General features: G+C 41.0%; 1 protein-coding gene across 1 annotated transcript; it reads right to left on the reverse strand.

The window, feature by feature from the left end:
- Window positions 1–22,080: 22,080 nt before the first annotated feature.
- On the reverse strand, window positions 22,081–102,947 carry LOC148029538 (elongation factor G-1, mitochondrial-like). Its single transcript, XM_087688394.1, has 20 exons — window positions 102,510–102,947; window positions 102,144–102,365; window positions 78,379–78,500; window positions 78,144–78,294; window positions 77,925–77,996; window positions 76,180–76,275; window positions 75,424–75,512; window positions 75,273–75,339; window positions 74,936–74,974; window positions 74,763–74,823; window positions 74,536–74,645; window positions 71,119–71,193; window positions 70,970–71,038; window positions 70,768–70,889; window positions 69,656–69,781; window positions 69,443–69,563; window positions 69,239–69,339; window positions 39,930–39,990; window positions 32,841–32,894; window positions 22,081–22,671 (listed from the first exon to the last, which is right to left on the reverse strand). Exons 1-20 carry the CDS (start codon window positions 102,891–102,893, stop codon window positions 22,573–22,575), a joined length of 2,241 nt encoding a protein of 746 aa, XP_087544520.1. The 5' UTR covers window positions 102,894–102,947; the 3' UTR covers window positions 22,081–22,572.
- Window positions 102,948–144,179: the final 41,232 nt, after the last annotated feature.

Consider the following 144,179-nt stretch of genomic DNA (forward strand, 5'->3'; position numbering starts at 1 on the left):
GTCTATTCAGTACCTTGTTCAGGTTGCTCCCCAACATTTGCTTTTGCCAATTGTTTCACTTCTTCAGCACCAAGTTGCTCTCCACCACGTGTCTCTGCTTTCTTTGGTTGTTCCATCTCCACTTGCAAAGTTGTCTCCTCCCCCAATATTGGGACGTTCCTAAGTATCTTTTATTGGTTTTCTTCTATCACAGGTGGAGCATCACCTTCAACCCCTAAAGAGCTTGTAGAATTCCCATATCTTTTCTCATTCTCTAGTCCTTACTATCTACCTTAGTGAGCTTGTCAAAGCTAGCAATTGTGGCCTGCTCCTAGCAGGTTTTGGTCTCTTGCTTGAAATTGGTAGAGGACTCCATTGCAAGCCAACAAATAAAACAATCACTAATATGTTCAAACAAATGTACAACCCTAGCTTACGGCAAGTACACCATAAAGCTTACATTTTATTCGTGTGTGCCTTATGGCAACCTAAGTTCAAGCAACAGTTGTTGACACCCCAGCTTCACACAAGTGCGAAGTAGTATAGATGGTATCAATGAGAGTAAGCTAGCATGTACGTACCAACTACTTTTGGTGCCTCCAAGTGCAAGCCACAACCAGCACATTCACCATTGACATAAATTGCATCATGTGACATCAATGGAATAGGCAATGTGGGGGTAATGGTATACACTGCCGCCCTCCCTAAGCTCCTCAACAACGTGCTCTATAAACAAAAAGTGCATGATTGCATTCTTCTCTTTTGCTAAAGTAATCTCATAATTAAGTTGCACATATCATCATGGAGAGTGTGAGACACCAAATAAATGCTTCTTATAGGCTTGTAGTGAGCTCCACACACTTAAAATTGATTTCTAGTTTAACAAAGTGCTTGTGGAGAAAAAAATACAAAAGTGATATATCCTTTCAAAAAAATAGCTTTTGGTCCATAAAAATAACTTTTCTCTAAACAAAGTTCTTTTAGAGAAAAACTTCTTGAACATAAAAGAAACTGCAGTGGGGCTAGTAAAAGTTGTTTTGAAAATGCAAAACTACTTACCCACGCATGGAAAAAAGCCTCCATCATACAAAGTGCTTCATAACCACCAAAATTACTTTTTCATCTATAGAAAGTGCTTCTAGCTTAATGTAAGTGTTTTGTGATATTCAAAAAATGTTTTCTTCATTAGGGCAAGTACTTCTACATTTTTCAAATTGCTTCACCTACTAGAGAAAGTGCTTTTAAGGATATGCACAGTGTTTTTCATTTAAGAAATTTATTTTGACCCATACAAAGCCCCATGGCCTAATGCATAGAAAGGGTTGCAGAAAGAGCTTTTCCTTATCCAAAGTATTTCTGGAAAAATACAAAAGCTCTAAGGAGTTTAATAAGTTGTTTCCTTCCTAGAGAAAATGCTTCTACCACTCAATAGGAAGTGCTTATTTGCCATGAAAATATGTTTAAAATATACATAAAGTGCTCTTCTTCCTGGAAAAATTGGTTGTGAACCAACCAAAGTGCTTATGGCCTAGTGTAAATTGTTTTGACATTTAGAAAAGTGATTTCTTGTCTTTAAAAAATGTTTTTTCCATAAAGAAAATGCTTCTGCCACACACAAATGGCTAGAGTTGAGAAACTCACATGCAATACTTCTATGGGTTGCTCGTCCAAGGAGCCTTCATCTGCATTCACGACATAGTACTCTATTGCCTTCTCACAAGCTTCAATGCGGCCCTACAAGTGGTCTACTTGCAAAGTGTCCGGCGAAGGGCATTGTAGGAGGTCCTTTAGTTTTGTCTTCAAGGCCTCCAATTTTACAATCACCTTCTTTGCTGCAGCACTTGTACCTTCTTGGTGGAGGAAATCCTCTCTTCTCTCATCATAGGTTGATTTGCAGCGTTGGATAGTAGCCTCATGTTTGTCCTCTTTTGCAAAACTTTTCCCTCTGATACATAACATCGACACACCGATTGGTAGCAAAGAGCATATTAATATAGATGATGTTGGTTCAGGCACTGGAGTTGACATGCAAAAAGGGTCTTGCCCATCTCCTAGATTTATCTTGTTAGATGTTGCACTAGGAGCAATGCCCATTGCGCCATTTACCTTCCACCAATTCTCTAACTTTTTGTTCAAACTGCCCTGGCTTGTATAGATGATCTGAAGTATATTGACCCAAAAATTTGCCCAGTTGATTGTATGCTCCCCCAAATTGTCCTTTGCTCATGGATAGATTCCCACAGAAAGCACTTTGCAAACTTTATGGGGATCTCATTGTTACTTGGTGTGCCCCGATACACTTTAAAATAAAGGAGGCGGCACTCATCCACAAACTCTAACCTCCTTGAAAACTGATAGCCAATCTTGCTCTATAATAGTTGGCAGTTACTAAGGGAGCACGCCTCACAAGCTCAATCCATAGACCTCATGCAACTCCTTTGTTGTGTAGTAGACTGAGGCAAGTGTAGATACTTGAAGTTTTGGCTATTGTGCCTCCCTCCATCTGAGACTTGTAAATGTGATATCAACGTCATGCATTGAGCACCTAGGAAAAATGATTTATGAACAAACTAGAATCAACATTCAAGGTAGCTAACATATTGAACTTTCATAGCCCAACAAAGATTTACCTGATAAGTAAGGACTTAGTCCTCTTGCCTTTGGAGGGAGTCTTGCTAGAGTTGCTGAGGTTCATTGGACTGGGGGACAAGGGGAAAGAGCATAAAATGTATGTCTGTTGAAAGGTGAGCTCTATTGTAGGCAAGAACGTAGTGCATACATGGAGCTGAGGGGGAGGGGCATATGGGCTTAGAAGCAAAATTTATTGCTAGCACACACAAAGTGATGAGAGCTTTAATCCTACATTAGAAAAATGAAAATCTAACCACTCATGCAACTCAAAGTTTCATGAATGTATATCCCACATCGTCAAGCATGCCAAAATGATAAAAAAATACAAGTTGGTCATCTCCCAAAGAACAATCAAGACTAACTGAGAACAAACAATTGACAACAAGATAGACAAGTCGAGTAGGGAAGGATGGGAAACATAATTGATGTATGCAACTATTAGGATGGGAATCCCACAAATGGTATCATATAGTATTTTTTGAATACCACGAGATTTACTTAGATAGACATATTTCTACATTCATGTGTTCCTCAAAGAAGGTTAAGGAAAAGTGCAATCCACAATGGTTTGGATGATTATTAATGAGGTTCATGGAAATATTTAACAATAGTCTAAGTTTATTGAAGAATATTAGTGATAGACCAATGAAGTTTAAGAAGTGTAACTCCCCAAAAAAGATGGACTAAGCTAGATTTCTAATGCAAAGTACATTTTTCATAATCCTATGATGTGTGGTACCAATGCACGTGCAAAATGAAGGCTAGGGTTGACTAATAGAACTAATTATTTTGTGTGGAACATGTGGAATAAGGGTTCATGTTATTAAAAATTTAAGATGGGTTAGAAGATGCCATAATACACTTGCAACTATGGGGTTCGTTAATTACAAGTGACAAGGGATTCATTTTAAGGTAGGTTAGAAGATAACATAACACACTTGCAATGGTGTGGTTCCTTACTTACAAGTGATAAGGGATTCATTTTAATTATAATTTAATATGCATCATATTAATTAAAGCAGTGTAATGGAAGGTTAATTTTATACCAACTAAATGTGTATTTGAATATATGTGAAGAGGGAAGAAATTGAAAACTACCTAGCCATGTGCATAAGCATCGCCATAATCTAAAAAGTAGTTATTCAGAGTGTTGGACAAGAATTCAACTATGTTGATGCATTTGGAATAATTGATTTAAAGGAAGAGGCACTCTTTTCATGCTCAATGTGCTCCACAACGTTGAACAGAATGTACAATAAGTAGCATGCGTAGTTTTACTAGCAGGTCCAAAAATCGTCTATTCACATGCACAAAGTCAAAAACTACAACCCAACAATCCAAGGCTTGAAAATTCACGATGGATGGTAAGACAATGATGATAGTTATTGAAAACACAATAAAAATATTTATATTTTGATTTTTAAATTACATTTGAATGTTTTTAGTTTGTTTTCCAAACAAAAATCACATGTAGGTCTTTTGGCATGGTAGAATCTTTGGAATGTAAGACAAGTGGTTTTGTAAGTGGAAAAGGTGGGTTGAAAAATGAAAAAAAGGGGTGGGGGGATTCTGGATTTTAGGAGAGAGGAGAAGGGTCGTGCAATAGGAGGAGGGGGGTCAGGGCGATAGTGGGGGAGATTGTTAGAAGGGAGGATGGTGGACAATGAGGGAGGTACAGAGGAGAGGCATAGGAGGATATAGCCACACAAGCATGGTGGGCATGAGTAATGGCGAGAAGATAATAGGGTTAGTAGAGTTTGCACAATGATGAATGGTAAGGCCATGCACTAGTGAAAACACTAGTAGACAAGGGGTGCTATCTTGAGGGAAGGGGAGAGTGATAATGAGGAGAGTGCAAAGAACAAGAATGCAAAAAGAGGAGAGGGACAAAGAGAAACCTTGGCACATGAACATGTTTAGGTTGTCTTCTAGCACATTGATGTTAAGGGGAAAGCAACGAGTAGTTAGGCTCCTAAAATCAAATATTAGGATCCATATAAGGCAAATTAATGGGCACCTTCAAGATGCAATGGCATGCAATATTCATTGAGGAGATAACCAAACAAAACCTCCACATCTGTGCAGTTGCACTTGATGGATTTTCACCTAGCATGTGCCCTTAACACTAGCGAGGTCTGATATAGAAAACCAATGCCATATTTATGCTTTTAATTCCATTTAGGTTTGTCAAGTGGCTTAATGGAGGTGTGTCAGTCAGGACACTTCATGTGCCTTGGCCAAGAGAGAGGGGGGGAGGAAGAGCCAAAGAGAGGGGAGAGAAGGGGTAGGAATGGTTAGGAGGGAGAGTTTTTCATTTCTTTTTCTTACTTTTCTTTTTACCTTTTCATTATTTCTTCTCTTTTTTATTTTTTATTCTTATTTTTTATTTTTTATTTTTTATTTTTCTTTTGTGGCATTTTGTTTTGATTTGTGATATTTTTTTCGTTTGGGCCTCTATTTGCTCTTTCCCCCCTTTTTCTTTTACTAAAACTTTAACTTTTCTCTTATTTTCATTCTTTGGTATTTTTTATTTATTCATGGTATTCCTTGGTTAGTTTATATTTTATGTTTTTACCCTTTTTTGTTGTTTTAGGTTTAACAAAATGTGTGTGTGTGTGTGTGTGTGTGTGTGTGTGTTATTAGAAGGCTCTAAATGGAATCAAAAGTATAATGCATTTGTGTAACATATGATCATTTATCAAACCAATAACATTTTTTAAATATAAGCATAAATTGCAAAGGGATGATCATGCCAAGAATTTGCGAAGAAAGATGCCTTTAATATTATTAATCTATAGTATAGAGCAAAATATAAGGATGAGAATTCTAAAAGAATATTGTGATATGGATAGAGGAGTGAACTTGTACTTGCATTCTGAACAAACCCACATATTAGAAAAGGACTAATAAATATATTTGTATCACATGTTTCAACATTCACTCTTGGTTGCCGTTCCCTTGAACCCATATACTAGATTATCTTTGTAGAGTCCTTAGCAAGTAGACTCTTAAAGGTGTGTTGTGGCAAATTGAGGTAACTTCTTGGTAGGGGTTGCTGGAGCATAGGTTTTGGAAGATACTACTAATTGAATGGTGAGCTCGAAGGAGTGTAAAATGGAAGGGGTGAGGGCAATTAGAAGTCTAGACCCTTTTATATATACATGAGAGGGACTATATGAATACAAATGTTCAATTGTTTGAGAGAGTCCAAAAAAACTAGCATAAAGGGTATGCCCATACACCTAAGTGATGCTAATACTTAATCAGGACATATTTGCACATATCAACATCCAAGCTTGGATACACATATGCATGGTCCATGCCTAACTACACACACTATCATGGCATCTACAACAGTAATAGCAATACATGCACTGCACTAAGACGCGCATGGGTGTATAATGTATGGTTATGAATAGGATATGGATGTCCTATTGTTGGATAGAATATGTTCACTAGAGTGAGTTAGTACTAAGGTATGGGAATTGTGAAGGGCTTAGGTCTATCTTGTTTATTGTTTATTGTGGCATGCTGAGTTAATACTATCGGCTTTTATGCTTCATTTTTATCATATCCATCATGATGCGTGAATTAAGGCAAAAACACATGTATGCACCATGCAATTGCAGCGTAAGACGAGCCATGGACATGAGCATGGGATGATATGCATGAGACAATCAGCATGCATGATGAACTTTTTATGCAGTCATACATCTCAACAGGCAGCATAATCAAGCAACTAATGGTGGTGCAAGAGTCATTACTACAGTAGTTGCTAGCTAGCTGATTGAATGTGGGATACCCATACGAATCCCAGATCATCCATGGGCCAGTGCAATGATGCAGCCAGGATATGCGCAAAGACATATAATCAAGAGAAGGATGTATCATCGTCATTAGCACAGACCAGATCAAGCTACTTTAGTCAAGGCGGCGATGGTAGCAGGGCAATGACATTTTCGTATGCCATCGTGATGTGAAGGGTAGCTCATTTTCCTGTAAGCTCACATTGCAACATCATGTGTGTGTGAGATAGGCTGCGCCTGCATAAGCCTTGAAAGGGACAGAGGTATGGTTAAGGAAGATAAGGGTCGGAAGGGGAAGAGAGAGACGTTGTGTGTAGGAGCACAGAGGCATGGACCACAGCTGGTGAACTGTACTTTAGAGAAGGAACATTGAGAGGCTATGGCCATAAATAGCAGCACAACGGCAGAAAACAGAGGGGCGAAAGGAAAGCTAATATTTTCAAATATACTACTCAATAGAGTAGTCAATCACAACGGTTATTGATTCGCCTGAAGAAAGTAATTAAGAAACTAAGGTTTACTTGGAAGGGTTATAACCATTGGTTGTATGAGGTGGAGATTACTTGCATGCAACGTGCTTGCAATAATAAAAAAAGTAAAATACCTATAGATTCAATAAACAAGGGCCCCAACAACACGGCCCTACCCCCCAGTTTTTTCTTTTTCATGAACAACTTGACAATAGGTTACGACTTGGATATCCTGTCTACGCTCACTAGTCCACCATCAATAGCCACCCACATAGAAATATGGAAAATATGTTCAATCTTTTATTTAGGACATACAACTACATAGACTTCTTCTTCAACAAAATTGACTTCTCTTCTTATGGTCCTTTCTCTCTTGTAGCTTCATCCTCTTCTTCTGTTAGCAGACAGCTGGTCGTGATATTCCTCTTCCAAGTAATAAAATGAGGAGGAAGATAATGATGATGATGAAGGGATCAAAGGGGTTTTTTTGTGTGGCAGTTGCTTGATTATGCTTGCAAACTAGGAGAGGATCCTAAAGAGCTATCAGAGGTTGCTAGAATATACATGCAACAATCTCCCTTAATATGTATTATATATATGTAAAGATCAATATTACCTTCAATGGAAGTGTTACCTTAAATTAAAGAATATAGACGGTTGATGAGGTTTTTGGAGATGAGGCTAATGTGGCCCATTGTATAGAGGATTGTAGATTAGTGTAGTTAAAATTACAAGGATCCATTGTATGTGATATATAGTGATGTAAAATTGAGGATGGGCCGAGACATGGAATCATATTTTGTGGCCAATTGCAACCTTACAAGGCCATAGAAAGATAGAAGGGTGATGGAAGGATATTAGATACCATCATGAATAAAGGATTAATTAGGATGTTATCATCATTGTTGAGAGGTATAAGAGGACTCATCGATGTCAACTTTGGCCTGATCGAGAAACTAAGGGTGGTGAGTTATAATAGCTAGAGAGGATGTAGGTGCTGATGATGACTGGCATGAGGGTGGGTTTGGTGTTGTTGAAGTGGATGGTGTTGATGAGGAGGATGATGAGGAATCTGATGGTGGTGTTGTATATAAAATAGACAAATATGCTAAAACCTTTTAGCATCTTAATATGTACAATCTCGAGTAGTTAGAGTTAGCAGTTTTACTTCTCAAAAAGTCAAAATTTAATGGGTGGAATGCTGTTTGGGTTGTGATTTGCCATTCAAGTTTTCTAATACAAAATTTTGGTATTTATGGGTAGAAGAGTTTGAACCTTTTTCGTGGGTTAGAAAAAGAAAAGCACAGTAGAAACAAGAAAATCTACCATCCACCATAGTAATTTGTATATAGAGTTAAAAGAGATTTTTATTTCAATAGTGGTGGGGGATGCGCCATGGCAGATCAGAGCTTGGAACGCCTGGTTGCAGACAACACAGAAGCCAGCCATGGCCTCGAAGACTCCCACTAACCCAGTGTATTCATAGTGAGGATGAGGACGTATGTATCTTGGGCACACTTGGCTTGATTGAGGCGCTGCTGGAGAACTCCTCGATCATGCACTCAGACTTGTCGGTGTTGAGGCGCTCCTCCTCAAAGTGCGTTGGATTCGCCTTCGTGTAGCGGACGACATTGCACATGAAGGTGGTGGCGGGCATGGTGGTGTTAACGGTGATGGCCGTTCTGCAGATGTATCCCATGATAGAGGAGTCGGCAGCCTTAGTCACAAACTGACATGCCGCCTCCAGCCCAAACCCTATCGTCATACTCAAGGATGCCTGCCGTGCCGACAGTACCATTAGGAACTTGTTCACCCTGAACCCTTGCTGTAGGTAATCCTGATTATATCCTTCTTTGTGTGTGGGATTCTCCGACTGGCTCAACTTCATGCTGGCTACCGATGTGCTAGGCATCGATGGGGGGCTTTGGATTGCTTTCGCTCGTTGCTTTGGAGGTTGGCCAGTTGATTCTTCTCTAGGCGCTTGCTCAAGCGCTTCGCTTTCTTCTTTTGCTAGACCTCTGCCTGCTGCACCACTAGCGCATGCACCACAGCCACCAAGTTCTTGGTTGCTTCGGATGCGACCTTGTCTAGAAGCCTGTCCATGGTCTTCTGCCACTCCTCGCACAACCTTAGGCCCGTAGGGGCGCTTGCTTAGCCAGTACACTAGCCGAACTGCCACTACTATTGCACAGTGTAGTTATCATGATAGCTATATTCTTGCTGCTGCTATTGCATCATCACTGAGTTGTACTCATTCTCTTTGTTGCATGGTGTAGCTATCATGATAGCATATCTATTGATGGAAGAAGACGGGGTTGAGGGGGGAGTGGCCACAGCCAAAGGCGTGGATGTGGTCCTTGAGGGAGAACTTGTGTAATTTGAAGATGGAGCCACAGGAGCACAATATTCAAAGCTTTCCGCTGTTCTTCTCATGGGTGCGCCACTCGCCCTAGACAGTGAAGGGCTTGGCACACTTGTGGAGGCAAAAAACGGCTTGGCACCATGCTTGTGCTTGAAGTGCGTTTGGCTTATTCAGAGGTCCTCGAGGGGCTACACGTGTGGGATAATTATTGTTTCGCTAGCCTTGGTGCAGTAGTAGCATGGTAGTCATAGCATCGCCCCCACTGGCTGTACCCCTCTCAAAGGCTTCTCAGGCATATTGCGCATATTTGTAAAGACTTCTTAGCTTCAGATATGCCTACCTCTCTTCTATGATGTACCCCAGCGGTGCCTCCAAGGCTTGTGCCTTTATATTTGTATGATCTTAGGCTGGGTTCAAACAGAGGCGGCCGCATTGCAAAACATGATCAACCTTCCGCCTTCTTGTGTGAATAGTGAGGTCGGAGGAACATTGTGCTAGAAGAAGGTAAAGAGAGGTGTTTTCCTTAGTGCCAAGGCTCTTCCGAGGGGGAGGGGTTGGTAGAAAGAGGGTGGGTCCGGCAGAAAGAGGAGGGAAGTCTCAGCCATTTGGAGGATGCCACATCAAAAGCATGCCCCTTTGATATATCTTTGCTGCCGCTCGTTTGAACCCACCCTTACAGAGTTTATCTAGCACAGCTATATGCACACGCCATGCAACCGTAAAGAGATAAAAAGAGAGAGTGGGAGAGCGTCTTTCTTTCTCAAAAGAAAGAGATTGACAAACATAGCTTTGAAATGGGCCACTTAAGTCAAATATGGCAAAGAGAGAACTACAACTTTCTTTCTCAAAAGAAAGAGATCCACAAACATAAGCTAATAAGCAGGCCAACCAAGTCAAAGTTAAGTATGGGCTATTTTTTTGGAATAGGCACAGCTTGCAACCGCACCATTGTAATAGCTTATGCCCTAAAGGGCAATGCTAATAAAAGACAACTAGACAAAAACTAAGACACCAAAAGTTTTTTGAGAGTGGTAAATAAGGTAGAAAAAAGAAGGGAGATGTAAGTCCATGAATTTTTTTTTTTAAAAACGTGGTTGCAAATGGACATCTATAAGGCTTGGAATTGGTTGCATATAAGATGCGAGGGGTTATTGTATTAGTTTATCAAAAAGATTTATAAAAATGAGAACCAATACAACATCAATAATTTCAACAGTTGCAAAGTTAGAAAGTTATTAAGATTGAAATAAAGAGGGGATTCCAAGGTTTTTAAAGGCATGGAAGGAGGGGGGTTCTTTTACAGGATAAATAAAAGTAGTAGGGATTTAACACTAATTTATTATGTCTAATGGTTCTTATGCTATAATAATTTTAGTTGATGAAGATAGTACCAAAAAAGACTAGATGAGCATAATAGGGCAAGAGCGACAATTTGGAGAAGGATGACGGTTTGAGATGTCACCACTCTAAGGTGTGAAGATTATCTAATCAAGCTGGTACAATTTATGAGCAATCCACCAAGTGAGAGTGTGTGTGCCCACCCAAACCCATAATATATAGGACCAAGACGACATGTGTGTTTGTGGTTTTAGTAATACAAATAAATGAATCACTATGGGGAGATGGGAAAGAAAACAATGAAAGTTAGCTAGGGAGATCAAGGATAGATGTGCAACATGTAAAGACAAGTAAATAAGATGGGAAACTACACATAAACATGGGTTATCTAGAGGGGATCACACACAATAGGTTGCCAACCAAAGCTTGAATTGAGGAGTGAAAAGAAGGTAAATGCTCTACTCCCCTAAGCAAATGGTGAAGAGATTTGAGGGTGACAAAAACCTAGAATGGGAAAAATAAGATGGACATGCAAAAAGATGACATAACGATTTAGAAAAATTAAAAAATTTGCAATGGATAATGTAAAAGAGAAAATGACATTCAAAGGGACAAATAGAGCTATGAAGCTAACAATAAAAAAAAATATTTGTATACACAAAATTGTATTTAAGCTCTCTCATTATGAGTAATATATCCCTTCACTTAAGTTGAGAGCATTCAAAAGCGAGAAAAAAATCAAATCAACTTTAGTTTTATAATTGATCCTAACACGTTTAGTTAGGACATGTAGACATGCATAGCTTCCTTAATTAATCATTTAGCATACGCTTGTTTACATAACTTAAGTCATGGATACAAAAACTTTGACAAACGATTCTTTGGAAAGTAATTGCAAATATATTTGTAAATCCATACCTTCTTCAAGGTACTAGGCCTTGCTAACATTCATAGATATTAGGCCACAGAGGTTTCAATCCCCATCATAAGACTAGTGTGAGAGTGTCCAAAGCCTCCTTGACTCTCAAGCTATCGTAGGAGGGAACCTTGACCAATCATGGCCTTTCCACCACTCAACCTTCAACCTTCATTACCTTTAATGAAAAATCCATAGTGAAACTATGCAGCTAGCCCACCCATGTAATAGGCTTCATTGAAAAGACAAGCGTAACCTCCCTTGGGGTTTTTTAGAGTCAATCGAAAATAAGCAAGCAAGTCCTATCTTCTCTAGGATATCATCCCTTGCAAGCAAGTCCTTTGATTATTTCAAACATTTGTTGACACCCATAAAAAGAATCTTGTCATGCATTCCATAAGGACTACCCCACATCATAAACCCATCTTAATAGTGCAGCCATTCAAGGGGATTTGGTACCCAAAGTTGTGCAAAAGCTCTCATTTTTCAATTTTGAGTTGACCATGAACTCAATGAGGCACAAGTTCCTACTTGGTCCTAGCTCATGTGCATCTTATTCCTTTAGAACCCTAATCCAAGCCTTATTTTCCAAGATCCTTTAGGATTTCCTCAACTTAAGATACTACCTTAAACTCCATATTTATTGTTTTTATTTTACAAAACCTAGCTTAAAAATGACACTTGATATGTTGGAGGATGCAAGGGTGCAAGACTTATCATTGTTATAACCCTTTCTACTCTTATCACATGTCTCTTTGGTGCCATCTTGCCTAAAACTCATCCTAGCAAGCTTCGTGTGTCTGAAGATCCGACAGTCATGGAAGCTCCTGATATCTCCTTATATGCATAACTTATGCTCATGTGGAGTTTCAAATTGAGAAGAGATCATCTCCAGCTCCTTATCACTCAAAATCCTCACAATTCCTCAACTGTCAATAGTGGCTTGAATTGATGACAGCATGACCTATTATCTCATTGAATTTGAAGAAAAGGACTAGTCTCTCACTCCATCCACTATCTTGCTCTCATTGATGGTTGCAAAGGACAACTTGTAGCTCATGAACCCATCCAATAAATATGAAAGCTCTTATCACTCAGTTGGTTGTCAATGAGGATGTCAATGAGGACATTGTTTTTGACAAGGGAAATAATCAAAGAAGAATGGCACGATTAAGGAGGTAACTAAGGGATTAGGGAGGAGGGGTAAAGAGGGTTATACTAGGTGTATAGTGCACCAAGGGAGGTGGCTAAGGAACAATACCGAGTTCTACCTATAGATAATTGTATCTAAGGAGGTGGATCATGCACTAAAGAGGAAGTACATCATTGAAGACTTAAAAAATGTTTAATTTAAGGGATGTGACCAACTTTTCCTTACCTTTTTGCCTCAAGGGCGTTGCCACCTTTTGAGACTTGTTATGATAAGAAAGTTCTTCCTCTTCTCTCATACTAGTTTGTTTTTTGTTTTTGTCCCTAATTTGATCTTTTCATCTTGAATAAGACATCCAAGCCATGTTAATAGCATAGTGGGAAAGGGTGACGGGATTGAGATGGAGGTTGAAGGTAAAAATACGAAGGAACTGGACCTCATAATCAGAGCCGTCAAGAGGACCATCAAAAGGATCAATGGAAGGATTTGCAGTGCATGCCACTTGACTAGGGGTATGGGGGACCTTGATTGTCAATAATCCCAAGGGGATTAATACTTATTCAAGATCTAAGAAAACAAGAGTGAGTAAAACCAAAATGCTAACATAAAATTTGGTACTATTGTAGGTAGCAAAGGTACATAGTTGCCAAAAGACGTAAGTCAGAAGTATATGGAGGGGCCTTAGGGATGCCACCAGAACACATAGCATCTCAAGAAAGCCATCATCAATCAACCCTTTTCACATAGCCTCAACTTGCCTAATGTAGACAATAACCTAGGACCCTTGACTCGAACTCAAGTAAGAAACTCATGGATTCTCCTATGCATTGGTTGAGATCTAGGACGTTTGGATCAACCAAGTTGGACTACTTGATCAATCAATATTCCTTGAATAGATGCAAGTTCAAGCTATGCTAGGGCCTCCTTGGTAGTCCTCCCCAATTCAAACCAAGACTTCTCTCAGGCTATTTGGGTACTTGTAAAAGAAACTTGTGAGTTGCCCGTGGCCCTTAATGTATTGGTACTCTACCCCAAAAGAGAGTCTCTCTAAGCCCTCTTTTCTCTAAAAGAAAGAGACCAATACATATGTGGTAACTATAGCCCATGACTCTTGCGACGAACCCAATATCTTCCCTAAGTGGACAATGAAAGTGAGTTTGAATCTTGTAACAAGTTGAGAAATGATAGATGCAGGGCTTTTTGTTTTTAGCTCTCATTGACAATTCAAGCATATGTGCTCCTCAAGAATATGGGGTATATTTGCTAGTCTCGATCTCTAATTGGTATGAAGATGTGTGCAACTAGTTGATAACACATCTAATTCAATGAGATAGGTGAGCTTGTCTTTCAAGCAAAAAATAAAGCCATTATCTATAGCACGTAAAAAGTCGTGTATCATCCCAAATTCATGTATTGGTGCCAACCATTTACTCCTACTATATGGCTAATTATTATTGATCTCTAAAGGGATCAAAGTGAGAGATGGTGCATCAAGAGAGCATTGGAAGTGTGGCAACATGCCCATTGGAAAGCCAGGAACCTCAAAATAGGATGATATATGTGCATACTAACATGAAACGTCACCCTCATCAAGTTATTGTGAGGTTTGAAGGGTTAGACATGCACATTTGTATATGGGTAGCTCCAACAAGCTATATCTGAATGATATGGATTTTATAAGAGCCTCTACCATAATGGAGACAACCCCTTTGACAAATTTTTGTGGGATCAAAGGCTTACATTTTATCATCCTAGAAACCATGGATACTAAGGGCTTCTACATCAATCTTGAGCACATATGTGCGGCCTAATCAAGTGTAGTGATTGAGGCCAAGTCACCATTCTTATACCCCATATGATAATATTGATGTGATTAATGTATTAAATAACCATAATTAAGTGTGGGCCTTCTAGAACTACACTTGCAATAAGCACATTCTCTCCCAACCAACCAACGATGTGCATCCTTGTAGAAAATGTACCTTGTAAGTAAAACTCCTAGATATGTATAAGAATCCACATACTCCATCTTCTTTTGCTCACAAGGTTGACTCAAAGCTCACTATCCTATGCACACAAATATAATGCATCTAGATGTCTAATCCTTTTAGAGAATTGGCTATCAACACAATGTCATCTCCATATAACAAGAGGGATATCAAAGTATCTACAAGTTGAGCTCATGTGTCTTATTCCTTGGAGCTACTTCACTCGAATGGTGGAGTGAAAAAGAGTTGGACGATCCTCAAATGGCTATACTTTCCCATCATCCTCTCATATATTGCTAAAATCCCACAAATGAGCCGTCTAGGTACTCTCATTTCATATAAATTGCACATCAATCTAGCTCTCAAGACTCCACAAAAGCTTTATGGAAACCCATTAAGTAGTATCGCATTGATCTCCCATGGGTTGCACCCTCCTTAGTCATAACTCAAAGTATAAAGCCATGATCTAGTATTGGAAAGAATTTCCTAATCCAACATGTCCCTGTGCTTTGATGTCCACTCTCTCTATCCCCATTGATTGGACTTTGAGCTCTAACTGCCAACGCTCATCATCACACCAACTATATGGAGATATCAACTTGGAGGAATCTCACTATGTGGAGCGCATGTGTGGGAAAGCTACACCAATTGTCATACGTAGGGCCTCACTAATGTGTTGTGTAGTTAGATAATACAAAGACCAACATCACATAGCACTCTAAAGATATGTCTTGAGTAGATACTCATTCTCTCTTTGGAAAAGTAATATATTATGTGCTAATAAATTATATGAGGAATTTGTCCATCCTAGAAACCCATTGGAAATGATAAGTAAGCACGATTAGCTGCAACCCAAAGGTCCATGGTGAGACTTTGAGATCCTAAATACGGAGAATAAGCATGGAAAGGGAAATTCTAAAATCCCCCTATTGGCACCCTATCAATAACGATAGCATATGAATGCACCTAATAGAGAAAATCTTGCTAGATTGTTGAGTATGGCAATTCATGTGTCATTTCTTATCTCATTAAGGTATCTTGTATACTTTGTGTATACCCCAACATCATGTGAGGTCCATCTGACTCTACATCCCTAGCTCTACCAAATCCTACTCCTCACAACTGTAGCAATAAAGTCTCCTATTAAAATGAATCCCCTCATCCAATATTATATACCACAATTTTCCTTTATTAATTCTCGCAATGGACTACTTGGATCATTGAGTATAGCTCCTCCTCCCTAAAAAAAGACTCACCTCACCTCAACATCCTCAACCATGCATTCTCAATATGTATCTACATCCAATATTAGGGTGATTGAAAATGGAAAATTTTCCAAAATCCCAAGCATTCAAATGGGATTTTCATGATCTATCAAATGAGAAGATGGTAATGGATAATGGGAAGGATTAGGAAGGAGTGGACCATTGGAAGGGGTACTAAAGAAACTTGATGAAAGAGCTATGGTTTTCAAGCACACGGTCATCCTTGGGACGCCGAGCTTGGGACAGTAGACTTTCCCTCTTGTTGGAAACCTTGCTTCAAGGAGCTAAAAGCTTTATGTAGAAACTTTCTATGGTCAATGGTCGAGACTAAAACCAAAGTCCCATAAGTGGCTTGGTTAAACTACACCCTACCCAAATCAAATGGCACCCTAGGTCTACATAATCTAGAGAAATTAGTAAACAAATTGGTTGCAGAGTGGATCATTAGGAGTATCCTTCTTCCTCCCAATGAAGATTGTACTATTGTCTTAGATAGAGAAGTAGGAGACTTCAATTTTATCTCACTTAAAAAGTATACAAACCTTGTCATAACAATCATTGCCTTGCACAAGGCTAAATTTATCTTTAAGGAGTGCTCCTCTTAGCCAAAATATGTAAATGACTTGAGAAAAATATGAAGATCGTATCCAACTAGAAGAAAATGGGAACTTCACTCCCCATTGAGCTTAGAAGGACTCTTGCAAGTTCAACTTTTACATCTGTTACAATATTCCAATAGTGATGTGTGTGAATATACTTAAGACCATCGAGACAACTTTTTCTCTCTCTAAGAGGTCACTTTCCCCCAACCTTGTATATATTCCTATTCACTTTTAGAGCATACTTAGTGTCATTAATATTCTCTATCGATATCTCTAAATACACATTGAGTTGTACTCTCTCAAGCTTATTCTTCTATAAGTTGTGTGCATACACTCCTGGAACCCTAAATCTTAAAATTTAGTATGAGAACAAGCTTCAATCTCTTGGGCAAAGCTATCAACACCCTCCACTTGATTTCCTCTAATTAGCACGAGTTTGATCAATATGTATCACATTTTCTATTCAAACTTATTTCAATCTTTGTTTGCACTACTATCATTAGTGTGCAAAGCTATTCTTTCCTTTTGTGTGTAATTCTTTATAGAAATCGATTCTACATGTAAGAGCAATTATGGTCTACTTTGTACTATATTACATGGCACATGTTAGTCTTGTGCATGTTTTTCTCTATATAGGCATCTTTTGCATCAAATGCAATCAATGGTCATGGCTACAACAATGATGTACTACGTATGTTGGCTGTTGGGGATAAGTTGGATGGAACCAACTATTCACCATGAGCTTACATGATATGTTATGTATTGGTTGATAGATTTGAAATATTGAAAATGGAATTGGAAGAATGTTGTGATGGTGTTTTGGAAGTTACAATGTTGTTGAGGATGTTGGAGGTTTTAATTCAACTCCAATTAATATTAAAACACCATCACTACCTATTCTTGAGTAGATTCATTGAGATGGTCGCTGGATGAGGGGATAGAGATTAAGCAATCAAAAAATATGCCAATATATCATGTGCAAATATTAAATTGGATGCACCTCTCTCTAGTGATACTTGCTCTAGCTCTATTAGTGCCTCTTATGCATCATATGATTATGCATTGGATGTTTCTCATCTGTTTATGAGGATGATCCTATATCTTTTAAAGAGGCACAAAATTCAAAGAATTGGATGGTTACTAGCAATTTAAATTTAATGCTATTGTGAAAAATGGCACTTGGTATAGCAAAAAGGCCATTGGTATAATAAGTGGGTTTGCAAGTCAAAGCATAAGCTAAATGGTAGTGTTGATCACTATAAGGCTAGACTTGGGGCAAAGGTTTATGCTTAGCAAAAGGCCTTTGAGTTCGATGAGACCTTTACTCTCACTTGTTGTATGACAAATACTTCATAGTATTTGCATATTAGCAATTCATGATTGTTGGAGTGTACAACAAGAAAGAAGAGTAAAAACACATTAAAATAAGAAAGCAATGATAATTTCTTATCTGTTTGGCTTGAGGCATATCCATGTTCATAAGTCAACATAAGATATGACCAATAACTAATCAATATGCGACAAAAGCAGTGGCTAAAAATAATACTTGCAACCATAAGGATGTTTGGAAAAAAAGATTTCTCAATGCTAATAAAGGTCACTGGTATCAAATTAGAGAAAACTTTACTTTTTTTGGGATTCTTGAAAGGATAAAATAATGCCTCTTATTTGTAGAAGTAGGGAACATTTTTTCATATGTAGTAGTGATTGAGGATTCTTGCACTATAGTTGTGTATTTGAAAGTTGATTTTTGTGTTTGGTAGTATCACACATAAGGGCACGCATTTGGATGAGGTGAGATCCTTATTGAAGCAATTAAATCAATCCAAGTTAACAAAATCCACAAGGAAATGCACAAATTCTATCTCTTATCCCCTTTATATATATTATTTGACTATAAATGGGTTATTCTTTCATTTTCCTTTTGAGAATCCTTGTTTTCTTTATACCCAATTTTCAAGTACTATGAATTCTTGCTAAAGTCTTTCATCGCTATCTTGTAGACATGCCATTGCTCTTCATTACCCAAAGCCCTCTTGATCACAAAGGTGTGGATGAAAACCTAGATTAGACATGATCCACCATGGGCAATTCTAGAAGAGGTGTGGGATGTCCTTCTTCTGACTGCATAGAACACATATAAGATTAACTTCTAGAAGAACACCCTCCAAAGGATGACATTCATGTAATTTGGAGGATGGGATCCATAGACCCTTCCAACCCTATTCTCATGTACTTCAAGGGATTGTATATATTCTGTCTTCTACACAAGGCTAAACGTGTCCTTAAGAATGCTCCTCTTTAGGCAAGAAAATGTAAAAAGTTTGGAACAAATACAAAGATTCATATCCAACTGGTAAAAAATGGTAACTTCATTCCCCCTTCGGCTTGGAATGACTCTTGTTGGTTTGATCTCCACATCCCCCCCATTAGATACCCTCAAATGAAGAAGTGCTTACAATATCTATAGGAAAGGTATCAATGTACAACAAAATGTTTGGGATTTTTAGAAGAGGGAATGGGTTCCTCCAACCCTTATTGAAAAGAGGTATGGGCTTAAGGATGGTAAGCTCCGATTAGTTGTGGATAGAATTAATCTTGAGGACCATTCTAAAAGCACAACAATCAAACTTAGGGGCCCTTTCAACCACAATTATTGGGTGTGGGAAAGACAAGCCCCTTCTTTCGATACTTCACTTAACCCCCACACAATCAATCTTGTAGGGAAACTTAACTATAGTATCAAGCCTGATGAGACATTAGATTTCACGTAGTCTCAAGCCCCCAACTATGGAAGTTAAAGTCTTTTCCCTCTTCTAGCTACCATTACATAAAGTAGTCCGAACTCCAGAGAGAATTTTCAAGCTTAGACTAGCTCATGGATCATTTAGTAGATGTAAAACACAAATTGAATAATCCTTTTTTGAAATATAGAACTAATGCAGATCTATCATTGTTACAAAATATCAAAAGGTATTTTCACCCCTTCAAAGTTAATTGAAAAGATTCTCTTTTGAGTGAAGATAATTGATTGCAAATAACTTTTGAAGATTTTTTAAGAGCCAACATTGCTTGATTTGTTTGGTCCTAGAGGAATGTAACTGCAATCAATAACAATAATGTATTGAAGCTTTGTGATCTTGTCTGCTCCCTTTTGTCATATGTCCATGTTAAGCAAGAAGCTCTCATCAAAGGTTGCCTACAAGACAAGAGACCCAAGCTCCTTGTCTAAAAGGAGAGTAACAAGTTTCTCTAGTTATTACAAACCCCCAATGAGACAAGTATAAGCATTTGAACCTCATAATGACCTATGGAATAGAATGCCATTTATAACATATACTATCATATACCACAAAACCCTTGCGCAATCAATATATCATTTATTTTTGTCATTGGAATTTATAACTCACCCAAAAAAAAAGATCACCTTTGCAAGTAAGCTTGGTTTGCCAAGTTTTGTGAAAATATTGATATGGATTCTAAGGGCATGCTAACACGTGCCAAATGGTGGCATTGTTTGATGTTATTATATTTACATAGTAGATTTTTCTAACAAGCATGCAATCTAATTTATATTTTTTAAAAGCTCAATTAAATCACAAATTTATTTGTATAACAAAATCACAATTCTGTTATGGTATCTACATTACAAGAATTCATACATGTAAAAAACATGCATGAAAAATTTATTATATTTGCATCTCTCTTATCCTCGCATATTTGCTTTAGAAAAGACTCAAAGGGCAATTAATATGGCTCTAATCACATATTGAGCTAGTAGCTTGCTAAAGATTTGTTGAGGGTAAAAGCAACTATGCCTATGTCTCACTTCACACATGGTGATCACACACATGTACACTACACGTGGTAGGTGCCCTCATACCTTGCTTATCTATCCCCTTTCTTGTCTCAATTTCCTTCATACTTTTTCATATACTTCATCTTCAATCTTCTTATTAGTTCTAAGAACCTCTATAGCTAGATTTCAATATAACTCCTCCAACATCATAAGCACTTCCACAAATAAGTCTTTCAAAACGCCATACTCTACTTTTAAGTTGCAAACTCGTTGATGTAAGTATTTCTCCCATAGGATTGACTCTTAATCTTGGTTTGGCAAAGATGCAAAGAGTGCTCAAAAAGTTTTTGGGTATATCTCACTAGAGACAAAGGTATAGAAGATAGAGAAACACATATTAAGGTTTTAGTTAGGATACACTTTAAGGTGCCTTTGGCAAAAAAAGAAACACACTATGGGGTGCTCTTGGCAAAACATACCATGGAAATGAATCTATAGTATGTCGGATATATCTTATGATAGAAGGGAGGGGGGGTGTGTGAAGAGAGAGAGATCTATGCAAGAGACACTTGTATCCACATCAATTTCCAATATCTCCAAACGATAGTGACTGTTGAAAAGGTAGTCTCTTGCACCATGCTTAGCTACCTCCGTCCCTATTTTAATTTCCTTCTTTACCTCTTGTTACACTTTTGCTTATCAAGAAGGAGAGAGAGAGAGAGAGAGAGAGTACCATCAAAAAGTATAAATTAAAAGACTAAAATGAGAGAAGAAATAAAGAAAGTCATTAATGTCTACATGAGTTCAAAGTAGCTGATATGACCATAAGGTAATTACAATAAATGTATCAAGAACTTTGGATTGACTAAATGTTGGTCTTGGTAAGTTTTCATACATGAGACCTTGGCAAAGGCTAGGTTGCCCAAAAGTAAGAGCAAGCTAGAAAACAGCTCAAGCAAGAAGAGCTTTAACACGTTAAGTTGCTTAAGTAACAATTAGCTAGGGTGCTCCTCCTAAAATCAACCTTTAAGCATTGCCTATGTTCTATGTTGCGTTTTGGGCTGTGTAACGTAATGTGGCTTTTCTTTGGAGAACTAGACTATACCATACTCTAGGCTACAATGCATGCCCAATCCATATCCAATAGATGTAGCAACAAAGGCATTCATACACCCATCGTCATCCACCTCCTAAAATTGTATGCAAGCAATTTTTTGGCTCCAAGAGTCTTATACACATTGTGTGTAACACTTCTGGGGTTTCACCTTTTACACCTTGGACATTTAGTTAAGGAGGACCCGCAAAGGAATGGCTTCGAACAAAAAGATGTGCATCTTTCATTCCAAGAGTATTGATGTAGCACAATGATCATGTTGCACATGCATTGATAAGCCCAAAGAATACTTGCAATGGGCATAAGCCACGTTTTTAAAGCACTCATGGGTGCAAACAATGGATATGCACCTCGTATGTCCCTTTTCAAACCGACTGTGGGAAATCATTATTTTGGCCATCTTGCTCACTCAACTCTACTGTGTTGTCTTCATCTACTGTTTCTGTACCACAAAAAGATGCAGTAATTGTAGCATGCTGCCTTGAAAATCGTTGAGGTCTTGATGCGCACATGTTTCCTTACAAAACCGCACACATGTTTCCTTGCATGCTTCAGTCAAAGCCTAATAAAGGCCAAGATTTGTACTAAGTGACACCAGATGGCAATACTTCTATGTCTCTTTCAAGTATGATCAGTTGGAAATAAAGAATAGAAAGAATCTGGCAAGTACTTGCAGTACAATTAAAATGCTTAAGACAATACCTTCCCTTGTATAAGCAATTGCAAAGACGTCTTGCTATATGACAAAAAGTCAATAAATACTCATACAACAGCTCAGCTGATATATTTTCTACTAAAAGGGCTTATTCCTTGCTTTGCTCAATGCTGTACTAGCAAATATGAATGGTGGTAAGCTATACATAATAGTATCCCCACTAATAACCAGCCCAGCAGCTGTGTTGCTGTAAACTACCCTACAAAACTGTTGCCGCCTCACCTTGCTTTCAGGTAAGCAAGCATGCCTTCTTAATTAAGCACATAAACTGACCTGATTATTTGAGGGGACTTGGTTGTTCCTTCTTTCATAGCAAGTTATTAATCCTTTGTTTGCTTGAGCTCCAGTATAAGCTTCTCTTGTGCTTTTTTGGGAACAGGAGCATGCTGCACGTACTCCATTGTGAACTCTCCCTTTCTTTCTTTCATAGCAAGCTATCAATCCTTTGTTTTCTTGAGCTCCAGTATAAGCTTCTGTTGTGCCTCTTTGGGAACAGGAGCATGCTGCACGTACTCCATTGTGAACTCTCCCTTTCCCTGCAAGAGTTTCTACTAGATTAGCAAAGCCACTATAGGACCAATGGATGGACTGTACTGCAAACATAGCCATGTGACAACAGCAACATAAGATAAATCCATAGCTATACGGCATTCCAACAGGACTGAAACAGTCACACAAGGTGATTTAACTACCATAAATGTCAACACTCTTATCACCAATAGGTTATCAAGACTTAATACTGTCCCAGCGTCTGTTTTCCTGGTCTTTACACCAAAGAAAGAAAGGTTGATTCATCCGTGTCCATTTTACAAAACATTGGGGAAAGAGAGGCAATACATGAGGCATTGAGATACCAATATAATCACTAGTTGAAACAAAAAGCTATCAGAACCCTGCCTCAATCCCGCTAAACCTTGTAGTATATTTTTACCAACAGATTAGACTTCATAGATATGCATGTACATGCATGAAAGCTACAAGCAAAAGATATTATTTCGACCTCACCTCCCTCACATGGTCAGCTTAAATTCATTCATGTTATACAATTGACCCGAATGTCATGCTGTAAACCAGACGATGATGGACACGTTCAATGCTTTAGATGCTTGGATTTTGCATGTGTTATTAAACCTTACTTTTTTTTTCTCTTTAGCCCATCAGTCGAGCTATCCAACAGTCACCACATCCATTACCACATAATTCTGAATTGATGGTTGATGAAATACAGCCATTTAGAGAGCTATGAAGTGAAAGCTCACAAGCTGGAAAAAACTTGGCTTGTTTAGACTATGAACTTCCTTTTCTTTACTTCTCTTGTGATTTCAAGCATGTAGGGAGTAAAACTTCAGAGAAAGATCTTTTTCATGAAAGAATTCAATCTTTAATTCTCTTTCCATTCCAGACTGCCTTTCTAGGGTTAGTTGATGCACCAGAATTCCCTCAATATTTACTACCATTGACTAAGACCAGATGCTGGAGACAAGTGAAAAAGGGACCAAAGTCAATGATATGCCACCTATATACTATTGGGTAGTTTGAGATTGTTTTTGCCAGAAAAAATATAAGCAGGGCAGAGATATATAATGACCCTAATGCTGTTACATTTATAGAGTGTTCCTTTGAAGTTCTAGTGAATTCTCTGTTATCCACAGGCACCTTTTACCTTCTAGCTGGAGAAGAGATTTTTCCCCATGTGAACACCCATCAGTGGGTGTGGTACTTAGTGCCTTAGGGATTGCACTTGCATATCATATTCTCACATTGTGGATGTGGCATTCCAGAACTCTCTTCTTGTTCACTGCGAGTGTTTGTGGTCATACTGCTGAATCCTAACGTAATAGTGGTATTAGCACCATACCTCACTCGACCACCACCACCCCCGCTGAAGCCACCGTTGAGCCTCGAGCTTGGCTGCTCTCTCTCTTGCTGGCTACTGCTGTACAAACTTCAGCACTGATGACTACATGGAGATTAGACATCACCGGTGCCAAGTATCGTCAAGTGCTGCCTCCCTTTCCCGTCACCTATGCGATGTGTCCATTAGAATTAGTGCTACATCCTATCCTGCATGCCAGCAGCCTGTGTAAGCTATGCCAAGTCCGATTGTCGTGTCCTGCACGCCAAGTCAAAATAGTCGAGTTGCTAGCTTTGTATCTGCCTGAAGTTGTTGAACACCCTAAACACACTTCTGAGAATGTTTCACGTTGCCTCTTCATTGCCGCTGAACCAACCTTCCTCCTTGGATAGGGTGGCAAACAACCTAATTAAGCACTAATTACAGCAAGCATGAAATTCACATAAACTAAAAATGCACACTTTACCACTTTAATCTTGGACATTGGACAAGTGTTGGTCCCAAAACCAGCTCCCCTTGCAGTATTTCTTTATCTTATATTGCAAATGGAAGGAGTACAATTGAGATCCTTTGATCTCCTCTACTAATCCAAGTGCCTCTTGCTATCAAAACTGACTAGCAAGCCTCCAAACAAATTTCCCCCTTAGTTTGCTTGGGGATTGACCTTGACCCTACTCCTTGAAAGACAAATCCAAACCCAAATCTAATATTGGTTGGCTAGCCTCTTGAATCTCCTTGAAATGCCACAATTTCAACTGCTGAAATTCAGGTCATAGGCCACAATTCTAAGCATACATTTCGAGGTGACTATCAAACCCTAATTTCTATTGTAAATTAGTATTTACAGTAGAGATTGATTGAAATCTCTTCCTTTGATGACTCAAACTACTAGAAAATGCTAAGATAACTTGAGAGATGATTAGGGATGAGAACAAATGATGTAGAGAGAAATTTCAGAGTTTCATCGCCAGAAACACTGAAGGGCTACTGCTGCCCTGCTCAAAGAGCCATGAAGTTGTCACCTACAGTTACGACTAGCAAAAACACTACTGCCTCCTCTTGTATGCTGTCATCTGCACCAGAAAAACCTTGGGCTATTGTCACCTACTCCTAGAGGGCTCCAAACTGCCGTTACATGCTGTAGGATCCGTCCATGATGGCTGCAAATCACATTACCACCCTCTACTTGCTCCCTAACACCCTTCTCCTCTCTCACAATGACTGGAATAGACTTCCACTAGTCCCTAAAAACGCTTTTCTGACTTGCATGGGCAAGTTTTGTTAAGTGACAACCTTCTAATCCCATTTTTCAGTATTATCCAGCTTATTAAATTTATTATCTCAAGGTCTTGGGTCCCACACTGTGAAACAATTAACTTGCATCTCACATGTGTGAGTCACAATAGTAAATTTAATTGACTTTTAATCAAATGCTAAGCAAAGCAATATAATGTCAGGACCTCGTGACAACCACCCAACATGTACCTTGACTATCACCAAGAGATTAAGTCTCTAACGCGACAATCCTAGCCACATCACATTAGCCCCAATAAAGCCCAATAGATTTAATCTAGAGGTTTCACATTAATCTTTTGTAACACTTCGCTTACTTGCAAAAGAACATGCTGATGCATACACATTTGATGCGCTGGTGTCATCCTAAGTAGATGCCTACAATCTCCTATAAATAGTATATGAGGTATTACCACCCATCTTAATGAGATAACGCTATACTCCATATATTCTACTACATTTTGTGAGGTTTGCTCTCGTAACATCTCCTTCAATGTCATAAAAAAAGCATGCCTAGTGGTAAGATATATGGGCATTGAAGTCCTCTAACAAGATGACACTATCCTGTTTAGAGAACTCCCAAATGTCCCCATCTAAACTATAAACATGATTATCCCTTGTAGAACATATCTAGATATCATGGGAGGGAAGTAGCATATGCTAATATACAAGGAGTGTTTCTCTTCTCATATCTACTTCCATATTTATCGAGTGCTCATCTCAACCGACTACTTGGATTGGTGAGTCGACCTCCCTACACAACATTGCAACCTCCTTTGAGCCTTGACTAGCATGCATAGTATGTGCTTGCATCTTGTGTGCTAACCGTAGTTATCCATAATAGTTTCATATTGCTAGTTTTAGGCTAGTCTAATAGGTCTTGCACCGTCGTTTGGTGCATTTTCTCCAAGATCACTACTTCAACTCTCTTGTAAAATGTCATCTTCTATCTCCCTAGGTGCTCAAATTTTGGCCATAGATTCTCTCATATAGGCTAAGTGATTGGAGGTGAGGCCATCTTCCAAGAACGCACATGTTCTATGATGAGAGCTAGCTTTTTCGAGCTTTCATAAATTGCATTTTGCTCATTTGTTTCTTCTATAGTCTCCAAGCTGCTATGTGCATTATCTCCTTGATACCAATCTTTAATTGGAGTTGGTATCTTCCTCCACTCATTTAGTATACTAGTGGTGGGAGTAGAATTCAGTTGTTGTTTCCCCTTCTTCACCACATGTATCCACAATTCAATTTCCTCAATCCATTTCTACCTTTTTTTAAAGTACCTCTAATCACAAAGTTCCCTCCCTCAATTTTCAATTGTTTTTCCTGTTAATGGTGTACTGCTTCCCTGATTTTGGTAAGTTCTTCAATGACATTGGGCTGGAATTCAGCCTCCTCAGGTGTGGAGCTTGCTTCAGCTTGTTTCTAAGCATGTTGATCTCTTCATCTTGTGCTGTAACTCTCGCCCAAAGCAACAAACACACCGTCTCCAGCTTTCTAATTTGTTTGACAAGCTGGTGACTTACTTGTACTGAGGGCATTATCATTTTTCGTTCAAATTTATCGATGAAGTTGTTGATCAGCTACTCAATTTTGATACGTTTCAACCCTACTAGACTAAAGGTAGCTCCTATTTCACTTTTTACTATTTTCAAACTCTGTATTTTGCTATTTCAGGCTAGCAAGATGTGTGTGCGCACGAGAGAGAGAGAGAGAGAGAGAGTGTGTGTGTGTGTGTGTGTGTGTTGTGTGATGAGGACATATATTTTTGAAACCTCACTTAACATGTGGATTAATTTTTAATCACATGGTTAAGTAAATGTTGCACATGTGATTTACGAGCTTGGGTCCTGAGGAAATCACAGGATGTCAAAGGCAAAAGTTACTATAAGTTATGCCGCACAAGTACTTGGTGGTATCTGGTGCCAGTTGTTGGCCTAGGTCATTCATATGGCCATAAGTGTCAGTTGGTGACACTAAAGAAGTGACGTTTAATGGTACCTTACACCAATCTAATGGTCAAAGATGGCTCAAAGATACTCGAGAGTGGAAGATACCTAGCCAATTTAATTATTGGCCAGTCATATTATTTTTCAAGGCACCAAAATAATTATTAGATTAAATTTCAGTATTTTAAGACTGAAAATTAATATTTAATTATGAATAATGCTGAAAAAACCCTTTCGAAAGGTTGCCACTTGTCAAAAATGCCCATGCAAGACTAAAAAACGTCTTTAGAGACTAGAGAGAGGCATTTTTAGTATATTCAGCCTACAAGAGAGAGGGAGGAGATGTTGCTGGTTTGATTTGCAACCATTTGAGGACCTTTTGAGGCAATAAGGGACAAAAGAAGACCAATCAACAGTAGGTGACAGCATCTGCAAGCTGTTGAGACACGGAAACAGTAGTAAATGACTGATTTTCTTCAGTTCTTTGCATCTACAAGCTGTTGTGGTAGGGTAGCAGCTGCATTTGATTGATTTTCAGTCATTCTTCGCAACAAAACTCTGAATTTTCTCTCTCTACAGCTTTCTCTCTCATCTCCCAACCATTTCACAGCCTTGCTCTGAAGATCTCAGCATTTGGATCCTTGGAGGCTGAGAAATTGCAAATTTCTCTAATGTAAAGGATTTAGTAGCAACCTTGGGGCTGAAGGTGAATTTCAGCTAAATTCAAGTGGACTAGCCAACCATTGAATTTGGGGCATTTCCATCGTCCATGAAGTGGATGAAGGGCAATTAATAGCTTGAATCAAGGGGCAAATTAGATTGAAGACTTGCTAGTCACTTTGGACAGCAAGGGGAGTTTGGATTGTGAAGGGGATCAGGAGAACCCCATTGTTAATCAACTTCTTCTTCAATAAAGCTAAAAAAATACCGAAAGGGGTACCAATTTTGGGGCCAATCGGGTGTGCATTGTCCGAGATTAAAGGTAAATTTGTATTTTCCAGATTTGCATTAATTATTTGCTGCTGTAATTAAGTTGTAATCAAGGATTTACCACCCATCCACGAAAGGAAGGCTGGTTACAATGTGTGTGTGTGTGTGTGTGTGTGGACATGTGCTTGGGTGTGTTTGGACATAAGATGTGAGAAGCAAAGCTTTTAATGAACGAACCTCGGAGTATAGACTATAGTCCAACAAAAAACTAGGTTAAGCCCATACGCGTGCGCATGCTCGCGCGCGCGCATACAAGCACACACACAAATGAAATGAAACGATATATTAATGTCTATAAAAGGCCAAAATGACCTATGAGACCATGAGTTACAATCATGTGTATGATGGTACAACTATCTGGGAAAAATATGTAGCACAAAGCAAAATAATAAAGGAAACAAACTATGGCTATGTGTAAAACATAAGAGCTCTATCTAGTAACAATGAGCTCAAGATGGTACTATCTCATGTGGACATGAAGTGGCTAGCGCTAGCCGGAGCAATAATCCCCTGTATCCACCTATAAAGGTGTCGTTGGTGCTTGTGTCGAGGCCTAGGACATCTAGACCGCTGGCTAAGCTGAATGGGTTGATCAATCAGTACTCCTTGTTTGTGTGTCGACTAAGGCGGTGAGAGAGTCTCGTGTAAATTGGGGCTATAACTGTACTGAAGTCTTTTGAGTTTCCTTTGCAAAGAAGCTTGTGAGTTGCCTTTGAAAGGGCCTCGGTGTACTCCTGAGGCGCATGTCATGAAATTGTTGTATCTAAAGGAGAAAGAGGCCAAGGCATCGCTAATCGGTAAAATCCATGACTTTGGATGGTTGTCGAAATCCATCTCTAAAGAGACAATGGAAACGACCACGGATCTAATAATACATTGGGCAACGGAAGATATAATGCTCCTCTGTCTTTGGCTCTGACTGACATATCTAGCATATGTGCTCCTCTAGTGGGATGAATCTATATCTCTCATTCTCGATCTCTAGCTGATGTGAGGAGGTGCACAACTGGCCAGTAGTACATCTGATCCCATGGAAAAGATGGGTGTCCATGTATCTCAGGTGAACAATATATTCATCATTTGTAGTACAAAGGATATGCTTGCAGTAGAAAGCCATCTTTGTCCCTAGCTCCTGCCCTAACATCAACCATGTCCGCTTGATATCCAACTAGGTAAGATTTATCCTGATTATCCTGTGGATCTCTAACCTGCTCGAATCAAGAGATGGAGCATCAAGGGAGTACTCAAAGGGAGGTTTCTTGTCCATGCTAAAGGCATATAGCTCAAACCAGATCGACATCTGTGTATACCAACATGAGGTATCACCCTCTCTAGCAAGCTCCTTGGAGGACTCACGAGCTAACCGTGCATATCTATGTCTGGGTAAGTCCCATACGATATCTATGTATGCGACCAATCGAGTAAGGGCCTCTACCACAATCGGTGTAGTTGCTAGCTTAGCTCTAATAATCTAATGTGAAACTGAGGCCTTACATCTCGTCATCTTGGATATCATGGTTGGACACTAGGGGTTTCTCCATCGACCTCCATCTGTCATAAGCACACCTTGATTTGCTATGGTGGTCAAGACTAAGCCCCCATATCTGTACTCCATAGAGTAGTGTGGATGTGACCAGTGTATCAAAGAGCCATAGCTTGATGCAAGATTTCTAGAACTGCACATGTGAGAATATCCTCTCCAAAGCACCTAGTGCTATGTATTCGTGAGCCAGTCTGGTGTCTGTTGCCGCTCGCATAGAAAAGGTAGGCTCTATGAATAAGACTCCCAAGTATGTATAAGAGTCCACATACTCCAACTCCTTAGGTCCATATGTGAATTTAGATGCTAATCTCCTAACCCTCTGTGATGTAGTATAAAATACCATTACCTTGGTTTTACCAAGGTTCACTGAAAGCCCACAGTCCAAAGTATAGGAGAGTAATGCATCCAAGTGTCTCTGTAGACCCTTTGGAGAGTCAGCTATCAATATAATGTCATTTGCATACAATAAGAGAGCTATCCAGGTGCCAGCTAGTAAAGCTCGTCTATCTCCTTCCTGGGAAATATAATCAGCAATCCCATCAATGTACATGCCAAATAATATTGGAGAGAGGAGGTATCCCCGCTTCACCCCAATGGTAAATTGGGAGGGGGGGGGGAGGGGGGGGGGGGGGTGAGAGAGAGAGAGAGAGATATAGAGATAAAAAGGAAACAAAGACATAGAGAGACAATTTTGGATTGTGGTTGGGACAGGAGGGAGTGAGGGGGGGATAAGAGAGAGAGTAAAACCAACTATCCTTCTTGGAAAGGGTGGCTATTCCTTGATCAAGCATTGAATTACAACAATCAGCAAATAAACATAAAGTAAAATGCATAATTTACCATAATAATCTTGGATAGTAGACACCTTGTTGGCCCCAAAACTAGCACCCCTTTTGGTATATTTCTTTAACTTCAATTGCCCATGGATGTATTACAACCTGAGTTTCCATGATCTCCTTTGCTGATCCAAAAGCCCCTTGTTAATCCAACAATCAACAAATAAATTGGGTAATTTGCCCCTTGATTTTCACCTAGGACTTGCTCTAACTAGACCCCAACTAACTAAATACTACTCCAAATTTACAATGGATGGCTGGGCATCTGAAATCCCTAACAAAACAACAAGTTGTAGGTGTTGATTTGTGTGTACGATGCCTTATCTTGTTGGCACATGTCCCAAGGTGGTTGCGAAACCCTAATTTTTACAAAAATTTAGGGTTTACAACAGAGATGCCTCTAATACTTAGCCAAATTTAATATCTGCTCAAAATGGCTGAGAAATGCTAAATATCTTTTAATAACAGGTTGAAAAAGATGAGAGAAAGCCAAGATGACTTGCAAAACCCTAGTTTCTACAAAAAATTAGGATTTACAAGGCAGTAGAGATCCCTCTACTGTCTATGCCAAATTTAACATTTGCTCAAAATGATTGAGAAATGCTGAGGTCTTCTGAGAATGGGTTGGAGAAGGTGAGAGAAAGCCAAGATGAGAGAAAAATCTAATTTTCATTACAAGAAAACCCTAAAATCTGCTTCAGCCTGCATTTAATGCAACCTACTACCAAGCACCTCCAAAATGCTATCACCTAATCAGCAATGCTGTTGCCAGTCCTTGGAAAGTATCCCCTTGTTGTCCCCTATCTGCTAAGGCCCCCAAAGGCTGGCTTTGTGTAGCAAATTGCTGTTTTGTGATTAGAAAATGGACCAGCAGTTCCCACCCTCTCTATCTCCCAAGCTCTAAACTGATTGAATAGCTGAGACCTAGCTACCAAAAACGTTTTCTCAATTTGCATGGGCAATTTTGCCAAGTGGCAACCTTCTAAACCCATTTTTTAATATTATCTAATTATTTAATTAAATTTCAAAATTGAATAGTTCTAAAATTTAATTTCAACCCTTCTAATCCTGCCCAAAATTAAATGTGCTCATCCATAATTGAATTGGCTAGGCCATTTGCAACTTAGAGTGGTCCCCAATCCCTATTGATCCTTCAACTACTATTAATGCTAGTCCCTAGTGTCATCACTGACACTTCTTGGCCAAACAACTGTTTCGAGGTCAAACCTAACACCAATTGAACACCAAAACCCAAGTTGGCATAACTTATCATAACTTTTGCCTTTGACAGCCTTGAATCCTCAAGATTCTTGGCTTGTTATCATGAAATAGCTGCCATGTGCATCATTGCTAAACGACCTTGCACATTTGATTAATATCTTAATCAAACGTTATTGGCAAGATTAGAGCATCTCAAAATTTCACATCCCTATGACAAAGAGAGAGGATGTGGGAAGCAAATCTTTTGATGGATGAGCCTGGAAGTGCACACTCTAATACAACACAAAAACTAGGTTAAGCAGAGAGAGAGAGAGAGAGAGAGAGAGAGAGAGAGAGATGACAAAACTGAAATGTAATTAATGTTGTGATATCCAATGTTATGATTAATTGATGGAACTTTTTAAACGGCTGTCATTGAGAACCATTCTATGAAGTCCCCACTATCATGTATTCTGTTAGGCTGTCCTGTCAACAGCAGCTATGCACACAAACCCAGGCAGCAATTCCCTTACGCTGATGGAAAAATAAAGATAGTTCACTTTGTATCCCTGCCAGAAAAGGGTTTTCATAGGATCTCTCAAAGCAACAATCTCAAGCTAACAAACAGCAGATGCCAGCCTATAATTAGTCGACTAACCATTGATACCCTTTGGATCACAAAAAAACAGCTAGCACCACAAGTGAGCCCAGTTCTGACCAAGGTAACCAAACTGTCTATGACCTGAAGATAACTGGCTATTTTGATGTGCACTACTACACTGATCAAGTCATAAAGACTACAGAAATGGGGAAGAGCCCTACCAACATAAATATAGGACATCATGATAAGTCACATGTTTCTCATAAGTGTTTTCTCCAAAGGAGGAATCAATCAATTGATTCAAATCAAAACGAAAAGCATGCACATTTCACCTCATTAAACAGCAAACATTTTCTCATACTGAATTTTGAAATAGAATTATATTTTCACCAAGACTTTGAAACCTCAAAGCATTTGCTGTAGAAACTAAAATAAAACCTGTGTCATGGATCTAAGGGCAGTTGAATAGCCAAACATATTGTTCAATGGAACCTGCATAAATAAAATAAAATCAGTCTCACTCACTCACACACACACACACACACGCACACACACACACTCTCTCTCTGTGTCTCTGTCTCTGTCTCTGTCTCTCTCTCCTCCCCCCCCCCCCCCCCCAAATATATGTGCATGCGACGGGATGTTATACTGGCTTCACTAGAGCTCGCATAACTTGGGATGCTGGGATGAGTGACAGAAGCATGAATGGGTGTGTGCAGACTGCAGTTGCAGGCGTGAATGCATCAAATGCAGCCCTGTATACAGACAGGAAGGCAGGATTGAAGACAGATGTGAGCTTTGAGTACAGGCATGAGTACAGTCTTTACTGCAAGTGTGAATGTAGTTCTGAGTGCAGATGTGAATGTGATTGTGTGCTCTGATTACACATACACACAGTTCTAAACCACTGAATGTAATTAGTGCTTGCAGTGGTGGATGCAGCGAATGCAATAGTGTTTGCAGCGGTAAATAGTAAAGGCACACATGAACCCTGCTAAGATAGTGAAACAGTAAACAGAAAACAAAATGCACTATGATTTTTGGGAATAAGCCAGAGGAGCAGGCATCAGCTCACTCCTACCAATAGAAACAGACGAACTGGAAAGGAACCAAATCCCAAGCTTCCGTATGCCCAGTAAAGACCCAAGTTTCGAATTCATGTACACATGAAGTAGGGGATGGGCCTCCTCCTCATCATTGCGCCTTATCACTTTTACCTTCACTTTGTTGGTTGTGATCAGTCCATACTGTGGTCACAGTCATCTTCTCTCCAGCCATCCCATCTTCTCTCTCCTTTCAGTCAGACATCTCTCCAATTCTCTGTCCAGCACCTCAGTGACACTGTTCAGCCATGTGCAGCAGCTGTCATTATACTCAATCTTCTAGTTCAGACCAATTTTGTTCCTTCATCTTTACTGTGTTGATGTTCATTCTTTTCTTTCTGGTTGATTGTCTTGCTTCCACCTCACATGTATCCTCCAAGTGTGCATCGAGAGATTTCCTACAGCCTACTGTGTTTCCCCACTCCTTACTGCATTTTCCCTCCCTCCTACCCTCTTCTTCACATGATAGTGCTTGTTTAACTGGAGGCTTCACTGTGGACACCACTGACAGGTCATTTGCAGTTTACCTTTTCCTCAAACGCAACCCTTTTTTCCTTGCAGATTTGAAGGACAAACATGTCAGACGACAATGATAACAGTCCTTGCCTTGGGACCAAGGCAGTTAACTCCAAAGACTGTAAGGATCATTGCTAAGACCACTGAGATCTGGAGTTCTCTGCCCCTTCTTCCCCCGTGAGAGGGTGGTTCCTAAAATCGTGAGGAGCTGGTTCAGGGTTTTCTGTACTCACAGGACATGCTTCATACTGTGGCTTCTTCCCCCCTTCCCCAAGGACCCTTCCTTCCTATTAGCCTGCCCATCCATGCCCTTTGGTCCCAATGAACATCCTTGGCAGGCAGGAGTGCTCTTTCCCACCTTCAATAGCTCCTCGCTATGATCTTCGAATTGGTCCAGTGATTTGGCTCCACCATTCCAATTGGATACCATTTGTGTGTCCCACTTGAGGGCTCTCACTCCCATTGGCATGTTCTTGGCAGCTATTTCTTCAAGTTTTCATATGGAGAGGGGGTCATACTACTAGGCTGGATCTTTTCTTCAATTGACAACATTGACATCTTCAGGTCTTCCATCGGCTCTTGTACTCCTTGACGTCCATTATAGGCCTTGGAACTTCCTTCGAAGGTTATCTGCAGCGTTCAAGTTACCTCCTCTGCATGTTCCTCCCCTTTGGTGTTCCTTTCTCTGTGCTCCTTTGGCCTTCAGCAACATGCAGGATCTGAGAGGGGGTGTTAGCAGACATTCTATTTCTTGTCTTTCCCTGTGTCAGTCCTGTAGTTGTCAGCCTCCACTAGAGATTGGCAAGGACATTCAGAGCTCTGGTACTCACTCCATCTGTCAGACTTGGTCTATTACAGCAGTCTTTATCACCAGCACATCAGGTGGATGTATCCTATGTTTGGCCCCTCAGCTCTGCCTATTGCTGTCTTAACCCATTTTCCTTAGGTGGCCTTTTATGGGCTATTTTCCCATTTTTGCAGAGAGTCACCTGTTTCCTTAGGGGCACGTGGCCAGATCTGTGAGCATGCCCTATGATTGTGATCAGTCCATACTGCTGTCACAGTCATCCTCCCTCTGATCATCATGTTCTCTCCCTCCTTCCCTCAATCGTTTCTCTCTTCTGATCACAGTCCCCCTTCTCTTCAGCTTACAACCATGGGCTTGTCAGCAGCAGCGACTGATTTTGCATGCAAAGAACGATAAGGCAAGAACGCACATTTGCGCGCCCCCCCAAGTCAACCAGCAGGGATCAGGCTGCTCATTCCTGATCATGATGAGTTTTGGGATGAGGAGTTGCAGATAGCATGATTGTCTCTTAGACAAGCATGTGGCGACCTCAGAGCTTTCTGGTGGCCATAAAGATATTTTGCTAAGCTTCAAATGCCCTCATTAATTTTGGCATAGGAAACTTCTCTGTTGGGTATGCAATATGCAGCAGCCTGCTGCCTTATGGGAATACACATTAGTTCAAAGCAGCAACTCTTTTCCCTCTTTGACTGAGCATTCGACAATTATATAGCACAAAACTTTCCTCTTTTGGCAAACATATGGTTGTCACTTCATGCTGGCCTTTATCTAAGTCCTTGGAGATTTGACAAGTTTTGGACCTTATTCCGAACTTTATCAGAGCAAGAGACAATGGTAGCCCACAATGTTTTCATTCACCAAAAAATGAGAGGCAAGAAGGGATTATCGAAGGAAATTGTCATACTAGAGTTTCACTTCTCAAGCTTACTCTTGCAGGCCTCCTACCAGGTAAGAAGTAACAGCTTTGGAGATTGGAGGACACATGACAACAGTTTTGCAATCCCAAGCAACCGAGCATCGAACATGGCTTGAGAGTTAGGAAGGGACCTTGAGGTCAAGTTACAGCTGCTATCATCAGGACTTGGAGATCATTGATTGAAAGAGGGTGCAATAGCCCATTCCCTTCAACAATCAGATCAGCTCACAGATTAGGCACATATAACAGACGATCTTAGGACAAAAGTGAACTCCAAGCCCATACTTTCTGGCACACCCATTCCGGCTCATAACAGATATTGCCTGGGATATCCATTTCTAGGCAAACGATTATCCAGGTTGATCACTGATCTATGGTTGTTAAAGACCACACCCCACCTCCCAAGTGCTCAACTGCACCACCCGAAGATCTATGCAATCATATGCCCTGGAACTTTTATAAATGATTAAAGTGAAATCATCACTTCTGCACAGAAAAGTTCCACCAGACAGACTCCAATATTTTGAAGGTTCCTTCATATTCATTTTGCATAACTGATACTGATAGCAATATCAAAAATCAATGCAAAGCATAGGTGAGATGCATGATTATGGGCAAACATAGTAAGCTCATAATGCAAATCATAGTACTGGCAACACAATGCTTCGGCTGGCGATAAATCTTGAAATGAAAATAACGAACACCCCTCTTTTTGTACAGAGGGGGGAAAAAGGAGCAGCATGCTCATGCAGTGGACAGAACAAACACAAAATTTGCAAGCAAGAGTCACTAGAGTCCTGGCACAGAAAAACTAGAAATGTCTCAAATTTCAACAGTGAATAATAGCTTTAGGATTCAAATGCCCAGCACGTTGAGGCTTGTTCTTCCAATTGTAGGAATACAAACAGGAAATGTGCTCAAATTGCTGTAGGAAGATTGTATCAAGTAGACATTGCTTGATATGTATACTTTTCTTTTCTTCCTTGCATTAAAAACGTTTGATGTTCTGCACTCACATCCTCACTTAGAAAACAAAGGAACTATACCATACATTTCTGTACTCTGCCTCAATCATAACAAAACCATCAAGGAGTCACACTTCACATCTCACAAACAAATAAACATGAAGTATCAAAATGAACTCTGCCCAAAGATCGGATATTAGCTCACCTTGTCTAACAAGAAGGACAACAAAATCATCGATTGAGTCACATTCCACCTCTCACCAAACAAATGACCCGCACTTCTTGGGCACAAGTAGCCCCTTAATTGTACAAAAAATCAAGGCTTAGTATTAGTCTTCAATGTCTTGCATATGGGCCACAATAGTTTGAGAAAGGGCTCCCCCTCAGATCAAGTGCAAATATATGCCTTCAGCTGCTACACGGAGTACTTACATCTTTAGTAATTGGGCATGGATCTTGGGGTGGCTGTCAAAACCCTGATTTCTATTGTAAAATAGGGTTTCAGCTTCAATTGCCCTTCACCACAAGCTGGAAAAGGCTGAAAACTATTGATGGATTGTCAAATAACAAGAGAGAAATTTCTCAATTTTGTCACTGGAAAGTGCTTAGATCAGTTGCTGCCCTGATCTGGCACAGTAAAAGTGTTGTTGCCAACAGACCCAATGGCTCCAGAAGGCTGTCGCCAGCCCAGGAATGCAATTGCCAAGTAATGATCACTCCCTCGCAGCAGTCGCCTACTGTGGATGACCCTCTGGCTGGCTGGAAATCGTGTTTTCCTGCTGGCACCTACTGTTGCAGCACACTCTCCTCTCTCTCTCTCTTTTTTTTTTGTAAACCCTCTCTCTCTCTCTCTCTCTCTCTCTCTCTCTCTCTCTCAGCTCCGCAATTACACCAACTTGCTGGTATGACCCTTAGCCAGTCCTAACAGCCCTCTCTTAGCCTTGAGGCTTGTATGAGAAATTTTGACAAGTGACTGCTTGTTTTGCCACTTGCAGCTTTCCAAGTGTAAGTTGCTAATGATGCATGTGTAGCTCCAAAATGTATCATTCACCATGGTTGTATTGTGTATGTTGCTGGAAATAGAGGAAAGCAGCAGCAAAAGTGGGGAAAACTAACTTGAATCAATGTGGACAGCGAAGAATAAAGAGAGGAGAAGGCCTGCTTGTCAAGAACACTGAAAGAGCTGAAAACTTGAGGAAAAAGAGCTACAAATAGTGTGGACAAGTGAAACCCATCTTCCTTCTCGGATAGAGTGGTAAAACCTAATCAACAACTTAATTACAACAATTAATAATTGAGCATAAACCGAGATGCATACATTACCTTAACAATCTTGGACAATAGACCCTTGTTGGCCCCAAAACCGGCATCCCTTTCGGTATTTCTTTAACTTCAATTGCAAATGGATTAATTACAAGTCAAGATTCTCCAATCTCCTTGGCTAATCCAAAAGCCCCTTGTTGTAAAAACAATCAGCAAGCAATTTGGGCCAATTGGCCCTTGATTTTTACCCAACACTTGCACAAATGGAACCACCAACAGGCCAAATGCTGCCCCAATCCATAATGGATGGGCTGGCATCTAAAATCCCTATCAATACAACAAATTGCAAGTACTGAATTCAGTGTACAATGCCTTATCCTCTTGGCACGGGTCCCGAGGTATTTGCTAAACCTTAATTTCTTCAAAAACTTGGGGTTTACAACAAAAATCCTCCTACTATCTACCAAATCTGGCTGAGATCTACTGAGAATTTCTGAGAATTTTTGAGAATTGATTGGAGAAGGTGAGAGAAAGCCAATATGAGAGAGAAATCTAATTTTCTTTGCCAAAAAAATCCTAAAATCTACCTGCTCCCTGCTCCCTGCTCCCTGCTCCAACCTGCATTTAATGCAGTCACCTATTGCCAAGCGCCTCCAAAATACTTCACCTAATCAGCAATGCTACTGCCAACCCCTAGAAGGTGTCTTCGTGCTGTCCCCAACCTCCTGAGGCCCCTAGATGGCTGTTTTCTACAGCACATTGTTGTTCTTTGATTTGAAAAAGCACCAACAGCTCTCTCTCTCTCTCTCTCTCTCTCTCTCTCTCTCTCTCTCTCTTCAAGGCTATAAAATCACTAAATGGTTGAGACCAAACCCCCAAAATTTTTTCTCAATTTGCATGGGCATTTTTGCCAAAAGTGGCTGCCTTTTAAACCCATTTTTCAGCATTATCCAACTATTTAATTAATTTTCAAAATATAAATAATCTTGAAAATTAATTTCATCCCTTCTAACCCCGCCCAAAATTAAATGTTCCCATCCATAATTAAATTGGCTAGGCCATGTGCAACTTGGAGAGGTCCCCAACCTCTGTTGACCCTTAGATTGACATTAACTAATTAATTAATGCTAGTCCCTAGTGTCACCACTAACACTTATTGGCCAAACAACTAACCTAGGGTCAAAACTTACACCAACTGACCCCAAAGCCCAAATGGCATAATTTATCACAACTTTTACCTTTGACACCCATTGGAAATCAGAAATGAAAGCAAAGCAGACAACGTTTGGAAATTTCCCTGGTATCAGAACAATCTCAGAGCAAGTGACGCACTTTTTCTAAACAACAAGCACTCCTAATATCTTCTCAACTTAATGAACCTATGAACACACACACATGCAACCACACACACCAAAACTGTAGAGTATATGCACACAAAGCAACCATGAAAAAGTGTTTAAACCATACAAACTCCACTATTATCTAATGTTGACAAATCCTCGTTTAGTGTTAGGGTTAGTTATGCAACAGTGATGTAAAAGATAAAAACAGTGATACCTGAGAGAATATAGCTGTTACTAGTATTTGGGCCAGCAAATAGGACTTAACAAGAAATGCAAAATCACAAATTTGAAGTACACCTCTTTCCAAGGACACTCTGGGTTAGATTAGCCAGAAAATAATGCACAAAATACTGCTTGTGTTTATAGAAAATCATCAGCAGCTATCAATGCAGGATAGTGTCCTGATTTATCACAACTCAATATCAAGTACTTCAGCATTTATATCAAAGCGACAAAGAAGTCGAATGATGTGTGTTTAAGCTTGAAACATTGGGGCAATTAGTGCATCAATAATAAGCACAACTGTATAGCAAAAATGTTTTTCCATCCTCCCTCCCTCCCTGTTTTAGTTCTCACATTCCAAAAGTCAAAGAGTTTGTCAAAGGAAGCTTACGTGAGCTGTAATCACACAATCATCTCCCTCTTGCCCACTCCCAATGATGATTCCTTTACGTCTGCCATCACCAAGATGCAACAACATATCCGTGCCAATCAGAACTGACTAAAACTGACTTTCAAGGGGACCTAGTGTTCCACCCATAACTTTTAGATCAAACTAGCATCCATATAAACAAGGATTAGATTCTGAAAGATGGCCATGGCATCCTACTTAACCTGAACAGGTGTAGAACGTTCATACAAACATGATTTTAGATTTGGAAATGGTGAAATGGGTATAGCATCCTACATTTGCGAAGAAGTACAACAATGCACATGAAGAAATGTGAAAAGGCAAACCTGAATAAGATATACACATTCAATACTGGAAAATAAGGGGAGACTTTGTTTTGCATCATATGCACATCATCCAGTTATAATTATGCTCCAATATTCAGCACGATTTCTTGTGCAACAGGCTTGCTATTTTTAATCTCAGATGGCCCATGATTCTGACGAGAGAACTTTGGCTCTTACAAAAAATTTAAGGCCACACAAGGCCAAAAAGAGGGTGAGAACCACAACAGTTCTAAAGAGTAGCTACGAAAGTAGCACACCCATCTAAGGCCCACATCCTGCAATGCTTTTATTGTTTATAACAATTGTATCTCACAGGCGACAAAATGTAGGCACATCGAAAATGTGGTTCAACACTCGCCATCTTTTCAGCAACCACTTGCACAGTAAAAATGGTTAACAAGTTTGTCCAGAAAAAGCTGAGAACAGATGATCCCCATACAGTATTTTGTCAGTTTCTGTTGAAGCTGTAAAAGAATCAAATGTACCTGCTCAGCAGCTAGCACTGCTGAATACTCACAACCCCCTGCTTTTTTGAAGAAAATTTTCAAGCTTAGTCTCACTGACATTCAAAATTCAAATACCACATAGCTGTGATGCACAGTAAACTCATATCTAAGCTACTACCCTTGTACTAGCCAGTCTTGCACCAAAGAGTTCCATGGAAACTGTTGTGACTCCATCAACCACTACCAAACAGTAAATCAGGTTCACCTAAAAGAAACAGCAAAGGTTCCAAACTTGAAACTCACAGTTCAAGCCCACCTCTTACATTTGCAAAATAGTGGGATAATATATGAGGACAGCCTGAAACTTGGCAGAAATTCTCACGACAGAGCTTTTCCTTGGCAAAGCGAAACCGGCCTTCCTTCCCGGAAAGAGTGGTAATTCCCTGATTAAGCACTTAAGTATTGCAATCAGCAAATCAAGATAACTTAAAATGCACAGTTTATCTTAATAACCTCGGACATTGGACACCCTATTGGCCAGAAAACTGGCATCCATTTCAGTATTTCTTTAACTTGAATGCTAGTCGAATGAGTACAAGCTGAGATTAACAATCTCCTTTGCTGTTCCAAAAACCTCTTTGCTGTAGCAACAATCAGCAATCAATTCAAGCCAATTACACCTTGATTTTCACCCAAGACTTGCATGAATAACAATAACACAAAATTTAGGTGTTGAATTCAATATACAATGCCTTCACCAATTGGCACAGGCCTGGAGGTATCCACAACTAGCGGAGTGGAAGTGCTACCTCCCCCTTGAGCATCAAGCAATACTCTAGACCCCTGCCTTGCTGAACCTGACAAAGTTAGCTCTAACTGAAAGGCATCTAGGTAAAGCTACAACAATTGAGGATGGTCTGCCAAGTCATCCTATTCCATCCATTTGGCATCCATTGGTGAATAATTTTAAAATTTTACCAAGTATCTCTTGGAAACTTTACCTTTGACCTTTCTTTCCTTATGTGCCAAAATCTCATCAACCTCCTCAACCTCAAGCTGAATTTCAGCAGAACATATCCTCTTGCACATCACCATGAAAGGACCTTAACAAATTGACATGAAAGGCATAATCGCCCTCTGCATATTGCAAAGCATGTTTGTGACGATCAGCTGCCCCTTGCTTTTAATGTGATCTCTGAAGTGCATATTTTATCTTTGCATAGGCTGCATCTAAGTTTTCCATATAGCAATCAACCTCAAAGATCTTATCCTTAGTTTGCAAAATAGGTGGTACCTTCTTGCCACCCTCAACCACCTCAAATGGAGCTTTGTCAATGGAACTATCCACTGTGTTGTAAGCAAACTCAACCAAGGGCAAATACTGTGTCTTGTGGTCTAAAACGTAGCACCTCAAAAGATCTAACATTGTGAAATTTGCTACCACTAACTTACCATCTGTCTCATTGAAAGTCATGTTCCTCCGTATGCAAGACACAGAGGTATTGATGCCACGGTTAAGACAGTGGAGCATTTCTTTTATTGACCAGCTTTGAGACATGATATATAATAGTTTGTTAAGATATGCATCGTATGCCAAAAGGTAAAGCCTGATAGGCAAAAGATGCCGGGTTTATTATAGCCCTTGCCTATTCTAGATAAGGCTTGGCAGAGCTTTGTAATGGACTTTATTTTTTAGCTTTCTAAGACTCCTACATGGAATGATAGGATGGACTATCATTTGCAAGTTTAGCAAACAAGCCCATTTCATTCCGGTGAGGAAGAAAATAGAGGCTGATCATAGAACACGATTGTTTTTGCAAGACATCTTGAAGTATCATGATGTGCCAGGGTTGATCGTTAGTGATTGCCAGATGACCAGCTTACTTTGAAAGGGATTGTTTGAGAATATGGGTATGACATTGAAATTCTAATCATTTTTCCATCTGCAGGATAACTCTAGGCCTTAATTGCTTTATGACACACAGTCATCCATGTATCATAGGAAATCCGTCTCTTAGCACAAAGTGTTCATATCTCTAGCCATTGCAAAGCTGATCATAAAAATTAGCAAAGACTAAATCAATAACATATTACTCATTCATGGAATCCAACTCAACGTGATAAACCATACCCATGGCTGAAATTTGTGGCTTGCATGATAGTGCACTAGCCACAATGTTCTTTTTATCATCAATATGTACAACCTAAAAATGAAACATAGAGAGAGCATTTTCCAATCTCATATGCTTCTCCGACAACTTTATCTACGTCAAAAAGTACTTTTAAGTTCAATGGTCAATCTGCACTGTAAAATCAACCCCTAACAAATAATGTTTCCATATAGACAATGCATGAATTACAACCAAGAGCTCTTTCTCATATACCTGCAAATTCTTTTCTACACTGGAGAATTCCGCTCTCAAAAGCCACAACTCGACCCTCCTACATAAGAACACTCCCAATGCTATTACCACATGCATTACATTGAACTATTAATGACTTTCTTAGATCGAGCAATACAAGCACAAGATCTAAAGTCATCTTTTCCTTCAACTATTCAAATGCCCAAATTTTCACTATTGACCATCTCTAAATGTCACATCCTTCTTCTACAAAGCATATAATGGAGATGCAATTTCAGCAAACCTACATACATACTTCTTATAGTAAGAACATAAACCTAAGAAGCTAAGGATCTCATGCACATTTCTCAAAACTCGCCATGATCGTATTACCTCAATCTTTACAAGGTCCATGCAAATAGCATCAATGGATACAATATGTCCCAAAAAGTGGATTTCATGCAAAAATAATTCACTTTTCTTGTCATTGATAACTATGGTCACGCAGTTCATTGAACACAATGTCCAATTGTCTTCTATGCTCTGGCTCATTCTTTGAATAGACAATCATGTAATGAAAGAAAGTACCCATAAATCCTCTATGTGGCCTAAAGATATGATCCATCACCTGATTAAAAGTAACAGAAGCATTCATAAATCCAAAAGGCATAACAAGAAACTCATACAACTCGAAAGATGTCTTGAAAGCTATCTTACGCACAAGAATCAGAAAGTAATTCTTTATCGTGATCTTCTTCAAAGCACGATAACCAATGCACATACGTCATGAACCATCCTTTCTTAGCACTAAAAGCACTAGAGAACCAAAAGGAGATGAGCTAGATTGAATCAACCCTTTTCCTAACAACACATTCACCTGACTTATAATCTACTCCAATTGGGCTGCACTGACTCTGTAGAGTGTTATGCATTGACATTCCATGCACATGCATGTGCAGTTCTCAATAGGAGCACCAAGGAGTCCATGTGGCAAGAGCGCACGAGCTGACATCAGCAGGACATATGGCTGGGCCGCAGGGGGAAGTCGGACGGCTACTGTAGGTCGGATTGCAACTGGTCAGACAGTTTTGTCCAGTCGGCTGCATTTAATGCAGCCAACTTGCATTATTCTGGGCATTCTTAGTGGCCTATTTATTTTCCCCAATTTCCACACCCTTTAAAAGTTATGCTCTCAATTTTCAGGCTGTAGATTGTGGAGACTACCCTCGAGGTTCACGAAGAGTGAGATCTTCAAGGTGGAGACATACGCAAACATTTTCTGTGCACCCGTGTATATATTTCCATCCTTATACAATATTCTTTACTGCAGATTCTCTCTCTCTCTCTCTCTCTCTCTCTCTCTCTCTCTCTCTTCCCTTTGATCACTCTTTGACTTGGTCATGCACTTCTCCATTGCTTCACTTTGACATGGTATCAGATCATTGAAGAACTAACCAAGGGTGGACCTACCACAAGAGGAGATTTCAATGCAACACTAGGCTGCGTTTTCAGCATTCAAGAGGGAGCAGGAGAGCTACGCTTCAAAACAAGGCTAAGGTGAGCGTAGGCTTGTTAGAAAGGAGAAGATTTGCTGAAGTTGTTTGCTGATTTTTGCTGTTAGAGAAAAAGAACACTGCATTTTCGGCCTTCAAGAGCAAATATTACCATTTCATCGCCTCTAGCAGGTGAAGAAGGCTAAGGACAAGTGGAAAGAGCCCTAGCAGACTACTTTCACATAGTCAAAGGGGCTTGCTTTTTGTGTTTTGTGCAAGCATTGCACGTGAAAATGTCTTCTGAGGCTAAGATAGAGTTTCACGCGATCATGGACCAGAAGGTGTCCGTCTTAGCGGCTCTTCCATCATATCAAAAGCTCAATGCTCAGAACTACTACATCTGGCAGGTCATGATGCTTGCCATTTTGGAGTCCTATGATTTGGCGGAGCTTGTTACGAAGGCTATTCATTGTCCTTCTTTGCAAGACGAGTCCAGACTCTCTTCTAATGATAAGGTAGAGTTGGCAATGGGTTAGGCACATTGTGACAAAATCAATGCTCGCATCCGCTTGTTTTTATTTCTCTCATATACTATAGTTGTTATCTCTAATATCGAGCATTTAACGGTGGCCAAGGAGAAATGGCTAGAGCTTGATCAAATGTACAATCATATCACCGTCATGAAATAAGTTTCTCTGGAATGGGAGGTGCAGATGGGAACCATGAGTGTCAAGAAGTCATCTTCTATGCAATAGCATATTAACAAGCTAAGGCAGCTTCGAATGCAAGTACAAAACGCAGGGAAGGTGATCACTTCTAAAGACATGGCAATAACTCTCCTTCCACAATTACCGCCCCGTTTCAATGGTTTTCATTCCGCCTTGATTGGTTCAAGGCAGTCGGAGAGTCTTCGATGGGAGCAGTTGGTTCCTATGGTCTTGGACCAAGATGAGTTGTTGAAAGGAACCAATGCTTCTAAATCGGAGGCCTTGGTTGGTCAATCCTCTCAGAAGAAGGGAAATGACCAAAATAAAAAGGAATACAAATCAAAGAAGCACAAGGAAAAGGAGTCTACTTGTCACATCTGTGGCAAGACAGATCACTAAAAAAAGAATTGCCCCAACAAGGAGAAGAAGGAGAAATATTCAAAGGATTCCGGAGCGGTAGCTACTCCCCCATCAATTGCTTTTCTCCATTTGGAGGTGGTTAAGGAATCGACCCTAACGAATTCTAATGCTCCGTTGATGGCCCCATTCACTTGAGAGCGAATTGATGGCAATGGTTGCTCACGGCACATGACCCCTTCTTTGCTAGGTGTTGCTCATTTGCAACCTTCACATAGCCAAAATATCATTGGTGATAGTTTTTCTATTCCTATTTAGGGATAGGGTGACATGCCTCTTATTCTAGATGGACGAGGTGGAGCCCATACATCTAAGTGGCTTTATGTGTTAGTCTTGGGATACCATCTACTTTCGATGCACAAGATTTGTGGCCTAACCTCTTGGTCGAATTTAATGAGAATTCTTTTCGGATTCTTGATCGTGGCTCAAGACATGTTCTTTCTTCAAGATATGAGAAGAATTGAGTCTATAAGCTGCAGTCTTCTTCTACCTTGACTTCTCTTCTTGTTACCTCTCAAACTCAATCCGAGCTTTCGCATGCTCGGTTTGGCCACCTCAACTATGATTACCTTCGAAAGGCGTCTATGGGACAGCTTGTTCGAGGTTTGCTGGATATTGTAGTGAGCTAGCAGCCTTGTGTATCGTGCATCTGTGGGAAGCAAACTCATGATGTTATACCTTGCTAGGCTTCTAGGCGGTCTTCAACACCCTTGGAGCTTGTTTCTACTGATCCTTGTGGACCGATGATGATAGAGTCTCTCCAAGGAGCTTCTATTTCATGCTAATTACGGATGATTACAGCAAGATGACATGGGCTTATTTTTTAAAGCTGAAATCAAAGGCTTTCTCTCATTTTACCAATTGGTTGCTCTTTGAGGAGAACAGATCAGGCCGAAACTGAAGACCTTACGATCGGATAAGGGCGGAGAATTTGTTTTTAATGAGGTTGTTTGTTTTTCTACAGATCGTCGTGTTCACCAAGAGTTTGAGAATACAAACGCCCCTCAAGAGAATGGCATATTAGACTAGAAAAATCACTGTGTTTCGGAATGGCTCATACTATCATGGAGCATCGTCAAGCACCCCAGTATCTATGAACTCAGGTTGTGTCCATTGCTATTCACATTCTTAATCAATCCCCTACTTCCACTATTGTTGGTATGACTCCTTATAAGGCCTACTTTGGTCTAAGCCAGTTGTTTCTTATTTCAAGATTTTTGGATGTGATGCCTATATTCACATCTTGAAAACACAACATGACAAATTTGAAGCACCTTTCAAAAGATAGGTGTTTGTGGGCTACAGCTCACAATCTCAAGGCTACCGATTGAAACCAACCTTCCTTCTCGAATAGGGTGGTTTAACCTGATTAAGCACTTAATTATAGCAATTAGCAAATGAACATAAACTGAAATGCTCACTTTACCTTCATAAACTTGGACAATGGACACCCTGTTGGCCCCAAAACTGGCGCCCCTTTCAGTATTTCTTTAATTTCAATTGCTGATGGATAAATTACAAGTCGAGATTTCACGATCTCCTTGGCTGATTCAAAAGCCCCTTGCTGTTCCAATAATCAGCAAAGCATTCGCACAAATTACCCCTGGATTTTCACCCAGGACTTGCTCTAATGGAACCCCAACAGGTCAAATGTTGTACCAAATTCACAATAGATGGGCTAGCATCTGATGAAATCCTCACAATTCCATGAATTTCCAGTGCTGATTTTAGTGTACCATGCCTTTGACTAATGGCACGGGTCCCAAGGTGGCTGCTAAACCCTAATTACTGCTGTAATTTAGGGTTTACAGCAGTAAACTTTCTGCTGTCCACCAAATTTGACTGTACTCCCCCTTTTGAAGCTCTTGGTGCCATCAGATTTGTCATGAGAGCTACGAATCAAAAGATACATTTCAGCTTATTTTCTCTCTCTCTACAACATTCTCTCATCTCCTCCAGTCTATGCTCAAGCATTCTCACTAATTCTCAGCCATTGGTAGCAGAGTACAACCAAATTTGGTGGACAGCAAAGAGTTTACTGCTGTAAACCCTAAATTACAGCAGTAATTAGGGTTTAGCAGCCACCTTGGGTCTAACTTGGCACCAACTGACCATCAAAACCCAGTTGGCATAACTTAACACAACTTTTGCCTTTAACACCCACTGCATCCTTGGGGTCCTTGGCCTATTCCCATGAAATAACTGCCATGTGCATCACATGTGCTAAATAACCTTGCACATTTGATTAATAACTTAATCAAATGTTACTAGCAAGATTAAAGCATCTCAAAATTTAACGTCCCCGTGACAGACCTCCCCCTTGAAAACCTTGTAATCGTTCTCGATTGCACTGCATTGAGCCAAAGCAAAATTATATTGCACTGGAATTTCAATTTGGGATGACAATCACCACAACATTGGCCACTGTTGTCGAACCGTTGTATATGCGCAAAACTTATTGAAAATTTCCAGCCAAAAAAACAAAATAGAAAACTGAAAAACAGTCCAAAACTGTTGCTAGAAACCATTGGATGCATCCATAACTCATGCTTCTCAACTAGTCTAACTTCAAAACCACAGTAAAGCATATTCTCAGCATAAACCATGGCTGAAACTATCAATGGCATTCGTTTACATGCGGCTGTCCATGGAATCAGCTGTAAACCATTAAAAACTGAGCATGACCTGATCATGGACTGATATGAGAACTGATCACAAATGGCTGCAAATGTGACTCCAAACTAATCACAAGCTGATGGTAAAAAAACTGATCAGAAATTGATGCAAAAGCTGATGCAAAACTGATCCCAAAATGATCATAAACGGTTCTCAAAGTGATCAAAAACTTAGCTGAAACTAATCAGAAATTGATCTCAAAACCGAGGCAAAAACTCATGCTAAACTGGTCCAAAAACTCATGCATAAGTATAGTCTCAGAGCCGTGGTGACAACCATACTCATATACATGTATCTCATAGTGACTAGTACACCGAGTAGTGACCTCATGGCAGACATACTGTCAGCACAATACCTTGGATGCATGAATACATGCAAAATCCACTATATACGAGAGCTGTCCAAAACCGGTGGAGTGGAAGTGCTACCTCCCCCTTGAGCATCAGGCAATGCTCCGGACCCCCGCTCTGCTGAACCTTGGTAAGCCGATCCAAAGTCGGCTCTAACTGAAAGGCATCGAGCTAAAGTTGCAACAACTGAGGATGGTCTGCCAAGTCATCCTCTTCCATCCATTTTGCATCCATTAGTAAATAGTTTTGAAACTTCACCAAATATCTTCTAGAAACTTTACCTTTGACCTTCCTTTTCTTATGTGCCAAAATCTGCTCGAGTACCAAAATCTCATCTAGTTTCTCAACCTCTCGCTGAATTTCAGCAGATACGTCTTCTGGCACATCACCGCGAAAAGGTCTCAACAAACTGACATGAAAGGCATTGTGTATCCGCCAATGTGGAGGTAATTTCAACCGATATACAACATCGCTGATCTTTTTCAACACTTGAAAGGGTCCATAGTATCTCATGCTTAACTTCGAATACAACCTCTCTCTTCCCTTCATCTTTTTTAGCCTCGCCTTTTCGAAACGCAGCAATACATAATCGCCCTCTGCAAACTGCAAAGCACGTCTATGGCGATCAGCTGCCCGCTTTTCCTTGTCCTGTGATCTCTGAAGTGCATACTTTATCTTTGCATAGGCTGCATCCAAGCTTCCACAAAGCGATCAGCCTCAAAGATCTTATCCTTAGTGTACAAAATAGGTGGAACCTTCTTGCCATCCTCAACCACCTCAAATGGAGCCTTGCCAGTGGAACTATACACCATATTATTGTATGCAAACTCAACCAATGGCAAATACTACTCCCACTCTGTCTTGTGGTCTGAAACATAGCACCTCAATAGATCCAACACTGTGGCATTTTCTTCCTCAGACTGACCATCTGTCTACGGATGGAAGGATGATGAGAATTTCAGCGTGGTACCCATATTCTCGAACAACCCCTTCCAGAATAGACTGGTCATCCGAGGGTCTCGATCACTGATGATCGACTCAGGCATACCATGATACTTGAAAATGTGCTGCATAAATAATCATGCCATATGATCAACCTTTATCTTCTTCCTCACCGGAATAAAATGGGCTTGTTTGCTAAACCTGCAAATAATAGTCCATATCCCATCATTCCCAATAGGTGTCCTAGGAAGCTCAAAGATAAAGTCCATAGCAATGCTCTGCGAAGGCCTATCGGAAATAGGCAAGGGCTGCAACAAGCCCGGCATCTTTTGCCTATCATGCTTTACCTTCTCACATATGATGCATGCCCTAACAAACTACTCTACATCATGCCTCAAAGCTGGACAATAAAAGAAATGTTCCACTGCCTTGACTGTGGCATCAATACCTCTGTGTCTTGCATACGGAGGAGCATGACTTTCAATGATCACTCTAGGCCTCAACTGCTTTGTGACACACGGTCGTCCATGCATCAACAAAAATCCATCTCTTAGCATAAAATGCTCATGCCTTTGGCCATTGCAAAGCTGATCATAAACATTAGCAAAGTCCGAATCAGCAGCATATTGCTCTTTCATGGCATCCAACTCAATGTGATAAACCATAGTGACAGCTGAAATTTGTGGCTTACGTGACAATGCATCAGCCATAACATTCTTGTTACCCCCCCCAAAAGACCTGTTTGGTGATCGATTAATTAAGTGAACGGCTGTCATAATAGCCTCTGCCCAAAAACCATCGGGTAATGCAGCACGAGACAGCATCGTACGGAACTTATCTGATATGGTTCGATTCATACGCTCTGCAACTCCATTTTGGGGTGGATTATGAGGGGCAATGAGCTCCCTCTTTATCCCTTTGCTGTCACAAAATGCCTAAAAGGCCTTGGACACATATTCCCCACCATTGTCAGAGCGAAGACACTTAAGTGTCTTATCAACCTAATTTCCAGCCAATGCTAAGAAATTTTTAAACTTATCTAGCACTTCATCCTTGCTACAAATAGGATAAACCCATATCTTCCGTATAGCATCATAGACAAAGGTGACAAAATACTTCTTTCCCCCTAAAGATAATCCTGGCATCTGAGATACATCTGAATGTACTAACTCTAGAGGAGAAGATTTCAAAGAAAGAGACTTTTTGTGAGATGTCATTGCATGTTTACCATAAATACAATGATCACAATGCTCAAAATCAGCATAACGAAGACAAGGCAAGTAACCCAAACGAGAAAGCACTTTCATTCATGTTTGACTCATGTGTCCCGACCGGCCATGCCACAAAGAAACACTTGGCTGCTCGGTCACGGCAACAACATGGTCACGCACACTAGATACATGAAGTGGATACAAAGTATCACTCTTGCAACCTCTGGCAATCACTCTAGATCCCTTACAGAACTTCCATTTTCCATCACCAAAGGTGTTATGAAAACCATCATCATCTAGGCGCCCTGTGCTAATCAAGCTCTCCTTGAGCTGAGGTAGATGCCGTACATGCTGAAGTGTAAAGACAAAGCCATGCTGAAACTGTAACTGCACATTGCCAATACTTGCAATCTCACATGCATAGTTGTCCCCAAGATGGACAACACCATGTCGACTCCTTATATAGTCAGAGAACCACTCACGATGAGGGGTGATATGAAAGGAAGCACCTGAATCGAGAATCCAAGTATGCATGTCATCATCTGTATCTACAAGTAAAGCATGTGCACCAAAGTGTGAAGAGTATGTCACTCCCACTATCACTGTCATGAGTGACTACATTCACCTCTTCAATTTTTACAGTGCTCTTCTTAGGCTGATTGTCCTTCTTCTCTTTCTTGCTATCATCTGTCTTCTTGTCCTTTCCTTTCTCTTTCTTCCATTTGTAGCAATCACGTTTAAAGTGACCCTTCTTGCCACAATGATGATGGCATTCAACATCTTTGCCACGTGATTTACTACGTCCCTTGCTATCATATTTGCCTTTCTGCTGTGATCTGCCCCTAGTATGCAAAGCATTGGAAGACTCATTGAATGCATTGTTCTGCCGATTCCTTTTTTCCATAAGTAGAGCACTCTCTACATCAGCATACAAAAGGATCACATTAGAATTGCTCATAGCAGTCCTGAATGTATCCCAACTCTCTGGTAGAGTGCAAAGCAAGAAAGTAGCCTTAAATTCCTCATCAATCATGAACTTCAAGGCAACCAGCTCGCTGAAAATGGAGTTAAACTCACTCAAGTGAGCAAACATTGTTGTACCCTCTTTCATACGCAAATCCATAAGCTTTTTCAGCCAATACACTTTGCTTGCAGCACTCTTTTGTGCATACAACTCTTCTAGTCTAGTCCATATGCAGAATCCAAACCTTCAATGTTAAACAGCAAGGCATCAAAAATCGATAGCTCTATGGTTGAGCGTGCAAGCTCATTTAACTCATCCCATTCGTCCTGTTCTATATCTGCGGGCTTTGCCCCTTGTGTTTTGATCGCCTTTGTCTGCTTCTTTTGCAACAGGATATTGTAGCACCGCTTTTGCCAAACTGCAAAGTTATGTGCTCCTTCAAGTTTCTTTATGTGCATCAAATTATTGCTATACTTGCTGCCAGCCATAATTTTCAACCCAAATGTGACCAAAAAATCAACAAATGCAGGCCCAAATTGTCACCCAAGTGGTACAAACAAGCACCAACCAGCAATAAATGACCATGTAGAAGCACAAATTTCAGATCTGTAAATAAATTTTCAGAAGCACCAAACCATGTGCTACAGCATTCCACAACTAATTACAGCTATTCCAAGGGCATGTTCATCTGTTTTGATTAACACGAGAAGCCTAGTTTTTAAAGGCTAATCTCACACCCGATTGGGCTGACGATATTGTGCACATACTCGAGAAAGGTCTACTAGACCGACCAATTGAGAAGGCACAGCTTACCCGCCTCTTAATTACGACCAAGACATACCAATTGATCGTCGCTCAACTATATCAATTAGAACAACATGGTCTTCCCAGATGATGTGTGTGTGAACATGAAATTGAAGATGCCGATGCAAGCAGCTATGTTCCAATGGAGATCAGGTCCAAGATGTAGTGCTTCAGGTTGAAGCAATAGCCTAAGCTATTATGCATCCATGGGACCAGGTGAACTGTGAAATCTATATCCAAGGCAAGAACAGCAAGATCAAAGCAGCAAGATGTTGACGAGCCAACCGACAAGATCACCAAGGCAATAAATAGAAGCCCCTACCTTCTAATGTTGTTTGCATAAAATGGCAAGTATGAATGCAATGCACTAAGGGTTGGGCTGATATCAATGGCAAACACATGATGCATACCAATGTTGATGGCACTTCATCTTCTCCCACATGATGAAACACCTCCACATTCATGATGCATATCGATGTTGATGGCACTTCATCTTCTCCCACATGATGAAACACCTCCACATTCATTATCGCTTCTCACAAGTGCAAGTAGAGTTGGGTGCATTCGCCTAGCTTATGTATCTGCAACATGCTAAGGAAAGCTATCAACCAGCTGATGCCTGTAAAATGGAGGATGTTGGCTCCTCTTTCACGGCACATAATTGTAGGATGGGGTTGTTTTCTCTAATCCTAGGAGTTTTGCATCTTCTGTGTCTATGAACTGCCATCCTTTCCTATTTGTGCATTGACCGTTTCATTCTTATTGTTATCTTTTGTCTATGACATTCTTGTCTCCTGTTTGTACATTGACCCTTTGATTCCTACTGTAAAATGTGTGTAAGTGGAAATTGTGCTTGAGCATATTGCTCAAGTGAAGACTTGCTTTTCATTCCCTTTGCAAAGTATGGGGTTGGGCATTTGTGTGCTTCAATGGGCAACAATCGAAGCAAAAATCCCGATTGGATTGGCATGTAAGTGAAGATCCTTGCACATTGGACAACATGCAGTAATTGAAAATCATGATTGAGCATATTGCTCAAGTGAAAAATATATGCGTGTGGTCCCCATTTATGATTTTGCACTCCCTTGCATAGCATTGGGTTTGTGATTTGAGCATCTAGATGAACTAAAATCGAATTGGACTGGGAATCCAAGTGAAAACCTTGCATATGGACAACATGTTGTAAACGCTTGGAAACACATTAGAATGACAAGATTTTGAGCTATCGAACTTCCTCAATTATCACAAGAAATTAAAAGAACACACACACACACACAGAGGAGTTTGTTGAGCTAAAAAATGCATTACATGTTGATTAGCCTCTCAAACACCCCCAAACCATTCTTATTTAATGAAAACCCCTAAAACGGTGCACAGTTCAAGAGAGTTGTTGTGAAACTCTAATTTGGGAGGGTCCATCCACCTCTATAAATAGACAGGCTGCCCCCATCTAGTCCTCATCGCTTTGTGCAAGTTTTTGACCCTTGTGTGCAAATTTCAGGCATCACTCTCCCTCCACATGCATGTCTAGCCTTTGCAACTACTGCCACTCCACCTTCTGCTGCCCTAGCTACTGGCTACTGCCCCTAGAGCCGCCACCCATTGCTTGGAGATCTTCCCCTTGCTGCATTTGGTGCTGATTATCCATCGTCGACATCCTGACCTACTCCAGTTGCTTGCATTTCGCATCCTGCTGCCCAGACATCAGGTGGCTGATCACTCTCTTCCCTCTACATCGATGTGCTTGCTTACATTTGGCATCCTGCTGCTCAACAGTGTTCAGCACCCTTCCTCCATCAAACAATCCTGTCTGCTGCATTTACAGCCCTCTAGTGTTGTGTGTGCATCATCACTGCTTGTATTTGGTTCTCCAACAGCATCTGGCATCATCATTTTGCAGTTTCCTCTCATCCAACATTCTCACTAGTGGTCACAACCCTCCGGATCTGTTTTCAATGGAAGTCATTGTCTGACACTATTGATCTCCCCTTGCCTGTACACTCTTACATTGATTTACAATATTCATTCCCTTCAAAGTTGTTCTCTTTCTCTCTCCTTCAGCTTGTGTTTGTTTCAGTGTTGAGTATTGAGTTTTCCTTTTAGCATTTGAGTTTTGCATGTCTGTATCTATATCATTGTCCTGGTCATACACTCTGTGTTTCCTTCGTGCAAAACCCTAGCAACTACCCCACAATTTTCTTCACATGGTATCAGATCCGGTACTCTTACAAAGAGTATCTTGCGGATATTTTGTAGCAAGGCTTAGTTTTGTGCAAGGCACACAAAGGACTCATAATTGTATCACAATGTCTCAATCACCATCTTCTCAAGACCCCATGATGTCTTATCAAGCTTCTCCATCACTGGAGGCCCTAAGGAGGCATTATGGACTTGGCAAGGAAGATGACACCCCACCTTCACCTCCTTTATTTTCTCCTATTCTAGATTTCAATCTCATGACAAAGGAGGAGTTTCAAGAGTACTTGTGCATCACGTATAGTCGAACCTACACCCCTCCTACCAACTTTGCTACTCCATCTGGACTAGTTGGTGAGACTAGCCAATCATGGAGGAAACACAACATTTGGGATGATTGGCAACCCATCTTCTTCATCTCAACTAGGCTCAATGTCAAGTTCATACAACCCCTTTGAGTTATATGAATCAAAACCCTCTCGTGTTTCTCCTTTTGGTGTGCAAGATCCAAATGATTTTTTTATGTAAACTTCAAAATAGAGGGGTCTCTCAAAGCAAACATCCTTCATCAAGTATATCCACATCTTTTGTTTCATTTGAGCATATAAGCTACTTTTCTCAAATCCCTCCCATCCCACCCTCTTCCAGCCCACACCTCGATTTGCTCTCTTCTTCATTCCAAAACATTGGATTACACTCCATATCCGCATCCCCCACACTGGGAGTTGGAACCTCCATTTCCGTTCCTAGCACCTTCTCATTCTCCGTAACATACTCACACTTTCCTACCACTTCACAATCACGGTTCAAGGAATGCCACCCTTTAACACTATACCATCCACTTATCCTCAAGCCACTTTGCACACACCTCGATTTGCTCTCTTCTTCATGCAAAACCTTGGATTACACTCCAAATCCACATCCCCCACACTGGGAGTTGAAACCTCCATTTCCGCTCCTAGCACATTCTCATTCTTCGTACCATACTCACACTTTCCTACCACTTCACATCACAGTTCATCATTACAAGGAATGCCACCCTTTAACACTATATCATTCACTTATCCTCAAGCCACTTTGCACCATAGGGTACTATGGGGCTTCGTCACAAAGCATGCCACCCTTAAACACAGTTTTCTCCACCTTTCCACAAGTGAGCACATCATTTTGCACTAGAATGGCTGTGATAGACATCCCCCTCACTACTCCTAGTCACACACATCCTTTGACCTCTCAGACGTAGCGACTTCCATTATCTGCTTATGGTGTGTCATAACACTTTCCATGGGTCACACCTATGCAAGGATTCCCATCCTCTTCTCCAAGTGTCTCTATCCCTTCTCCATGGGCTCCTTATGCAACTACCATGCCCATGCCTAGCCACTCGTTCCCCGTGTTTGGATCGACTCTGCACACTTTTCGCATGCATGATGGGAACTCTAGGATTAATTCCCTAGAGGTCTTCCCCTTACTGTGTTTGATGCTAATAAGCTGAAACCAACCTTCCTTCTTGGAATGGGTGGTGATAAGCTGATTTAAGAGTTAATTACAGCAATAAATAAATGCACATAAAATGAAATGCACACTTTACCATAACATTCTTGGACAGTAGACACCCAGTTGGCCCCAAAATTGGTGCCCCTTGCGGTATTTCTTTAGCTTTCATTCAATTGGAAGCAGTACAACTTGAGATTCTTCAATCTCCTCCTGCTAACCAATTGCTCTTGCTATCATAAATGTCCAGCAAGCCTTTTGGGTCATTTGCCCCTTGTTTCACCCAAGACTTCTTCTCCAATTTGACCCTTGGCCAGCCAAATGCTGCCCCAAATCAATTCAGGATGGGCTGGCTCCTGAAATCCCTTGATAATCTTCAATTATCAACTGCTGATTTCAGTCCCTTGAGCCTTCAATCTCTGGCACGGATCCCAAGGTGGCTGCTAAACCCTAATTTCTGCTGTGAATTAGGGTTTACTGCAGAAATTATAGATCGGCCCACCAAAAATGGATGAGATCTCCTCCGAATGGTGAGAATTGCTGAGAATGGCTGAGCATAGGCTGAAGGAGATGAGAGAATGCTATAGAGAGAGAAAATTTTGAGATTTGTCGCGAAGAACTGATCAAAATCAGTTACTGCCCTGCTGTACCAGCCCCAAACGGATGCACCAACAACAATAGGAGTATCAAAGACTCTGATCTTCACGAGAAAGTGCATCAGCAGCAATTGTCAGCTTCCCAAGGTCAAGAATATGCAATCTCCATCACCAAAATGGTCTCCAATGGCTGGGAATTGGCCCCAAAAGCTGGCAGCAACAGTCCAACACCTCTTTCCAATAGCTCCAAAAATGAAAAAACGAGATTTCCCTCTCCCTTCAGCCCTATGTAGCCTTTCCCCCACTTGCATGGGAAAGTTTTGCCAAGTGGCAGCTTTCTTAATCCATTTTCAGCAATTTCCAGCCATTTATTTAATTTTCAGAATTAACTAATTCTGAAAATTAGTTCAGCCCTTAATCCATGTGTCACAAGACTGTGACAACTATTACCTTTTTGTTGATTTCTTTATTATTACTTTATTTGGTTTTTCTTTTTGGAAGGATCCCTCTTGAAATCTAAACGCCTGAGTTGCATGGCCAATATGTGAAACGGACAGGAATGTCCAGTGAGTCAAGACTGGACAGTTAAGGTCCAGTACAAGTCTGGAAGAGACTTGTGAAAGTGTATATGGACAAGTGAGTTGAAAAACTAGCCTGGAAGAGACTAGTTCAAAGCGAAGATGGACAAATCTCCAAGAGATTAGTCCATCTAGGGTCATCAATGGAAATTCACTTTCAGTTGAGCTACATTGCAAATTTGGATGTAGCCATAGTCTACAAAGATGGTCAGAAGACTAGTGGGGATGCAATGGAAGCAGCTCCTAAAATTTAGGGAGTTACTGTTTTTGGACCCCAGAATCTGTTCGCGTCATTATCTTCGTTTTTGCACGAGGATTAATTCTCTGGTCTGTGCCAAGGTCAAATTTTGCACCGATCATAGAGAATTTTAGACTGAAAGATTTAAACAGGAAAATTGTTACATGTATGCCATGTGTCACAATTTGGGCATAAATTCCCAAAAGAGAGAGAGAGCAACAGCACAAAAACGAGTTTCAATGCATGAGGGGCAGATTGGAGCATGGAACTCATGGGGCTGAGGGCAGATTGCTGCAAATACAACAGCTATGGAGGGTACTTCTTCATCTCTGACTCATGTACAGAGGTTGAGCTTACTCCTCCTAGGTCACTCTCTTCTTATCTCAATGGAACCATGCAGGGAGTTCAAGGCAGTTTTGGCATGCCACAAGGCACTTTTGGTATGGCTGGTTATCAAAACCAGCAAGCAAGTATTGTGTCTACAAGCCCTGTAGTCAGTGGTCCGGCAACTTTCATGCCACCTGTTAGTGTTCCTATGTTATAGACATATACTACGGACCCTTTGATGGCTCATGAGAAACCAAAGCCATACAAGGAAGGTGGTGCAGCCGTACAGTTTGACATCTTTCGAGGATTTGAAGATAGGACTAAGGCTCTCTCTTTCTTACAGCAGTTTGATGCCGCATTTACAGGAGGGAACTTTACAACCTTCTAAGGTCCAGAAAGCTGCCACCTTTCTTAAGGGCAATGCTAGTCAGTGGTGGAGTACACGGTTGATGCAAGGACAGGCTCCTGCCACTTGGACTTACTTTAAGCAAGTATTTGCTTCTACTTGATTGACCAATGAATTTGAGATCGATGTTATGTCAGCTTGGCACAATTTGGATGCATCTAAATGCAAGGATCTGGAAGATTATAACAAGAAGTTTTGGGAGGCTTTGCTTCCAATCACTTCTTATAGGGTTGTGCCATTGACCGAGAAGATAGAGAAATACTGCTGCGGGCTGCCCAAGGAACTCCGGAATTATTGTACAAAGACAAAGGTCACCACTTTGACTCAGTTAATTGAGAATGCCAGCACAGGAAATGCATTATTGTTGGGACAGTCAAGTGGTTTCGGGGGCAGCATTAAACAGGACAAGTCTGAGAAATTTTCAGCAAAGAAGCCATTTGGTAAACAGGTTTCTCAGATTTCTCAAAGCACAAGTAAACCTTGGCAATTCAAGAAGAAGCCAGCAAGGTTCTTTGGACAGCAGTCAAAGGACCAGAAGAAGCCTTTTGTGCGCAAGTCTCTTGAAGAGAAAAAGGCTTTAATGGCTGAGAGGAAGTGCTTTATCTGTGAGCACACTGGTCATATTGCGTCTAATTATCCGGACAAGACTAAGAGACCAGCTGATGATGATAAAGAGGACAGGAAAGGAAAGAAGCCCAAACCTTCAGCAAGTTTAGTGCCAGATATGCTGGGAGACATGCCACACTCAGATGCTAATGAGCTTTGTAGAGCTTGGGGTAAAGTTAGGGATCAACATGTACTCATTTTCTTTGATCCTGGAGCTAAGGCAAACTTTATCTCACCAGAGTTGGCTTCTACTTTGGGCATCAGAGTAGATGAGATGGGCTACACAGCAGAGGCAGGGTTGGCATGTCCTGGCCACTTAGAGTCAGTGACACCCATTCTTGGAAAGCTACGTCTTCATATACAGTCTTATGTTGATACAGAAGAATTTTATATCATGCCACTTGAAGGCTGTGATGTATTGTTGGGAATGCCATGGATGTTCAGAAAGCATGGTGTGTTGGATGCCTTTAACAAGACACTGACTTTGGAACATAGGGGAAAGACTCATGTGCTTGATGTGAAGCTTAAAGGAGAGTCCGTACCTATTGTATCGGCTTCTGCTATTACATCTGTAATAAAGAATCATCTTTCTGCGTACTTGATTTTTGCACGTGATGTCAAGGATAATGATGAGTCAAATTTCTCTATGTTAGATAGAGACAGGTCTGCTTTCTTGTTTCAGTTCAGTGATTGTTTTTCTGACTCATTACCATCACAGTTGCCACCAGAGAGGTCTGAGGATCATGCGATAGATTTGGTGCCAGGCAGTAGCCCACCAAATAGACCTCCGTATAGGATTAGTGCAGCCCAACAGAAAGAGATATTGAGCCAAGTGAATGAGCTGTTAGAAAAAGGGCTGATTCAGCCAAGTTCATCTCCCTTTTGCTCACCAGTGCTCTTAGTGCAAAAGAAGGATGGCTCTTGGCGGATGTGCATAGATTATCGTGCATTGAACAAGAGTACCATCAAGAACAGGTTCCCCATTCCAAGAATTGATGACATCCTTGACCGTTTGGAAGGAGCGTCAATTTTCAGCAGGATAGATTTGAAGAGTGGATACCATCAGATCAAGATTAAGCGCGAGGATGTACATAAGACTGTATTTAGGACCACGTTTGGTCTCTATAAGTTCTTGGTAATGCCATTTGGACTTACTAATGCTCCTGCTACGTTTAATCGAATGATGGACAGGGTTTTTCGTCCATACAGGCAGTTTGTTGGTACATTCTTTGATGACATGATTGTCTTTTCAAAGAATGAACAGGAGCATAGAGAGCACTTGAAAGCAGTCTTTGATGAGCTTCGCAGTAATAGGTTGCTTATCAATGGCAAGAAGAGTGAGTTCTTCTTGGAAGAAATCCAATTCCTGGGGCACATAGTGTCAAAGGATGGTATCCGAATCGATCCTGCTAAGGTTGAAGCAATTAGAACATGGCCAGATTTGAAGACTGTCCATGATGTTAGAAGCTTCTTGGGTTTGTGTTCTTACTACAGGAGGTTGATTCGCAATTTTGCAGAGATTGCTTCACCTTTACATGCTTTACAGAAGAAAGGAGTCTCTTTCCAGTGGACACACAAAGAGATTTCAGCTTTTAATCTTCTTAAAGAAAAGATGACTTCAGTCCAATGATCATTCTGCCAGATCTTAGGAAGTCATTTGTTGTCCAGTGTGATGCCTGTGGCAATAGCATTGGTGCAGTGCTAATGCAAGATGGCCGGGTAGTGGCTTATGAAAGCAGAATCTTGCGAGGGCCAGAGAAGATTATGCAGGTCTATGGGAAAGAATTGTTGGCTGTGATTCATGCGCTTTCTAGTTGGAAACACTACCTACTTGGGGCAGATTTTTTTGTCTACACAGATCATCAGACATTGCGTTATTTCTTGACTCAGACTAAGCTGTCAAAAAAGCATATGTGTTGGGCAAACTTTTTGTCAATGTTCCATTTTCAAATTGTGCATGTGGAAGGCAAAAAGAATGTTGTGGATGATGCTTTGTCAAGGAAGCCACAAATTCCTGCTGTGTCAATTCCTTATCATCATGAGCTTGATGATATGAAGGAACAGTATGCTGATGATGAAGATTTGGCAAGGATCTTTGATCAGTTTGTCAATGGACAACATCATGAGCATTATCTTCTCAAGGATGGTTTCATGTTGATGCATGGTAGACTATGTGTGACTATGCCATTGAGACGGAAAGTTATGACAGAGAGTCATTCTCCACCATATGCAAGGCATCGTGGTATTGATGCAACAGTCAAAGCAATAGAGACATTCTTTTATTGGCCTACTTTGAGAAGAGACGTGGATGCTTTTGTACAGCAATGTTTGATTTGCCAAAAGGTCAAGTTTGATAGGCAAAAAGCACCAGGGCTTTTACAGCTATTGCCTATTCCAGATAAATCATGGGAAAGCATAGCTATGGATTTTATCTTTGATCTTCCAAGGACATAGACAGGAAATGATGGGATATGGACCATTATTTGCAGGTTTACCAAACAGGCTCATTGCATTCCTGTCAGGAAGAAGATAAAACCAGATCAGATGGCACGTTTGTTTATGTGCAATGTCTTCAAGTATCATGGTATGCCACAGTCTATTGTCAGTGACCGTGATCCACAGATGACAAGTCTATTCTGGAGAAGCATATTTGAGAACATGGGCACAACGCTTAAGTTCTCATCGTCATTTCATCCACAGACTGATGGACAGTCAGGAGAGGCAAATTCTACTGTCTTGAATCTACTTAAGTGCTATGTGTCAAAGCACAAGTCAAAGTGGGAGCAGTATTTGCCTTTGGTTGAGTATGCATACAATAATATTGTGCATCCATCAACAGGCAAAGCCCCTTTTGAAATTGTTAGAGGTGGTAAAAAGGTTCCTCCCATTTTGCATACAAAGGATAAGATCTTTCACGCAGATCAGTATGTGCAGAGTATGGATGAAATGTATCAGAAAGTTAAGCATGCCCTTGAAAGGACTCGAGCAAAGCAAAAGAAAGTTGTTGATCATCATCATCGTGAATTGTTATTTTCACTTGGTGATTGGGTACTGTTGCAGTTTGAAAAGGCACGCTTAAAGAAGCGGAAAGGCAAGGAAAGTCTTTTCACTAAGCTTAGTATGCGATACTATGGGCCTTTTCAAGTAACAGAGAAGATTAGTGATGTCAGCTATTGGCCGAAATTGCCTGACAATTGGAAGATTCATAATGCTTACCATGTAAGTCTTCTTAGACCCTATGTGGGTGATGTGCCAGAAGATATGCCAGCTGAGGAACAGCCCGAAGTTGAGAAACTTGATGAAATTATTGTTCTAGAACAGGTACTGGCACACAAGGAAAGGAAAGTGAAAGGCAAGGTTGCTAGAAGGTATTTGGTTAAATTCAAGAACTATCCAGCTATAGATGCTAAGTGGATGGACGAAGGTGAACTTGCAAAGTCACCTAATGTGTTGGAACTTTACCTTGAAGCATTTCGCTTGCAACCTACCTTGACCCCTTGTATCTCTAAGCTGAAATAGATTGTCAAAGTGACAATTGCTCAAGAAAGAAATTATGTACAAAAACAAATTTTGTACAAGTTAACACTTATTGTGTCCATATGGTTTTCTCAGTGCTAAAGAAGTAAGTATTGCTTGCAAGAATACAGTTTTTACTTATATTGAATTGAATACATGTTGTAACAATGGTTACTCGATCAGGCATGTATTCTGTGAATTGACTCAGTGGGGATATCATTTTGATGTACCGGCCACTAGATCTCTAGTCAGGGTGATGTGGAGTCATCAAATGACAATCTCCCACTATGGGGATATCATTGTGGTGTACCGGCCACTATATTTGGAAATAGTGATGTGGAGTCACATGATGATAGTCTGCCATGTTTCACAGTTAGAACATACATGTGTTAACAGTGTGTTCAGTACACAATGTTGACTGATAGCATGTATGTGTTGTACATGTGCTCCCAAGTGTAAGTTCACTGGGTTAGCTGGAAGCATGTATGACATTCATGCAAACGAGGACATTTGTGATTTCAAGAGAGAGGTATGTCACAAGACTATGACAACTATTACCTTTTTGCTGATTTCTTTATTACTACTTTATTTGGTTTTCCTTTTTGGAAGGATCCCTCTTGAAATCTAAACGCCTGCGTTGCATGGCCAATATATGAAACGGACAGGAATGTCCAGTGAGTCAAGACTGGATGGTTAAGGTCCAGTACAAGTCTGGAAGAGACTTGTGAAAGTGTATATGGACAAGTGTGTTGAAAAACTAGCCTGGAAGAGACTAGTTCAAAGCGAAGATGGACAAATCTCCAAGAGATTAGTCCATCTGGGGTCATCAGTGGAAATTCACTTTCAGTTGAGCTACATTGCAAATTTGGATGTAGCAGATTAGTCCATCTGGGGTCATCAGTGGAAATTCACTTTCAGTTGAGTTACATTGCAAATTTGGATGTAGCCATAGTCTACAAAGATGGTCAGAAGACTAGTGGGGATGCAATGAAAGCAGCTCCTAAAATTTAGGGAGTTACTATTTTTGGACCCCAGAATCTGTTCACGTCATTATCTTCGTTTTTGCACGAGGATTAATTCTCTGGTCTGTGCCGAGGTCAAATTTTGCACCGATCATAGAGAATTTTAGACCGAAAGATTTAAACATGAAAATTGTTACATGTATGCCATGTGTCACAATTTGGGCATAAATTCCCAAAAGAGAGAGAGAGAGAGTAGCACAAAAACGAGTTTCAATGCATGAGGGGCAGATTGGAGCATGGAACTCATGGGACTGAGGGCAGATTGCTGCAAATACATCAGCTATGGAGGGTACTTCTTTATCTCTGACTCATGTACAAAGGTTGAGCTTGCTCCTCCTAGGTCGCTCTCTTCTTATCTGAGCAGATGGATTATGTACAGTGTTGTGGGCTGATCAGATGGATCAAGTACAGTGTTGTGGGTTTATGCATAATTGTCGAGGCAAGAGCCTCTTGAACAGGTACAGGGTTTGCTAATTGCATTCGCAAGCCGATACTTGTGTGGAAAACGCTATTTTCCTAAGATTTCTCGCATGAAATCTCGCAGGATTCAAAGGGCAAGTGGCCCATAAGGTGCGGGAGCCCGCTGGCTACGCACACAAGTGATTGGCAGGTAAAGAAGGGCCCAAAACAAGAAATTACAGCCTGCTGTATATTTTTGCAGGTTTGGGTTTTTGGACATTTTTGGTGTCTATTTGCTCCAGAAGCTTCAAGGAAGCTCCAGGGACACTGTACATGTATTTTGGAGCAGTTTAAAGACAAAAACCAGAAAATGAAGCGTGCTGAATTTCTTACCAGGCACTTCATTGAGTGTGTTTAGGTGTATGGAGGCACCAATTGAGTAGGGATAATGACCAGGTCAAGTTGTACTGCCGTTATGGTGTCGAAATCGGGTTGGAACTGTGTTTCCTTCTCCACTTTGTACAGGGACAGCTTGTAGGCAGGTTATTGTGGGATTATCCCTTTGTTAATGAATAAAGAAATACCGCAAGGGGCGCCTGACTTAGGGGCCAACAGGGTGTCTGTGTCGCAACAGGAGCATTCTAGCTTCCTGTATTTCTTCTTGATTCTATGTCTTTAAGTTCAGGTAAAGTGGGCGACTGTGAATTGGGTGAAAGCATTTATATATTTTGGTTGTACACTACCGCCCTTTCCAGTGAACAAGCCGGTTACACCATGCCCAGAAAATTGACCTTGCCCATCCAAAAATTAATTGGCTAGGCCATTTGCAACCCAAAGTGGTCCCATGCATTAATTGACCCTTGGACAAGCATTAATCCATTAATTAATGCCTAGTCCCTAGTATCACCACTCACACTTAATGGCCAATTAATGGTCCTAGGGGCAAACTGACACCAAAATTCACCTAGAATCTAACAAGTGTAACTTGTTACAACTTTTGCCTTTGACACCCATCTTTTTCACAGGGTCCTTCAGTCTTCAACTGTGAGAAAGTAGCTTGCACCTCACATATGCAACACATGTGCATCTTTTAATTCCACATTTGATTAATCCTTTAATCAAATGTCAATTAAACATAAGCAAAGCATCAAATTTTCACGTCCTCGTGACATAAGCCATCGCTAACATCCTCACCTCCTCCAACTGCTTGCATTTGGCATCCTGTTGCCTAGACATCAAGTAGTTGATCTCCTCTCTTTGTGTCACTATGCCTACCTACTTTTGGCATCCTGCTACCCAACTAATAATATTCAGCACCCTTTCTCTATCAAGTGACTCTCTGTCTGCTACGTTTACAACCTTCTGGTGCCCCCTAGGTCCTTCTGCATCATCACTACTTGCATTTAGTTCTCAAACAACATCTAGCATCATTGTTTTGCAATTTCCTCTCATCTTACACTCCGACCGGTGGCCACAATCCTCGAGATACATTCATCACTACTGCTCTGCCCTTGGAAACTCTATATACTCTTACATCATTTGCAATATTCATTCACTTCGGAGTTGTTCTCTCTTTCACTCTTGTTTGTGTTTGTTTTTGTATTTGAATTTTGCATATATGTGTCTATATCATTGTGTTTCTATCATCGTCGTACACTCCGTGTTTCCTCATTGCAAAACCCTAGCAACTACTCCTCAATTTTCTTCACATAGTTGAGAGTGAAATTCAGGCATTTAGACCTTGCATCAACTCAACTATGGCTATGGCATTTCTACTCCAAGAGCCAACTACCTCATATAAGAACCAACAAGGGTAAGGCTGGGATTCTTACCCTTGAACAAGTTCACACAAGTCTTGGGAATCCAAAACATGTTGCATCAAATTTGACTAAGTGGTAAAGTTAGACCCTTTTAAATGAGTCTTATCCATAAACACATGCTTGGCTTTGAGGAGAAGGATAGGTGGGTGGCATAGGATAGAAAGGTAGATAATAGATAGTACATGAGGTATTGAAGTGTCTAGCATGGTGGCTCTACATATGTACCCTAAAGAAGGTGACTATCTTGTGGATGATTCACATGTTGAAAAGGTGTAGGATGGCCCACTAGATATCATCATATTAGCAGGTTGTCTGGCCACCTAAGAGATGGAAGAACAGGGTGGGGCTTGAGATGCATGGGTGGGATACCCATGTGTATAGGTCTCGATGGATAACTAGACTAAGGGATAAACCCCATCACTATCGCACCTCCACCACCTTGATATGCAAAAGCAAAGGACCTAAAGTGATGGGATATGTCTATTTTTTAAGATCCCTTGGTGTAGTGTGCAATTGTACAGGTGTGATGGTGAAAGGTGATGTGAAAAATGGTGGAAATAGAGATGTGGATGTAGTGGAAGAAAAGGATGGAATGGGAGGGAGTGGAAATTGTCGAGAAGTGAATGCAAATTCATTTTTAGGAAATTGAAAACTAAATAAGAATGGAGAAAAATAATTTTGAAATTGAAATAATAATGATAATGTCACACAAAAAGGCTGACAATAGTCCCAAACAGATGTGGAGGGCTGGATAAAGGCACCAGATATAGACAGCAATGAACAATAGCTCCAGCTGAGATACCCTTGCAAACAGCATGTGGACAGCAAAGAGAAGCGCCAGCAATTTGCAAAAAAAGGTTGGGCTAAGTGATGGGCAGCATGTCTATTTATAGATGGATTGGTCCTCCCAAATTAGGGTTTGGCTTATGGGATACATACACTCTCTAGGATCGCATTTCTTTATAATAAAAGTTTGGTAAATTTGAATTTTGGGATATAATTAAGAGCTATTAAGTAATAATGCATTTTTTAGCTCGATAAGTATATGCCTCCCACATCAATAGCAATGGAGGCAATTTCCTTCTCAAGTTCTTCATTTTTTAGCTCAACAAGTATATGCCTCCCACATCAATAGCAATGGAGGCAATTTCCTTCTCAAGTTCTTCATCAGTTCAACTACAAGATTGAGTATGTTCTATAAAGGAGAATGGAGTGGCAAACGTATTAAGACAATGATCACATGTGGCAATGGTGATCACTTCCCTGGAGTTAAGCTTTTTTGCTTCTATACCAAACCTCAAAACCAAACTACTAGAAAGTGGCAAGTAAGCCACGAGCATTGCCAATCGCAGATTTGCCTTCGGAGGGGATTCCATTATGGGCCTTTCGAAGAGCAAGCAATTCTACATGATGTCATCTTCCCAATGGTCTACATGTTCAGCAAGCATGGTTGATTCCATGCATATCCAACGTGGATGTAGCGAAGATTCTTCATCAAAGAGATCTTCCCAAGGCAAGGTGCATCAACCTTATTATAAAGTTGCATGGATTGCCAAAGAGCATCATCTATGATCAGAATTCTAATTTCACAAGAGAGTGGAGGCTTTTTTTCTATGGCCTTGACACAAAGCTAGCGTCCCCCACCACTTTTCACCCACAAACTGGTAGCCAAAAGGAGAATTCCAACTCTCCATGAATATCATGCTTCAATGCTATTGTCAAAATCAACAAGCTACATGGGAGGAGCATCTACCTTTGATCGAGCATGCAATAAAAATACAATTCATGCTTCCACCAAGCTGACACCATTTCAAATAGTTTACTTGTAAAAAAACTAGCATAAGATGCTACATCTCCAATATAAAAGAGTTGACAAAAAGTATAATTTATGTAATATACAAACAAGGCCAAGCGAGCATTGTTTGATAATCATAACAACAAAGTTTGCTCATGTATATCCGAAAACTAAACAAAAATTTTATATTTGTCAAACCACCCCAAACTTGAGAGTCCATCCATCCAAAGATTCAACACGTTGGCTGAAAACCAACCCTAAAGTTGTTCCCCCCCTAATATCTATTTGGAGATCTAAGCTTGGTCCTATGCCTTCATTAGTCTCCAAGGTGCATGCCACCCTCCATCCAACAATTTTTAATGTGTATATCTACCATGATGAGCAATGCAATCAAGTAGCAAAAGGAAGATAGCAATGTACATGAGCACATATCAAACCTATACACCCCCCTTAATGTTTTCCCAACCATCTATGATGATGATTTAAAGAAGTTTACACATATCTTTATGCATAAACATGGCAGTGTTGAGCTGAAAATTCATTCCATACTAATTAGCTATTTAAAATAGCCCCAAAACATGTAAATTACCAAAAATTTCATTAAAATGTGGAGTGATTCTAGAAAGTTTTTATGTCCCACATGCAAAACCCTAATTTGGAAGGATCCTTCTACATCTATAAATAGATAGGCTGCCGACCATTCAGCCCCATCCTCGCGTGGAGGTTTCTCACTCCACCCTATAGTTTTCAGCCATTAGCCACCTACCATTTGTTGTCAAGCCCCTGCCAACCGCAACACAACCCTCTGCAGCACTTGGCGCCCTGATTCCAGCTATTGCCTTGCTGCCTAGACCTTCCCCTGGGCTGCATTTGCAGTGCTACGGCCATTGCTAGTTGTTTTCCTCTCTCTGGAACCTTCCCACCTGTGTTTAATTCTATTGCTGGTCAACTAGATGCTGCCCCTCTTCAACACCTGTTGCAGCTGCATTTTGCTGTCCAGCAGGCCACCTTCATTGGTACACCCCTCCTCCAGCTGTCACCCTGCTGTTTACAGCTCCTGCGTGCAATTTTCCGCTTCCAATCAATGGTACACTGCTGCATTTACCAGTTTCCAGCCGAGGAACTGCTGTCTTTTGGTGACAAGCCTGCTGCCATTCACTATTACAGCACTTAGGATCCATCTCTTGTGGACATCACCCTCAGAGATCATTCACTACTCTGCCCTTGAGCATTTTGTACACTCTTACATTCATTTACTGCATTGATTCATTCACCTCAAAGTTCTATTCTGTCTCTATTTGTGTTTGAGTTTTTTTTTGCATCTTGCATTTAGGGTGTGCATTTATTGCATTACTATCTAAGTTAGTGTTTTAATCATGTTCATACATTTTGTGTTTTCTCAATGCAAACCCTAGCATATCTTCACAAGAGGGACTTCAATTCAATTGGTAGACTTGAAAATGTGCACAAACACATGAAGCAGCAAACCATGAAAGATCCACAGATCTCAATGCACACACACATAGACAAGCCTTTAAATCGAAATGCTGAGAAATGAGAAAAATTGCATATTTACCACCATGGAACCAGATTTTGACATCTAAAATCAAGGGAACCTACTTGTTAAGATCACCAGTCACACTGCCTTGAAACTCCACAGGAGCTTTCATCTCCACAGCCATGACCGGCTCCAAAATAGTTGGCCGAGCTGCTGCATAACACTGAAATACCAATTGTAGACCACATATAAAGTTAAGCCTTGAAAAAACATTCAATGTGAAGTAGATTAAATAGATTACGGCAGATGAAGGTATTTATCTCAACCTGACGGAATGCATATAGAGCAGCTAGCTTGAAAGCAAGTTCACTTGAATCTACTGTGTGAGCTGCACCATCCACAAGAACCACACGCACTCTTTCTACAGGAAATCCTATGAGAGACCCTCTGCAATACATTATTGAGAGAAAGGACCTCAAACAGCAGTTCAAAGAAAACTTGAAAATAAGAACTGGACATGGGAAAAAGTTGTAGCTTACGAGTTGATTGCCTCACGGAAGCCTTTCTCAATGGCTGGTATATAGTTCGATGGGACAGCCTGTCCAATCATGTGGTTCTCGAATTCAAACTTTTTCTCAGAGTCTTCCGGTAATGGTTCTATATACCTGCAGGTAAGTGAGCTGTAAAAAGTTGTCTTTGAAAGTATGTTTTCAGGCTATGAAACTGGAAAAAAAAAAAAAAAAGAGGGATTCTCATGGTTTTAAAGATATAGCAGCAGATTGGAAGACAGCAGATACGACTTGCATGTGAACAAAGATTATGGTTTAACCAATCATCCAAAGCCTTCACCCTGAGCTGCTCCGCTAGTAACCCCAAATGCTACCTTTAGAGGAGTTGAAGAAAACAGGATTGAAGAAATTGGATTTTGCTAACCTTTCAGGGTGGACTCATTATTTTCACAAAATAAAGCACGTTGACTCAATATTTGACCAAGCCCTAAGACTGAGAAGTTGGTCTACTGCACGCAATCTTTACCCATTATTGAGAGTTGAGAAACTACAGGCCCTTCTTACTGCCTCCAAATATTGACTTTCTTTACCACAGTATGTAGAAGTCTCTCAGCTAACGGACAACTTTCTTGATTATAGCTTCACACTCCTCTTACTGTCGATTTTCACTTCAGCTGTTCAGCCTAGCTGTGAGCTATACAGAATCCCTAGGCCATTCACTACCACCTCGTACACTCCTGGAAATAGCCTCCAAGCCGCCTTCACAAACATAAATATCTTTGCAATAAGGTTTCAAGCTCAACAAGACACTTTAGCACTTGTAAAATCGTAAGTGAGGCCGATCTCACCCTCATAGTGAAGTGTAACTTGAGAGAAATATAAATGAGTAAGTCCCACCTTTTGTCACTACATGTCGGATTCCTAAATGCAGAATCATGTTGCACTGCCTGCCTTGACAGTACATCTTTTGTGTTTATAGCTCATCTATAGAAAGAGTACTTGCTTGTGAATAATCCAGCATTGTACTCTACAGCACGGCCTTATGTATTTAATTTTGACACTTTACAGTATCTACATCTCTGTCTCTAGGATGAGCTATCAACAGGGAAAAATAGTGAGCATGAAAGTGATAAGAGGCACACCCTATAACCCTTCCGTATTGACCTTGACCACCGCTTTGTTTCTTGTGAAGGTAATCAAATTCAGCACGTTCTGTAATTGTCTCTCTGAAGTTAACTTGTGGCTTCCCGACAGTTGAATCTACCTGGAATAATGATCATTTGTTACCAATCATCCTGTCAGAGGTAATACATATAAGCTGAATTTCAAAACTTCGGGTTATACCTTATATTCTCTCCGCATCCGCTCCACATAAATTTCTAGGTGTAATTCACCCATGCCAGAGATGATGGTCTGTCAATAGCCAGTAAAGCAGTTAAAATCATTTCAATGTAAGAAGTTTACATGGCATCCACCTTGCACCTTTCTTGTACCTGTCCACTCTCTTGATCTAAGCTGACTCTAAACGTTGGATCTTCTCTTTGAAATCTGCTCAGGGCTTTTGAGAACTGGTCAACAAACAAGAAAATATCATATAGCTTGAAGGCTTTGTATCACAGTCTACATAATCCAACCACTAATGGCCTTCATAAAATTATGTTTCTACAACAATGAGTCCGAGAGAATTCATGCATTCAAATCTCATTATACAACTAAATTAGGTGAACCCAGCTGCACTGGCATTTCTACAAATTATTTTATCTGGCTTGTGTATGTGCATGCTCACAGCAAAAGACAACAAAACTAACAACAAACAAGAAAAAATGATTTGCAAATAAATATCCCGCATATCAAAGGAAGGGTCACAGCACATTCTCTCTTGAAAAACAAAAGAATTGGAAAAGGACAGAAAATAGCAAGCAATATGACCTTTTTATCAAAGTTGCACAATCCTTCTCACCAAAAAGCAAAAACAAACAAACAACAAAGAAAAAAAAATGGTTTTCAAATAAATATGATGCGCATGAAAGAGGATTTGTATATTCGTGAAGAGATTTCAAAAACTTATAAATTTAGTAGGAGAGAAACTGGGCATGAATAAATCAAATACAAATAAGTAACAACTGAGAAGGAGGCTTCTTCCATTTCCCTATACTCCCATTTCAGACAAATGACTACACCTGTAGACAAAACCTGACAAGACAGGCAATTCCCAGTCATCAGAATACCACTCAAGCTAACTCATGTGATATTTCAGTCAAACAAGTGCTGATTTCAGACTTGCCAGCAGAAGCAACAAGTATCCCTTCGTTTGAATTCACTATGTGCCTGCACACAAACCTACATTTACAAAAAGCTTTAAAGTGTTGGTAAGCAAATATCTGTGCATATAACAAGACAGTACATACATCATATTCCAAAAATTTAGATTTCGGTTCATGTAAGTTGCAGCACAGCTGCAGGCCAATCAACATATAGCCACAAGATCTAGCAGCTTGTTCGCTGATCAAACCAGCAGTCGTTGCTAAATATCTAAACATTCAGCTGCCTCCTGAATCACCAAAAAGCTGTGTTGCTCCATGGGTCTGCCCTCTCTGCAAAACCTTTACTCCATTCATACGAATCACGATACTGCCTGCTGCAGCCTGCCTAATCTGCAGCAAAACAAGACTGCTGACAGAAGCATCTATTGAGCTACTGAGACAGCTGGAAAAGGAACACTTCTACATTGACCAGGAAGCAGGGTGGTGGAGAGTCGGATCAAAATCATGCACCGAAATTGGAACTGATTCTAGCTCCCTTATTGAAAAGAGCTAGGTTTCCCCTAGAAATCTGAGGCAACAGTCATCCTCACTAAGTGATAATAGTGTTAAGCAACAAAGGGTAAATTAACTTTAATCCCATTTTTTCAGCTCTTTATATATCCCCAAAACTCAAATATTGAATATCCCAAAAGTGTCCAACGCCCACATTTAATGTAACCAAAGTGTCCGAGCACCACCCGAGAGTGCCCAAGTGCCACCCTAGACTGTTGGTTGGCTCGTATGTCCATAAATAGGGACCTGTCCAGCCGCTTTGCACACCTTGCAACTCTCATTCTTTAGTTGCTGCCCATCACCCTTGCCATCCACCTACTGCCAGCTGCTCCGCCTGCTACCTACATGCTGCCACAACCTCCAACAGCTGTGTTTCACTGATTATCAGGTTGTCCTACTCCCTCAACCTCCTGCTAATGCAAGCCACTTGTTTACACCAAATCCAGAATTTCCAGCATCAGGCCTTCTGTGTTTTGCTGCTGTTCTGAACACCTTGGCTGATATTGTTGAGCTAAAATATCAGTAGTTTTAATTAACGAGTCCCAAAACTCAAGTTAATTAATGAATTTAAACCATTTCTATTAAACAGACAAGGTTCTAGAGAGTTTCAATGTCCCACATATGTAAACCCTAAATTGGGAGGCCCCAAACTTTCCACAAATAGACAGCCTACCCTCCCATTCAGTCCAATCTCGTTTTTGTAGTTTGCAGCTGCCAAAGCTTTGCTGCCCACACCCCGTTCATGGAGGACATCTCAAGCAACACTGCCCCAACCAGTTTACTATCCATTGGTGCTTGTTTCCAGCCATCATCTTGCTGATCTCTCCTCCTACTGCTGTCACCTGCTGTCCACCATGCCCAAAAGGCTGCATGTACTGTCAAGGCGACTACCCCCAGCTGCTGCCAGCTGGTCCAGGGCACTTCACCTGCATTTGCTGCCTAGCGACCTTCTCTATCTGAAGGTGACCCTATATCTGCTGCATTTCACAGCAGCCAAGAGGCTGTGTTTGATCTTCCTCAACTGTCACCATCGTTGTTTGCTACATTTTGACCTTCATGGTGCTCATTTGTCCATCACCTGCATCCTAAAGGATGCATTTTCGGCTTTTCTCTCCTCTACTAGTCTGATGCAGATTCAGCATCCACATTGCTGAGTTTGCTGCTGCCCGACATCTTCGGAGGCTGTCTTGCTGCTTTTTGGGACCCATCAAAGTTCGACACACTCTCCAGCTTATTATCTCAGCCTTGGTCCTTGAGACAAGAGTTCAAGATTCAGTATTCTTCATTGCATAGTGTGTTTGCTGCATGAGCATTTGCCCCCATGCAATTCTATTGTCTCCAGAGATGACACCACTTTTGTCCATGCCAAACAATCCACTCTACAACTACATGCTGAAGACACAGCTTTCCTGCACTGCATGCAGACTAGAAAAATTGAAAACAAAGTAGGACTAATGGCTGCAACTGAAACAATGCAGTAATGGTTCTAGGTTTCAAGCATGGTGAAGTCAAAGGCAACACTTGGGTCAGTTTAAGCTGAGCCACACAGACTATAGCCACTTTCTTTAAGCAGAGTCAATAGCTGTACATGGCAGAACACAAGGTCCATTAAAAGACATTAAAGCATACCAATCTTACAATAGCTTTTGCTATAACAGAAAAAATCAACAGGACAAATCAATTGCCAGCCACCTGAAACTCTATCCAACCATTAACATTTTGGAAGGTTGTGCAAACCTCAAAAAAAGAAGCCACCTCCTATGACATGTTCAAACTAGCTTCCTGTCCCATTTAAGAGACTTTAAAACCAATGCAGCTAAGAAGTCTTGGAAGGAAAGTTGGGCAGTTCTTGTAGTGCATGAAAATTGCAATTTGCCCTTTAAATTGTAAAAGATGCTAAAACTAACTGGATGGAGCTAGAATTTTCCATAATGTTTTGGATCACACAAGTTTGTAGCTCCAATTATCAGCTCAGTTCCACTTTCCATTGTGATTCATGAAGTGAGAGTATTATCTTTGCTTTTCAGTGTTGACTCATCATGGCTTCAACAATGCAATGCTCAAAGAATAGTCAAAACTTGTCTCACAGCTTACATTTGCTGTCGCATCTCTATTTGAAGGAGTTATGGCTAGCGACATCACTGGCTCTGGCACACTCATTGATGTCATAGTATACCTCACAGTACCATCTGTAAATGTATCACCTTCATACACAAATCCAGAAGAAGGTCATCAAAACTGCTAGCAAAAATTGGGACTTTCTTTAATTGTCTACTGTTCACATGAACAAACACACTACCTAGAAAATCTGCCAATTATACCTGAAGCACATTCTATACCAAAAACCGCCACAATCTCTCCAGCTGCTGCCTCCTGAATATCCTGAGGAAACAATAACGGAATGACTCATTACAAAATCCCAAAGATCACTCTTTAAACTGATGCTTGAGAAAATCCCAGATAAAGTCTAACATGAGGATGAGGTTTTGCATACTTCCATATCATCTGCATGCATCCGCACTAACCGGGGTACCTGGGAAAAATGAAATCAAAGAAACTTTTATTAAGTCTTCCCCCAGGTGTTGGTCAATGGCAGGCCTAGTTGATGGATACCTCAAGTGTGCTAGAAGCAGCAGTGGATTGCAGTGTTAGCTAACTTCTCTAGAAGATCGAGGCTATTAATCCACAAGGTTCCAAGACACAAAAAGCAATCACAAAAGAGAAACTTTACATGTTTGCACTGTCCACAATGCTTTCTAGGTAGCTTTCCTCCCATTAACCATCAAAATAACTAAGAATGAGTTACTTCAATTTGTCAAACCTAGACTTACCTTGACCTTCTTTCCAGAATTTGAGTTTACAATCACCTCACCGCGCCGCATAACACCATCATAGATACTGGATCAATAAAAATCCAACACTATATCATAGTTTGAAACTGAATACTGACACTAAAAACTCTTGCCACATCATGGAGAATACCGCAGGTAAGTGAGTTGTCCAAATTTGCCTTCTTCAAGTTTAAATGCAAGTGCAACAAGTGGAGCATCTGGGGAACCACATAAGGCAACCTAGCAAAGACAACAAGGCATGTAAAAGGAACGGCGTCTTAGCAGATGTAAGGAATCACTGGGTAGCTACCAAGTTCTATGTCAAGAAGTTTTATGTATGGGAGTATTTTTTTACCAAGTGTAATCCTTCCTCAACAAGAAGCAAAAAGTTTCAAGAACAAAAAGCAAGACAAAGCTCAAGCGAGAACATGTTTCTTATTTGTTTAACACCACCACATTGCTACACAATATAACCCGACGCATCCCCTACCTCTCTTGTTTCATTAGAGATACAACACTACTATTGATGCAACCTAGCATTCTCTGCTACATCCCTCCCTCCCCTCATTCCCCCTCTACCTCCCTCCCTCCCTCCCTACCGCACCTCCCTCCATACTTTTACTCTAGAGAAAGACTTAGCCAAACTAAGAAATGTTGATTTTGTCCTCTTGTATGCTGTCTATCAGCATTACATTGAATTGTTTGTGTAATATCCTTATGATGTTTTGAAAGCAGAATTTGCCTCCTTCCCATTGATATTGCATGTCTCTGTAAATCAAATGCCGCTGTGCAATTGCCCACTTTTTCGGCAGCTATCTCGCTTATCCCAAAAGACCTACCTATTCTGAAATGCATGAGAATGCAAGCTACAATCATTGCAATTAAATTTCCTTCAAAACATACCAACCTTCTCTTCCTTTTTCCTTTGATCAAGTGCATAATTGCTGACTTCAATAGGACAAGGTAGAAAGTTGATAACACCATCAAGTAGCAATTGAACACCCTGCAGAAGTATACAGGTACAAAAATCAGACTTAACATAAACACACGTCCACATGGACCAAACCTTTCCTTTCAATATACAAAGCATCATTGCTTCTGTTAATGTGACTACACAACCACTTATCTCCTCACAGACAGATAATAATAATAACCACTCCATTGAAACTCAAAGATCACTAGCCTAGTAGGTTGATAGTCTCACCTAGCCGTTTAGCCAGACCAAAGAATAGGCTGCATAATGAAGTGTGCCTACAGACTTGCATATAGTAACTGTTTCCGAGACTAAGACTGACACAAACCTTTAAAACGATAACTCTTTGAGAAATCAAGTAAATGGAGCTACAACAAAACTTAGTAAAGCTTTTAGTGTCACGAGGAGGTGAAATTTTGAGATGATTTAATCTTGCCAATAACATTTGATTAAGTTATTAATCAAATGTGCAAGGTTATTTAGCACATGAGATGCACATGGCAATTATTTCATGGTAATAGGCCAAGGACCCCAAGGATGCATTGAGTGTCAAAGGCAAAAGTTGTGATAACTTATGCCAATTGGGCTTCGGGGGTCAGTTGGTTCCAATTTTCACCCCAGGACAATCGTCTCACCAATAAGTGCCAATGGTGACACGAGGGACTAGCATTAATTAATTAATTAATGCTAATTTAAGGGTCGACAAAGGTTGGGGACCACTAAAGGTTGCAAATGGCCTAGCCAATTTGATTATGGATGGGCACATTTAATTTTGGGCAAGGTTAGAAGGGCTGAAATTTATTTCAAGATTATTTAATCCTAAAATTTAATTAAATGGCCAGATAATGCTGAAAAATGGGTTAAGAAAGCTATCAATTGGCAAAAATGCCCATGCAAACTAAGAAAACGTTTTTGGGGGTTGGGTCTCAGCATTCAATTAGTTTACAACTTGCGAGAGAGAGAGAAAGAGACCTGCCCGTCCCTATTCTGATCGAAGAACAACAACTTGGTGATGAAAACAGCCATCTGGGGGCCTTAACACGCAGGGAACAGCAGGCAGTCACCTTCCAAGAGCTGGCAACAGCATTGGTTATTAAGTGACAGCATTTTGGAGGTACCTACCAGCAAATGACTGCATTAAATGCAGATTGGAGCACACAACTGGCAGAATTTACAGTTTTCTCGCAAAGAAAAGCTGATTTCTCTCTCATCTTGGCTTTTTCTCACCTTGTCTAACCCATTCTCAAGAGATCTCAATATTTTTCAGTCATTTTGACCAGATCTCAACCAAATTTGGTAGATAGTAGAGAGATCTCTACTGAAAACCCTGAATTTCTGCAGAAATTAGGGTTTGACAGCCACCTCAAAACCCGTGCCAATTGGTGAGGGTGTTGTATACTGAATTCAGCACCTGAAATTTGTGTAATTGTCAAGGAATTCAGATACCAGCCCATGCGTTGTAATTTGGGGCAAGCCGCTATATCTAAGGCCTATAGCCTACTAGATAAGAAACGTGACAAATATTTGGAACAATAAGTGAAAACATAGTATGCAATAATTCATAATACTTAGGATACACCTTCATTCTCATGGCAAGGGATTTCAGCAATAAACGTTCATAAGTACAAATAGAACTTGTCCAATGACAAACAAAGTGTCTACAAAAATTCAGAACTTGCCTTATTTTTGTATGCACTCCCCATGAAAACAGGGAAAAACTTCCGTGATATCACAGCACGCCGAATAGCTTTCTGCATAATTCTCCACAAAATAGCAAAAGATTCATCAGTTACTTGGCAAAGAACAACTGAATTTTTATATGCCATTAAGCAAATTCAACCTAACATGCTAGAAATACAATAAATATAAGGAGTAAAGAAAGTTCCGATCAATATTACTTCCAAGTCACTTTCTGTTACAGTCTCATCAGCCAAAAACTTCTCAGCCAATTCATCGTCAGCCTCTGACACAGCTTCAATGAGCTCGCGCCTTTTTTCTGCAGCAAGTGAAGCCAGCTCTGGAGGTATCTCTGCTTCAGTAATAATTTCTCTGGACAAGGACCAAACAAATTTATCAATTTCTGTACCAAAAGGAAACACGACTCAATGATGAACAAGGCCTAGAGGTGCAAACCCATATGTTCCAGAGAAGAACAATGCTTTGTTTTTTACAAGGTCAATCAGACCCTTGAACTCATTCTCTAAACCAACTGGAACCTGCAAAGCAGCACAATTGTGCCGAAGCTTTGTTCTCACCTGCAAAAGAAAGGAAGAAGTTATAGGACATGATCAATCTTAGCATTCCTTCACAAACTTAGAAATTATGCAATTCAACCATGCTAATTCTGTTAGCAGTCATGTCTCTCCAGGTCCACCTGGTTGTGAGCCTCCATTTCAGTCAGCCAAGGATGTCCAGAGCTCTGGCACTGATCACATCTCTAGTCCTCTCAAAATCTGTGCTTGGGAGTGTTAGCGACACCCAAAAGGATGCTTAGCTTGGTTGGGATTTGGCCTCTCAAATCTGTTCCTTTTCATGCTCAGCAGCTCTTGATCGTCACTTCAGCATTAGTCATCATGATCCCCAAAGATCCCACCTTAAATTTTCATTAACTAAGCAGACAATCACCTGGTTGTGAGCCTCCATTTCAATCAACCAAGGATGTCCAGAGCTCTGGCGCTGGTCACATCTCTAGTCCTCTCAAAATCTGTGCTTGGCAGTGTTAGCGACAACCAAAAGGACACTTAGCTTAGTTGTGATTTGGCCTCTCAAATCTGTTCCTTTTCATGCTCAGCAGCTCTTGCTCGTCACTTCAGCACTAGTCATCATGATCCCCAAAGATCCCACCTTAAATTTTGATTAGCTAAGCAGACAATCACCTGCCCCAAAGTTTCAAATGGGCTGCCCTCAAAATTTAATGGGCTATCCAAACTTTTGGTCCAAAGGTTAAAATTTATGGCCCTACCCTACAAGTTGGTCCAAACTTTCACACCAAGGTCAAAAATCACATCAAACCTTAAATTTATGGCACATCACCAAGCAATGTGTCACATCACCATGTCAGAACAAGGTCATGTATAATCAAATGAAATGTCTTGGAATGTTGCTTACACCATGCAACTTCTACCCCCAATGTCCCATCAGGAAAGACTTTTCCTAGTTTCACTCATGCTATGTATAATGTCCACTTCTCATGTTTAGCAATGAGACATTACAAGGTCTTGCCATGTTTCCAATACTGCTACCATAATGTCCATCATGTCAAAAGTTACTAAGGAATAAATTCACATGACAATGACACATGCTCCTAGTCCCCTAAGTCTCATTCTCAAGAGGACATGAAATTTCAATGCTTTGCTTAGCATTTGATTAAAAGTTAATCAAATGTGCAAAGAATTCTTTCACATGTGAGGTACAAGTTAATTATTTCATTGTGTGGGACCTTGAACCTTGAGATATTAATTGGTGCCAAAGGCAAAAGTTGTAATAAGTTATACTTGATAGGTGCTAGGTGGTACCTGATGTCAGATTTGGGCCTAGACCAATGGCCACTAATGTTAACGGGTGACACCAAAGAATAAGCATTAATTAATTAATATTTACAATCTAAGGATCAATAACTACTCGAGGATACTTGGGAATAGATTTGCCTAGCCAATTTAATTATTAGCTAGTGAAACTAATTTTCTATGTACTAGAATAATTATTAAAATTAAAATTCTAAAAAACAATTTAATAAGCTGAATAATGCTAGAAAGCGGAATAAGAAGGCTGTCACTTGGCAAATCTTGTCCATGCAAGTGGCGAAAATGTTCTTGGGGGCTGATGGAAGGTCATTCCAGCCGTTGAGAGAGAGGAGGAGGCTATTCGAGAGGGGTAGCAGAGGCTGCTGAACTGTTCTACAATATTGAAGACCTGCCCAAAAGCTGGAAACACTATTTGAAGGCCTACAACAACAGGCAACAGCCCAAGAAGGACCAAAATAGGCAGATGACCACAATTAGAGGCAGGTGACAGCCATTTTTGGGCTCCCAGACTGAAAGCAACTACATGTTGGACTCTCTTGATCACAACAGCAACAAATTAGAGGTGGCTTTCGTAAAGAAAATCAAAAATCTCTCTCTATACAGTATTTGCTCTCATTCTCCAACCATTTCTCAACTCCTGTCAACATTTTCCAATAGTTTGAGTGATCAAGGAAGAGGTTTCAATCAATCTCTGCTATAATAGGATCTTGATAACTACTTCAACATGTGTGCTCAAAATTGAAGGCCTAAAACTTGAATTCTAATATCTGAAATTGAAGAATTTCAAGAAGATTCAAGAGGCCAGCCAACCAATTTAAATTTGGGGCTAAATTTATATCGCAAGGAGCAAAGTGAAGGCCAATGCCCCAAGCAAACCAAGGAGCAAATTGGTTTGAAGATATGTTGCTCATTAACGACAACTCCATTGTCCAAGAATTAAGAGGTTAAGTGTGCATTTCAACTTATGCAAATTAATCACTTGTTATAATTATTAATAAATCAGGTTTTTACCAACCTATCCAAGGAGAAAGGATGGTTTCACGGTATGGGCTGCTATGGCTGTCCTTTGGAAGCTTCTTGCTTTCCAAATGCCTTTCAAGATGCACCAACAGTTGGGGATGAGCAAAAGCAAATGGCATAAGTGGAATTGGATACCCAAATGCAAGGCCATCTTGGTAGTGCCAAGCCAATGGGTTTAGGACAGCCAAGCATGCGCACAATGATGGGGCAGCCAACATGCTTTGGTGGTGGCACTATTTTTCATGCTCTAGTGGGTCAAGGAGTGCATACACAAATGTACCACACAACTCCTTATGGTAGTATGTAGCAACCAATGCATGGTTTGCTAGGCCTAATGCATCTGAGTATCGCTAGTAATATGCATAACCCCATGGCAGCATTAGCATGGTGCTTGGGGCACAAAATGGTATTTACGGTAATGCATTTGCACCCCTTAGTACTTTTGGGGTTCAAGGAATGAGTGTTGGTTATGCAAATGCATCATATAGTGCTGATCATGAAGCACACTTATTTTTGCAACATGTTCTTAAGTATCACAGTATGTCAAAGTCGATCATCAATGTGATGGTCCAGCCCTCGGATACCCGCGCGGGGCCCTCTCTTGACCCCGTCTAGGCTCCAGAGAAGCACTAGACCCATTGCCCAACATTGCCATCTAGACACCTCAACACGTCACAGGACACTCCAACACAACACACAACGTGACACAGAACGCAACACGGATCATAACATGCTCACAGTTTTGCATAAGGGCCCATCTTGAGGGTGACACGTCATATTCATAGCAAGAGAGTATTTACAAGATAGCCGAAGGCACAGCAAGGGACTTTGTCACAGGTGGAGAGTGGAGCTATCAACGCGCTACAACACAGCTCAAACCACGTAGGGTAAGGGAGCTACAAAGTGATTGAGACCCTCAAATAACCAGTTTATTTTGGAAGGGGCTGTTTCAAAATACAAGTACTATGCTGAAATTTTATTTGTCCTTCCATTAACAAACAAATGATCAGTCAAAAGAGGAAAATTCTACGATGCTTAATCTCTTGAGATGCTATGTATCTAAGCAAAAGTCAAGGCGGGAGTAATATTTGCCTTTGGTACTATGCTGAAATTTTCTTTGTCCTTCCATTAACAAATAGATGATCAATCAAAAGAGGAAAATTCTACGATCCTTAATCTCTTGAGATACTATGTATCTAAGCAAAAGTCAAGGCGAGAGCAGTATTTGCCTTTGGTAGAGTTGGCATACAATAGTATAGTACATAGTTCCACTGGCAAAGCTCCATTTGAGATTGTTGAAGATGGCAACAAAGTGCCCCCTATTTTGCACCACAAAGGATAAAATCTTAAAGGCAATGAATCACCATAGATGTTCTTTGTAGTTTATAGAGGAGGGCAATTATGCATTGCTACGTTTTGAAAAGGCAAGGCTGAAAAAGATGAAAGGTAGAGAGAGGTTGTATCCAAAGTTGAGAAACTATGGGCCCTTTCAAGTGTTGAAGAGAATCAACAATGTTGTATATAGGCTGAAATTGCCTCCACACTAGCAAATATAAAATTCCTTTCATGTGAGATTATTGAGGCCTTTTCATGATGATATTCCTAAGGATGTATCTATTGAAATTCAGCCAAAGGCTGAGGAGTTGAATGAGATTTTTAATATGACTGGGGGGAAAAACCTCTCTTACAGAGAGTAGAAGGTACCCCAGCGTCTTGCGGATCATTGATACTCCTATCTGAGTGCATGCATCAGTAAAACCCAACAACCCCCCCTAGAGTGAAAAGTGATGGACATACAGGCCATCCACCAAAGAAGATCAAATTTAAAGCATTACAAAATGCTTCAAATTTGTCACAAGAAAGAGCTTTGGTAAAGATGTCTACCACATCATTGTTGGTAGGACAATAGACAAGGTTGATAGCCCCTGCATGTAGCCTCTCTCTAACAAAGTCATAATGTATCTCTGTGTTTCGTACGTGAATGAAACACTGGGTTTTGTGCCACTACAATGGCACTCTGACTCTCGTTAAACAAAGGAGTAGGCTTCAACAGATACATCAAGATCAGCCAACAAACGTCTCAACCATACACCGTCAACTGTAGTAGTGAAAGTTGTCTTGTATTCAGCTTCACAAGACAATGTGGCAACAATGGATTGTTTTTTGCTAAGCCAAAAATGTAGGATAAGCCAAGAAAGAAATAATTTCCACTTGTACAATGACAAGAATCAAAAACTCCAGTCCAATCAGAATCAATATAAGCATGTAACTACAGCGCCCCCCCCCCCCCCCCCCAGCATAAAGCAATCCAAGAGTCCTAGTGCCCTGCAAGTAACGAAAAACATGCTTCACAGCTTGCCAACGTGACATGCATGGGCTATGCATATAACTGCTCACAGTTAAAACTACAAACTCAATATCTGGCCTTGTGTTATATAAATAAATAAGACATCCAAATGCCGGAGCATATGTATGAAAGTCAACCATGTCACTATCATCATGTAAAGACAGCTTAAGTTCAGTCTCCATTGGTGTGCTTACCGACTTGCAATCCTCGAAGCCAAATCTCTCAAGGAGTTTACCAATATATCTAGACAATGACAATCCAATGCCTTTAGTATCATGAATAAACTAAATGCCCAAATAGTAATGCAAAAGCCCCAAATCTGACATTCCAAAAATTTGCTGCAAATTTTTCCTAAATGCTGAAATTTAATCAAACATGTGTCTCTGTGAATAGAAAGTCATCCATATAAAGACAAATGACCAATAAGGATCCCCCTCTTTGCACACGTAAAGAGTAGACTCTGATGGGCTGTTAATGAATCCTTGGCTGAGTAAAAAGGCATCAATCTTGGCACACTAAGCTTGTAAAGCTTGCTTCAAACCATACAAAGACTTTTTCAGCTTGCATACCAAGTGTTCGAATCCTTCAACTGCAAAACCCATGGACCGTTGACATACACTTCTTCTTGAAGTTCCCCATGTAAGAAAGCAGTTTTAATGTCAAGACGATGTACAATCCAAACATAATGTGTAACCAATGCAACCATACACCTAATAGTGGTTGAAACCAGTCTTTCTTCCGTGGATGGGTGGTAATTCCCTAATTACAAATTAGTTGCAATAGTAACATTTATTACAAAACTTAAAAATGCAAATTAACTTACAATCTTGGACAATGGGCACCCTGTTGGCCCCAAAACTGGCGCCCCTTTCAATATTTATTTAACTTAATTGAAAAAGAAGTTGATGTACAATGGGATTCTCCCAATCCCTTTCGGTATTCCAACTTCCCTTGCTGTCCAAAATCACTAGCAAGTCTTCAATCTGATTTGCCCCTCGATCCAACCAATCAATTGGCCTTCACCCACTTTGATGGAGATGGAAAATACCCCAAATTCATTGATTTGTTGTTCCCTTCACTTGAATTTGATTGAAAACAACTTCAGCCTTGTTGAATCCAAGTCTTGGAGTTTCCAATTTCTGCTGCGCTTTTGAAGTTATTACTAAACCCTAATTTTTGCTGCAAATTAGGGTTTACAATAGAGAAATCTAAAATTTCTGAACCTCTGGTGATCTCTATGCTGTAGTCTTTGGAGCAAGGCTGTAGAAAGGCTCGGAGATGAAGGAGAATGCTGAGGAGAGAGGAAATTCAGAATTTCTTTGCAAAGAATTAAAGAAAATCTGTCATTTACTGCTGCTGTCCTCTCTCAACAGCCTGTACATGCTGTCACCTGCTGTTGATTGGTCTTCTCGTGCCCCTAGCTAACCCAAAAGGTCCTCCAATGGTTGCAAATCAAACCAACAGCATCTTCTTCCTCTCTCTTACAGGTTGAAATACACCAAAATGCCTCTCTCCAGCCTCTAAAGACGTTTTTAAGTCTTGCATGGGCATTTTTAATAAGTGGCAGCCTTCCCAAATGGTTTTTCCAACATTATCCATAATTAAATATTAATTTTCAGTCTTTAAATACTGAAAATTAATCTAATAACTATTTTGATGCCCTAAAAAATAATCTAACTGGCCAATAATTAAATTGGCTAGGCAACTTTCATTCCTAAGTGTCTCTGCGCCATCTTTGACCATCAAATTGTGTTAGGTACCATTAAATATCACTTCTCTAGTGTCACCAACAGACACTTATGGCCAAATGAATAACCTAAGACAACAACTGGCACCAAATACCACCAAGCACCTGTGTAGCATAACTTATAGCAACTTTTGCCTTTGACATCCAATAATTTCATCTGGTCCCGACTCGTAAATTTACTCTAATCCCAGTTACACCTCACATATACAACATTTACTTAGCATGTGATTAAAAATTAATCCACATGTTAAGTGAGGTTTCAAAAATACAGTGTCCTCATGACACTAGTAGCAACATCTAAGTACGTTGCATAAGCATCAAACTGCCATAGTTAGCATGCCCCATACGAGCATGCCACAACTCTATCTATGACATAGCAAGAGTAATAGTAGATGCCAAGTAAACTGACTGGTCGATCAAATGAGCATCTAACTCATAAAGTCCATGACATAATGTGCCAGTAAGCCAAGTAGACTAACTAGTCAATCGAATGAGCACCTAACTTTTAAAGTCCATGACATAATGTACTAGTAAGTACCAAAGTCAAGAATTCCTTATCCTTGCATGCATTTATCATCATCAAATGTTACTTACATTCCACAGTTTACTAAAGAAGAGATGGCCAGCAAATTCTTCTTTATTTCTAGCACATATAATGCATCTTGCAAATGGAGAGCAGAGCTAGCAATGGCTTTCAAGACAATCTCTCGAACATCTCTAACCAGATAAGATACATTGTTGGTATATTCCATTAATTTGCCAACAGGAGCTGCAACAACAAAGGTAAACAAATCCCTACGGGATATACTGTGCTTAGAAGCACCACTATTAAAAAAACCAAGTGCTAGCATCGTCTATAGAGCTAAATGCTCAATCAACCCAAGAAGAATTATAATTGCAAGTGTAAAAATAGTAGTCACGGTCAACAACGAAAGACGCGGACTCTGTAGCAATAGCAGTAAAAGGTGCATCTGAAACAAACATCCTAGACTCCTTTTTCTCCTTGACAATGTGTTTCTTGCATTCTGTGATGTAATGACATGGTTTTTTACAATAATGACACTTACCCTTCTTGGCTTGCGTGCCCCCCTACTTGTCATTTTGTGATGTTCAATGCCTACCATTGCAAGAGGTATTGAGCTAAAACACGCTTTTCAGCTGATTAGCATTCTTAAAACAATCCCAAAACACACTTAATTAATGAAAAACCCTAAAAAGGAAGCAGTCCAAGATAGTTTCAGTGGTTCCCTCAAAAACCTTGATTCTTTGGGGCACCCTTCAACATCTATAAATAGACAGGCTGCCCCTATTCAGCCTTATTCCCATCTGTGCAAGTTTCACACCCTTACAGATTTTAGCCATCAGGCCACACACACGTGGCTATCCAGTCCCAAACACTCCTATCACACCTTTTGCTGCTGCATTTACTCCTCCAGTGTGTAGGCGATAGCTAGCAGCCCATCTTCATCATCAAGCCACAACTTCCTCTATCAGGCGACAGCTTATCCACACCAGGCGACAACTGCCTACCCTCTTCATCATTTGTCCTCCTGAGACCTACGCCTGCTTAAACCTCTTCATCCTACACTCCGACTGGTGGTCACAAACTTGGGATCCGTCTCTGGTGGACGTCACTCTCTGACACACTGCTCTGCCCTTGAGTATCTGTACACTCTTACATTCATTTGCAGTATTCATACCTCAGAGTTGTGTTCTTCTTTCCCTTCTTCTGTTTATGTTTGAGTTTCTGTGTTTGAGTTTCAAGTTTTGCATTTAGGGTTTGAGTTTTGAGTTTGAGTTTTGTGTTTAGGGTTTGAGTTTTGCTTTTTGTGTCTATGTCTGTGTCTGTGTTCGTCTCTTTGTGTTTTTGTCGTGGTCATACACTCGTTGTTTCCTCAGTGCAAACCCTAGCAGTTTTCTTCGCAAGAGGTGGACTTCTTGCAACAACCTTCATCATGATTCTCAGTTTCTTGATTCAATCCAGCTATGGCTTCATTGTGTTATAGTTTAATACAAGTTTCAACTATGGCATGGCTATGGCTAATTGACTCATATGTTGTTTCTTGATTTTCTTGGCATTTTAATTCAAGATACACTAAGTTCATTTCATTCATTAGTTACTGCAACAACTTCCATTAATCAATGGCCTCCCACATCAGCACTCATCATCTGCAACTCTTCAACAAACCTCATGAAACTAAGCGAATCTTTCTCTATGTAAGAAAGGAGTTCAACTTAGCACAAACACAAAAAGCCATATGGAGTGTGCTTCAATATTGATACCAATGGCAACTAGACTGTGTAGATCTAACGACAAGGAGCACGAGAAGAAGGTCAAATCAATGATTTTCCTACAGAATTATTCCTACAATATGAGAAAATCCATGACCATTTTAAGTTTGGAGACATCTATTCTTTCCTTCTTTGCTATAGAAATTGTAGATTCCAGCCTTGAAGCATGAGCTCACAATGTGTATGGACTCAAGATAGCAACCAATCTTCTCCTCACAGCATATAGAATCCATTGGGAAGCTCTTCAACTCCATTTAAAGTTGTAGAAGGTGGCAAGAAAGTGTCCCCCTACTTCGCACACAAAGAACAAGATCTTTTAAGGCTGATCAGTGTATAGAAAACATGGATGTAGTCTATGCAAAGGTCAAGTATGCTTTGCAAAGGTCTCAAGAGAAGCCAAAGAAGACAAATTATTGCCATAGACGTGCTTTTGTAATTTGCAAAGAGCGATTATGTATTGTTGTACTTTGAAAAGGCAAGGCTAGAAAAGATGAATGGTGAAGAGAGGTTGTATCCAAACCTGAGTATGAGATACTATGGGCCCTTTAAGGTATTGGAGACAATAAGCAATGTCACTTTCTATCACGGGGATGTGAAATTTTGAGATGCTCTAATCTTGTCGATAACATTTGATTAAGATATTAATCAAATGTGCAAGGCTGTTTAGAATATGCGATGCACATGGCAATTATTTAATAGTAATAGATCAAGGACCCCGAGGATACAATGGATACCAAAGGCAAAAGTTGAGTTGCAATAAGCTATGTTTGACAAGGACCAGGTGGTACTCAGTGTCAAATTTGGATCTAGATCAATTTATTGGCCACTAATGTCACCGGTGACATCAAAGACTAGGCATTAATTAATTAATTAATGCCAATCTAAAGTCTAATAACTGCTCAAGGATACTTGGAAGACAAATTGACCGAGTCAATTAAATTATTGGTTGATGCAATTCATTTTTTTAAAACTAGAATGATTATTAAATTAATTTTCAGAATTAATATTTTAAAAATTAATTTAATAAGTTGGATAATGCTGAAAAATAGGATTAGAAGGCTGTCACTTGGCAAAACTTGCCCGTGCAAGTAGAAAAACGTTTCTAAGTACTGGTGGAGTCTATTCTAGCCATTGTGAGAGAGAAGGAGACTGTCAGAGAGCAAGAAGATATCGCTGATGTGATTTGCAGCCACCATGGACCAATCCTACAGCAAGTGACAGTAATTTGGAGCCTTGCAAGAGCAGGTGACAGCAGCCCAAGGTCCTTTTGGTGTAGGTGACAGCATACAAGACGGGGCAACAATCTTTCTAGTGGTCCTAAGCTCTAAGTAGTAGGTTCCATGGTGTTTGAGCAGGGCAGCAGCAGTTTTTCAATGTTTTTTACAATGAAACTCTCAAATTTTCCTCTAAAGCATTCTCTCTCATTCCCTAGTCATTTCTCAAGTTATCTCAATATTTTCCAACAGTTTGAGCCATTAGAGAAAGAGATTTCAATTAATCTCTGCTGCAAACCCTAATTTATAGCAAAAAGGTTTGATAACCACCTTGGAATGCAAGCTTAAAATAGAGGGCCTAGGGCTTGAATTCCAGTAGGTAAAATTGAGGAATTTCAAGGAGATTCAAGAGACCAACCAACCAATATCACATTTGGGGCTGAATTTGTCTTTCAAGGAGCAAGGTGAAGGCCAATTCTTGAGAAAACCAAGGGGTAAATAGGTTTGGAGACTTGCTGGTCAGTTTTTGTTGGATGTAAAGTCCCTTCGTCTCCGTGTAAATAGACTTACGGGTGTAAACACACCCTTAATGTACCCTAACATATAAATATATTCTTTTATTCTTTGTGTACCATAACAAACGATACACCTATCTCTACGTTCACTCTCTCTAACTCTCAACTCAGCTCTGCTCTTCAGCTAACGCCTTGATCTCGCACGCCATTGCGCACTCACCCCTTCAATCTGGTATCAAAGCCCAAAGTGCACGCTTCCCGATATCAAAGGCAGCTCGCGAACAACTCGAGGCAAAAGAAGGTCAGTCGAGCACCAGTCAGTGTGACTCGCAACTGCTGAGTGTGTGGTCGTTGGGCAACAGGCTGACACACACAGTCGACAAGGCTTCTGGGTAACGAGCAACAGCTCACAAGCAGAAGGCAGGATCAAGACAGATTCAACATGGACCACAGCGATGGGCAGCACCAGCGACGACCAGTGACGAGCGACGTCAGCACGGAATCCAAGCATGATAGGCGTGACGAAGCCGCGACCAGCGCATGACGAACAGGCAACACACGTCAGATGGCAACCGGTGAGGTTTCAAGTCACACGACGTGATGCGACTGGCAGGTCAACTGACCTCGTCACATCATTCTTTTTGGGCCACAAATTCGTTTTTCTTTTTCCTAAAAATTTCTCTTGAAATTTTTCCTTGGCTTGACAGAGGTTCGCGCGTGCAAGCACAGAGTTCAGATTTGTGCATATCTATGCCCAGAATTTTGGGGCTTTTCAGGTTGAGTGCTGCTCATGCAAAATTGAGGCATCTGTGTCAGAAATTGTAGACACAGTGTGCGTTTGAATTGGGGATTTCGCCAAATCTACTAAAATATTGCTCATCCGAGTGAAATTTCTCAACATTGGACCCATAAAATTCGGGGCTTTTGCTATATTGGTGAAATTTTGTTCAACTGAGTCAGATTCGCTGACATTTGTGCACACTTGGACCCAAAAATTTTGGGGCTTTTGCAAAATTTTGTGAAATTTTGCTAAATTTGCCCGTTTTATGCTCTCGGAAATATGTATTAATGCAATTGGGGCACATTTCATAGTGAATTTTTTTGGAGCTTTTGCTAAAATCTGTGGATTTTGGCAAAGTTAATGCATGAAATGCACTTTGGGAATATTGCAACAGGTGATAAGCACATCACCAAAAAGGAGGTAATTGATGCCTTACTTTCAGCTCATAATGGGCTATCACAATCATGGATAGTGGACAGTGGTGCCTCTTTTCATGTTACTCCCTCTTTGGAGTCATACACTGCACGTTGCCTAGGCAAGGTTTACTTAGGTGATAACTATGTATGTGAGACAGAGGGTGTTGGCACCATTCACTTGGCTCTTGAAAATGGCCAAGAGCTGATTTTGCAGGATGTCAAATTTGTACCTGGCATAAAGAAGAGTCTACTATCAGTTGGGCAGCTTGATGCTAAAGGGTATTTTACTACATTTGGCGGTGGATCTTGGAAGGTCCATAAAGACTCTATGCTGATTATTAAAGGCAGCAAAAGGGAGACTTTATATTATTTGCATTGTAAAGCATTAGCTGGCAAGTTCTTGGCTATGGCTGAAGTCCATTCACAGATGGAGCTTTGGCACAAAAGACTTGGTCATATGAGCCAGAAAGGCCTTCAGGTTCCCTTCTCTTTAGGGAGATTTGATTTAAAAGGCTCTCGTCTTGAATTTTGTAAGGATTGCTTATATGGAAAACAAGTGAAGTCTCCTTATTACTCTAGTGTCGTTAAAAAGTCTAATGCTCATGACCTAATACACTTTGATGTGTGCACTATGCCTGTTAATTCGTATGGGGGTGCACGGTATTTTGTTACTTTCACTAATGATTTCAGTAGAAAGTCACGGGTGTATGTACTTAAGAGCAAAAAGGAAGTGTTGAATTCTTTAAAAAAGTTTCATGCTTTTGTTATCACACAAAAAGGGCTTAAGTTAAAAGCCATAAGAACAGATAATGAAGGTGAGTATGTCTCAAAAGAATTTAACAAGTTTTGTGAGATGCATGGCATTAAGAGGGAGTTGACAGCCCCTTATAATCCTGCATCAAATGGCGTGGCTGAAAGATTTAACCGCACACTTTGTGAGAGAGTCAGATGCATGATGTCCACAGCTAATCTCCCGTAGCAGTTTTGGGGAGAGGCTCTTAAAACTGCAATTCATGTATGCAATCGCTCTCCCAATCGTGCATTGAAAAATGGCATTCCTGAAGAGGTTTGGTCTGGCAAACGTGCTTCATATGACCATTTGTGTGTCTTTGGCTGTGATGCCTTTATGCATGTACTTGTAGAACAGAGAACCAAACTAAACATGAAATCCATCAAGGGCATCTTCACAGTCGAGATGTAGTATTTAATGAGGTAAAGTTACTGAAAAATGCTACACATGGTGATCTTGACAAAAAGAAGGTCAATTTTCAACATGAACAACCAGCCATTTAGCAACCATTAGCTGAAAGTTCTGTCCCTTTTTATGCTGAAAATGAGCACCAACCTATTGTGCTACAACCAGAAGATCATGGACAGCAAATAGATGCACAGGATGAAATAGGACAGCAAGAAGAACATGCTGAAAACAGATTACAGCAGCAAGAAAATGCTGAAAATCAGCCACCTGGTGATGGTGTGCACATTCCTCAAGATGTAGGCCCACTGCCTGATAATACAGATCATTGGGTAAGACGGTCTACACGTGTCAGAAGGCAGCCACAGAGGTTTCAGCCATCTTTGGATTGCATTTTGTTGACTAATGAGGGTGAGCCTCTAACATTTAAAGAGGCACAGTCATGTGAGAACAAGAGAAAGTGGGAGCTTGCTACACATGAAGAGATGAAGTCTCTATATGCAAATAACACATGGGAGCTTGTACCTTTGCCCAAGGATAGGAAAGCTATTCCAAATAAATGGGTTTACAAAGTGAAATGTATTGATGGGAAGCCCAAGGACAAGGCACAGCTGGTTGCTGAGGGCTATACACAAAAGGAAGGCATAGACTTCCAGGAGGTCTTTTCACCAATGGTGAAGATGACTACGATCCGTGTTTTGTTTGCTCTCACTGTATCCTTGGATTTAGAGTTGGATCAGATGGATGTGAAGACTACTTTTCTTCATGGTGACTTGGATGAAGAGCTCTACATGAAGCAGCCAGAAGGATTTGCTTCACGTAAGCTGAAACGCAGCTTATATGGGCTAAAACAAGCCCATAGACAATGGTACAAAAAATTTGATACCTTTACGCTCAGCCATGGACAGGGTTAGTTGTTTCTCTCACAGAACAAGTACATCAACAAAGTACTTGACAGGTTTAATATGGCTGATGCTAAGCCTCTTGGTGTGCCTTTACCGCAACATACAAAGCTTAGCAAAGCTGATTGCCCTAGAAATGATACAACTGCTAGTGCCATGAAGGGTATACTTTATGCATCAGCTTGTGGATCTTTGAAGTATGCCATGGTTGCAACTCGCCCTGACATTGCTCATGCAATGGGAGTTGTTAGCAAATTTATATCTAACCCTGGCAAGCCACATTAGGAAGCAGTGAAATGTATCTTCAGATACTTGAGAGGTACACAAGAAAAGTGTATATGCTATGGAAAGGGTACACTAGAGTTGCAGGGATTTTGTGATTCAAACATGGTAGGGGATCTTGATACTAGGAAATCTACTAGTGGGTATGTTTTTACTTTGGAAAGGGTACACTAGAGTTGCAGGGATTTTGTTATTCAAACATGGTAGGGGATCTTGATACTAGGAAATCTACTAGTGGGTATGTTTTTACTTTGGCTAGTGGGGCTATCTCTTGGTGTTCAAGATTGCAGAAAATTATGGCACTAAGTACAATAGAAGCTGAATATATTTCAGTCACTGAAGCTTCTAAGGAAGCTATTAGGCTTGGCCGTCTGGTCAAGGATTTTGGTCTTTCTTCACGTACGCTAGTGCTTGGTTGTGATAGCCAAAGTGCAGTATGTCTGGCTAAGAATGCCATGTTCCATGCACGTACCAAACACATAGATATTCAGTATCACTTTATTCGACAGGTCTTGGATGATGATCTTGTCACACTGACTAAGGTCAAAACCCAAGATAACCTTGCAGATGTTCTCACTAAGTCTCTTGCAAAGGCTCAGCATGAGCATTGCATTTGTTTAGTGAGAGTTGGCTAGCTTAAAGGTACCACTTCGGGCCTTTAAGTGGGAGGTTGTTGGGTGTAAAGTCCCTACTTATGGGTGTGAACACACCCTTAATGTACCCTAACATATAAATACATTATTTTATTCTTTGTGTACCATAACAAATGGTATGCCTATCTTTGCGTTCACTCTCTCTAACTCTCAACTCAGCTCTGCTCTTCAGCTAACGCCTTGATCTCGCTTGCCATTGCACACTCACCCCTTCACTTTTGATAGCAAGAGGCACTTGGATTAGTGGAGATCAAAGAATCTCAATTGTACTCCTTCCCTTTGCAATATAAGATAAAGAAATACTGCAAGGGGTGCCAATTTTGGGGCCAACAAGGTGTCCAATGTCCAAGATTAAAGTGGTAAAGTGTGCATTTTCCGTTTATGTGAATATTATGCTTACTGTAATTAATGCTAAATCAGGTTATTTACCACCCTATTTGAGGAGGAAGGCTAGTTTCACTTACAGTCTAAAATCACCTCTATACTAGCAAAAACACAATGTTTTTCAGATGAGCTTATTGAGGCCTTTTCATGATGATGTACCTAAGGACGTGGCTGCTGAAATTCAACCAAAGGTTGAGAAACTAGATGAGATTTTGATACCTGAGTAGATTTTTGCACATAAAGAGAGAAAGATCAGAGGTAAAGTTTCCAAAATATATTTGGTGAAGTTTTAGAACTATTTACTAGTGGATGCTACATGAATGGAAGAGGATGACTTGGCAAACCATCCTTGTGTTGCAACTTTACCTTGAGGCTTTTCAGTTAGAGCCAGCTTTGGATCGAGCTCAATCAAGTTAAATAGACCACGGGATCTATGGCATTGCTTAATGCTCAAAGGGGGAGGTAACATTTCCACTCCCCTAGTGATCAACAGCTCTTATGTATAGTGGATCTTTATTATATTCAATATGTATATAGGATACTTTGCTAACAATATGTCTACCATGATGTCACTATTCAGTATACTAATCACCTGTTAGCCTGCTCTTCTTCAATCTCAGTCTGTCATCTCCTGGTTGTGAGCTCCTGTCAGAGTCTGACAGGAGACAGAGGAGCTCTGTCAGGACATTTTTGTGGCTGCTCTAGTCAGCATGCAGCCCTGGGTTTGTTCCAGCCCAAACTGGGCTGTTTTTGTGCTGACTGCCCATTTTTCTGGGCAGTCGGCCAGATCTGGCTGGTCGGCCAAATCTGGCCAGGTCGGCCAGTTTGGCTGGTCGGCCAGTTTGCTGGCCTGGGGGCTAATTATATCAGCCCCCCAAGTCAGTCCAGCATTGCTCTCTGCAGGTACAGCACTGCTCCCTCCGTCTCCGTCTCCGGCATTGGTGCTGCCACTGCTTCCAGTCTGTCCTGGTTCCCTCACTGACGCTCCGGGCTGCGTGCAGGGACTGTTCTGTCCATTCCAGTGTATTCAGCATTCATCTCAGTCAGTGCAGACTTTCTTCCTTCATTCTCTGCTTTCTCTCTCCTCTCCTCTGTGTTCGTGTTCTTCCGTTGCGCACTCTCACATGGTATCATCACCTGATTGAGAGCACGGAGGACATACCCACAGGAGAGAAATACCTTACTGCTGCTGCCAACAGATCAACCACAGCCAGGCGACTGCATCAGGAGGCTGTCCAGTCTGCGTTTGCTGCCCATTCTGCCTGCAGGGGCTGCCACGTCATCCAGCGACGCAGCAACCCTGCGTTTTCCACCAGGCGGCCTCTCCTGCTGCTGGGCGACCTCCCTACAGGCTGCGTTTTGCTGCTCTGCAGGTCGCTTCCACTCCTGGCGGCACTTTTCCTGCAGGCGACCTCTGTCTGGGCTGTTTCCTGGTGCTGGTGGTCTCTTTTCTGGTGTTCGACATTAGATCTCTTTGCGTTTTGCAGATCCAGGTGTTTGTAGGCACCCCCTGCCTGCGTCTTGGTGGTTGGTGACCACATTGCTGGTCCTATTTCGACAGCGGCACAACTTTCTTTGGTATTTTTGCAGATTGGAAGATGTCTTACCAGTTTTCAGGCTTTGAAGACTCAGAGGATGAGCTTCTCTCTCATCATTCCTCTGAGCAAAGGCGGGATTATCGTAAAGTTCGACATCGGGAAGACCCTCCTCGCACTCGTCCTTCTTCAGTCCATGCATCTCAGAGGGTTCCATCTACTGCGAAGGTTTCTTCAGTGAAGACTGCATCAGATGTGCGGATGCCTTCCTTGATTCCCTCTATCCAGGTGCCGATTCTCCCTTCCTTTCCGAAGGAAGATAAGTTGGATGGTTCCAACTACTCCCTATGGTCATGCAAGGTGGCTTGCATCCTCGATACATTTGACCTTTGGGAGCTTGTTTATTCGCCCATCGACCGACCCCCCGTGGATTCGTCCGATGGCACCTCTATGGACCGTGCAACCTTATGGGATAGGCTCAACTCTCGAGCCCGTTCCTTTCTTTTTATGAGTCTCCATGATTCTGTTCTTGTACATGTTCACAGGTTAAAGACCGCGGTGGAAGTATGGACAAAGCTTGCGTCTTTGTATCAGCACAAGACATTTGCCCACAAGATTTCCCTGGAGAAGAAGTTGCGGATGCTCAGTCTTGATGGTTCTTCTTCCATGAAGGAGCACATCACGAAGATGGAGGATATGCGAGGCGAGCTAGCCTCTCTTGGTCGTCTGATATCGTCTGAGGATATGGCGATGATTCTGTTGACTCAGCTGCCATCACCCCGTTATGATGTCTTCTACACCAGCCTCATCACTTCGAGGACCCGTGAGACACTCCTATGGGAGGAACTTTCCCCGCTTGTCTTGAAGCATGACGAGCGACTCAAAGAGGTGGGAGCCAGTGGCTCCACCAAGGCATTTACGGCTGGCACAGGTGGCGGCAAGAAGAAGAAACAAAAGAAGGAGAAGGCCAAGGACAAGAAGGAGGACAAGAAGGACAAGAAGGAGAAGAAGCCCAAGTGTCCCCATTGTGGGAAGGGCACTCATCCCAAGGAGAAGTGTTGGCAGAAGTATCCCCATTTGAAGCCTAAGGAGAAGGACTCGAAGGCGGCCCCAGCCACAACAGAATCTGCGTTTGTGCATCTCTTTGTTGAGGAAGACACTGCCCTAGCTTCTACCACACAGGAGAAGCCTTGGCTCGTCGACAGTGGAGCATCTTCACATATGACCTTCCGTCAGGATTGGCTTCAGGATCTTTGTTCCAGAGGGGGTACAGTCACCATTGGTGACAATTCTACAGTTCCTGTTCGAGGCGTGGGGACTTTACCTATGTTTTCTGACAGGCGGTCTTCCTCCGCCAAAGTTCTCTATGTCCCTGATTTGGGTTTTAACCTATTATCTGTGCATGGTCTTACTCAGTTGGGTACCCGAGTCATTTTTACTCAGGATGCAGTCACAGTGGAGGATGCTTCTACAGGTGATGCTCTTTGGACAAGTACACAGGAGGGTGGGCTTTATACGGTCACAGCCTTGGCTGCGCGGACTTCCCATGAGCTTGGGCTGCTTTGGCATGCTCGGTATGGTCATTTGAACCTCAATTCTCTTCGCCAGGCTTCTAGGAGGAAGATGGTGGAGGGACTTCCTGATTTCCCTCCTCTTCACACTTTGTGCCCTAGCTGCTTGAGGGGCAAGCAGCACCGGCAACCTCACCCGCCGGTTGCTTCTAGGCGGGCTACTTCTCCGCTTGAGTTGGTTCATACCGACCTTTGCGGACCTATGGGCACGGCCTCCCTTGGGAAGGCCAAGTATTTGATGCTGATTGTGGACGACTTTAGTCGTTATGTGTGGCCTTATTTCTTGGAGTACAAGAGCGAGGCGTACTCCCGTTTCTGTGAGTGGCAGGTGTTTGTGGAGACCCAAACAACTTCCAAGGTTCGTGGTGTTCGAGCTGATCACGGTGGAGAGTTTACTTCTCATCTTTTCTCTCAGTTTTACAGGGATCATGGTATTCGGGTGGAGTATTCCCATCCGAACACACCATCAGAGAATGGTGTGGTGGAGCGTGCGAATTGGACCATGATTGAGATGGCCCGATCTATGCTGGAGCATAGGAGTCTTCCTCATTTCCTTTGGGGTGAGGCGGTGGCTACAGCGGTGCATATACGCAACCGCTCTCCGACTTCGGCATTACAGGACATGACTCCGTATGAGGCGTTCTTTGGGAAGAAGCCTTCCGTGTCCCATTTTCGCATCTTTGGGTGCGATGCTTTTGTCCATGTGGACAAGAAGAAGAGGAAGACGAAGTTCGACTCTAAGTCGAGAAAGGTTATCTTCGTTGGTTATAGCACGACCACGAAGGGATATCGGCTCTATGACCCGACAACGCGGACGGTTGAAGTGAGCAGGGATGTGATCTTTGATGAGGCTTCGGCCTCTGAGGATCCGATTGATGGTTCTATTACAGATGTTTCTTCATCATCGACGGACCCCCCCCCCCCCCCACATTCTCTCCCTTCACTTCCTTCCAGGATGCCCCTTAGCACCTCCCCTATTCCTCCTCCTTCGGCTTCCCTTTCCCCTTTGGTGGATGTGCCTTCGTCTTCTACGAGCTCTTCTACCGCCACTTCGGGATCTTCACGGGATGTACAGCCTTCTTCAGATGCGGAGGATCTACCTTCACTCGGTGGGGGGGAGTCCCTCTCCGATTTGGGTGCTTTACAGGTTCCGAAGGCCCCCCGGTCTCCCTCACAGTCGCCGGAGTCTCTCAGGATTCTCTCAGGATTCCTTTATGGTATCGCCGGCTCATGCAGGATTCAAGTGTTACTCACTTTCCTGCTTCTTCTACAGGTCCACGTCGATCAGCCCGTTTACAGGCCCAGCGGGACAGTTCACTATGTGTGAACTATGCTCTTATGTCACAGATTCTTCAGGATTCCGAGCCTACCACTGTGGAGGAGGCTCTTGCACAGGATATTTGGAGACAAGCTATGCAGGCCGAGCTCGACTCCATCGAGCGAAACCATACGTGGGAGCTTGTACCGCGTCCCGCGAAACGGAAGGTGATTGGTGTGAAATGGGTCTTTAAGACCAAATATCTTGCTGATGGCTCCTTGGACAAGCATAAAGCTAGGCTTGTTGCCAAGGGTTTTGCCCAGCGTGCAAGGTTGGATTACTTTGAGACTTTTGCTCCTACAGCTAGGATGTCCACCATCCGAGTTCTTTTGGCTCTTGCTGCTCACCACCGTTGGCCTGTCTATCAGATGGACGTCAAGTCTGCTTTTCTGAATGGCGTTCTTGAGGAGGAGATTTATGTTTTACAGCCTCCTGGTTTTCTTGTGCAGGGGAAGGAGGATCATGTCTACAGGCTGCGGAAGGCTCTTTATGGCCTAAAGCAAGCTCCTCGTGCTTGGTACCAGCGGATTGACCGCTTCTTTCTACAGAGTGGCTTTGCGCGCTCCGCTTATGATCCCAATCTCTACTCACGGGTTGTGGATTCTCTTTCGGTGTTCCTCATCTTGTATGTGGATGATCTTATCATTACAGGGAGCGACACTCAACAGGTGGAGCATACACGATCCATTCTTCAGCAGGAGTTTGACATGACGAATCTCGGGATCCTTCACTTCTTTCTGGGTCTAGAGATCTATCAGATGGCACAGGGCATTTTTATCTCGCAGCACAGGTACATCTCCGAGCTTCTTTCGGAGTTTGATATGGCTGAGTGTCGGCCTATCTCATGCCCCATGGACCCTGAGTCCAAGCTTTTGACAGCTGGAGTTCCTCTTACCGATCCCACCCGTTACAGGTGCCTTGTCGGCTCTCTTATCTGGCTGCTTCACACTCGGCCGGATATCTCTTTTGTGGTGGCTTTATTGTCTTCTTTTATGCAGACTCCTACCCAGGATCACTGGCAGGCGGCCTTGCGGGTTCTTCGCTATTTGCAGGGGACTCGATCCTTTGGGATCCTGTATGGAGATGGGATTACCCTTTCTGGATGGAGTGATTCTGATTGGGCAGGTGATATGGATTCGAGACGATCCACTACCGGTTATGCTTTCACCCTTGGATCTGGTGCTGTCTCTTGGAGCAGCAAGAAGCAGCCTACTGTGGCACTTTCTTCTACAAAGGCTGAGTATCGGGCCCTATGTTCGACCGCTATGGAGGCAGTTTGGCTCCGTCGCTTACTCGCGGAGATTGGCTTTTCCCAGACCGGACCTATGGAGCTGCGCGTGGATAACCCGAGTGCTCTTGCTCTAGCTAAGAACCCGGTGTTCCATGCTCGTACGAAGCACATTGAGGTTCAGTATCACTATGTTCGAGAGCGGATCGTGGATTCGGAGCTGGTGGTGGTCTATTGTCCTATGGCGGCCAATGCAGCTGATCTCTTTACAAAGCCCTTGCCTCAGGCTTCTTTGCTTCATCACATGCAGTTCTTGGGTCTTCAGACACTCCCAGGAGTTGAGAGGGGGTGTTAGCCTGCTCTTCTTCAGTCTCAGTCTGTCATCTCCTGGTTGTGAGCTCCTGTCAGAGTCTGACAGGAGACAGAGGAGCTCTGTCAGGACATTTTTGTGGCTGCTCTAGTCAGCATGCAGCCCTGGGTTTGTTCCAGCCCAAACTGGGCTGTTTTTGTGCTGACTGCCCATTTTTCTGGGCAGTCGGCCAGATCTGGCCATAGTCGGCCAGATCTGGCTGGTCGGCCAAATCTGGCCAGGTCGGCCAGTTTGCTGGCCTGGGGGCTATTTATATCAGCCCCCCAGTCAGTCCAGCATTGCTCTCTGCAGGTACAGCACTGCTCCCTCCGTCTCCGTCTCCGGCATTGGTGCTGCCACTGCTTCCAGTCTGTCCTAGTTCCCTCACTGACGCTCCGGGCTGCGTGCAGGGACTGTTCTGTCCATTCCAGTGTATTCAGCATTCATCTCAGTCAGTGCAGACTTTCTTCCTTCATTCTCTGCTTTCTCTCTCCTCTCCTCTGTGTTCGTGTTCTTCTTCCGTTGCGCACTCTCACATCACCGCAATTGATATGCAATTGGTAGAGTTTTTCACCTATAGCTCTAAAGCTATACATGTGCATCAATTTGCATCAGTGTATGATCCTCAAAGATTGATTATCAGTTGGTGGTTTTCGGTGGATGATCATTAATTCTCAATGGTAATTAACTAGTTTTATAAAAGCTTGCTTTATGAATGTCATTGATAGTTCAACCATCGTTTATGCTCAATTTATACTTTGCTAAGATCATTTGGCCAAAACACTTGAGATATGCTAAAGCGAAATGCATTCTACAGATTTCAATCAGTAATTTTGCATTCTTTAGGACTCTTATGCTAAATTTATACCTTGTATAGCATTCTCTCTCATTCTCCAGACATTTCTAAACTCCCCTCTGCATTTCCAACAATTTGAGTTATCAAAGGAAGAGATTTCAATCAATCCCTAATGTAAACCCTATTGTATAGTAGAAATTAGGGTTTTGACTTCTACCTCAAGACACCTACTCATAATTGAAGATACAAGACTTGAATTTGCATATAAATTTGAAAATTTTCAAAGCGATTCAAGAGGCTAGCCAACCAATTTCAATTTGGGGGTAAATTTATCTCACAAGAAGCAAGGTGAAGGCTACTTCCCCAAGCAAACCAAGGAGAAATTTGGTTCGAAGCCTTGTTGGTCATTAAGAACAACAACTAGAACTTGGATTACCGAAGGAGATCAGTAAATTTCAATTGTACTCCATCCATTTGTAATAAAAGATAAAGAAATACAGAAAGTGGCTTCAATTATGGGGGGCAACAAGCTGTCCATTATCCAAGATTCAAGAGGTAAAGTGTGCATTTCAATTTACATGAATTAATTACTTGTTGTAATTACTATTAAATCAAGTTATTGCCACTTTATGCAAGAAGGAAGGCTGGTTTCATATTGCTTGTTGTAATTGCTGGTTAATCAAGTTGAGCACCATGCTATCCGAGAAGGAAGGCTAGTTTTAGCAAGTCTAAATTTCCTCAGTTCAACAATGAATATTAGATATTTACGAGTTAGGCCAATGCACTAGGATTGATGCATAAACACAACTGAGAACGCACTAGGATTGATGCATAAACACAACTGAGAATGCACTAGGATTGATGCATGAACACACTGGCTTCGTATATCAAATCAAATCAGTTTGGAAACTGAATTTTGCATCTATTATACACTGCTTGCAATGCACAACAAGTAGTACCACATCTGCACACCTTAGTTATCACTTTTGCAAGTAAATTGGACTTAGGAAAGCATGCATTGATATGCATTATACTTGTTAGATTGTGTTTTGTTGCACATTTGGTCAACATTGGTGAAAGCAACTAAGGACACAATGCTGGAAACAAGTCTTGATTGATTCAAGTGCAAGGCACATGGGAATCATTTTGCATTAAGAGAGTGCCAATTTGTGACAACAAGTCACTTGTGATTCATGCAAGAGATACCATAAGGAGCACCAATCTTTGGGGCTTATAATGTGTTGAATTGTGTGCACAAGTATCTTTGGGGTCTATCTTGTATCGGCTTTTGTGCAAGAGTACTCTAGATCCCCTATTCAATGAGCCTTTTATTTATCAATTGATTTATGTCATGTTGGCAAGTTTGTTTATGTCCACTACCCTTTAGAACTAATCTAAAGGCCAGTTTCATGGTTCTACCACCGCTAGGGTATCACCATCTTAAAGAAAGTGAGCTATGGTCATCTCAAGTGTAAGCACAAATTATTGTAATATGATTTTCGGCAAAGGATTCCAAAACATTACCATCTTCTCCTAGAAGGTGAGCTTGTGGTTGCCTTGTGGTGTGTAAAACTTGGAGTCCTAATGCACAACTCCCCAAAGGAAAGGAGAACCCAAGAAAGGGGGAAGTGAGCCTCAAATCTTTATTACAGCAGTCGTGTAAAGGATCGGTTTAGTTGTGTAAAGGATGCTAAGAGAATCCATGACACAAGATGAACATTGCATTGTAGTCGTTACTTTACAGCTCACACGTATCTTCTGCTTGATAAGATAGAAGAGCAATATTTTTCCAACAGTAACAATCATTGGTGACATTAAAAAACATATACCTGATCAATAACCTTCCAAGGATCAGCACCGCTACGATCGAGTTTATTTACGAATGCAAGGCGAGGAACTTCGTAACGTCTCATTTGGCGGTCAACTGTGATAGACTGGCTTTGGACACCCCCAACACTACAAAGCACCAAGATAGCCCCATCAAGCACCCTGAGAGCTCGTTCCACTTCAATCGTGAAGTCCACGTGTCCAGGTGTGTCGATAATATTGATCTACCAGCAACACGTTTTCGATTGAAAGATGGTAAGGCACAGATTACATGTGCATTACATTACATATATATACATGCACAGATTACATATGCATTGCATATCTATATACGTGTTATACATACAAACAATGCTCGAGGAAAGGACCTGATGATCGCCCCATGTGCAGTGCGTGGCAGCTGACTGGATAGTAATGCCACGCTCACGCTCGAGATCCATAGAATCCATCTTGGCACCGACGCCGTCCTTGCCGCGGACCTCGTGAATCTCGTGGATTCTGCCTGTGTAGAAGAGGACTCGCTCGGTGAGCGTGGTCTTGCCGGAGTCGATGTGCGCAGAGATTCCTATGTTGCGGATTTTCTCCATGCGGTCGCGCCATGACTCCGGATCCTCCTTGGGGCGGGGCACCGCCGCAAATCCACAGTGGCGCTGGCGGAGCCACCAACTCCACTTGGCACGGGCCGGGTCCTGAGAACTAGAGGCATACACGCGCGCAGGTGCCAAGAGGCGCGCGATGCCCCTCCTGGTCATGACTGCAACACACGAGAGAGAGTGAGAGAGAGCCCCGCTGCACGAAAGAGAAAAAAAAACATAGAGAAGACTGGCCACTTACATTAATGTTTTTGTACATTAATGTTTTCGTAAATTCATTTTTAGTGACCATGTCACCATACCTTTCAAAGCCTGTTAGGGTTTAAGTAGGGTTTAAGGCCCCCTTATAAAGTGTCACAAGGTGCTCCGTGCCTAGAATTTTCTAGCATTTCACGCCGATGAGTTCTGGCTTCATGTATTTGTATACCATTGCCTCTACAAAGAGAGAGAGAGACACACACACACACACACACACTCGTAATGTACATATATTAAATAGCAATATATATAAATAATATATGCATCATGTGTGTGTGTGTATGTGTGCTCTAATGCCATCTACTAACATGGATACACTCAAACATAGATTCACAATAGTCATCTCTTGATTATGACCATGGTCTTCTTTTCAGCATCATTCAAAGCCTCCTTAAACTATCTAAATGGTTGTTCTAAGTTGATAGGTCCTTGTATGTGGACACCTACCCACTCTAAGATGCATTCACCCCTCAATATATAGGATAAGATGGACTCCATTGTACATCCAAGTTTTACTCCTAATATGTTTGTTTCCTTCAACTTATTGTTTATCATATTTGGCTTTTATATTATAAAAGTCTATCCTTGATGGGATTATTCACTTGAGTTAATATATAGACCATAGCATTGATCCCTTAAAATCTCTCTCTCTCTCTCTCTCTCTCTCTCTCTCTCTCTCTCTCTCTCTCTCTCTCTCTCTCTCTCTCATATAACAACTTTCCACCATGGCAAGAATGCATATACCTAACTAAGGTCATGTAACCCCATGTGCCTAGCTATATTGGACATCACCACCCCATCTTGTAACTATTATAAGCCTAATTTTTCTAATTAATCTACTTGTTCTCATGCATTTTGGAAGGTCAATGTGTGTTAGAACTCCCATGATGTGTGTGGAAGTACTAAGCATCCACTCTTGGGGATTTGAAACTTTCTCATTTTTCATTAGTAGGAATGTGATGCCATGACTACGTTCTCATTATGCCTTGGTGGTGAGACTTTCAAGGGTTCTCCTCCCTTGCTACTTTTTGAAATACCTAATCATTGCATAACTTTTGACATGAAATCCCTCTCTAAGAGAGATAAGTAGAAAGTTTAGTGTATGATTTTCTCACTATCTTCCTTGCACATACACAAAAGATGTATGTATACATTCATTTACAAAGTGGATCAAGTGGCTTTGTATTCATGTAATGTGAGACTAAAGAAGGTTGAATAGATGCATAATGTTTGTGAGCTTCTTTGGTTGTGTCAAAGTTGATGTGGTTCAAGTCTTTGAATCAAGGGCATACGTAGGCACACATAAAGGTGTCAATCTAGAGAATTGAATGTGAAGAAGTATCAATACATTGTAGTATTTCAACGGGTATACATGCAGAATATATATGTGGTTTTCATTGTATGGTTTTGGTGTGTTTTTTGGATGGATATAGGAGTAGATGCATTGTGGGAAAGTTTGAATGTATTCATTGACTTAGAGTTGCATGTATTGGTACACAAACAACAATTGCATATTTCATGTCAATTCAATTTTATCGCATGGTGCTTATGTTTGAGAGATTCTAGCTCTTAGTGTCTCTTAGCATTGACTTAAACACATCGGCATCATGAATGATGCCACTTTTTATTAGTCTCCTTTGTAATTCTACCACAAGTTGGAAAGGCTTTATTTCTATTCATATACCTTGGGTAAGATTATCGTTTTAACTATTTGAGGTGGCATGTAGACGAAGAAAGACACCCACAAAGTGCACATAGAAATGCTTTTTGTCCCATCTACCATGTGAGCATGGAGTGGGGCCAATAGCCCTAGTTAACATGGCACAAAATGGCATTTCCCTTTTCACAATACTCATAATTATAATATAATGTATGACTAATAATGTTAATCATTATAACTATACTATAATATACTATTATTGCCATTAATTATACTTATCATTAACTATAATGTCATTAGTAATATATATATCACACACACACATTACTTGTTGCCCACTTCCTCAAGAGAAGGTGGGAGAATTAGCTTCATTGAACTCCATGGCATACAAAAGTAATGAGCCAAATCAACTACCTTTCATCTCTATTGGACATTCTACCCAGTTAATTTGTAGATGATCCATATCATCATCATCTATGCTATGTTCCCCTACCCTCGAGATTGTTGCCCAAATGCTAGCATTGTAAGTCAAAACTTGGAGGATCACAAATGAAAGCTTTTCATAATCACAAGGAAAAGTGAGGCTCAAGGTCAAAGATCACGTTGAAAGATCATGTCCACATGATGAGAAAGGAGTATGCCACATGTGCATGATGCCATAATCGTTAGGAGGCCTAAGCTTGTACCTACATACATAATTCCCACCAAGGCTAGCTACTACAATAAATCCAAAAAAAAATCATCATGCGCATATGTCCATCAAGATCCACTATAGCATTGTGCCTTGCTAAGCTGGGTAATTATGTAGCTTATGCATTTTCATACTATCATATAGAAGCTACACTACATCAAATTAGCTGATCTTTCGGAAATCTATTATTCATAATCTTCCATGACCACAAGTGGAGGTATATGAATGGTAGAGGGGATTGTTGTTGTTCAACCAAGATTATGATCGCAATGAGTGGTAGCATTTAAGATGGTTGATAGAAATGTTACGATGTTCATTCAAGAGCAGAAGTTACATTGCTATGAGAGAGAGAGAGAGAGAGAGAGAGAGAGAGAGAGAGAGAGAGAGAGAGAGAGAGAGAGAGAGAGAGAGAGAGAGAGAGAGAGAGAGAGAGAGAGAGAGAGCAAATGAAGGAGAGGAGGGTGTGGAGTTTTTAAAAAAAAACCCTTGCACTCCTAGAGAGAGAGAGAGAGAGCAAATGAAGGAGAGAAGGAGGGAGATGGGGAGTTTTTCAGAAACCCCTTTACACTCCCGCAACCATAGGAGAGAGAGAAAAGAAAGAAAGAGAGAGAGAGAGAGAGAGAGAGAGAGAGAGAGAGAGAGAGAGAGAGAGAGAGCAAATGAAGGAGAGGAGGGATAACTTTTCTTTTTTGTAACACATGGCACAAGTCGCCGCCCTTTCTCTCTCTCTTTGTGGTGATGCCACATGGCTCAGCTCCAAAACCTTTCTTAATAACAGTAGTAGATGACAAATGCTCATTTTTTGTGATCACACCTTTTAGAGCCTATTAGGGTTTAAGCTCCCCCTATAAAATGTCCTAACAAATGCACAATATTGCCATCAAGAAATTAAACATGTCTACTAGGTACTACTCTTTGTATGTTTCTAGGATATGCATTCTCAAACGCGAAATGTTGGAAGAAAGGGCAATATATTATGAGATGTCAAGTACACACTCATAGGTAGACATGATAATATTGTACGTTCAAAAAAAAATTCAAACATGCACACAAAAATATTTTATATAAATGTGATATAATTAAAGTTCTCGAGAGGGTCTGGATTCCCACTCATTCAAACCCATTGAATGTCATGCTCTAGAGAGTGATATTTGATAAGTTATTATTCAAATGTGTGTCCGATGTTATAAAAAGGAGGACATCCCACACCTCTTTTGGAGGTGCCCCCAGTGGATCATGGCTAATATGGGCTATCATACACACCTGATCAAGAGGGCTTTGGGTAGTGAAGGGTAAATGATGTGTATACAAGATAGCAACGAGAGCTTTAAGCATTCACAATTTTTGAATATAGGGTATAAAGAAAATGAGGATTTTCAAAAAGAAAATGAAATGAGTATAAACAATAAGAAAAAATAACCCATTTATAGCCAAATAATACATAAAGGGGATGAGAGATAGAATTGGCACATATCCTAGTGGATTTTATTAACTTGGAATTGTTCAATTGCTTTAACAAGGAGTGCACCTCATCCATTCAAAAAGCATGCATGCCCTTATAAGTGACACTAGAAAACACAAAAATGAACCTTGAATAGATAACTACATATTTGCAATGCATGAATGCTTAATCAAGGCTATATATATAATAAAGTTTCCTTGTTCCTACAAACAAGACTCCTTTATTTTGGCCTTTTGTGAAACCCAAACCAAGTAAAGTTTGCTCCAATTTGACATGAGTAACCATTTACTTGCATTACGAAATCTCTTTTTTCCAAGCACCTTGAAATATGCTATATAGCCATGCAACTCATTCTCTAGTGGCATTGTTTCTTCCTTTTCAAGAACCCAAAATAGGTAACATTTCTCCAATTTGAGATGAGTGACCACTTACTAACACCATGAAATCTATTTTTTAAACACAAAATGATATGACTACATTCTAATGAATAAATATCCTTGATTACAAAGTAGATAGGCTAATGCAAGAGGCTTGTCATCTTGAGCATACCTTGTTCACTTAATTTATCCACCATACTAGAGAAACTCCAATACCAATTTACCTTGCTTAGGATTTGGTACCACCCTAATCCTGCACCCCTTTTTATGATTATCCAAGTTGTTACATCTCATATGGAGCCCCATATGGAGCAAAGAGTAAAAAGTCTAATTACTCGAAAGACTTGCTCCCTTATCCCATTTGATGCTCTGGAGGTGCCAAAAATGCATCCCAACTTAGAACTATTATTGCCACACTACATGCCAAGTTTGCTTAAAATCTAGCTCCAAGTATCCATAGTTAGATTGGTTCTTCATATGTAGACCCTTTATATCACATGCGTTCAATGCTTATTTAAAAATACATTTATGTGTGAATTTTTCCTAAATAAAACACCAATTTCTATTCAATTTGTAGATAACCTCTGTATATGGCACCCTTTTGTATGTTGAACATGTGCTAAGATGGTATTTTAAATATCCCTTATGTTGAACCCACATGATACATTTACATATTTATGAGTGATCCTTTGAGAGTCGGATAGCCATCCTAGAAAGCATGCGTCAAAGTTTCTTTTTTCCTACATGCATGGATCCTTGTTGATAGACCTCTTCTTTCTAGCTTCACATCTGTAAATGGTGCCCCTATAATTACATACCAACGAGTGACTCTTTCTTTGAATGGTAACTTAAGAGACCAACTTTTTCTCATGATTCTTTCAAACTCTCTTCCCCATACTTTTTAGCAACAACCATTGTGCTTTTGTCACATTTTTGTTAGTTTTTGGTCATTTTTAACATTGTTCACTTAAGATTATGGATATGCCTTAAGCCAAATAGACTTGAAATTGTCTTTTGTCTCTTGTTTTTATCCATTTGACTCTTCTTTATTGTTGATTTGAAAGCACAAGTATTGAATGATATCAAATAATCTAGACTTTTTCTTCCATTCACCAATACTTTCAACTATTGATTTTAAGATTTGAGACTCTTGCCTTTCATAAAATCTCTTAACAGAAACACCCATCCCTCCCTATTTACACAAGAATTGCTCATAAAGACATGCTATCATAATGGTTGATGTGCACTATTGGACAAAACAATAGGATTACCCCATTTTAGCTACAATTCATTATGGCATGTTAACACGATGGTTAATATCCACATTTGGTTGGAGCGATTGAACTAGTCCATGTTGCCTAAAGTTCACCAAGACATGAGTAGTTATTTTGTGGTGATATGCTATTCTATTGGTTGACTGTGCACTCTTGGTTGACACAATGAAATTATTGTATACTAATTAAGGCCAATACCACACATGTCAAAACTATTTTCTCTCCTCCTTTATAAAAAATTTCAAGATTAAGTTTTTCCTCTTCCTCCTCTCTTCTTTGTTAGGATTGACTATATAAATGCATCAAGTCATCAATGTTTAAGTTTTAAAATATCATTGCAATTTGATGGTTGAATTTGGCCATGCAAGCTCTCTCACACACACACACACACACACACACACACACACACACACACACCCCATGGCAATGAATGCTCAAGCACACTCTCATAGCAAATTGTTTTAGTCATCATTCTCGCTTTTACTTAGTTTCTATTTCAACAAGTGAACATGTTGTGTATGATCTGTGGCAACAAGAGGCATACCACGATTCCCTTCCTCTAGTGTTAATGCATGTAGGGTATATAGAGTATCAACCTCTTTTTGTACTAATACTAATGAAGTTTTTCCTGACACTAATCACAAGGAAGTGACTACCTCTACTTCATCTAGTAAGATGTAGGTTAAATTATTTTTTGGAAGCTGTCAAAGTATATAGACATGTTAATCAGTAGGAGTAACACTAATACCCAAATGTGCCACATTAGGGCCTCCTTGTAAGCCTAAGTGGTTGTATCATACTCTACCTCAATAGTAGACAAGGCCATTAATTTTTGCACCCTAGACATCCAAGAACTAGTATCTCTAGCAAAAGTGAAGACATGCCCAGAGGTGGACTTCCTACTATTTGCATGTCTTGCATAGTCGAGTCAGTGTAACCATGACTGTAGTATTGTGACCACCATAGGAAATGCTCATATCTACAATTCCTTTTAGGTACCTCATGATACCCTTCATGGTGTCCTAACGTCATCATCCAGGTGTAGCCATATAGCATACTACAACTCCCACTACAAATGTTATACTAGGGTGAGTGGCTATCATGGTATACATCAAACTGCCCACTACAAATACATAAGGGATCTTGGCCATCTTGGACAATTTTCCTAACTGACCTTCACATGGAAAGGTATAGGACAACAAACAGGCTTAGCATCCTACATATGGAAGAGCGACCAAGAAAGATGCATTCCAATGATTTAGGATCCAAACTATTATGTTTGTCCTTGGGAACATGGCAAAAAGCCTCACTTTCAAGGACAAGCAAATAAGCATATGATTGAGGTTTTCCAGGTCATACCTCCTCTACAGCCTAATAACTAATAGCAGTGCATGGGGATCTATTTATCAAGTGTACAACAGTAGTAACTACCTTAGTCCAAATTTTATATGGTAAGCCTACCAAGCTAAGCATACTACTGACTCTCTCCTAAATCCTCCTATTCGTGTGCTTTGCAATACCATTCTGGGATGGAGTGCAAGGGGTGATCAACCGAAGCTTGATATCCTACTCATTGCAAAACTACTCAAATGCTTTAGAGACATATTCACTCCCATTATCTGACCTTGGGCATTTCATCCATACCTAGACTAGTTCTCAATAAGAGTAAGACAATATTAAAAGGTAGCCAACACATTCAATTTTGCTTTATGGGATATGGGCATATCTTATGCAAATAATCATTAATGAAAGTCACAAAAAATTTCATGCCAACTAGTGACTAACAAGGCATGGGACCATATACATTGGAATGAATAAGAGCCATAGGCGTACCCATGTGTGTAATGCTTTAGTAGCTTCTTATAACAATTGCATGTCTACCTGTCATAACGACAATGATCACATGAATCAAAATATTGTAATCAAGGTGCGAAGGATAGTACAAACAGGAAAATATTTTCAACAAGGGCATATGTCCAAGGCAACAATGCCATAAAGATACATGTGGTACATCAACCATTGCCAAAACATGGTCAATAGACCTGGATACAAGCAAGGGATAGAGGTTTCCAGTATTGGCACCTCAAGCAAAGACAAGATTCCCACATGTAAGCTTCCACGTGGAATCGCCAAAAGATATATGATATCTTGTATCATCCAACTATCTAGCAGAGAGTAGGCTTTTTGTCAAAGCTGAAACATAGAAGGAAGCCCCTAAATCGAGCAACCAATAGTGAGAAAAAGTAGATTGGGTATCAACCAACTAGCTAATATCAAGAGACAAAGGTGCCAGGATGTAATCATCATCAGACTCATGCTCCAAGGATTTGATCTCCAGAATTTTCGTGCTGCACTTACTAGGAATAATGCTACAATTATCACACTTATCCTACACTTTGGCCTTGTATTTATCATTGCGTATCTTATGGCTAACATGACCCTACTTCCCACAATAATGACATGTAAGAGGGGACTTACAACCATGGATCTCTACCATGGACATCATTACTGCTCTTATCATCATGTTTGCCCCCTAACAACAATCAATACATGAGAAGTGCAAGTTGCATCTACATTCTTTCTATTTGTATCCTCTGTAATTAAAGCATCCTCAACATCCTAGATTTTCAAACTATCCTTAGTATATAGTACACATGGCAATATGGAAAGTGTCCCATGACCTAGAAAGTGTCATAGGGAAAAACAAGGGAGGAAGATTATCCTTAAACTCGATGCCCTGCAAAGTCAACTGGCTTAAAGTAGAATGAAATTCATTCAAATGCACAAACACACTAGTCCTTTTATGCAAAGGTCCATGAGCTATTTCAACTGATACATATGTGAAGCAAGACTTTGCTTGTCATAAAGATTGCATATCTTTTCTATAACTACCATGCATTATCCTCATGTGCCACAATATTGAAATAAACATATTTTGATAATGACAATATAAGAGCAGATTTACATAGCTCATGCAACTCATCCTAAAATATCTCATGATCAATGCCTTCGGGCTTTACACTCTTGGTTTTCAAAGGCCTAACCTACTTATTTTAAAACTATTACTTACCATATTTACATCTTTTAATAAGTGAAATTTGTGCCATCAAGATTTTCAATATTAAAAATAGTAGTATTATTTGAAGAACCAACTATAAGTAAAGTATGCTAATGTAAAATCCAAGCAATGGGTTGCTATAAATGATAGCAAATCAACCCACTAAACTCAGCGATGTCTACTCTCCCAAAGAATACTAAAAACTGTAATCATAATAATGCTGAAATAAAGATAGTAGTATATGCCAATCTAAAAAGCCAAGAAAGCAAGCTTCCACTACTAGGGATATCCATGTAGCAACCATGATACAAATAATGTAAGTAGCTATGACTAAGCATAGACCAGTGGTACTAAAGAATGTCACAAACTCAAATTGTCAGTGAGCCATACATCCCATAAGAATATACATAGCTGAAAAACTACTGATGGAGGTAGGTGCCTGTGTCCAAAACATATAGAATCAAATCAGCCCATAAGCAGAAGTAACTGCATCCAATGGCATACAAGAGAGCATATGCATAAACCAAGAGTCCCACTGTCTCAAAGAACTAAGCTCAACTACATAAAGAATCCAAAACTCTAATGCCAATAGGAAGTCGTTCCCACTGAAGCAAATTCAAATGCCAAATAAGAAACATAAGCTCAAGATGACCATCCAGAATCCAAGATACATCCAAGAGCATGAAACCTAACAAAGTCTTTAAACCTATAATGTCAATGACCAAAGCAATTGAAGCATAAAGCTAAAGCTCCAGAGATCCAATGTAGTTCAAATTCAAGTGGTAAAGCTACCCATAATCATATCTAGATCTAAGTATCAATGCTAGACATCAACACATGTAAGTGGCATACTTGAATAACATCAGGCCTCATATAGGCATAAAATTAATGCTAATAACTTGCTTCCCAAACTATTATCACAATAATGAAGTCCTAAAACCTAAGTTAATTAAGCTCTAACTGATCCAAGTATCATTCCAAAGCATTATCATAGCATTCAAGCACTAAAATAGTATCACCAAGGTATTAAACATGCATAATGGAGCTCATTATTTGCTATCCAAACTAGAATCATTCTACTTTGTATGAAATAGAGAACTAAAAACTACATAGAATCAACTCTATGATGCTTAGATCTGTAGCTCTTGCCGTGCTCTTTGTTTCTAGCTATAGAACATCTAAATTTGATGTCATATGCAAAAGCTATGGCCAAAATACAAAAGTGCTATCATGTTGCCATAATTTTCCATGACTTCTGAAGCACACTCTATATCCACTCAAAATAGATAGAATGACTACTCAGCTCAATAAGCACCCAACAAGGCTCCAATTAAGCCCTGGAAGCTCCTCAACAAGTTGATAGAATAAAAGACTCAACGCATACCTCAAGAGGAAGAAACAATGATTGCCATGAAACCTTGAGTTGAAACTTTGAATTTGAGCTGAACCAAAGCATAAGGAAACTCCTCGAATGGTTGGATCTGACCAATTGAAAGGTAGAGCCTGAGTGAAAGCACACAAGTAGAAGCAAGAGCAAAGCAAGAGCTATGGCGAATAGAGCAAGAGAGTAAGAAATACATTATCTTCATAGTAGTTAATAAAAGCTACATTGCAAAAGAAATTTGCATTCCATGCACATTTAGGAGGCCTCCTTAATGGATAGGATGAAGAAACATAAGGGGAGCTATATGATGATCACCCCATGGTATTCAGGGATGTATATGCTAAAGACTCAAACTAAGGCCAATTTTGAATGAAAAAGGATTCAAGTGGATCATACTTTCAAAAATTGTGAAGGAAAGAACCAATCAACTTTTGAGAGTAGAGACATGCAAGGTGAACTCAAAGTATTGAAGCAATGAAAATGTATTAAGGGTGTATGGATTGCACATGAAATTGTGCCAAAACAACTCAAAGCATCACTAGGTGGAATGACCAAGATGAAGGCACTTAGGAACTTTAATGACATTGTACATCTTGCATATTGGTGTATTTCAGGAGACATTCAGAGCTACATGTATTCACAATAACCAACCCTACAAAAATACTGAACAAGGAGATGCAGTAGTGAAAAGACTTAACTGATGATTCATAAATGTGGAAAATTCCATTAGTATCATCTATAGATTGCTCTAGGAACATCTTCTTATTAGAGTGTGGAAGGACATCCCTTTAAGGTTATCATTTTCTACCTCACTTCAGACTAGATTCCCTAACTCATTGAGTAGTATTGAAAATAATATTTTATTAATTTCTAAGACATTGATGAGGGAAGATTTCATTTCGACGATGCCGAATCTAGTAGCTTTCAGCAATTTGCATGCTTCCTCAAAGTTTGTGCATCCCCTTTGAGCAATCATAAGGTTGTCAACAAATCCTTGACCTACAATTTGCTTCTATTTATATTCCACAACTTCAAGTTTGTATAGAAATACTATGCCCCTTCGACTACACAATTTGTATTCTTGAACAAGGACTACATCAAAATCATATTGAACATCCATTGCCAAAATAATGCATTTTTTATGCTCTTGTTAATTCCCTCAAATAAATTGATTGTGCATTGGTGTCTCCATCATTAAAGTTTTGTAGCTTTTGAGGCCTTTGTCTCCACACTCCATAATATTTCACTCATTGGACTAATTGTAGGTTGCCACATCATTTTCTTTCTCTCATATTTCAGCATTAAATTTTGCTACAAACCATCCTTGGCTCCAAGCCCCCACCATTCTCTTGTTCCCAATCCTATAGGCCATCAAAATCTTAGTATCCATGTTGGAATATTTGAGGTCCAATTACTCAATAGGAATTTGGTTGAGTTGGGTGAAGGCATTTTTCCTCCCTCTATTATACTTAGAGATGCCGCTTTGCTCTAGAATCTATAAAATTGGGGGGATTAACCAAGTTGTTCTTTGACACAAGGTTTGTTTACTTAACTTGAGGACTCTTCCCTTTGTTGTTTTTGACTAGCTACTATCCTCCATGATTATTAGGTTTCTGAAGGTCTACCTCTAGATGTTGACTACTAGCATCATCCATTCTAGAAGACTACATGCAAAGTTTCTCCATACACGCTTGAGACAAAGTTCACCCACATAGGGCACATCCACATTCAAATGTTCAAATTGGGCTTCTCTTGTGTTCCATAGATCAGATAGACAATTTTTGGATGGACTTGCCAAAGGAAAAATCCATAAGGGATTTTCAAGCCCTTTGGCAATGTCAAGAAGGTTCCATAGATAGGTAGGGAGATTTGGGTTCTCAACCTAAATTGAGCAACCTTTCCTAAGAGCATAACTACTTGTATCAATAGGTTGCTAACGCATAATAAATATAAGATGCAATCCCAAAAATATATATGTCGAACCAATATACATAAGATAGCTTCTATTTTGCCAAATATGACTTCAAAATAGTCTTTGCCACGTAGTGCATTTGGTCCACACCGCTATCATCATTGATAATAATGTTGAACCATGGTACTACATCGATTGACTTGGGAGATTTCTTATAGTTCACGCACACTTGGATTTTTCCATTTTTCTTCATGACAATCACGATAGGTGATAACCAGTCCGTGTGCTCGATCTCATATATGAATCCTGCCCTCATGAGTTTATCAATCTCCTCTTTTACTGCATGGGCGTGTTTGGGATTCATGGGGTAGGGTCGTTGCTTTGTTGGCACTTCATCAGGGACCATTGGGATATTATGAGTCACAACCCTAGGGTCGACCCCTTTAAGTTCTTCCAATGTCCAGGCAAATACATCAATATACTCTTGCAAGACTGCAACAAGTTTGGCCTCCTCATCCTTGGTCAAATCATCTGCAATGAATATAGGTCTTGGCTTTTCACCCTCCCCAGCCAAGTTGACTTCCTTGACTTTGGCGGGTCCTTCGATCGGTTCACTAGTTTGGCCCTGCCTCTTTGCACCTAGCAAAATCACTACTCTGTCACCCTTTTTAAATTTTGTAAACCGTTTGGGTAGATCCTGCGGTTTCTTTTGCCTCTCTGCTTTTGAGTCCTTCGCTCGCGTCCTGGCCTCCTCCTTTAATCTCCTGTGCCTTAGGTGGACTGGCAAGTCCCCTTTTGTACGTTTGACCTTAAAGGGTTGGGGTATCTTGAGATCACTCTTAGTGTTGACTTCCGACTCTGAGTTAAACTCGCATCCCTTGCTCGAGGAAGGAGTTTCCCCAGGGGGTCGTAGTTCAGTAGGTGCATCCGTCTTAAGCACTGGGATTACCCATGGTCGTGCTACTCCGGCTTGCTCGTAATCCACGGCTCCTATGTGTTCTAGCCAGGATCTATTGCACTCCATCCACATGACTCCTTTTTCACTCCAATTCGTCTTTTCTTTCCTGGGTCTCGAGTCTTCCTTGATTGCGGCTTTAGCAGCCTGCCAATATAGTTCTTTCTCATCCGAGAATGGTAGGTCAATGGTTGCCAAGACGTGCATCCAATCCCGCTCATCCTCAGGGCAGGGAATATATTTAGTGAGTGATCCATAGGGCTTGGTCGTTTGAGTATCGCCTTTCAGCATGGCTGAGATGGCATTTAGGTCAACGGGGGTCGTTTTCCAAGTGTCCATCTCTACCCTTACCGCTTCAGTTCTACTCCCTAGGAAGATCAAACCATTCCCCCAATCTTCAATGACTCGAGCATTTCTCATCCAAGGTCGGCCTAGCAGTATGTCGTAGTCGACTCCCTTCATGACAATGAGGTTCACGGAAAACTACACACCTGCAATCTTTACTGGCCAGTTCTTTAAGACTCCGAATGGCCTTACCTTCATTCCATTTGCTAACATGACATTGAACCTGGCAATCTCTATAGGAGGGTTTCCCCATGCCTCTAAAACTGCATGGCTCACTACGCTAACACCGGCACCTGTGTCTACAATTCCTTTCCGCGTCATATCTCCTAAGGCTAGAACAGGTAGGACTGCATGCATTTCAGTGCCTTCCCAGAAAGCATTGATGTGCAATGACTTAGGAGTTGAGTGTAGTGTTAGACTTGGGATTTGCGTAACTGCATCATGATCTTGCTGATCAGCACCCATAAGTCCTGTGTGTCCCTCCACCAAATCTTTTAACTCCTACCATAAAGAAGGATTTTGCCTAAGCAGGTCTTCTACACTCAGAGTTACTGGGGTGGAGAGCAAGGTTGCAAGGAGACTGTTGGGCTCTTGTCTTCCCCTAAGGCTAGCACTCCTGGGCCATGCATTCTGTCTGCCCTGGTAAGTCCCCCTTTGGCCTTGTTGCTGAGTTGCCCCCTGTGGCAAGGATACACTTTTAGTTTGTGATTTTGTGGGTAAGACTGGTGTGCTCACGCTGGAAAAATCGTCCATTGGATCTTCTAGTATGGGTTCAGCGTCCTTGAGGTGCTCCTGGGCATCCTTGACCCACTCCTTGACTTTGGCTATAGCTTCGAGTTGCCGTTTGGGATGGGGATATTCCCCTACCTTGGCACTCCCTAGCTCAGCTGTCTTTGGGACTGAGGTCTCTGCCTCTGCATCCGTGACTTTCTTTCCTATCACTAATGTTGTGGCTTCCTCAGTTTTAAGGGTTATCTTCGCGTTTGTTCTCTTTTTCCTTCTCCTTCGGTTTTCTTTCCTATTGAGGCTACGTCAAGGTTACTTGGTCCAGGCAAGGAGATACATGCCTGCCTTGTTTGAGCTCGCATCATAACCTGTAGTGGGATAGGTGTGTCCTCACTATCAAAGGTTTCCACTCCAAATAGCCCCAGAGGTACTGATGGTATGTTGGCAGAGCTAGCTGATGGTTTTCGCCTAGGACAATTAGGAAACAGGTGAGTGATCCCACATTTTGTGCATCGGAGATTCGCTTTGTCCTTGTTAGCCTGTTCCTTCTCTGGGCAACGTGATGAAATGTGGCCTGGATGGCCACAGGTCCAGCATCGGATCTTGGCTTGGCCCTCCAAAGCCTTTGCCTCTTCCTCTACCTAATGCCATCACCGGCACCGGCCGATAGTCCATCAGGACTGGGTTTCCCTCCTCGTCCTAGGATATGTATGGGTTGACATATGTCTCCTCTTTACTAGACTCTTCCACATAGTGAACTAGAGCATTGCTCGATGGGTGGGTTACAAAAGGCCCTGGTGGTCTTGGTATACCTATTGGGTTCATCTCCAGCCTAGGTATGGCAGGACTTGAGTCATTTGGTGCAGGGAGTGCCAATTGGGCTTTCCTCCCAAAGAAATTGGGTGGTCTATTACCTAAGTACGGAGAATTGTACTGCTGTGCGTATGGGAATCTCCTCGGCATCCTGCAATGCAATGCATCATGCCCGAATCTACCACAATTTGAGCATGGCCTAGATCTAGGATCTTGGCATTCAGCTGGGAGGTGATTGCCGCCACAGTATATACATTGTACATGTGATCGCGCGGGATTCCTTATCAGTTCCTGCAGTCGAGCAATCTCCATTCTCATCTTTGCCATCTCCTGGCCTTGGTCCATACTCTTTCCCTTTTCCTGCACACTAGCGGTTGCTTTTTCTCCCGAAATAGTTGATCTCTCTAGATCCCTCTGATTTGCACTTTCTCGGCTGGTAGTCCTTATGGTTCGTTCCCTAAGCTCATCATCTACACGTATTGCCTCTTCGATAACTCTAGCTAGCAAGTCTCGTTGCAAGGTAGAGTTACTGGCCAAAGCCTTGTAGAGCTCCTCACTTCGAATTCCATTCATGAATACTGTAGACACTACCCTCTCAGTAGGTCGTTCATTAGCAGGGATCCTTTTGAAGAGGCTACGCACATGAGTGACGTAGTCCCTGACGTCTTCCTTCTCCCTTTGACTGATATTCATCAACCGGACGATGAGGTTGTTAGAATACCCTGCCTCCGAGAATCTCTTGATGAAGAGGCCCTTAAGCCGAGCAAAGTTTGTACGTTCTGCATCATCGAGGCTAGAATACCAGATTCTCCCCTTATCGCCTAAGCATACTTGCTCGAATTGCTCCATGAAGTTGTATGGGTCACTGCTAGGCTCATACTTCGCTAGCTGTTTTGCTACGATAGGGATTCTAGCCTGCCCTTTAGCCCCTTGCGTGACTCCCAATCCCGAGAGTAGTGCAGTGGCTAGGGCTGTAGCACTCTGCTTAACGGACGCATTGTCCATGAGTCGCTTGGCTATAAGTTCACTCAATGTCATGTTAGCCTCTGCTGCCCGTTCCCTCTCTTCATTCGGTCCAGATTTGGCTGCCCCAGCTAGGTCTAGCACCCTTCTAGCCTCGTACATATCTACGTCTTGCTGTAGCTTTCTAGCCCTTTGCTTGTGGTTGTAGGCAATTATGCCTTCTAGCGCTCTCTTGATTGCTCTTCTCTCTTCTTCGAGGCTTGCTACCACTTCTTCTAAAGGTCTACCCTGGATCACGGTCCTAGTAAGTAAATCGTAGTCATGGACTAGTTTCTGTACTGAGACTGGGAATTCTCCTAGGTCTAGCCGGTCCTCTCCTCAGTCGCCTCTTGATCTTGACATTGTTTCTTCCTCCAATTCCACAAGGCCGTCGATCAGTTTGAGTAGTTCTAGTAGCGCCCGATCCTTTATGTTGTCGTCTTCTGGATCCTCACGTCCACTTAACGTCCTCCTGGGTCCTAACCCTGTTTGTATGCTAAGTCTTGGGGTTCACTCCTATTGGTGGGTTCCTTGAATGATTATGTTCGAGCGTATTCCTTGTTATTACAACCAATCCTCAAATTATGTACACTTAGTGTGGTGTCTGTGAGTTTGGTGCGAAATCAGGCTTTCTGCTCTTTCAGTATACAAGCAATGTGGCTTACTGTGTGTGTGGGATTACGGCACTCAAGTGCGATGTCAATGCTACCTTCAGCTCTTGGCCACTGGGTATGAGGTCAGCACACGGCTGCCTAGTTAAAATCTGGGTCTCTGCTACGTCTCTCATGTATATGGGGGTGTGATGTCTGGTCTGCTGTTGCGACTAGGCTGCGACAACACACTCTGCTAGGTTTCCTAGCCACACGACCAAGTTTTCTATGATTTTCTCGCACCTACAGGGTCGCACTAGTGTCGGCAATGCGGGCCTGGGCTTAAATTATTAAAATAATGTCAAAAATGCATTCGGCCAAAATTGGCCCGAATGGCAAGGTCCGAATCCCAGAATCGGTGTCCGAACCGTCGAAGTCCGAATGTCTCATTCGGTCGGGCCAAAGGCCGGGCCGAAGGCCGCCGAATGGTTGAGTCCGAAGGCCGAAGCCCGAATGGCCGAGTCCGAGGGCCGAAGCCCGAATGGCCGGGTTCGAACGGGCCAATTTTGTTGAGATGACAAGCTCAATACATGCGGACATTGATGATGGACCGCCTGGTTAGATGGATCCACACGTCTACACTTAGCACGTTGGTGGTCATTATGACTCTCACATGACCACTGACTCATTACTTATTATATTCAGGTTGTTACACCTATTTACAGCTGGCATAGTTATAGTGCCAGTCAACTAGTGTAGTCGGTTATGCATTGTTTGACTTAGTAGACCACTTTCCTTTATGTTGTATATTATCTATACTTTGTGTATATTGTAAAAGAGTGTGGAAGAAGAAGAACAAACCAGCAAGAAAACGTTTTGGCCTCCATCTCTTTTCTTGTCTCTTGAGTGAGCTTCTCCTTGTGCATTCTGTGTGTATTCGGCGCAGCATCTTGAGGAAGTCCCCCCACCACGTGATTCTTGACATGGTATCAGAGCCACGCCACTGAGAGAGGCTGATTTCGAAGGCTGAAGTGAAGGAGAAGAAGTAAGGTTCAAGCAAGCAAACCATGGGTAAGAAGCTCTCCCATCCTTCCACTCTTTCTCTTGGATAGTGCCTGTGGGGGCACCGAAAGCAGGGCAGAGCAAAAATCTCAGATTGCAGTGAGATTTGGTGTGCGCAAAGAGTACTGTGTATTCTGCATAAATGCCCTTTAGGCTTTTACACAGTTATTTTGGGCATCTGAGGCTGTTTCAGGCCCCATTTTAGAGCCACAAGGTTGCGGACATCAGTTTCAGGGTACACTGTGAGTTCAACTATTTTGACCAAAAGTGGGTGCGCAAGTTACAGATTACGAATCTGTAATTCATGAGGTGTTTACAGGAAGCAAACATAAGGTTTATCTGCAAACAGGTTGCAGATTGTATGTATTATTGAGCAGATAGTGAAAAAGGTTGTTTAGTGTATTGCTGTGCACTACATGTCAAGGATTGCAGAAGATTTGCTTGCTGTTTGGTATTAATTTTGTGATAATGGCAGAGAACAATGGAAGCCCCATCATTGAGAAGCTCAACAAGAATAACTATCCTTCATGGAAGTTCCGTGTCACGAACTTCCTTATTGGAAAAGGCCTCTACGAGTTTGTTTCAGGTGAAGAAAAGGAGTCGGAGGTGAGTGATCCTCCAACTGCAGAGACGAGACAAAGGCACGGAAGGAATGGAATGCAAAAGACAAGAAGGTCATGTATTGGCTGTCTGCAGTAATTGATAATAATATGCTAGGATATATTAGAAATGCAGAGAATTCATATGCAGCTTGGACCATACTTGAAAGTATGTTTTTCGTAAATACAAAGGCACGAAAGATTCAACTCAAGCAAGAGTTGAATACATTAAAGAAATGGAAGATGCCAATCAATGAGTATGCACTGAAGGTAAGGAGCATTGCAGATGCATTGGCAGTGATTGATGCAATGCCCAATGATGATGATTCGATGTCGTCTACCTTGGGTGGACTTAACAATGAAAAGGCTTGGAAGTCTTTTGTAACTTCCGTATATGTCAGAAAGCCATTTCCAGATTTCGATGAGTTGGTCTCCCTTATGATTACTGAAGAGATCAACATGCAGAGTGAGACATCTGAAAGAAGTGGTGAACAAGAACAAGCTTTCTACTCCAGTTCAGGAAGGGGACATGGTAGGTTCTCTTCAAGAGGCCATGGTACAGGACATGGTAGTGACAACCAGCAAAATAGATTGAATCAGCAATTTGGCGATATGCAAGTTTTAGGAGGTCCTGGTAACTTTAGAGGCAGAGGGAGCTTTAGAGGAAGAGGTGGATGGCAGAACAGAGGCTCTAACAACTCTAGTATTGTGTATCACTACTGTGGCAAAACAGGTCATATTGCAGCCCAATGTTATGCTAAGAAAGATGATATTCGCAGTTGTAAGTTGCAGTAAGAAAACTATGCATCGTCTTCACAAGAGAATGAAGACAAAAATGAACATCTGTTTGTTATGCAGCATATGCTGAATGCTGTTACAGGAAAGGAAACACATGATGATGTTTGGTATATTGATTCAGGTGCATCCAATCATATGACCAGCCATGTAGATTGGTTTGAAGAGATGCACGATTTGCAAAATGCAGGTTATGTGCAGACGGGTGATAATTCATGCCACCCAATTTCACACATTGGAAAAGTTTCCTTGTCCTTGCATGATGGTAAGACAAAGAGTCTTTCAGATGTATTACATGTACCATCTATTACAAAGAACTTGGTGTCAGTCGGTCAAATGGTAGAGCAAGGGCTGCAAGTCAAATTTAATGCAAAGGGCTGCTTTGTAGAAGACTTCAATGACAAGTGCAGGTTGGTAGCAAAGGGAAGTAGAGTTGGACCTATGTTTACTCTGGATGCTGGAATTCCTACTATGAATGCTGCTATGTATACTAAAGGAAAAGCTGTTGTTGCAGATATTGAAATTTGGCACAAACGCATTGGATATGCAAATGTACAAAGGCTAAAATTAATGCAATCCAAAGGGTTGATTACAGGTTTGCCTACATTTAGAGTTGCAGAATTTCATAAGGTATGTGAAGCATGTCAGTTTGGTAAGTAGGCAAGACAACCCTTTTCACATGACAGAGATGTAAGCAGAAATATCCTTGATGTTGTGCATACAAACATTTGGGGTCCTACACAAAATGTATCTCTTGGAGGCAGTTCATACTTTGTCACATTCATTGATGATTGTTCTAGAAAGCTGTGGGTATATTTTATGAAGGAAAAGAGTGAAGCGTTTGAGCACTTTAGAACTTTCAAGGCTACAGTTGAAAGAGAAACAAGCTTGAAAGTAAAGTGCTTGAGGTCAGATGGAGGGGGAGAGTACCTCTCAAATGAGTTCAATGATTTTCTAAGGTCTCATGTGATAAAGAAATAGTTCACATGTAGGTATACCCCACAGCAAAATGGGATTGCAAAAAGGAAAAACAGGCATATTGCAGAAGTTGCACGTGTCTTGATGGCTGAAAAGAATATGCCTAAGCATTTTTGGTCTGAGGCCGTTCATACTGCTGTTTATATTGTGAGCAGAATTCCCACAGTTGTAGTTCATGGTATGACCCCCGAAGAATGTTTTACAGGTAAGAAGCCTGATGTCTCACACTTGAAAGTGTTTGGCTGCATTACGTATGTTCATGTGCCAGATGAGTTGCGGAACAAACTAGATCCAAAGGCTGAAAAGTGTGTCTTTATTGGATACTCTTTAGAGCAGAAAGGGTATCGCTGTTATAACCCTATCACATGTAAGTTCAAAGTGAGCAGGGATGTCATCTTTGATGAAATGAGTAGTTGGTATGCATCTAGTGGTGATGCATTGGATGATGATGATGATGCTCATGTGCAGACTAAAAACCAAGAATTACGAACTCTTAGTGGACCAGAGACGTCATCTGGTAGTCCTTGGTTTGGGAGACTAAGGAGTACCTCTACATCTTCAGGTGCATCTAGTAGCACTACAAGTAAAGACAAAGGAAAGAATAAAGTGTCAGATGGCATTGATGTAGTTCTTGATGGAGACTCCAGTGGCTCAGAGAGCTTGGATGATGAGCTTGGTATTCATTCTGTCAGGACACCAGGTGTACAGAAAGCTCATAGTAATATAAAGGCTCCATTGAGTGATCCGGTGGTACGCAGATCTAGCAGGGTCAAATACCTTGTTAAAAGATTTGGTTTTGAAGGTTATGCAGCTCACCATTATGCTTATATGGTGAAACTAGTTGAGGATGTTGAGGCCACATGTTTTGAGGAGGCTGTTGGTCATGCTCATTGGGATGCAGCAATGGATGAGGAGATGGCTGCATTAGAGGCCAATAATACTTGGGATCTAGTATTATTGCTGAAGGGCAAGAAAGCTATTGAATGTAAGTGGGTTTATAAGATTAAGCACAATGCAGATGGTTCTATTAGTAGGTACAAAGCTAGGCTGGTTGCAAAAGGCTATGCCCAGACATATGGCATAGATTATGAAGAAATCTTCAGTCCAGTTGCTAGGATGGCAACTGTCAGATGTGTGATTGCTTTGGCAGCAGCCAAAGGTTGGACGTTGCAGCAAATTGATGTGAAGAATGCCTTATTGCATGGTGATTTGCAGGAAGAAGTATATATGGATCAGCCAGCAGGTTATGAAGATTTAGAGCATCCCACATATGTGTGCAGGTTGAAGAAGGCACTCTATGGGCTCAAGCAAGCACCTAGAGCATGGTCTGACAAGATCAGAGAGTATCTTGTCAATATTGGCTTTTATGTTTCTAATACTGATCACTCACTTTATGCGAGAAAGGGAGATGCAAGTTTGGCCATCATAGTCATCTATGTGGATGACTTGATTATTACAGGTGATAGTGATAGTGGGATTGCTGAAGTCAAGGATTTTTTGAAGAAGAAGTTTGAGATGAAGGATTTAGGTGAGCTAAGGTACTTCCTTGGCATTGAGGTGATCAGATGTGATGATGGTATATGGCTGTCCCAAAGACAGTATGGCTTGGATATGTTGTCCAAGTATGGTATGATAGCATGCAAACCACTTTCAGCCCCATTGGAGCAGAATGTAAAGTTGAGTGCTGATGTTGGGGATGAGATAGAAGACCCTACTATGTTCAGGAGGATAGTAGGGAGTTTGATCTACATGACCATTACAAGGCCAGACTTGAGCTACGCTGTTGGTCTTGTGAGTCAGTTTATGCAAGTACCTAGAAAGCCACATTTGGATGCAGTCAAATGCATATTGAGATATGTTAAGTCCACATTACATTATGGACTTCTCTATGAGGTAGGTACAGATGTACAGGTGTTTGGATACACAAATGCAGATTGGGCTGGTAGTATGTCTGATAGAAGATCTACTGGGGGATACATGTTCTCTCTTGGTAGTGCAGCAGTTACTTGGAGCAGCAAAAAGCAATCTACAGTTGCTTTGTCAAGTACAGAGGCTGAGTATAGAGGTGCTGCTGTTGCAGTATGTGAGGTAGTATGGCTACAAAAGTTATTGGCTAATTTGGATGTGCAGGTGGAAGGTCCAGTTGTCATTTATTGTGACAACATGAGCAGTATACAGTTGGCTAGGAACCCTGTGTTCCATGCTAGGACAAAACATATTGAGGTACACTACCACTTTGTGAGAGAGAAGGTACTAGTAGGTGAGATTGACTTGGTGTATATCAGCACACAGGATCAGATAGCTGACATCTTCACGAAGGCATTGGGTATAGAGAAGCTTCAAAAGTTTCAAAGCTTACTTGGAGTTGCAGAGATGCAGTTGAGCTTGAGGGGGAGTGTTGAGATGACAAGCTCGAGTGTTGAGATGACAAGCTCAACACATGCGGACATTGATGATGGACCGCTTGGTTAGATGGGTCCACACGTCTACACTTAGCATGTCGGTGGTCATTATGACTCTCACATGGCCACTGACTCATTACTTATTATATTCAGGTTGTTACACCTATTTACAGCTGGCATAGTTATAGCGCCAGTCGACTAATGTAGTCGGTTATGGATTGTTTGACTTAGTAGGCCACTTTCCTTTATGTTGTATCTTATCTATACTTTGTGTATATTGTAAAAGAGTGTGAAAGAATAAGAACAAACTAGCAAGAAAACGTTTTGGCCTCCATCTCTCTTCTTGTCTCTTGAGTGAGCTTCTCCTTGTGCATTCTGTATGTGTTCGGCGAGTATCTTGAGCAAGTCCTGCCACCACGCGATTCTTGACAAATTCGGCCGTCCAAATACCAAATGGTCGAATCTCGAATTCGGAGGGGCCGAACCGCCGAAGCCCGAATGATAAAATCCGAATGGCTAGATGGCCCCAAGGACAAACTCCGAAGCCCGTAGCCCAAACGGCACATGGCCGAATGCCCGAAGGCCGAACGCCGAACCCTAGGTTCAGGGCCGCCAATTGCCCGATTCTGGGGTTCGGACGTCCGAATGCGTCGGGGTCGGTGCACTTCCGACAATGAAAATGGTGACGAATCTAGTGTTATATTGATGATTAGCTATTCTAGGCTGTTAAATACACACAATGGCATGCCGGGGAAGAGATTTGTATACCTGTAGCACCGCTGAAGTGTGATCGAAGGGCATCCGCTCCTCTCCTGTGCTTGTAGCTCTCTCACTCTCTCTTGCTCTCTCTCAACTAAGTCAAAATGCAAATGAGCTCTTCTCCCCTTACCCCAGCCTTACATAGCATTGCCCAACCACTCTCTAACCTTAGAGCCTTTCCCCGTTGCAATTTCCCGCTTAAAAAACACGATTTTTGCCTTCTTTTTCTTATTGCAACTAGATTTACACACCCTACCATTTCAGTTTTGAATCTTAATCCTATCCTACCTAATGCTAACAAAAAATCGCAAAACCAAGCATGGGTTGTATTTACCTACTCAAGCACTCATCAAAAAGTCAAAATACTTACTTGTTCCAACGATTAAACCTCCTAAATCTCCTATCTATCTCAAGCACCATTTCGGGCAAAGGCCCTACTCCTATGCTCGATTTGATGCGCGCGGCGCTCAAGGCTCGATTCCGTCGGTCTCGGCAACGGAACCAAAATGAAGGGGAGCTACAAGCTCTACCCCGAGACCTACGGACAGCTTATTGATCAAGCGTTTCAAGTGGAATGGCTACCTCTCACATAGCCGACGCGCCATGCCTACCTTACGAGTGTAGTGAGCTTACCTTGATGCTCGATCAAGTACCCTCCTCTCTCTTGCACACTGGTAGATCCACGATCCTTGTGGCAAGCTCAAGCAACCTCAATCCCTCTCCCATGAGCTCCATCCTCCATAGCCACGCGCGAGACAAGGGAAGAGAAGAAGATGGAGAGAGGAGATGGAGAGCTTCTTCTCCATGATCCCTCACTCTCACACACTCACTCCCTCACCCTCTCACACTCCCTCACTCCCTTTCGCAAGCACAAGCAAGAAGGCAAGAAACAAGAGAAGAAGAAGAAGAAGCTTTAGCCACACACAAGAATGAGCTTCTCATTCACTTTTGAACTTTATATACATGCCCTCCCTTCTTTGGGCGGTCATCCCCTTTTTTACATGGCTGGCCATTAGCCTAAGCCCATTTCTCATTTCCCACCATTCTAATTTATCCTATTCCCAACTAATGCATAAAATTTGCACATGAGTGAGCTTGGCACTCTTTTACAAGGATTCGGGAGGGCTTCCACATTTAATGGTGCGCTTTTTACTCTTTTGCTTTCTCGGGGCGACACTGAGACTTTCTGGGGGTCATGCCCGAACATTTAAAAATTTCAGGGTTTGGGTATTGATCAAGGCACCTTTTCCTTCTTTTTTCCTGCACCTTTTTGCTATTTCCTTTTTTCCATTTTCTCGCTCCTCTGCTCCATTTTCCCGCTCCTTTGTGCTACGGTAAACATGGTAAACACCCTCCGACTATGAAAACACAGTCTCCTAGGGTTGATCCCTTTGCTGCCCAAACCTTCTTCACCCTTTTAGGCGATGAAAATGCAAAATCTACAATGGAAGGCCTCAAACGCAACCTTTCTCCCCTTCGAACAGCAATAACATGCAGTAAATTCACCGATTAGACTCCTTTTTCGCACGTCCATGCTCGCTTCAACCTTGATCTAATGTGTAGCCCTCTCACTCGCCCTCAAATCCTAGAAACGTAGCCTTGTATCGCATTGAAATCTCCTCTTCAGATAGGTTCAGCCCTTAGTCAGTCCATCTTCACCGCTCTAATACCATGTCAGAGTGCAGCGATGCGGAAGCGTAGGACAAAGACTAAGAGAGAGTAAACACAGAGAGAAGAGAGAGAGAGAGAGAGAAAAGGAGACAGTTTAAACGCAAAAAATCTGCAGTGTAGTATGCTATATAAGAGTGCAAAAATACACAAGGGGGCAAAGGAAATATTTGCATATGTCTTCAACTTGATGACCTCGATCTCCGTCAGCTCGAGCACAATCTGTCTCAGCCAACACATCTCAAGATCAGAATCTAAAATAATGAATGATGGAGTGTCCAAAAACCTGACTATAAATAGCCAAAAAATTAGGAATTCCCATCACCAGGTTGGCTGCATTTAATAAAGCGGACTGTAGGAAAACGATTGCACAGCCCTGCTGAGGTGGCATCCTGCCTGCTGCCATACGCTGGTGGACTATCCAGGAAATGACACTAGCTAACAACATCTTATCATTTTCATAAGCTTGATTTTTTGGAACTTGGAAAATTTGCACTTTCCATGCTCCCTTTCACTTTAGTTGCTATCTTATCATTTTCATAGGCTTGATTGTTTGGAACTTGGAAATTTTGCACTTTCCATGCTCCCTTTCAGTATAGTTTGCTATCATGCCTTTGAGAAGGCGGAGAATGCAATGGATCAACTCATTCATTAGGGTGTGAGTAGAAGTAGGTAGGCTAAACATATCAAATTCTAAAATGGGATAGCACCATATTGGTTGGCTCGACCATGTGTCCTTGGTTTGCTTTTTGAGGCAACTACTTCTAGTGCCTTGGAGGTGATAGGCTTTACAAAAGGCTTCTAGATTCTATGGGTTGACCCACTTTAGTGCTATGTTCTCTCTCGTCTTAATATAGCTACATAGTTTGTAGGGGGAGAGGCCTTGTGAACTTTGGTTTTCATATACCTTGAAATCAAAGGTCACAGTGATGTTTGATCAATGTCTGTTTTGGAGGAAGTCAAAGGAGAGAGAGAAGAAAATCAATCAATCTCAAAAAAGCAAGGAAAAAGGCGAGCAATATAGTAGAAGTTTTAATAGTTTACACTACCAAGAGGAGTGAAGCACAACAAACTTTTAATAGTTTGCACTACAAGGAGACTGCAAGGCATAAAATCACTACATAACAAATTCTCATATTCTAACAAAGAAAGTCAATAATTCTTAAATTAATGTGACTTTCACATAAAAACAATCTAGAAATCGTTTAAAGAAAATGTCTGGGAGCAACTCCTCTCTTTTCTAGCAAGTAAACAAAGGTAAGGAAGCAATTTACTTTTTTTTCCCAACTTGCAAGGAAGCACTTTATATCAATCAATAAGCAAAAAAGTGATGACAATTCCACTACTTTTATGAAAGATCATTGTATGCAAGGTAGTATGTCACTACCTATACTAGTAAGCTTCTCTTTCTTACATAATAAAAAGTAACTCTCATAGTCAATATCATATCCCATTATGCTTCAATGCATTCATCATCAACATGTGATGCTTTGATCGATCCTTGTCCACAACATTCACAACATATTCTAAACTTTGAGCCATCAATTTTTGCCATAGATCTTGCAAGACATGGAAGAATGCTATAAAAAAACACACAATAAGAACAATATAGAATGATTTGCTTTATATGCCGAATTTAAATACATGTAATGCATAAAGCCACAACAAATAAGTTAGGATACAAATGCTACACTTTTACATAACAAAACTAGAGTTCTCAAGACACATGATAAGGCTTTCTAATAAAAGTGATAGTAACAAAAGCACCTCCCAAGGTATCATAAGTGTGAATGCTCACTAGTCATCATAGGGATTACCCACAACTTGCACTTTGTAGCCTTCAAATTCTAGGTTCTCCTCAAGACTCTTTCATGCCCTCTTTGGACCTACTTCTTCTACAAAGAGGTTGAACCATAGCATCTACTATAGCCTCACAAATATCAACAAATGTGAAGCATGGATAATGGCATGCATGCATTAGAGGTGCAATGTCACATCCCATCTTTAAAACCAACCTTGATGGTGGACACAAAAGATCCAATACATAAAGTAAGAACATAGGTGATATTTGAAGACCTCCATGCCAAAGAGCTAAAAAAGATGTCCATGACAATCTATTTCTCTCTATAAGGTAATGGGACCAACAATCACTTAATAGATTGATCTACCTCTTTAAAAAATGAGAGCTACTTTATTCAATAAAAGTAGATGGATGACATCATGTGTAACCACTAAATATCAATAGAGAAAATCAACTCTACATAAAATATAAATTTTATATATTTTTACCAAAACCGTTACAATCCAAAAATCTAAGATCACTTACTGACACCTCCACATTGCATTATTTCTCATAGCCACATGAAGGCTTGTCAAGCACAAAAATTGTCATAACAACTTCAAGACCAAGCAAATGTGAGTACTTTTCAAGTGAAGACACATTAACCAAGAGAGTATACCTACCAAAGTAATCCAAGAACTTAACCATCCATTATCTCCCAACAAAGAGGCAATTAAAACTATAATTTCTAGGCAAATATGTGTCTCCATGAGCATATTCCAAGCAAGTAATGTATATTCTTCATCAATCAAGCATCTAGTAGGAAAGTCAATAAAGATGGCATTAGAAGCTCATTTCACCAACTTTCCATTTCATGCCTATGTTCTACCATCTTTACCAACCCTAGAAAAGAATTCTTATATTGTCTTGTAAGCATCGTACGTATGTTGTATCATCTTTAACAAGCCTAGAAGTATCTCTCCTTTCCCTCTAGCAAAATCTTATCCCATACATAGGTAGTCACCAATCATGCATCCATAACTAATCATGACCACTTTTTTCAGCATAAGCATGATTGCCCTCATCTTGAATGCATGTCATTTAGTGGACAAGGAAGAAACAAAAATGAAATGACATCCTTGACAAAAACCCTTTGCCCTACAATAAAAGAGAATGATCTTCAACATTTAATTGCAAAAGCAAGAATCACAAAATCGATAGCACAACATGCGTTGTAAACTTTTGAGATAAGAACTTCTACCTTCTTATAAACTACTTTGTTGCTATGGTTCATCTTGGGAGAGACTAGCATCCACTCTCTCTTGCAATGTGCCAACAATATTATCTTAAGATCACTTTCTTTTTTTGTCTCTTTCTAAGATTGAGTATTGTATCGATCACTAGGATGAATCTCAATAGATTTCTTCGAATGCACTATGTGTATTTCATTCTCCCTTGATAAGACATGTCTATTTCAAGGTCCACCCACCAAGGGTAATGGTCAATCTCCTAATTAGAGATTATGCATGCTTTTGGGATACACACATACTCCTCATTATCTTTTGATGGTAAATAAACCTATTATTGAAAAGCACTTCTTAAGGTTGACATGTCTACACGAATCCCTCTAAGAACAACATGTGCAATCATGCGACACAAGAGGATACAAGGGTGCACTTCTTAAGAAAGGAGACTACACTGACTTATAACATGCATCCACCCTACCATTTGCATTTTGATATCAAGAACTTGGCTCATTACTTTGTCATTTTTCTCTTTACAAAATTTTAGACCCTTGCTCCACTATTCCATCATCTTCCTCAAGGCATCTTTCTTCTTGCATTTGAGAATTAGAAGCTACATCATTTGGAAGCTTTTACTTTCAATATTTGGTGTATCCTTCTCTAAAACTATAGAGAGAGGTGAACCGTGAGTTCTTTTATGTGGAGTAAGAAGAGACTTAGGAGTGTCTGGGGGGGCTAATCTTTTGCGACCTTTGCCTTGAGCCTTCCACGATGACATGACTTAAATATAACACAAGAAAAGACAAACAAAAATATAGTGCACACACACACACACACACACGCACGCACGCACGCACGCACGCACGCACGCACGCACGCACGCACACACGCACACACACACACACACACACACACACACACACACACACATAGTGGGTGCCTTTGAAAATGCTTGTATCCTAATAGGTTTTTGTCAGACTCTTACCTTGTCCTTGTAAGTATTCGAATAATATGAGGTTAATTGAGCTCTCAAATGCTCCAAAATCCATATAGCTTTTAAAGCCATTTTTAAAATTTAACAACTGTTGATTTTTAGTGCATTGATATCCCACTTGAGGAGGTAAGCTTTAGCTTTATTCTAAAATTTTAATGCCAATTATAGGAAACTCTATGTTTGCATATGTAATGGTAGCAATGTCATGAACTCTAGCAAGGCAGCATAGTCTACCTTATCCTATGTAGTAGTGGCAACATCACGAGTTTTTGCAAAGAGCACGGTCTACCTTATCTTGTTATGTGATTGTGGAAACACCATGACCTCTTAAAAGGGACCAAGCCCATCTTAGCTTGCTACTAATGGTGATGCAGGAGACAAGCAAGGTATGTATTGATTCCCTTGTAGGAGGTCATGATGTTGGCAAGTATGGAAAAATATCAAACTACTTGGGGTTGAAATAGGAGGTAGAGATAATCATTACCTAGATCAAGATCCAATAGTTTATAGATCAATAATACCCCTCTCTTAGCATAGGGTAGCATATGGATACCCTCCTTTGCAAGGTAAAAACACGTGTTGTTCTTCAAAAACACTACCACAACTAGTACCACTCTCTCGCCCCACAAGTGGTTTCACTCTAGGAGGAGATGTGCCTCATCTCCACCATGCCCATGACTTCTTTCTTTGCTACCATGACAACATCTCTCCCATGCCAAATAGCTAAAAACTTGGTGGGGAGCCACGATAGTGGCAGCTACCACCCCAAGTATTATTTTGTCTCCACCATTGCATCAACTAGCCTAGAACTGCATTTGCCAACCATCAAAAACACCATGGTGGTTCTTACAAGCTTGTATACAATGCACACAAAGTAGCTTGATTGTTCACTATTTTGGCACTCGGATCCTACCAATATCTCACTTGGCTACTACCAAAATAGCCGTCTCCACCTTTTCACCAGCACTTGTCACCAGTTGTGCATTTTAAAACATATACTCGAAGATCATACGAAAGACCTATGCATTTTGAGATGGACAACCTGAAGATCAAACCGAAGTCCTTTGAAACACACAGCCTTATCTCATACCAAAGACCATATGAATCATAGCACATGGCATACTAAGCTTGGGAATGGGATGAAGGTGCTGACATGCATTGAGGAGATGCAATCAGATGATACTTCACCTAATGAAGTTACATTTATTGGTAGTTCATATCAAGGGTATATAAAAGGTTAGGAGACACATTTGCATATTGGTTGCTTTTTGATTGACATGCATGCCAAATTTGGATAGCTTTTAGATGCACATAAAGTCCTTTATGAGGTACCAAGTTTAAGATATTGTATCATGAAATGTACTTTGATCAATGGATGGGAAGCATGGCTATATCAAGGAGGTGCAAATATGTTATTGTATAGGCAAGCACAAGCTCAACTACCAAGACCCATGGACCGCTTATTGTTTCAAGTATTCCAAGCCGAGCACTAATGGGTACCTCTTACATAGCTGACGCACTATCTATCTCCGAGTAGTGTAGTGAGCTTACCTCCATACTTGATTGAGTTGCCTCCTCTCTTGAGCACTCCGGTAGCTCCACGATCCAGATGCAAACTTCAAACAAGCTCGATCCTCACGCTCCACGCTCTAAGCTCCATTGCCGCGAGCAAGAGAAGAGAAGAGAAGTGAAGAAGAGAGAAGAATATGCAGAGTTTCTCTACCACAGTCCCTCACCCTCACACACTCACCCCCTCACACTCTCACACTCCCTCTCTCAAGCACAAGCTCAAGCAAGCAAGAAGAAGAAGAAGAAGAAGAGGAGAGCTACTTTTGGCCACATATAAGAATGAGCTTCTCATTCACTTTTCAACTTTATATACAAAACCCTAAATCCCTTTTGGGCGGTCATCCCCTTATCCCCTTTTTTACATGGCTCCGACCATGGCCTAGGTCCTTTTTCCCATTGTCCTCCTATCTTTCTAGCTTCCTTCCTACTGCCCATCTACCTTTACAATTTGCACGGGTGAGAGCCCGCGTGCTCTTAAAAGATCTTAAAATAAATCATGGTGCACCTTGCGCTCTTTTACAAAAGTATCGACTTGCGCTTTTTCTTGTGCACCTTTCTCCTTGATTTAGGACTTTTCTGCACTTCTTGCGTTTCCATATTTTTCTTGGTGCGCCTTCGTCTTCCATTTCACTTTTGCCTTGGCCTTGTCTTCTGCTTTAGATTTTCCAGATTTTCCACCTTGTTTGTCTAAGGGTTAACATCAACCCCCTCCTAGATGAGTGCCAATCCCATGACACTCTCCATCAAAGGTAGCAGGCTTTAGCGTGCACTGAAGACGTGGTTGAAAGGGACTGGTGTGGTTTGCGGTGGAGGAGTTTTGGTGGTGGTGCGGATAAAGGTCATTGGGGATACTGTGTTGGTAGGATTTGATGGTGATAGGGTTGTTATAGTTGGAGATAGGGTTGTTCTTTGTTGGCAGTTGCAGTGATGACTGGCACAGGTGTTGGTGTCTAGGGATTCTGCATGTGACGATTCTTTGGTGGGCTTGCATGATGATAAAGGATAAGAATTTAGAGTTCAATGTTGATGAATGGATGATGACACTTTTGTTGAAGTCTTCAATACTTGCAACCTCTCATATGCGGTCTCTCCATGGGGGTAGTGCTGGTCTTCTTATCGTGTAGAAGATGTAGTTTGATTAGTTTGGGAGACAGGTTGAGCTCTAAGCAAGCTGAGAGTATTGTCCTACACTTCGGGACCCAAATTGTGTATATATTGTGGTGCAAATATTATGTGAGTGCATGTGCATACTTAGATATTACGTAGTTAGAAGACTGCTAGTCGTCCCGTTCCTCGTAGCAATGGGTGGATGAAGTAAGTCCAATGGGGTGGAAAAATTGTCGATGTTGAGGAGAAGTACACTTGAAGGTTTTTGAGACATCATTTGTGATTTTGTCAACACAACGTAGCATAATTAAGCTCATTGTTTGACACCTTAGCTTTTGGTAGTTGGTGGCTACTTGTAATGGTTGAAGAGTACAATGTACTTTCCATGGTCTTCCATGCCTTGCTTACCACTATTGATTGCAATGGCACTAAGATGGACATCGAAAAAGAATTGTGTAAATGGTTCGGGGTGATAGGTCTAACCATGGGCGAGACGAGCTCCCTAGGTATGTCATGCCTTTGATGTGCCCTGAACATTTGTGGGGGATGTGTAGAAGGGGTAGGGGATTAGGGACAGACCCAATCGACCAAGGCCACTGGTGGACTCTTTTTTTTTGCTCTCCCCTTAAAAAAAATAAAAATGAATATAACCAATGCAATACATTGATGCAATGAGCCTTTCATTTGGACTGAGAAATGTTGAGATCCAAAGGCTGTGAAAAATGGACATTACAAGGATGATTGTGTTACTAGTCTTGTTGCTAGAGGAACAGTTATTGAGATGGAGAGATACACTTGAGATTTTGCAAACCTCTTTGTAACATGTGAGACATCGGTACAATTGAGGTGGTAACTGCAGTGAGTTACATGTAGAGTTTGGCCAAGAAAGAGAGAGTAGCCAATGACTATGCTTTGGGCCATGCTCAAATGCAATGTATGCTTTATTTGCAAGGGTGATTTTCTCTTTCAGCAATGGGACTTCCATCATGGCTCTTTATTCTTGGTATTTTTGTTGCTTTTTTTGTTATGGCTCTTTGTGGGGTGGGTGATCTTATGGTGACTTGGACATTGAACGCTTTCATACAAAGACCTGTGTCATTCTGCATCCACTTGACAACTCATGAGAGCACGTGCAAGTCATATGCTTCAATCATAATGAGTAGGTGCAGCTAAAAAAGGCATCACTTATTTGAATCCCATAGTGTTGACTTGGATGCATATCACCTGCGCTTGATTATCATTGCTTATTTGTGTGTTGGCTTTGCTTTTTTTTTTTTGTATTATCTATACACAGTCACAAAACACATTGTTTATTTATATACACATTTATAAATCCATGTCACTTCATGAGGATTAAAACCAATTGTAGAACTTAGGATTCTACTTGAGTGTGGCACACGAATCTAGTACTCATGGTAGCCCACTCAATAACAATAAATATTTCGCAGCATCGAGTAGCATGGTACCTTGTTCGAGTCTACTGGCAACATGTAGCTTCTCCTCAGTGAGATTTTTATCAATCAGAAAGTTCTCTTAGCTAGCTCTAGCTAAGTCCATATCCCAAATGGTAGTCAGTACTCGAAAGGAAGTTGGTGCCACATAGGTCGGGTCTCTTTGAGACCACCATTTGGCCAATCGCTTCTCTGAGACTGGGCTCCAAGTTCGACCATTGTAGCACGGTTTTCAAACCAACGTTTTTCAAATTGACTTCGACTCTCTAATTGTGTCACTTTAGTTGCTCTATCTCTAAGAGTTTTGGTTGGCAAAGCGCTTCATTGAATGTCACAGTTAAGCATAGTTCGTCAGCATCCTCGTCAAAGATGAGTTGCATGCGTTCATGTAGGAGCTTGTCATAGTGCTCGTTAAGATATTCTTCTTCTTCCCACGATAGTAGATATGGCAAGTATTCCTCAAGCTACTCCCTAGGGAATGTGCCCATGTCTGGAAGGACTAGACACATGCAAATAATTTGAGTTTAGCATCCAACTTGGTCAAGCACTCTGTGACACTTCTATGCACTATGAAGGCTTGCTTGGTTGCTATCTCATGCAAGGTTTTGGGACTTTAGCATAGCTGGGGGACTTAGGCCTAGATTTTGCAAGATTGGTCAATGCTAGGATTGCTTATGTCCTCGGGGTTTTCATGTTTCTCCTCCTGAGGCTTTGCTGCTATTGTGTCATGGTTCTCCTCATATGTGATTGGTATAGTTTTGTTACCCTGTTGTGACAATGTTGTATCCACTCTTGATTGGTCAATGCAAATTTTGTTGTGGTCAGTGGATTGAGTGTTGCAAGCAACCATTGATGGTAATGGTTGCTTTGACTTATGAGAACACATGGATGTGTTTGAGGTTTCACCGATGTTAGGAGAGATGGCAATGGGTTCATTTAAGGGTGGCCTTGATGCTTCATTCCTCAGTTCTTCACCACCCTTGGTCTCAATCTTCTTAGTGTCTACCACCACTTGCGATTGCAGTTATTTTCGTTGTTTTCTCCTCTTTTTCTTGGGCAATTGAGGTGTATCCTTTAAAGAGTTAGGACCCTGAACTAGGTCATTTGTTGATGTGCTTAGTTGGGTCTTAACATTTTCTTTCTCTAGTGTGTCCTCATGGGACATAGCTACGACCTGTTGAACAACCTCGCTAGGTTGTGAGAGTACAACTGCCTCTCTTTGTGGAGAGTCTAGCTCTTTAGCAAATTCTCTTTCATTTAGTCCCTTATCCATTGCATTGGCAGTTGCTCTTGGTTGGGCATGTGCTCTAGACTCTTGCCCTTACCCATTGGAACATGCCTCCATTGCTTCTTATCAGAGCGGGTGTTGTGTTTAGAGCTTTATTTCTCTTGCTCTAGAGGTTTGGGTGACTCTAGTATAGAACCAAGAGAGGGTTTAGGGTTCTTGTCATGTAGGCTTGGACAGAACTAGCTGAAGAAGTCAGGGTTGTATTGATGGGAAGCATAGAGATCTAGGATTGCAGGGTCTTGAGTGAGGCAAAATACATATGCACTAACATCAAGAACCATGCTGCCTACTCCTAACCTATTAGCCACATGTAGATCTTCTTCTAGAAGCAGTTTATCATAAAAAGGATGTTTTTGGACAGTGGCAGAAAGCTCGACCTCATGGACGCCAACGCTTGTAATGAGGTTGGGGCAATGTACGTGGGATCATGTATTGATGGCCAAATGGCTTTCCTTTGCTCAGCGAGTGTCATTAGTTGATGGCCAATTTTGGCTTCCAAACTCTAGTTGGAGTACCATTTTTGGACAAAGTTGCCTTGTCCTTTCCCTTTTTGGTTGATTGCTTCGCAAGCTTTTCCTTGTTTATCTCACATTGAGCAGTATAGAGTGAGGGTATCAAGCGCAATTCTCTAGCTGTGGCCTTTGGGATGTCCTTTATGACTTCTTCAGTGACGACAGCTACATAGTGGGAGCAAACATGTTGTTGCTTAGGGGTTCACCTATAAGCTTTGTGTGCTCTGGTGTTGGCTTTCCAATGTCCACATGGACATACACACGTGTGATGGCTATCATCTTTTGATCAAGCTTCATCATGCACTTCATCTGTGGTTCATTGGTCAGATGCGCCATCTCCTTGGCCAAATCTTCGAGAGATTTCTCCTCAAGCCTAGGCCTTAGGTGCTTCGAAAGTGTTGGAGGTGTCAAGGATATTGGTTGTGACACCTCTTCCACATGTGAATTGCTAAGGACAGGTTCTGCAAGGGACATAAGGATGTGACTGCTGTGATTCCTGATTGGAAGTAGTAGTGGCTTGTTCATTGGACTGGCTATTATTGGTAGACTATGGTGTCAAGTCCTCACGCTGATTAGAAGTGGTAGTGTCTTTTGTTGCGCTTTGCACCTTCACTTGTGAAGATCGAGCATCATTTGAGCTAGTCACGGTGAATTGCACATGCATATCCTTAGACTGAAAACTAAGGTTGGTGCCATGTCCCGCATCTTGGACATTAGGAAGCTTAGATGGAGATAGAGATTAGAATTAAGCAGATGTACTTGACAACTATTGTTGTGCTTCCTCTATCTGTTTAGGGAAAGAGGGTGTAGGATATTTGGGACTCCTGGGTGGACTTGGCACTGACTGTAAGATTTTCTCTTTGTTGTTAGACGATTCTTCCATTTGCTTTGTTGAGCAATCAGCCTTATCATGAGCAATATTGCACCTATGGTGCTCATTATCCTCTTGGGAAGTCAAAGGCTCCTTGGGCACTAGTGGTCTTTGTGCACACTCAATAGTTACATTTGATATCCGCTTGTTAAGCATGCTAGGCTAAGGATCTACCTCTCGAACAGTCCTATTTGGTTTCTTGATTTCAATCGCGAGAGGCTCAATCATTCCAACGTTGTTGACTCAATACTTGGATTTTCGTTTGGATTTCCTCCTATGCTTCCTTGCTTTTGATACCATCTAGCCTTCAGCTGACATAGGCGGTTTAGCAAGGGCCAAATCCATCGATTACCTGCATAATACCCTTGAGCACATAGCAACTCTTTGGATATCCATTGCAACGTTGTGCTAGCTCTCGATTGATACCTTCGTTTGTAAGGCTTGGGCTTCTTTTGTGGTCTTCTATTATATTTGTAAGTTAAAAGCCTATCCTTGGCATTGTCTCCTGACCTTCTTGTTTCAAGCATGACCTTGCTCACTGGTTCTCTCTGTTCAACATGCACTTGTATCAACTCTTTTAACAAGTCCTTGCTCTCGTTACTAGGCTTGCCTTGTATGTCAGAATGTTCATTGTCTTTCCCTCGAGGTTTGATGAGGTCATCCTTGCTAAAGGTTGTGATTATCCTCACACCCGGTAGTGTCAAGTGTATCCTTTTTACTACATAATTGGCCTCACACTTCATCGTCCTTTTGAAGGGTCTTCCTAGGAGGGTTTCCTTTCCACAATTAGCCCTATTTGGAGAAACATGGAATAGGATAGGCAAGCTTTCCATTTCAATAGTTACAAGGATTTTGCACTTTCCTATAAGTGCTTGTGAGTGTCCCCCGTGAGGACTAAGAGTTGCATTAGTCGGTGTGAGCTCTGGTTGGCCTTGTAGGGTCCATGCTTCATAGGTCAAGATATTAAAATCTACTCATTCATTGATGAGAGCATTGACACAATGCTTTGTTTTTGCGGTGATTTTGACCCTAAGATGAGTAGGCCATACTATGTCTTCATCTTTTGGGTCTTGGCTTATAAATTCAAGCCTTCTGATATATGCCTTTGAGTCCCCAACTGCAGAGCTAGATTTGGATTCTCTACTAATGTCTTGGGTCGTCTGTGCAGTGCCGTTCAAGGTGCATCCATTGTCAGGACTATCATGTTTAGTCATCCTCACAATTGTAGCTTGATGTTGTTGTATTTTGCTTCGACTAGATACAGTCCAAATGCAATCTATACATGTTTTTATGGTGTGGAATTTTTGCCCTTGTTGGCTAGATTGGCCCATTGAGGTTCTAGGTTCTCTGTTTTTCCTTGTTTGGGTATGGGCTTTCAGTTGTTGTTTTGCAAGTGAGAGTCCATGCTTGTGTAGAGCCATCGCTACACTAGGATCTGATTCAGAGGACTTGTCATGGCACACGTTTTCTCTTCAACCTACTTGGGGGAGGTGTGGAGGGGGTAGAGCCCCCCTCTGTGGGGATCCATTGGGGGGGGGGGGGAACAATCCCCCCTGACCCGCAGGGCCGTTACGCTAAACAACATGCACGATTTGAAAGACCGTTTGTAGCTAATTTTTGAACTACTCACTCTAGATTTTAGTCTAGTGATAGATCTATGACATGCTTTTGGCTCTATATGGTCTCTAGATTGGTTTTAGAATCTACGAGTTAAAACTTTTGAAAAAATCCAAATTCGGCCTAACAGGTCCAAATTGTAAGGGCCGAATGTCCGATTCAGCCTCATCCGAATGGCCGAGGGTTGAATGTAATTGGTCTGAATGTCAAATTCGATGAGTCCAATTGTGGTTGTCTGAGGGCCGAATGGCCAAATGGTAGTGGACCGAATTGATCGGGCCAAGGGTTGAGTAAGGTGGGCCGAATGCAAAGTTGGTCCGAATGGTCAATTCGGACGGGCAGAGTGGTGGGCGTCTGGGTGGTAGTGGGCCGAATGGCGGAACATAGGAGGGCCGAGGGCCATGGGCCGATTTTGGGATGCAGCCTAGAATTAATGTCACCTGGAAGGGCTGAACGCAACACGATTTTGGCTGACACAATGATAAATCTCTCAAATTGCATGACTCAGGTCATGACGTATCGCACACACCTCCAGATCAAAGTTATGGATAGAGGAGAAGAGTTGTATATATCTGGAATAGCAAATAAACTCCAAAATGCAAATCGGCAAACAAATCAAACCCTCATGCCCTATTATGACAACAGAAACCCTATTGCTTATTTTTCTTTGTTTTTGTCCGTTTTTTCCTACCCTAATGCATTAAAAAAAAAAACTTATACTACTCCAACATGCTTTTCCAAATCCAAAAAACCAAAAACTTACTTGCTAAGGAGATCAAATACCTCTTTAAACCCCCTCGCTTCCTACCTATCTACCTCAAGCACCAGTTCGGGGAAAACCCTACTTCGATGCTTGATTCGGAGCGCACAAGCACTCAAGGCTTGAATCTGTTGGTCCTGACAACGGAACCAAAATGTAGAGGCAAGAACAAGCTCAACCGCCAAGACCCACGGATCGCTTATTGTTTCAAGCATTTCAAGCTGAGCACTAATGGCTACCTCTCACATAGTCGACGCGCTATCTATCTCCGAGTAGTATAGTGAGCTTACCTCCATGCCTGATCTAGTTGCCTCCTCTCTTGAGCACTCCAGTAGCTCCACAATCCAAGTTCAAGCTTCAAGCAAGCTCAATCCTCAAGCTCCGTGCTCCATTGCCACGAGCAAGAGAAGAGAAGAGAAGAGAGGAGAAGAAGAGAGAAGAAGATGGAGAGCTTCTCCACCACAGTCCCTCACCCTCACATACTCACTCCCTCACACACTCTCTCTCAAGCACAAGCTCAAGCAAGCAAGCAAGAAGAAGAAGAAGAAGAAGAAGAAGAATAAGAAGAAGAAGAAGAAGAAGAAGAAGAAGAAGAAGAAGAAGAAGAGGAGAGCTACTTTTGGCCACACACAAGAATGAGCTTCTCATTCACTTTTCAACTTTATATACAAAACCTTATATCCCTTTTGGAGAGTCATCCCCGTATCCCCTTTTTTACATGGTCGATCGTGGCCTAGGTCCTTTTTCCCATTGTCCTCCTATCTTCCTAGCTTCCTTCCTATTCCCCATCTATCTTTACAATTTGCACAGGTGAAAGCCCGTGCTCTTAAAATAAATCATGGTTCGCCTTGCACTCTTTTACAAAAGTACTGACTTGTGCTTTTTCCTGTGCGTCTTTCTCCTTGATTTAGGACTTTTCTGCACATCTTGTGTTTTCATATTTTTCTTGGTGCGCCTTCATCTTCCGTTTCACTTTTGCCTTGGCCTTGTCTTCCGTTTTAGATTTTCCACCTTGTTCGTTTGAGGGTTAACTGTTATCAAGAAATTACATGTGTTTTAAAACGACCTTCTCTTATGGGGTTTCCATAGATCTTGCATAATTTTACATGCTTTATTTTAGTAAATTACTAGGATTTTAAAACATTGCCCTCTCTCATGACAAGTTTCCATAGACCTTGCATGCTTTGTTTCAAAAAGTTGCCTTGCATTTTAAAATGCATCTTAAGAGGTGTTGACTTTTGATTCTCAAGGAATGCATTTCTATTAGGATATGCTAAGCATGGCTATAGTAAGGAGGTGCAAACAAGCTATCAACAAATTATTTGCAATTTAATATACCCCTCTCTTTCTGGTGGTTCCCATAGATCTTGCATAAATGTCATATGCTCTATTTCAACAAATTGCCTCCATTTTAAAATGCCCTCTTTCTCAAGTGTTTTCCATAGAACTTGCATTCTTTGTTTCAACAAATTAGATGCATTTTACAATGCCTCTCTCTCTTAAGGGATGCTGACTTTTGATTCTCAAGTAATGCACTTCTATCAAGGTATGCTATGCATGACTATAGTATGGAGGTGAAAATTTGTTATCAAAAAATTACATGTGTTTTAAATCATCCTCCCCCCCCCCCCCCCTCTCTCTCTCTCTCTCTCTCTCTCTCTCTCTCTCTCTCTCTCTCTCTCTCTCTCTCTCTCTCTCTCTCTCTCTCTCTCTCTCTCTCTCTCTCTATTTCCATAGATCTTGCATGTTGTGTTTCAACAAATTACCTGCATTTTAGAATGTCCTCTTTGTCATCGAAGTTGTATGCTTCTGTTTGTTTTGGCATTATTTTGGCAAAGACATTCACCAAGTCTCCTTGGGGCCAGTCCATCCTAGAACCTAGTGGTATGTAAGCATGCTTAGCCCTAAGGGTAAGATAAGTCAAAGGGAGCTAGGTAAGCTAAGAGCTTGGCTTAGCTACCAACTCTTGTATCGACTGTCATAATTTGATCTCTTTCATATGATATATATTACTTCTTTATGTCAAAAACAAATTAAAATCAAAATGTTAATTGTGTACGCTTTCATCCCTATGGACATTGGTTGCAACATTCAAAAATCAGCCATGTATTCAATACAAAGTAAAATAAATGTATGCTTTGCTCTTCTAAGTAACATGTCATACATGAATGTGAATTGAAAGTTAAATCAATTACAACATTGACAAAAGCCTTTTGATGAATCATTTCAATGATGAACATTTAAACAAGTTGTAAAGGGTACTTTGCTATGAATCAGTGTGTGGCACCTTGTGCCCATCAAAGGATGCACTTGTATGTTTGGGGTAGACTAGTTCTTAGTTCTGGATTTCATAATGGATCTTTGAAACAACTAGTGGTACACAACATGATAGATTGAAAGGACCATTAGATAAGGAGATGCTAACCTATAGATTAGAAGGATTGTGCATAAACCTTGTAGGAAACAAAAAAGTATCCCTTGCAAGCTCATAGTAGTTGCACGCATAATAGATAGGTTGTGGGGTTTGTAGTAGAATATAAGGGAAAGGGGGATAGTCTATAAATGACTCCTCAATTTAAATTTGCTTGAACTATATGGGGGGTCTTAATAGATTGAAAAAATATCAAATTAAAAGGAAAACCTTAATTTGCATGTATGCCACCATTTGGAACCTTAGCTGTAATTTGCATTCACAAAAAAGAAGTGACTACTTTAGCTTGTGCTATTTTTCAAAGTTTCCTTGATAGTGCATTGATATTGCTATTCTTCATGGAAACTTGGCCCTAATTACACATGTATAAGGACTATTGACACATTTTTAGCCATTGACCATTGCCCACATGCCCTATGTGAATGCTCTCTTACATGCTGTCGAGATTGTGTTAGCCATGCATAAATTGCATCATAGGTAGTAGAAATTGTAATCCTTTGGAAGCACATTGAGATTTGTGTTTCAAAAATGTTTGGCACCTATTTAAGTAACTTTATTTGATTTAAGATAAATATTGAAGCCTTGTTGAGCTTACTTCATGATATGAGTGATCATGCAAATTAAAATTGCTTGCTAGGAATTCTTGTCGGTTGACATTGCCATTGCTATAACAAGATTGCAGTGCGATTTGCATTCTTAAGGTTTGAGAAAAAGGTTTTTGGGTCCCACATATTAAAACTACAAGAGCAATAAGAAAGTAAAGGATAGATGCCTAAAGTTTAAGAATGTAAAGCATGTTAATGACATGGATACATTTGCTGTAATGTAGCAAATATAGAATGTGAAATAAAGGATTTGCATGCTTGGTTTTTAGATAATATTGATGATACGTGAATGGACCAAGAAACTACAAATTCATTCAAAGCAAAGTATGCTATCGAAATCCTATGAGGTATAAAAAATTGAAAAATCTTGGATTCTAAGGAAATGAGAATTCACTTAGTGTTTGTGAAAACATGCTACAAGAAAAGGATCTTGCCATACAAGCTAG

The sequence above is a fragment of the Lygodium microphyllum genome, chromosome 11, assembly GCF_053477565.2.
Source record: "Lygodium microphyllum isolate KBCC chromosome 11, Lygodium_microphyllum_v1.1.10, whole genome shotgun sequence".
Taxonomy (NCBI): Eukaryota; Viridiplantae; Streptophyta; class Polypodiopsida; order Schizaeales; family Lygodiaceae; genus Lygodium; species Lygodium microphyllum.

Excerpts from the sequence above, each read along its gene's own strand:
- LOC148029538 (XM_087688394.1), bottom strand. The coding sequence starts at position 102,893 with ATGACCAGGAGGGGCATCGCGCGCCTCTTGGCACCTGCGCGCGTGTAT. Across the intron at positions 75,340-75,423 it reads GGACAACTCACTTACCTGCG|TATCTATGATGGTGTTATGC; the intron begins GTATTCTCCATG and ends TTATTGATCCAG. Across the intron at positions 71,194-74,535 it reads ATAGAGATGCGACAGCAAAT|TTCTCAAAAGCCCTGAGCAG; the intron begins GTAAGCTGTGAG and ends TTTGTTGACCAG.